The 144,179-nt window shown below is 47.8% G+C and overlaps 2 protein-coding genes and 3 non-coding genes across 7 annotated transcripts in view; 1 reads left to right on the top strand and 4 right to left on the bottom strand.

Moving 5' to 3' along the window:
- Positions 1-30,835: 30,835 nt before the first annotated feature.
- On the top strand, positions 30,836-90,666 carry NCOA4 (nuclear receptor coactivator 4). 2 transcript variants are annotated; one of them, XM_077259332.1, is made up of 10 exons: positions 30,836-30,978; positions 76,900-77,048; positions 79,002-79,142; positions 79,866-79,954; positions 82,182-82,290; positions 82,415-82,516; positions 84,143-84,292; positions 84,402-85,400; positions 87,823-87,915; positions 88,570-90,666. In XM_077259332.1, exons 2-10 carry the CDS (start codon positions 76,902-76,904, stop codon positions 88,573-88,575), a joined length of 1,836 nt encoding a protein of 611 aa, XP_077115447.1. In that variant the 5' UTR covers positions 30,836-30,978; positions 76,900-76,901; the 3' UTR covers positions 88,576-90,666. The 2 variants fall into 2 exon arrangements, with proteins under 2 accessions (XP_077115447.1, XP_077115449.1); XM_077259334.1 differs by lacking the exon at positions 30,836-30,978 and adding an exon at positions 73,283-73,377.
- Positions 90,667-122,056: 31,390 nt separating this feature from the next.
- The window catches only part of LOC143770085 (mitochondrial import inner membrane translocase subunit Tim23), a 33,207-nt gene continuing 11,084 nt past the window's right edge, over positions 122,057-144,179 (bottom strand). For both annotated transcript variants that reach the window (XM_077259336.1, XM_077259335.1), the window contains 6 exons: positions 141,707-141,765; positions 138,354-138,447; positions 132,751-132,835; positions 128,281-128,339; positions 127,680-127,790; positions 122,057-122,732 (listed from right to left, as the gene is read on the bottom strand). In XM_077259336.1, the coding sequence (XP_077115451.1) occupies positions 122,617-122,732; positions 127,680-127,790; positions 128,281-128,339; positions 132,751-132,835; positions 138,354-138,447; positions 141,707-141,765 (524 nt within the window). In that variant the 3' untranslated portion in view covers positions 122,057-122,616. The remainder of the gene's footprint in view (positions 122,733-127,679; positions 127,791-128,280; positions 128,340-132,750; positions 132,836-138,353; positions 138,448-141,706; positions 141,766-144,179) is intronic.
- Positions 128,055-128,252, bottom strand: LOC143770845 (small nucleolar RNA SNORA74). Its single transcript, XR_013214754.1, has one exon. It is a non-coding gene; the product is annotated as a small nucleolar RNA SNORA74 (small nucleolar RNA).
- Positions 128,474-128,672, bottom strand: LOC143770846 (small nucleolar RNA SNORA74). The gene has a single exon (XR_013214755.1). It is a non-coding gene; the product is annotated as a small nucleolar RNA SNORA74 (small nucleolar RNA).
- On the bottom strand, positions 132,993-133,193 carry LOC143770847 (small nucleolar RNA SNORA74). Its single transcript, XR_013214756.1, has one exon. It is a non-coding gene; the product is annotated as a small nucleolar RNA SNORA74 (small nucleolar RNA).

Below are 144,179 nucleotides of genomic sequence, written 5' to 3' on the forward strand. Positions count from 1 at the left end.
TGACCAACTTTTTACTATTGATGCTGCCTATGCGGCATCAATAGTAAAAAGATCTAATGTTACAAATATTAAAAAAAATAAAAAATAGTTATATACTCACCGTTCGTCGGCCCCTCGGATCCAGAACCGGCCTTTCCCACTCCTCGCGACGCCTCGGTGACCGCTCCATGCATTGCGGTCTCGCGAGATGATGACGTAGCGGTCTCGCGAGACCGCTACGTCATCATCTCGCGAGACCGCAATGCACTCTTGGGACCGGAGCGGGCGAGGAGCATCGGTAAACGCTTCACCTGGATCCGGGGCCAACGGAAGGTGAGTATATAACTATTTTTTATTTTCATTCTTTTTTTAACAGGGATATGATGCCCACATTGCTATATACTGCGTGGGCTGTGCAATAAACTACATGGGCTGTGCAATGTACTACGAGGGCTGTGCAATGTACTGCGTGGGCTGTGCAATATACTACGTGGGCTGTGCTATATACTGTGTGGGCTGTGCAATATACTACGTGGGCTGTGCAATGTACTACATGGGCTGTGCAATGTACTATGTGGGCTGTGTGCAGCGCCCCAGAGTCCTGGTCGTTGCAGTACTGACGCTCCGCCACTAAGGGGAGTGATGGTACGTCTGATGGCACTAAAGGAGTTCACCTGACCAGGTATCACAGTCACACAGTACACTTCACACTCTGGCCACCAGGGGGAGCAAAGGGTTCTATGTATTAGGCCACTCCTCACAATCTGGTAAAACTGGGGGCTGGATAGGAAGTTAGCGAGAAGCTGACTGGGTTGGATCCAGGCAACATCCTGTGGCAGAGGGTGTTGCAGGGGAAGATTCAGGGGGGTCTCTGTCAGGGGTGGGATCCTGACAGTGGCCTAGCGAAAAGAACAGAACGTTACGGAGCCGCGCCTGCACCCGTTTCGGTGGCATCCTAAGAAAGGAAACGAAGCGAGGTTTATTGTGGAGAAGTGAGAAACAAGATCGCAGCAAAAAGGAGATAAAGCCAGTAGGAGTCGTGCCTTAAGATTGTGGCAACATCCTACTGAGGCGCGTAGCTGGTGGCCGGAACGCCGAGGAAGTATTGGGCTCCAAGCATTACTTCAAACAGCGGCAGGACAGTTAATTTTAGGTTTGCTGTCTCACCTAAATCACCTAAGCAGACATAGGGGGCAATTGTGGGAGAGGGGCGACGCTAGGGTCCCGGAAGAACTCCAGGCCTACCCGTCATATGGGTGCATCCTATCCATATCATCTGGGGGACGGAGAAGAACATCAGAACAGATACGAGTTGTGAGAAAGAAGAACATCAGAAACAGACACAACAGTTGTGAGGACTATCCCGTGGTGTTCAGCAGGGAGGTACTACAACACACAGGCGCTAGAAGGTAGGCACTGATTTCCACCTGCAAAGGGAACTCTGGATGTGCCTTCGGACCGGCCGGTCTCAGCCAGCCCTGTTAGCAGTACTCTGGATTGCGGATCCTGAAGCCTTCAGTAAAGAGGTAAAGAGACTGCAACCCTGTGTCCTCGTTATTCATCTAGCCTCGCACCACGCACCACCATCACACCTCTCATTGGATGCCCCTTAGCAGGGTCACGGACCGGGTCTAGCCACTGTGACAACCCCAGGACTGAGACTGAGAGGCCCGGTATCGAGTACCCCACAGCCCTGCGTCTGGGGGCGCTCCAACTTGGCGTCACGAACAGGATCTACTTAAGCCTGAAGAATCAGGTCATGTGTGCCGTGGAACTGTGTCTGAATTGTGCTTGAACTGTGATTTATTGTAAAGACTGTGGATTTCCACTTGCCGCCAAAAGTTCCCGCCAAAACCGCCGCCATTACAGCGCCAAGGGGAGCGCAGGAGAAGAAGAAGGGTCTGGATTTGTGGGCGTGGACAAACTGAAGAGCGCGAAGAACAATGGCCGCCCAGTCTAAGTATTTCTGTCCCTTGAGGACGTGTCCGTCAGCAGCCGAGATCCGCTTCCTGATTCTCAATGGAGGGCGGAGACAAAGAAAGCGAAACCGCCCACGAAGGAGAGAGCGGGAAAAGGACAAAGAAGGAGTCAGCCACGTGGAGGACGCCATGGCCAGCCACCCGGAGCCGGAGTGTGGGGTCAGAGCAGAGGACTCCCCCAGCTACCCGGAGGAGCACCGTAACCAGGCCTCCACCGGTGATGCTGATTTCCTGCAGGCCGGCGTGGAAGAGCTCAGCGACCAACTCCTGTGGACGCAGCTGAGCACTGAGGCCGGGTGGAAGAAGACCTTCATCGGGAGCCTCACCAGACTCCTGTCGGCAGCCTCGTCTGGTCCAGAGCAGGAAAGAAGTTCCAGCGCTCCGAAGCCAGAGAGCAAGGCCCTGCCGGAAAGCGAGATGCTGCAAACAGAGATGACAACGTCGCAGCACAAGGCCCCGCAAACAGCGTTCCAGACCCCAGAGGAGACAGAGCAGACCGGCACCGGAGGGACCGCATCTGAAGCAGGTATGAAGAACGACCCTGCCCTGATGACCGACACCACTCCAGCGACTGCTCGTGCCACAGCTGCTGACCCCGTTCCAGTGACTGATCTTGCAGCAGCGCTACCTGCTGCCACAACTAAGACTAATGACATTAACCCCCTAGTTTCTGAACTAGCGGATTCTAACACTCGAATCCAGACACCGGGTGACCTGACCGCGCCTGGGAGACCAACCAATGATACCGATCCCGCATCAGCCGAGAACAGAGGACCGCAGCCTTACCAGTCGGGGAGTGTTCGCCACCAGCTGATGCAGTGTAACTGCAGCGCCCCCACTGCCGCAGGGCCGAGGGGTACCCGGTACCGGGCCTCTGAGTCTCTGCTCTGGGGTTGTCACGGTGGCTAGACCCGGTCCGTGACCCTGCTGAGGGGCGCCCAATGAAAGGTGTGGATGGTGGTGGTAGTGCGGTGCAGTGCTGGTCACAGTAAATAACGAGGACACCAGGTTGCAGTCTCTTTACCTCTTTACTGAAGGCTTCAGGATCCTCAGTCCGGAATACGGTTAACCAGGCTGCGCAAGTCCGGCCGGTCCGATGGCACCTCCAGAGTTCCCTTTCCAGGTGGAAATCTGTGCCTACCTTCTAGCGCTTGTGTGTTGTGGTCCTCCCCTGCTGTGCTTACGGGATAGTCCCCACAACTGTTGTGTCTGTCTCTCGTGTTCCCTCACAACTCGATTCTGATGTTCTTCTCCGTCCCCCAGATGATATGGCTAGGACGCACCCGTATGACGGGTAGGCTCGGAGCTCTTCCTGGACCCTAGTGTCGCCCTTCTCCTAGTGTGCCCCCCATGTCTTCGTAGGTGATTGGTGTGAGACAGCCCGCCTATAGCTGACTGTCCTGCCGTAGGTTTGAAGTATTGCTTGGAGCCTAATACCTCCTCGGCGTTCCGGCCACCGGCTACGCGCCTCAGTAGGATGTTGCCTCGATCTTACAGCACGACTCCTACTGGTATTTCTCCTTGTTGCGTTGATCTCGTTTCTCACTCAGCACAATATACCTCGCTTCTTGTCCTTTCTTGGGGTACCGCTGCTATATCGTGTGTTATGATCCTTAGTGGCTGAAAACTCTCCAGAAAACAACTCAGGAATAGGTACTTTTGGCTCAGACATAGGACTGTGAACAACAAAATCCTGAATGCTTTGCACCCTTGCAGCAAGATGATCCACACTAGAAGTCAGACTCTGAATATCCATGTCTGCAGCTGAACTCAAAGCCACCCAGAGATTGAGGGGATGAGAGAAGCTGGACAGACTGCAGCAAAGGGAGAGGAAAAAAAAAAATTGTACTCAGGACTTCTCTTGCCCCACTTCTGCGATGCATTAAACACTTTTTTGTCCTGCTGTACTGTTATGATCCTTAGTGGCTGAGGATCACAGAATGAACTAGCTAAGTTACTGAACATAGAACGGGCTCTAGGGAGGTGGTAACTGGACTGACCGCAAAACCTGATCCTAACAAACACACTAAAGGTAGCCGGTGAACGTGCCTAAATTCCTGGACGTCTCGACGCAGCCTGAGAAACTTGCTACCCCTATAGAGAAAGTAAGACCTCACTTGCCTCAGAGAAATGACCCCAAAGATATAGGAAGCCCCCAACAAATAATAACGGTGAGGTAAGGGGAAAATACAAAATGTAGAAATGAAAACAGATTCAGCAAATGAGGCCCACTAATACTAGATAGCAGAAGACAGGCAGGGAACTGTGCGGTCAGTAAAAAACCCTATACAAAATATCCACGCTGAGAATACAAGAACCCCCACACCAACTAATGGTGTGAGGGGAGAAACTCAGCCCCCTAGAGCTACCAGCAAGCAAGGAAATCACATATTAGCAAGCTGGACAAGAACAAATAAATAACCAAGAAACATATTGAACACTGATGAGCAAAAAAATAACCAAACAGAAACTTAGCTTCTCTTGGCGAGACTGATAACGAAGGGATTCAGGAGAGATCAAAATAGCACTGAATACATCGACAGCAGGCAACCACTGAAAGTCCAGGTGAGCTAAATAGGAAACCAGCTAACAGATAACGAGACAGCTGAACCAGCCTCAGACCTGCAGAATGACACAAAGAGCCAGCAGAGGGAGCCCAAAGACAGCACTCACACAGTACCACTTGTGACCACAAGAGGGAGCCCAAAAACAGAGTTCACAACAGTACCCCCCCCTTGAGGAGGGGTCACCGAACCCTCATCAAAACCCCCAGGGCGATCAGGATGAGCCACATGGAAGGCACGAACCAAATCGGCCGCATGAACATCAGAGGCGACAACCCAGGAATTATCCTCCTGACCATAGCCCTTCCACTTAACCAAATACTGAAGCCTCCGTCTAGAAACACGAGAATCCAAGATCTTCTTCACCACGTACTCCAATTCGCCCTTCAACCAGCACCGGGGCAGGGGGCTCAACAGAAGGAACCACAGGCACCACATACCTCCGCAACAAAGACCTATGGAACACGTTATGAATGGCAAACGACGCTGGGAGGTCCAAACGAAATGACACCGGGTTAAGGATTTCCAAAATCTTATAAGGACCGATGAAGCGAGGCTTGAATTTAGGAGAGGAGACCTTCATAGGAACATACCGAGAAGACAGCCATACCAAATCCCCAACACGAAGTCGGGGACCCACACCGCGACGGCGGTTGGCAAAGCGCTGAGCCTTCTCCTGTGACAACTTCAAATTGTCCACCACATGGTTCCAAATCTGCTGCAACCTATCCACCACAGAATCCACCCCAGGACAGTCAGAAGGCTCGACCTGACCCGAGGAGAAACGAGGATGAAAACCAGAATTGCAGAAAAAAGGCGAAACCAAAGTAGCAGAACTAGCCCGATTATTAAGGGCAAACTCGGCCAATGGCAAAAAAGTCACCCAATCATCCTGATCAGCAGAAACAAAACATCTTAAATAAGTTTCCAAGGTCTGATTAGTTCGCTCGGTTTGGCCATTCATCTGAGGATGGAAGGCCGACGAAAAAGACAAATCAATGCCCATCTTAGCACAAAAAATCCGCCAAAATCTGGACACAAACTGGGATCCTCTGTCAGACACAATATTTTCAGGGATGCCATGCAAGTGAACCACATTCTGAAAAAATAGAGGAACCAAATCGGAGGAGGAAGGCAACTTAGGCAAGGGCACCAAATGGACCATTTTGGAAAAACGATCACACACCACCCAGATGACAGACATTCTCTGAGAGACTGGAAGATCCGAAATAAAATCCATGGAAATGTGCGTCCAAGGCCTCTTCGGGACAGGCAAAAGCAAAAGCAAACCGCTGGCACGAGAATAGCAAGGCTTAGCCCGAGCACAAATCCCACAGGACTGCACAAAGGAACGCACATCCCGCGACAAGGAAGGCCACCAGAAGGACCTAGCCACCAAATCTCTGGTACCAAAAATCCCAGGATGGCCTGCCAACACCGAAGAATGAACCTCGGAAATAACTCTGCTGGTCCATCTATCTGGGACAAACAGTCTCTCTGGTAGGCAACGGTCAGGTCTATCCGCCTGAAATTTCTGCAGCACTCGTCGCAAATCTGGGGAAATGGCAGACAAAATCACTCCCTCTCTGAGGATACCAGCCGGCTCTGAAACTCCCGGAGAGTCAGGCACAAAACTCCTAGAAAGAGCATCAGCCTTCACGTTCTTCGAACCAGGCAGGTACGAGACCATGAAATCGAAACGGGAGAAAAACAACGACCAACGAGCCTATCTAGGATTCAGCCGCTTGGCAGACTCGAGATAAATCAGATTTTTGTGATCAGTCAAGACCACCACACGATGCTTAGCTCCCTCGAGCCAATGTCGCCACTCCTCAAATGCCCACTTCATAGCCAACAACTCCCGATTACGAACATCATAATTCCGCTCGGCAGGCGAAAACTTTCTTGAAAAGAAAGCACAAGGTTTCATCACAGAGCAATCAGAGCTTCTCTGCGACAAAACAGCCCCTGCTCCAATCTCAGAAGCATCAACCTCGACCTGAAAAGGAAGAGAGACATCAGGCTGACACAAAACTGGAGCCGAAGAAAACCAGCTCCCGAAAGGCTTCCACGGCCGCAGGAGACCAATTAGTCACATCAGAACCCTTCTTGGTCAAATCCGTCAAGGGTTTAACCACGCCAGAAAAATTAGCAATGAAGCGACGGTAAAAATTAGCAAAACCCAAAAACTTCTGAAGACTCTTAACAGATGTAGGCTGAGTCCAGTCATGAATAGCCTGGACCTTGACTGGGTCCATCTCAATAGTAGAAGGAGAAAAAATAAAACCCAAAAAGGAAACCTTCTGTACTCCGAAGAGACATTTTGAGCCCTTCACAAATAAGGCATTAGCACGCAGGACCTGAAATACCATCCTGACCTGCTTCACATGGGACTCCCAGTCCTCAGAAAAGACCAAAATGTCATCCAGATACACAATCATAAATTTATCCAGATATTCTCGGAAGATGTCATGCATGAAGGACTGGAACACAGAAGGAGCATTAGAGAGTCCAAAAGGCATCACCAAGTACTCAAAATGGCCTTCGGGCGTATTAAATGCTGTTTTCCATTCATCTTCCTGCTTAATACGCACAAGGTTATACGCACCACGAAGATCTATCTTGGTGAACCAACTGGACCCCTTAATCCGAGCGAACAGATCAGATAATAATGGCAAAGGATACTGAAATTTGACCGTGATTTTATTTAGAAGACGATAATCTATACAAGGTCTCAGAGAACCATCCTTCTTGGCCACAAAAAAGAATCCTGCACCAAGAGGGGAGGAGGACGGGCGAATATGTCCCTTCTCTAAAGACTCCTTTATATAACTCCGCATCGCGGCATGTTCTGGTACAGACAAATTAAAAAGTCGTCCCTTAGGGAACTTACTACCAGGAATCAAATTTATAGCACAATCACAATCCCTGTGAGGAGGCAGGGCACCGGATCTGGGCTCATCAAATACATCCTGGTAGTCCGACAAAAACTCAGGGACCTCAGAAGGAGTGGAAGAAGCAATTGACACCAAAGGAGCATCGCCATTAATCCCCTGGCAACCCCAACTTGAAACAGACATAGCTTTCCAATCCAAAACTGGATTATGAGCCTGCAGCCATGGCAGACCCAAAACGACAACATCATGCAAATTATGCAGCACAAGAAAGCAAATCACCTCCTGATGTACAGGAGTCATGCACATGGTCACTTGAGTCCAATACTGAGGCTTATTCTCAGCCAATGGTGTAGCATCAATTCCCCTCAGTGGAATAGGGAATTCCAAAGGCTCCAGGACCAAACCACAGCGCCTGGCAAACGACAAATCCATCAGGTTCAGGGCAGCACCTGAATCCACAAAAGCCATAACCGAATAGGAAGACAAAGAACAAATTAAAGTAACAGACAAAATGAATTTAGGCTTTATAGTACCAACGGTGACAGATTTAGCAATTTTTTTTTACGCGCTTAGAGCATGCTGAGATAACATGAGTTGAATCACCACAGTAAAAGCACAACCCATTTTGACGTCTATGATCTTGCCGCTCAATACTGGTCAGAATTCGGTCACATTGCATAGACTCAGGTCTCTGTTCAGAAAACACCGCCAGATGGTGTGCAGATTTGCGCTCCCGCAAACGCCGATCAATCTGAATGGCCAAAGCCATTGAGTCATTCAGACTTGCAGGCGTGGGGAACCCCACCATAACATTCTTAATGGCTTCAGAAAGACCTTCTCTGAAATTTGCAGCCAGGGCACACTCATTCCATTGAGTAAGCACCGACCATTTCCGAAATTTTTGACAATACACCTCAGCTTCATCCTGGCCCTGAGAGAGAGCCAGCAAGGCCTTTTCTGCCTGGTTCTCAAGATTAGATTCCTCATAAAGCAATCCAAGCGCCAGAAAAAACGCATCCACATTCAGCAATGCAGGATCTCCTGGCGCCAGGGAGAAAGCCCAATCTTGAGGGTCGCCACGTAACAGGGAGATAACAATTCTAACTTGCTGAGCGGAATCACCAGAGGAACGAGGTCTCAAAGAAAGAAATAATTTACAATTATTCTTAAAATTCCGAAACCTAGATCTATCTCCAGAAAACAACTCAGGAATAGGTACTTTTGGCTCAGACATAGGACTGTGAACAACAAAATCCTGAATGCTTTGCACCCTTGCAGCAAGATGATCCACACTAGAAGTCAGACTCTGAATATCCATGTCTGCAGCTGAACTCAAAGCCACCCAGAGATTGAGGGGATGAGAGAAGCTGGACAGACTGCAGCAAAGGGAGAGGAAAAAAAAAAATTGTACTCAGGACTTCTCTTGTCCCACTTCTGCGATGCATTAAACACTTTTTTGTCCTGCTGTACTGTTATGATCCTTAGTGGCTGAGGATCACAGAATGAACTAGCTAAGTTACTGAACATAGAACGGGCTCTAGGGAGGTGGTAACTGGACTGACCGCAAAACCTGATCCTAACAAACACACTAAAGGTAGCCGGTGAACGTGCCTAAATTCCTGGACGTCTCGACGCAGCCTGAGAAACTTGCTACCCCTATAGAGAAAGTAAGACCTCACTTGCCTCAGAGAAATTATTATTATTATTATTTATTGTTATAGCGCCATTTATTCCATGGCGCTTTACAAGTGAGGAGGGGTATACATAATAAAAACAAGTACAATAGTCTTGAACAATACAAGTCATAACTGGTACAGGAGGAGTGAGGACCCTGCCCGCGAGGGCTCACAATCTACAAGGGATGGGTGAGAATACAGTAGGTGAGGATAGAGCTGATCGTGCAGCGGTTGGTTGATCGGTGGTTACTGCAGGTTGTAGGCTTGTCGGAAGAGGTGGGTCTTCAGATTCTTTTTGAAGGTTTCGATGGTGGGCGAGAGTCTGATGTGTTGTGGTAGAGGGTTCCAGAGTAGGGGTGATACGCGAGAGAAATCTTGTATACGATTGTGGGAAGAGGAGATAAGAGGGGAGTAGAGAAGGAGATCTTGTGAGGATCGGAGGTTGCGTGTAGGAAAGTACCGGGAGATGAGGTCACAGATGTAAGGAGGAGACAGGTTGTGGATGGCTTTGTACGTCATGGTTAGGGTTTTGTACTGGAGTCTCTGGGCAATGGGGAGCCAGTGAAGGGATTGACAGAGGGGAGAGGCCGGAGAATAGCGGGGGGACAGGTGGATTAGTCGGGCAGCAGAGTTTAGAATAGATTGGAGGGGTGCGAGAGTGTTTGAGGGCAGGCCACAGAGCAGGAGGTTGCAGTAGTCAAGACGAGAGATGATGAGGGCATGGACTAGGGTTTTTGCAGATTCTTGGTTGAGGAATGAACGGATTCGTGCAATATTTTTGAGTTGAAGTCGGCAGGAAGTGGAAAGGGCTTGGATATGTGGTTTGAAGGAGAGATCAGCGTCCAGGATAACCCCGAGGCAGCGAGCTTGTGGGACTGGGGAGAGTGGGCAGCCATTTACTGTAATGGATAGGTTCGTTGGGGGGGTCACGTGAGATGGGGGAAAGATGATGAATTCTGTTTTGTCCATGTTAAGTTTCAGAAATTTAGCGGAGAAGAAGGATGAAATAGTGGACAGACATTGAGGGATTCTGGTTAGTAGGGAGGTGATATCTGGTCCAGAGATGTAGATCTGTGTGTCATCAGCATAGAGGTGATACTGAAAGCCATGAGATTCTATGAGCTGTCCCAGGCCAAAGGTGTAAATGGAGAAGAGCAGGGGCCCAAGGACTGAACCTTGTGGGACTCCGACAGAGAGGGGGCGAGGTGAGGAGGTGGTGTGTGAGTGGGAGACGCTGAATGTCCGGTCTGTTAGGTATGATGAGATCCAGGATAGGGCCAAGTCTGTGATGCCAAGGGATGAGAGGGTCTGTAATAATAGGGAATGGTCCACTGTGTCAAAGGCAGCCGACAGGTCGAGGAGGAGGAGAACAGAGTAGTGTCGCTTGCTCTTGGCGGTTAAAAGGTCAGTGGTGACCTTAGTTAGGGCAGTTTCAGTGGAATGGTGTGGCCGGAAGCCAGATTGTAAGCGGTCAAAGAGGGAGCAAGAAGAGAGATGGGAGGACAGTTCAAGGTAGACGTGTTGTTCCAGTAGTTTTGAGGCATAGGGGAGAAGTGATATAGGGCGATAGCTAGATACAGAGGATGGGTCAAGAGAGGGCTTTTTGAGGATAGGTGTGATGGAGGCATGTTTAAAGCTTGAGGGGAAAACACCATTTGTTAGTGATAGGTTGAAGAGATGGGTTAGGGTTGGGATGAAGATTGTGGTGAGGTTTGGGATGAGGTGGGTTGGGAGCGGGTCAAGTGCACAGGTGGTGAGATGCGATCTTGAGAGTAGAGTGGCGAGTTGATCTTCTGTAATGGTGGAGTAGTTGGTTTTGGAGGTGGAGGGTAGGGAAGTTGGGAGGAAGGGCTCTGGGGCTTGTTGACCAAAACTGTCTCTGATGTTATCAATCTTCTGCTTGAAGAATGAGGCAAAGTCTTCAGCAGAGATAAGTGAGGAGGGAGGAGGTGCTGGGGGACGGAGGAGAGAATTGAAGGTGTTGAATAACTGTTTAGGGTTGTGAGACAGGGAGGATATGAGAGATGAGAAGTAGGTTTGTTTAGCTGTGGCGAGTGCGGTCTTGAAAGTAGTGAGGGACTGTTTGAATGCGATTAAGTGGTCGTTGGAGTGGGATCTTTTCCATCTGCGCTCAGCAGCCCTGGAAGCTCGCCTCAGTTCTTTGGTCAGGCTGGTGTGCCAGGGCTGTCTGTTGATTTTGCGAGCTTTGGTATGTGTAAGTGGGGCAGCAGATTCCAAAGCTACAGCTATTGTGGTGTTATATAGAGCGGCAGCGTCATCCGCATTGTGTATGGAAATTATGTCTGTGAGAGGGAGGAGGGATTCAGAGAATGAATGTAGGTCAAGATGTTTAAGATTTCTGCGAGGGTGTGAAAGTTTGTGGGGTGGGGACTCTAGACATGGAGTGGAGAGAGATGAGAATGTGAGAAGGTTGTGGTCAGAGAGAGGAAGAGGCGAGTTAGAGAGGTTAGATAGGGAGCAGAGGCGGGTGAAGATGAGGTCCAGTGTGTGACCATCTTTGTGAGTGGCTGCAGAAGACCATTGAGTGAGGCCGAAGGAGGAAGAGAGAGATAGAAGTTTAGTGGCAGCTGAGAGGGAAGTGTCAATGGGTATGTTGAAATCGCCCATGATGATAGTGGGGATGTCCGCAGAAAGGAAATGAAGTAGCCAGGTGGTGAAGTGGTCAAAGAAGGTGGTGGCTGGCCCTGGGGGGCGGTAAATGACAGCAAGTTGGAGGTTGGAGGGGGAGTAGATGCGCACAGAGTGCACCTCAAAGGAAGGGAGGGTAACAGAGGGTGGCAGTGGGATTGGGGTGAAGGAGCAGTTATCTGACAGGAGAAAACCAACTCCTCCACCATGCTTGCTGCTGGGGCGGGGTGTGTGAGAAAGGTGGAAGCCACCGTAAGAGAGTGCAGCAGGGGAGGCCGTGTCAGAAGGGGTGAGCCAGGTTTCGGTGATGGCGAGGAAGGAAAGTTTGGTAGTAACAAAAAGATCATGGATGTAGGAAAGCTTGTTACAGACAGAGCGAGCGTTCCACAGAGCTCCTGTTAGTGGGACTGGGGAAGCGGGGGCTGGGCGAATGGGTATAAGGTTAGAGAGGTTACGGAAGTTTGTGATGGAGCGTGGATGGGAGGTAGAAATGACTGTGGGAATATGGTGAGGAGGACCAGGATTTGGAGAGATATCACCAGCAGTGAGAAGGAGCAGAGATAGTGTTAGCAGGTGGGAGCAGGAGAGGGCATGAGGGGGCTGCCTGTGCTTTGAGACAGAGGATTGTATGTTAAGGAACAGTTCTGAGGAGGAGGTGAGATGGATGGGGAGGATTGAAGAGGAGATGAACAGTTCCTTACTTGGTGTGGGGATTGGGGGAGGTAGCAGAAAGTGAAGGATTATAGGGGTGAAAGTGAAAACAAACTGAAACATTGTTTACAGTGACAGGCCAGTTACCTTCAGTTCCCTTCAGGTTCAATTCAGGTTTTAATTCTAATGTAATCCACACTTTTAGAACACACTTCTAGAAATCACACTGCAGACTGAAGTCTAGCAGACTTGTGCTATACAATATATGGAAAACTAAGTGCGGTCAGGTGTGGAGCAGAGAGGAGTGGTCTCTGCTCATCTTGGTCAGAGAATTAAGGGTCGACCAGATGCATACAATCAAGACTAAGTAAACAAGGTCATAAATATCACACAGTAAGTTGGGGGTTAGCTGAAAGGCATACCATCACAATGCTAGGAGCAGGGGAAAGTCTATGCGCAAAGCTGGGTGATGTATTATGTGCGCTTCATGTAGGAGAGCTGGATGAACATACCATCACAATGCTAGGAGCAGGGGAAAGTCTATGCGCAAAGCTGGGTGATGTATTATGTGCGCTTCATGTAGGAGAGCTGGATGAACATACCATCACAATGCTAGGAGCAGGGGAAAGTCTATGCGCAAAGCTGGGTGATGTATTATGTGCGCTTCATGTAGGAGAGCTGGATGAACATACCATCACAATGCTAGGAGCAGGGGAAAGTCTATGCGCAAAGCTGGGTGATGTATTATGTGCGCTTCATGTAGGAGAGCTGGATGAACATACCATCACAATGCTAGGAGCAGGGGAAAGTCTATGCGCAAAGCTGGGTGATGTATTATGTGCGCTTCATGTAGGAGAGCTGGATGGACATACCATCACAATGCTAGGAGCAGGGGAAAGTCTATGCGCAAAGCTGGGTGATGTATTATGTGCGCTTCATGTAGGAGAGCTGGATGAACATACCATCACAATGCTAGGAGCAGGGGAAAGTCTATGCGCAAAGCTGGGTGATGTATTATGTGCGCTTCATGTAGGAGAGCTGGATGAACATACCATCACAATGCTAGGAGCAGGGGAAAGTCTATGCGCAAAGCTGGGTGATGTATTATGTGCGCTTCATGTAGGAGAGCTGGATGAACATACCATCACAATACTAGGAGCAGGGGAAAGTCTATGCGCAAAGCTGGGTGATGTATTATGTGCGCTTCATGTAGGAGTGCTGGATGAACATACCATCACAATGCTAGGAGCAGGGGAAAGTCTATGCGCAAAGCTGGGTGATGTATTATGTGCGCTTCATGTAGGAGAGCTGGATGAACATACCTGTTGGAAGAATAGAGATGCTTGTTAGAGTGCGATGGTGGCAGGTAGCAGGGCACAGTCTGTATACATCTTTCAGGTTTTAATTCTAATGTAATCCACACTTTTAGAACACACTTCTAGAAATCACACTGCAGAAATGACCCCAAAGATATAGGAAGCCCCCAACAAATAATAACGGTGAGGTAAGGGGAAAATACAAAACGTAGAAATGAAAACAGATTCAGCAAATGAGGCCCACTAATACTAGATAGCAGAAGACAGGCAGGGAACTGTGCGGTCAGTAAAAAACCCTATACAAAATATCCACGCTGAGAATACAAGAACCCCCACACCAACTAACGGTGTGAGGGGAGAAACTCAGCCCCCTAGAGCTACCAGCAAGCAAGGAAATCACATATTAGCAAGCTGGACAAGAACAAATAAATAACCAAGAAACATATTGAACACTGATGAGCAAAAAAATAACCAAACAGAAACTTAGCTTCTCTTGGCGAGACTGATAACGAAGGGATTCAGGAGAGATCAAAATAGCACTGAATACATCGACAGCAGGCAACCACTGAAAGTCCAGGTGAGCTAAATAGGAAACCAGCTAACAGATAACGAGACAGCTGAACCAGCCTCAGACCTGCAGAATGACACAAAGAGCCAGCAGAGGGAGCCCAAAGACAGCACTCACACAGTACCACTTGTGACCACAAGAGGGAGCCCAAAAACAGAGTTCACAACAATTGTGCAGGCGCGGTCCCGTAACGTTCTCTCTGGTTGCTAGGCCTCTATCAGGATCCCACCCCTGACAGGGACCCCTCTGAATCTTCCCCTACAACACCCTCTGTCACAAGGTGTTGCCTGGTTCCAACCCAGTCAGCTTTCTGATCTCACTTCCTATCCAACCCCCAGTTTTACCAGACTGTGAGGAGTGGCCTAATACATAGTGCCCTTAGCTCCCCCTGGAGGCCAGACTGTGAAATGTATTGGTGTCTGTGATACCTGGTCAGATGAACTCCTTCAGTGCCATCAGACGTACCATAGCCCCCTTTAGTGGCGGAGCAACAGTACTGCAACGACCAGGACTCTGGGGCACTGCACTCCCCCCCGGTTAAATCCAGTACTCCTGGACTGGGAAGAAAACAACAATACATGTCAGCAAAAAGACATACAATTTTTGAAAATGCAAATAACAATAAGTATACTTGAACAGAGCTTCCCTTTATGGGAGGTGAGGACACTTGAACGTTACAAACATGGTTAATTATTTAACATTGCCTTTAAGGACGTACACGCTGAATCCACTAAAGACCTTCTTATAAAACATTATAAGGTTAATCAACTTTTCTGCATTCTCCTTCTTTACATCTGCAGGACCGCCTGTCCTATCTGCTCCAGGCCAACTGCCTCTCCTTTCTGTTACAGGACCGCCCCTTTCCGCCCGGGCCTACTGCCTTTCTACTACTATACACGGTATAGAACTTATCATCCATCTTTCAGTTCAGGATTACTGAGCCATCTCTATATGGCTCCTAGGAGGACTCACTGACTAACCCCGTACGGGTTCACTTTCTGTCCTCATTCTTCTATCAACATCATTAAACATTTCTCACAATCAACTAGTTAGCTACATTTAACTTTTTCTTTCAAGACATTATTGCCATTTAACCATTTTAAGGCAACACTGTTCATAAGTGCAATATGTGAACATTCCCTTTAAGAGGGGACCAAGTCTCTATGAGGTAGTGCAACTTCTCAAGCTGCAAGTCTGTTCGCAGTAAGGACTCCGGTGCTGGTTCCAAGACCAGTGTCTTCGCAAAGAGTCCTTTCCTTGTGTAAAACCAGTAGAGAGCACCTTTAAGAAGGTGCAAACTATGTACAAAAAGTTTGTAATCATGCATTGTTCATGATTCAGCAGTTCTTTCAATGATGAATAAACAGGGAACAAAAACAAAAAGCAGAAGAAGGGATCCCGGGTAAACAAAGGGATCCCTTTAAGAGTTAACCCTAATCGGGTTGTAGCAGCAAAGAAGACAAACAGTTAACTATTTACATGTTCGGAAGATCAGGACATTTACTTGAACCAGTCAGGGGGCAGCACCGGCGGAGGCAACCCCTTTGGATATTGCCCGCCGCCTGGTACTGCGTAAGGGGGAGTACTGTCCCATCTGGGGGTCTGCGTACCCACCGTCTTCCGTTCTGAGGCAGCTGGTGCCCCGACCACCTGAGAAGACGCGCCCTTGGCCACGACAGTGGTTGAGGTGACAATGTTGCAGGTCGTGGTCTTGATGATGGTGTACGTCGGAGTGTCCTCGTTGGTCTTGGTGATGATCATGGGCTGACCACAAGGGGGCACCTTTGCTACAGGGGTCAGCTTCACTGGCACCTTAGTCGGGGGTGTCACGAGGTTTTGCTTCCTATGGACATTCAGGGCGAACCACCCCTTTTCCCCAAAGTGCCTGGTATAAGTAACTTTGTCCCCCGGGTAGAGATCCCAGTATGGGTGGCCCTCTCTGAGACGAGACTCCACATCCCGCCGGTTGACAAAGACTTCGGCGTACAGGCCCGGCTCTTTTATAAAGCCCCAGCCTCCACGGAGCTTGAAGGTGACAACGGTGCCCTGCCTGCGCGGGGCCTGGTGAGCGGTGGGGTCCTTGCGGGCCCGGTCCTTGACCGCCAAGTCCTTTTGGTGGTAGGCCTCTAGCCTGGCCTGGTACGCCTTTCCCTTCTCCTCCCACTGCTGTTCCAGCTGGGCCTGGTATTCTTCCCAGCTCAGGGACTGCACCATCTCCCCTTCACGTGTCTTCACCCCGGGGAATCCCATAAGGTCGGGTACTGGGTTCACCCAGCAGCACACTGTACCCTCTGCATAGACCTCTCCCGGCAGGGTGATTGGTGGAATCGGGGCTTTCATGAGGTGTTCCATACCCGTTCTCTCCTCCCACGGTAACAGGCGCTGGAGTCTATGGGTCCCAGGGAGAGGGGGTGCCGCGACGGGGCCTACTAACAAGCCCTCTGCCAGCGGGACGGGGTCGGCGGACTCACCAGCCGATGCAGGCTCCTCCTCCGTGGCGGGTTCCGCTGGCGGTGTCGGCGAGGGCCTCAGCAGCAACTCCGGTAGCGGTACGGGATCCGATGCCAGAGGACTTCCTTCCGGCGCTACCTGGTGTGGAGCCTGGGCCTTCACGTTCAGCTGAAGGAGCTGGTGGATCAAGTCCCCCATCTCAGCCTGCAAGAGATCAGCGCTGTCCATGGAGAATTGGCTGCGGTGCTCATCCGGGTAGTTGGGGGAGACTTCTGCTTCAACCCCACATTCGGGTCCCGAGCTGCTGGCCATGGCGTCCTCCTCGTGGGTCAATTCCTGGTCTTTTTCCCGCTCTCTCCTTCGTGGGCGGTTTCGTTTTCTCTGTCTCCGCCCACCATTGAGAATCAGGAGGCGGATCTCGGCTGCTGACGGACACGTCCTCACGGTGCAGAAATATTTAGACTGGGCGGCCATTGTCTTTCGCGCTCTTCAGCTGGTTCACGCCCACTCCACGCCCCTCTTCTTCTCCTGCGATCTCCTCAGCGCTGTAATGGCGGCTAGTTTTGGCGGCAAATGGCACCACACAGTCTTTGCAATAAGTCACAGTCCAAGCACAATAAATCACAGTTCCAAGGCACACATGACCCGATTCTTCAGGCTTAAGTAGATCCTGTTCGTGACGCCAAGTTTGCAGCGCCCCCACTGCCGCAGGGCTGAGGGGTACCCGGTACCGGGACTCTGAGTCTCTGCTCTGGGGTTGTCACGGTGGCTAGACCCGGTCCGTGACCCTGCTGAGGGGCGCCCAATGAAAGGTGTGGATGGTGGTGGTAGTGCGGTGCAGTGCTGGTCACAGTAAATAACGAGGAAACCAGGTTGCAGTCTCTTTACCTCTTTACTGAAGGCTTCAGGATCCTCAGTCCGGAATACGGTTAACCAGGCTGCGCAAGTCCGGCCGGTCCGATGGCACCTCCAGAGTTCCCTTTCCAGGTGGAAATCTGTGCCTACCTTCTAGCGCTTGTGTGTTGTGGTCCTCCCCTGCTGTGCTTACGGGATAGTTCCCACAACTGTTGTGTCTGTTTCTCGTGTTCCCTCACAACTCGATTCTGATGTTCTTCTCCGTCCCCCAGATGATATGGCTAGGACGCACCTGTATGACGGGTAGGCTCGGAGCTCTTCCTGGACCCTAGTGTCGCCCTTCTCCTAGTGTGCCCCCCATGTCTTCGTAGGTGATTGGTGTGAGACAGCCCGCCTATAGCTGACTCTCCTGCCTGTCATGGCTCCCAATGGCAAGGGAACGTAAAAAACAAATAAGTAACGAACGAGCTCTCGGGTGATGGAAACTCGAGTTGACCGTGAGCTAAATCTACCACACAACTAACAGTAGCCAGGGAGCATACCTACGGCTTCCTATATGCCACGCGCCAGCCGGAGGACTAACTACGCCTGGTAGAGGAAGAAACAGACCTGGCTTACCTCTAGGGAAATACCCCAAAAGATGATAGCAGCCCCCCACATGTAATAACGGTGAATTAAGAGGAAAAGACATACACAGTATGAAAGTAGATTTAGCAAAGAGAGGTCCACTTACTAGATAGCAGAAGGATACAAAAGAGGACTTCACGGTCAACTGAAAACCCTTTCAAAAACCATCCTGAAATTACTTTAAGACTCCTGTGTCAACTCATGACACAGGAGTGGCAATTTCAGCCCGCAAGAGCTTCCAGCTACAGAGAATTACAAAAACTGCAAACTGGACAAAAGGTACAAAACAAAAGGACAAAGTCCACTTAGCTGATCAGCAGACTAGTAGCAGGAACATGCAACCGAAGGCTCTGGTTACAATGATGACCGGCAAGGAAATGACTGGAGAGCAAGGCTAAATAGGAAACTCCCAAACACTGATGGAAGCAGGTGAACAGAAGAAGCAAAGTGCAAACAAGTCACCAGTACCACCAGCAACCACCAGGGGAGCCCCAAAAGCGGATACACAACACCTGCCGTAGGTTTGAAGTATTGCTTGGAGCCTAATACCTCCTCGGCGTTCCGGCCACCGGCTACGCGCCTCAGTAGGATGTTGCCTCGATCTTACAGCACGACTCCTACTGGTATTTCTCCTTGTTGCGTTGATCTCGTTTCTCACTCAGCACAATATACCTCGCTTCTTGTCCTTTCTTGGAGTACCGCCGCTATATCGTGCAGGTGCGGTCCCGTAACGTTCTCTCTGGTTGCTAGGCCTCTGTCAGGATCCCACCCCTGACAGGGACCCCTCTGAATCTTCCCCTACAACACCCTCTGCCACAAGGTGTTGCCTGGTTCCAACCCAGTCAGCTTTCTGATCTCACTTCCTATCCAACCCCCAGTTTTACCAGACTGTGAGGAGTGGCCTAATACATAGTGCCCTTAGCTCCCCCGGAGGCCAGACTGTGAAATGTATTGGTGTCTGTGATACCTGGTCAGATGAACTCCTTCAGTGCCATCAGACGTACCATAGCCCCCTTTAGTGGCGGAGCAACAGTACTGCAACGACCAGGACTCTGGGGCGCTGCATAACCTCCTGTAAGGATAAACCTCGGAACCACGAGTGTGTAAATAGTTAACTGTTTCCCTGCTTTTTGCTGCTAATACCCGACCAGGGTTATTCTTAAAGGGATCCCTTTGTTTACCCAGGATCCCTATTGCTTTTTATTTTTGCTCTTGTTTTTTATTTTTGCATTTTGTTCATCAGTGTTACAAAGACTGCCGAATCATGGACGGTGAATGGTTCACAAACTGTATTGTAAATAGTTTGCACCTTCTTAAAGGTGCCTTTTACTGGTTTTACAAAAAGGAGAGCTTTTTGAAGAGACTGTTCCTGAGTACAGCATGGAAGCTCTTACCTTAACCGGACTTGCAGATAGAGAGTCTGCATTACCTCAAAGAGACTTGGTTCCCTCTTAAAGGGAACGTTCACTTGTTGCACTTAAAGTATAATGTTGCCTTAAAGAAAGTAAATAGTAATGATGTTTTACATAGAAGTAATATGTAGTTAGCTAGTTAGTTATAGAGAATGTTTAATGATGTTACTAGAGATTGAGGACAGGAAAGAGTTGAAAGCCGAATTTCAATAAAGTAAACCGGTAGGGGTTAGTTAGTGAGTCCTCCGGAGAGCCATAGAGAGATGGCTAATTGATCCTGTACTAAGAAAAGAGGCAGTAGGCCTGGGCAGATAGACAGGCGGTCCTGCATACGAGAAATCAGAGAGTATAAAGAAAAATGTTGCACTTAGAAGAGAGAGATAAAGAAAAAGTTAATTTATATTTCAGAGTTTTATAGTAAGCCTTTAGTGGGTTCAGCCTATACGCCCTTAAAGGAAAAGTTAAATTATTGTTCAGAATTTGCACTTAGTAGAATACCCGGCTGGGTAATAGAAGTTATTTATAGTATGTTATTTAAAATATTTAAACATGTTTTTGTTTGTAACGTTCAAGAGTCCTCACCTCCCATAAAGGGAAGCACTGTTATATTTACTTGTTCATTGCATTTCAACATTTTGTATGCCTTTTGCTGACATGTATTGTTGTTTTCTTCCCAGTCCGGGAGTACTGGATTTAACCGGGGGGGAGTGCAGCGCCCCAGAGTCCTGGTCGTTGAAGTACTGATGCTCCGCCACTAAGGGGAGTGATGGTACGTCTGATGGCACTAAAGGAGTTCAAGTGACCAGGTATCACAGTCACACATTACACTTCACACTCTGGCCACCAGGGGGAGCAAAGGGTTGTATGTATTAGGCCACTCCTCACAATCTGGTAAAACTGGGGGTTGGATAGGAAGTTAGCGAGAAGCTGACTGGGTTGGATCCAGGCAACATCCTGTGGCAGAGGGTGTTGCAGGGGAAGATTCAGGGGGGTCTCTGTCAGGGGTGGGATCCTGACAGTGGCCTAGCGAAAAGAACAGAACGTTACGGAGCCGCGCCTGCACCCGTTTCGGTGGCATCCTAAGAAAGGAAACGAAGCGAGGTTTATTGTGGAGAAGTGAGAAATGAGATCGCAGCAAAAAGGAGATAAAGCCAGTAGGAGTCGTGCCTTAAGATCGTGGCAACATCCTACTGAGGCGCGTAGCCGGTGGCCGGAACGCCGAGGAAGTATTGGGCTCCAAGCATTACTTCAAACAGCGGCAGGACAGTTGATTATAGGTTGGCTGTCTCACCTAAATCACCTAAGCAGACATAGGGGGCAATTGTGGGAGAGGGGCAACGCTAGGGTCCCGGAAGAACTCCAGGCCTACCCGTCATACGGGTGCGTCCTAGACATATCATCTGGGGGACGGAGAAGAACATCAGAACAGATACAAGTTGTGAGAAAGAACATCAGAAACAGACACATCAGTTGTGAGGACTATCCCGTGGTGCTCAGCAGGGAGGTACTACAACACACAGGCGCTAGAAGGTAGGCACTGATTTCCACCTGCAAAGCGAACTCTGGATGTGCCTTCGGACCGGCCGGTCTCAGCCAGCCCTGTTAGCAGTACTCTGGATTGCGGATCCTAAAGCCTTCAGTAAAGAGGTAAAGAGACTGCAACCCTGTGTCCTCTTTATTCATCGCGCCTCGCACCACGCACCACCATCACACCTCTCATTGGACGCCCCTTAGCAGGGTCACGGACCGGGTCTAGCCACCGTGACAACCCCAGGACTGAGACTGAGAGGCCCGGTATCGAGTACCCCGCGACCCTGCGTCTGGGGGCGCTCCATGTGCAATATACTACGTGGGCTGTGCAATATACTACATGGTCTGTGCAATGTACTACGTGGGCTGTGCAATATACTACGTGGGCTGTGCAATATACTGCTTGGGCTGTGCAATATACTGTGTGGGCTGTGCTATATACTGCAAGGGCTGTGCTATATACTGCGTGGTCTGTGCAATATACTACATGGGCTGTGCTATATACCGTGTGGGCTGTGCAATATACTACGTGGGCTGTGCAATGTACTACATGGGCTGTGCAATGTACTATGTGGGCTGTGGAATATACTACATGGGCTGTGCAATATACTACGTGGGCTGTGCAGTGTACTACGTGGGCTGTGCAATGTACTACGTGGGCTGTGCAATATACTGCGTGGGCTGTTATACACTACGTGGGCTGTGATATACACTACGTGGGCTGTGTTATACACTACGTGGCCTGTGTTATACACTACGTGGCCTGTGTTATATACTGCGTGCGTGGGCTGTTATATACTACGTGAGCTGTGTTATATGCTACGTGGGCTGTTATAAACTATGTGGCTGTGCTATATACTCCATGGGCTGTGCTATATACTCCGTGGGCTGTGCTATATACTACGTGGCTGTGCTATACACTACGTGGCTGTGCAATATACTACGTGGCTGTGCAATATACTACGTGGCTGTGCTATATACTACGTGGGCTGTTATATACTACATGGCCGGCCGCGAACAATCAGCGACAGGCGCAGTCCGGCCGCGAATTGGCGCGGAATTTGAACCACGCTTCGCTAATTGGTCGCGGCCGGCCGAATCCTGTGTATTCAATGTATTATTCTAAAATCTTCATAAACTACATACATATTCTAGAATACCCAATGCGTTAGAATTGGGCTACCATCTAGTATGTATGTATATATATATATATATATATATATATATATATATATATATATATATATATATATATATACACTCACCGGCCACTTTATTAGGTACACCTGTCCAACTTCTTGTTAACACTTAATTTCTAATCAGCCAATCACATGGCGGCAACTCAGTGCATTTAGGCATGTAGACATGGTCAAGACAATCTCCTGCAGTTCAAACCGAGCATCAGTATGGGGAAGAAAGGTGATTTGAGTGCCTTTGAACGTGGCATGGTTGTTGGTGCCAGAAGGGCTGGTCTGAGTATTTCAGAAACTGCTGATCTACTGGGATTTTCACGCACAACCATCTCTAGGGTTTACAGAGAATGGTCCGAAAAAGAAAAAAAATCCAGTGAGCGGCAGTTCTGTGGGCGGAAATGCCTTGTTGATGCCAGAGGTCAGAGGAGAATGGGCAGACTGGTTCGAGCTGATAGAAAGGCAACAGTGACTCAAATCGCCACCCGTTACAACCAAGGTAGGCCTAAGAGCATCTCTGAACGCACAGTGCGTCGAACTTTGAGGCAAATGGGCTACAGCAGCAGAAGACCACACCGGGTACCACTCCTTTCAGCTAAGAACAGGAAACTGAGGCTACAATTTGTACAAGCTCATCGAAATTGGATAGTAGAAGATTGGAAAAACATTGCTTGGTCTGATGAGTCTCGATTTCTGCTGCGACATTCGGATGGTAGGGTCAGAATTTGGCGTAAACAACATGAAAGCATGGATCCATCCTGCCTTGTATGGAGCATCTTTGGGATGTGCAGCCGACAAATCTGCGGCAACTGTGTGATGCCATCATGTCAATATGGACCAAAATCTCTGAGGAATGCTTCCAGCACCTTGTTGAATCTATGCCACGAAGAATTGAGGCAGTTCTGAAGGCAAAAGGGGGTCCAACCCGTTACTAGCATGGTGTACCTAATAAAGTGGCCGGTGAGTGTATATATATATATATATATGTTCAGGGAACATTTCTGCCATTCTAGTCTGTGTAAAACGGACCGATTGTTTATACGTTGTGTGTGACGCCGGCCATAGACTTAGGATGCGGAAAAAAACACACATGTGCAATGTAAACGAATGTAATCTGCATTCACCAGGAAGTATTAAAAAAGCAGCTCGGGTGGTGGTGAGGCGGCAGCTCGGGTGGTGGTGAGGCGGCAGCTCGGGTGGTGGTGAGGCGGCAGCTCTGGTGGTGGAGAGGCGGCAGCTCTGGTGGTGGTGAGGCAGCAGCTCGGGTGGTTGGTGAGGAGGCAGAAAGGTTATTGTTGGCTGTAGGCTTTCCTTTTCCGTCTCAAGGATCCAAGGATGGCGGATAATCGGACGTGTTGAGGCGTGGAATTCCAGAGTGAGGCGGCAGCTCTGGTGGTGGTGAGGCGGCAGCTCGGTTGGTGGTGAGGCGGCAGCTCTGGTGCTGGTGAGGAAGCAGCTCTGGTGGTGGTGTGGCGGCAGCTCTGGTGTTGGTGGTGAGGCGGCAGCTCTGGAGGTGGTGAGGCGGCGGCTCTGGTGGTGGTGAGGCGGCGGCTCTGGTGGTGAGGCGGCAGCTCGGGTGGTGGGGAGGTGGCAGCTTGGGTGGTGGTGAGGCGGCAGCTCTGGTGGTGGTGAGGCGGCAGCTCGGGTGGTGGTGAGGCGGCAGCTCTGGTGGTGGTGAGGCGGCAGCTCGTGTGGTGGTGAGGCGGCAGCTCGGGTGGTGGTGAGGCGGCAGCTCTGGTGGTTGGTGAGGCGGCAGAATAGTTATTGCTGGCTGTAGGCTTTCCTGAAGAGATGGGTTTTCAGGTTCCGTCTGAAGGATCTGAGGATGGCGGATAATCGGACGTGTTGAGGCGTGGAGTTCCAGATGGGGGATAGTCAGGAAAAATCTTGGAGGCGGTTGTGTGAGGAACGAATAAGTGTGGAGCAGGGCCAGCGTTTGGCACAGGCAGACGCCTGGGGCCCCCACCTACAAAGGGGGCCCCCTGCATCTGCAACCCCTGTATGAAGTGCCCAGAGGGTGTTCAGCAGTGAATAATGCTGTGCATTGCTCTGTAGTCAGTTCCAGAGCGTCTCTCCCAAATCCCCCTTGAGACCCCCTCAGTGCAGTGATTTACTCACTGTGGTCCCGGAGCTCTGTGCTGTTTGCTGTAGGATCAGGTTTCACAGTCACATACAGCAGGGATCAGCATAGGCTCTGACCACTAAAACACTGCTTGTAATCTGACAGGGTGACCTCCTGTCACTACTGTCTGGGTGACACAAGACAGGAATATTGTCTGCTGAATCAGAGTATTTATTATAAAGAAATAAATTAATTCCCACGTGAAATAATAAGGGTAAACCATACACATATAGTACAGGTGTGCATAGGAATCAGCATTTTTGGTGCATTTTTTTTTTGCAGCCAAAACCTGCTCTCTTGGCAGTAAAAACACTGCTTTCAAAGCTCCCATTTTTTAGGGTATGTGCAGAGGATCCGGAAATGGCAGCCCTTTTGATGCAGCGAACATGTGCTGCGTCCAAAGTGCTGCCATGTTTTGAACACAGGTGATTCCACTTGTGTTCATTGATCTGTGCGGAATCACCACGTCCTATACATTGCACGGGTGAGATTTCTCTTGTGGAGACTCGCGTCTACACCAGATAAATTGATATGCTGGGGTCTGGACAGACGCGCCCCATGTTCATCTCTGCGGGTGAGGTGCGGGTGTCGGTGCACGCATAGTAGAGATGGAATTTCTTGAAATCCCATCCACTATACTGTATCATCTGGCCACTGCGGGTAGGACGCTGAACAAGTACACAGCAGCCGACCTGCAGCGTTTACTGACTGTGTGCACACACCCTTAGAGCTTTTGCTGTTTGTTTTTTACAGTATGCATTTTGTCTACAGGACATGTTTAATAAAGTTAGTGTTATTCACCAAAAACGCAGCAAAAAACAATGTTGCAAAATTTGCAAATTTTTAAACTTTTTCATTGCTTTCTACGGGTGAAAAAAAATTGCTGAAAGCGACACGCTGCAGATTTAAAAAAGGCTGCAGTTGTGAAATTCAGTCAGGGGAAAATAAAAGGGCGTGCAGGAGATTTCTGAAAATCTCAGTTTTTGCTTGTGCTGTAAAATGCTGTAAATCTCTTATTTGCAGAAGAAAAAGCTGCAAAAATTCTGCCTATGTACATTTCCGAAATCTCCTGCAGGCGCTTGTTTGTTTTCTGACTGAATTTCAGAACTGTAGAGCTTTTTAAATCTGTAGTGTGTCACTTCTTTCAGTGTGTTTTCACCTATAGAAAGCAATGAAAGAATAAAAAAGCTGCAGATATTGCAACGGCATTTTTCATTGCAATTTTTTAAGTGGTTTTGGTGAATTAAACTTTTAGGTCTCGTTCACATGTTCAGTATTTCACATCAGTATTAGTAATGCAGAAACAGCAGTGGAACAATGAGGCTATGTGCACACGTTGTGGAATCTGCTGTGGATTTTTCCACGCAGATTCCTAAAAATCTGCAGGTAAAACGCCCTGCGTTTTACCTGCAGATTTACGGCGGAATTACCGCGTTTTTTGTGCAGTTTTCAACAGTGTTTTACCCCTGCAGATTCCTATTATGGAGCAGGTGTAAAACGCTGCGGAATCCGCACAAAGAATTGACATGCTGCAGAAAATATAACGCAGCGTTTCCGCATGGTATTTTCCGCAGCATGTGTACGGCGGATTTTGTTTTCCATACGTTTACATGGTGCTGTACAATGCATGGAAAACTGCTGTAGATCCACAGCAAAATCCGCAGCGTGTTCACATACCCTGAGAAACACGTCACCACTTCGGTATTTCTCACCCTCCTGGTATCGGCTTACACATACTGATGTGAAATACTGACCAAATACTGATCGTATGAATGTGGTCTTAAACATACTGTAGACAAAGCAAACATCCTTACTCCCCAAAAAAACTGAAAAAAGTGTGAAGAACACCACAAAACAAGCTGAAAAGCAGGTGTTTTGAACGCAACGTTTTTACTGCTAATAGAAAAGGTTTTGGCTACTGAAAAAAATGCTGCATGTGAACATAGTCTTAGGCTATGTTCACATGGTGCGGTTTTTGGTGCGGATCCGCAGCGGAATTGCAGCTGCGGATCCGCATCCTTTTTCCATGCAGGTTACAGTACAATGTAACCCAATGGAAAACAAAACCCGCTGTGCCGACGATCCTTTTTTCCCCAGGAAAATCAGCGCGGATTTGCCTGCGGAAAAAAGAAGTACCATGTCAATTCTTTCTGCGGATTCCGCTGCGGGTTTCCAACAGCACCAATAGGAAACTGCAGTTGGAAACCCGCAGTGGAATCCGCAGTAGAAAAAGGATCAAAACCCGCAGTGAAAAGCACTGCGGTTTTCACTGCGGATTTGCCAAAAAAAGGACCTGAAAAATCCGCAGTGAAAAAAGGATCGTGTGAACGTAGCCTAACTCTGAAACTCTATGGCTATCTGTGGTGTTACATAGGACTACAGGTGACATCTCCTAAATTATCTGTAATCAGAGAGTTATCACTGTATTATCTGTGGTGTTAAAAAAAAAAAATGAAGAGGGGGTTGGGGGCAACTCTGTCTTGGGGCTTGGGCCCCCAATCTTTTCTGACCTTAGCAACGCCCCTGCATACAGCTAATAGTGGCAGTCCCGTTGGCCGATATAAAGCCCCTAAATATGGGGGCCACAGTGTGAGCACTGGCTCCAGGCCCCTCCACCAACTGTATCCGCATCCTGCTCATGTAATGTAACCTAAATGTTTGTGTGATTTTTCAATGTTAGCATTTGGGGCCCCACTTTAAATTTTTGCCTAGGGCCCCACTTTGTCTAAAACCGGCCCTGGTGTGGAGGAGAGTAGGAGGTCTTGGGAGGATCGAAGATTATGTGAGGGAAGAGGGGGGTGTTAAATGACTTTGGGCCACTGATATCACACTGCAGACATATAGAACAGGGTGCCGCACATCAAATTTAGGACCCTCTAGCCTGGCCCAAATGGGTTCTGGGCATCAGAACTGGCATGATCAAAGTGGGCAAACAGCCAATTTTCACAGATTTGAATAAGTAACTGATGTTTTTAAGAGGTTAAATGACTTTGGGCCACTGATCTCACACTAACAAACAATACACAGATAGTGATGCCCTGCATCAAACCCAGGTCTGTGATAATAGACTGTTTGCCCACTTTGATGCCCAGAACCCATTTGGGCCAGACTGTAGTGACCTGGTTTTGATGTGGGGCTCCCTATTCTACAGCGTCGGACTGGCCCACCGGGATACCGGTGAAATGCCCGGTGGGCCCCGACCCAGAGAGGAGGAGGAGGAAAAAAAAAAAGAGACGCGGGCCCTTTAAATCTTTGGGCGGCGCCGACCGCCGCCACGACCAGGGGCCCCCAACCCGGTGCCAGCGCTGGCATTGGGCCCCCCTTTATACTCACCTCTCCTGGTTCCTGCGGCAGCTGCAGTGTCTTCAGCGCCCTCTGACTCTGCGACGTCTCAGGGCAGAGGGTGCGATGATGTCATCACTGCGCGCTCAGCCTCTCTGTCCTGAGCATTGCAGAGCCGGAGATACGCTGAGTGCACCGGACCTGCGCTGGGAACGGGAGAGGTGAGGATTTAACTTTTTTTTTCTTTATGTCTGACTTATGTGCTGGAGACCCTGGGGCAATGCTGGATACTGGGACAGTGCTGGACACTGGGGCAGATTGCTGGACACACTGGGGCAATGCTGGACACTGGGGCAATGCTGGACACTGGGGCAGATTGCTGGACACACTGGGGGCAATGCTGGACATACTGGGGCAGATTGCTGGACCCACTGGGGCAATGCTGGACACTGGGGCAGATTGCTGGACACTTGGGCAGATTGCTGGACACACTGGGGCAGTGCTGGACACACTGGGGCAGATTGCTGGACACACTGGGGCAATGCTGGACACTGGGGCAGATTGCTGGATACACTGGGGTAATGCTGGACACTGGGGCAATGCTGGACACTGGGGCAGATTGCTGGACACACTGGGGCAATGCTGGACACTGGGGCAGATTGCTGGACACACTGGGGGCAGTGCTGGACACACTGGGGCAATGCTGGACACTGGGGCAGATTGCTGGACACACTGGGGGCAGTGCTGGACACTGGGGCAGATTGCTAGACACAGTGGAGGCAGTGCTGGACATACTGGGGCACATTGCTGGACACACTGGGGCAATGCTGGACACTGGGGCAGATTGCTGGACACTTGGGCAGATTGATGGACACACTGTCTGGGGGCAATGCTGGACACACTGGGGCAGATTGCTGGACACTGGGGCAATATGCTGGACATACTGGGGCAGGTTGCTGGACACACTGGGGGTAATATGCTGGACACACTGGGGTAATATGCTGGACACACTGGGGCAGATTGCTGGACACACTGGGGGCAGGAGTGGAGGCATGGGCAGAATGTAGACACGGGGCATGATTGGAGACATGGGGCAGAATGAAAGACATGGGGCAGGATTGGATCATGGAGCAGGATGGATACGATGGAGACAAATGGGGCAGGATGGGGAGATCATATGGGGTAGAATAGATACTCATGAGGGCAGGATGGGTGAACATATGGCTGGAGCCAGGAATGAGATAAATGGGGCCAGGGTGGGGAATATTATTACCATAGGGGCTAATTAAGGGATATTATTACTGCAGTGATGTATTTATTTTATTTTTTGAGTATACTGTTTTAAATGGGGGGGCGGTCCTGTTACTGTGCAGAGTGTCACTATGTCGCCTTTTTTTCTTCATGTGGTGTAATGTAGAAGTTGTGAAAAAGTAAGTAATGTGTTCTGCAAGCAGAGCTCGAGATAACTGTGTTATTTCCTGCAGAAACGAGTCCTGGCTGGAAGAAATGATGGCGGTCTGTGCTGGATGAAAGATGAAGGACTTCACCTAGAGACGTCACTGGTGAGTCAGTGTTACCTATACACTGTATGCTATATACAGAGGTCCTGTGTACAATGTCACCAGTGATCACTGTATTACCTATACATTATATACAGAGCTCTTGTGTATAATATCACCAGTGATCTCTGTATTACCTCTACACAGACACTGCATACTAAGTACAGATCTCCTGTGAATACTGGCACTTATGGTGATAGTATTGTGGGGTTTTTTTTTATTACTGATCAGTATTGTAGTATTCAGTCACTATGTGGTGGTAATATGTGGTCTGGAAATGGTGTTGTGGTAGTTGTCCCTTGTATGTGCTATTTGGTCACCAAGTGGTGATAATATGTGGTCTTGACATGGTGCGGTGGTATTTGTCCCTTGTATGTAGTATTATTCGGTCACTATGTGGTCTGGTCATGGTGTGGTGGTATTTCTTCCTGTATGTGGTAATATTGGTCTTGGTATAGTGGATTGTGTTGTGTATGGCAGTCATTTGTTCTCTCTGATATTAATTAGGAGATTCTTTATTTCCATTACAGTTTTAATGCTTTGTACACAGCGGCGCAGATGCACTTACAGGGGGTTTCCTGTGGAATAAGTAATCATCTCTCCACAGGATAAGTGATAACGAATTGATTGTGGGGGTCTGACTGCTTGGATCCACTCAGCAAAATGTGGAACTTTTTATCCCCATTAGACTGGAGTGGCATGTCCGACTAGATCACTGATCCATTCATTCACTCTGTGGCTGCACTTGTTTTTTTCTGGAAGCCCCAAAGAGAATGAATGGAGCTGCGGTCAGAAATCCCACCTGCCGCTGCATTTTAAAATAGTGATAAAAGTGTCCTGTCAGGGATAAAACTTCCCCATTCTTCCGATCGGTGCAGTTTCTAATGGTCAGATCTAAGCGATCACCTATCCTGTGGAGCCCATGGATCAGTGATAACTTGTTTTAACCAAGAACCCCATTAATGTAAACTACAGTAATTATACATCCCAGTTATTGGGGCACACGGTAGATGTGCAGCAGCCGCCGGTGTTTTACAGCCGATGCTCCACTATAATGACAGATATTTGCATATACCTGTAGGGTGGGCCCCTAGAGTCCATTCCCCTGGTGGGCCCCAGACACCCCAGTCCATCCCTGCTATTCTATATGTCTGCAGTGTGAGATCAGTGGCCCAAAGTCATGTAACCCTTTCATTAACACCCTTCGGTGCCCACTTTGATGCCCATTTTTGTGCCAGTTTGATCATTTTTGTAGCTGTGAAGTGTATTCACATCAGGGCACCTCGCTGCATAGTAGGTTATTATTGTGATGCGGTCAGCGGCTGTACGGTCCACAGACACGCCGGTCCCCTCTCATATCCCGCCGTCAGCTCCGTGTGCACCCACCCCACCTACGGGAAAGCACAGTGCATCGCACACCTCACTAGCTGCTAGCTGTGCTCACACTTTCAACCAACACCCTGCAATACTGTTTTCAACCACGAGGTGGCAGCACAGAGTATACCGGCCATCTCTAAGCTAAGCTTTTGGCATATTCTCGCGAGATTTCCGCCCTCTCTTTCTTTTCTCCACCGGAGTGAACAAGCGCATACGGGTAACGGGACTCCCGGTCTCTGCCCCGGGCAGATTGTTATCAGTATTGGGAGATCCGTGTGTTGCTGAAGCCAAGCGGTGAGTGAGACCCTAACCCTGCTAGCTCCAGTATGACCCTAATAACGCCGATCTGGGACACTGTCCGCCTTCCGCGCATGGGTGCTGGGTGCGGGGGTCCCTGAAGGGGTTAGTGAGCGGCGGTGGTCGCGTCTCCGCATTACATCGCCTGTATGGGGGAAGGGTGAGCAGCCCGGGGGTTCCTGATCCAGGCGGCGCCGTCCGCTCGCTCCCCTCTGTGGGCCTGAGGGGACACAACACATTCAGTTTAGATCCGCGTGGAGCATTTTCTTTGTCTTTTTGTGCCGGCGAATTATTTACCATAGTCACCCGGGTGGGCGCAGGACTAATGAAAGGTGCAGATGGCGCACATTTGTCTTCGCCGTGGAAAAAAAAAAGATGCTTGTGCTGCGGTGAGGCGCTAATATATAGAGAGCGGTGAGGCGCTAATATAGAGAGGGAGAGCGGTGAGGCGCTAATATATAGAGAGGGAGAGCGGTGAGGCGCTAATATATAGAGAGGGAGAGCGGTGAGGCGCTAATATATAGAGAGGGAGAGCGGTGAGGCGCTAATATATAGAGAGGGAGAGCGGTGAGGCGCTAATATATAGAGAGCGGTGAGGCGCTAATATATAGAGAGGGAGAGCGGTGAGGCGCTAATATATAGAGAGGGAGAGCGGTGAGGCGCTAATATATAGAGAGCGGTGAGGCGCTAATATATAGAGAGGGAGAGCGGTGAGGCGCTAATATAGAGAGGGAGAGCGGTGAGGCGCTAATATATAGAGAGCGGTGAGGCGCTAATATATAGAGAGGGAGAGCAGTGAGGCACTAATATAGAGAGCGGTGAGGCGCTAATATATAGAGAGCGGTGAGGTGCTAATATAGAGAGAGGGAGAGCGGTGAGGCACTAATATAGAGAGAGGGAGAGCGGTGAGGCGCTAATATATAGAGAGCGGTGAGGCGCTAATATATAGAGAGGGAGAGCGGTGAGGCACTAATATAGAGAGAGGGAGAGCGGTGAGGCGCTAATATATAGAGAGCGGTGAGGCACTAATATAAAGAGAGGGAGAGCAGTGAGGCACTAATATAGAGAGAGGGAGAGCGGTGAGGCACTAATATAGAGAGGGAGAGCGGTGAGGCGCTAATATATAGAGAGGGAGAGCGGTGAGGCGCTAATATATAGAGAGCGGTGAGGCGCTAATATATAGAGAGGGAGAGCGGCGAGGCGCTAATATATAGAGAGGGAGAGCGGCGAGGCGCTAATATATAGAGAGGGAGAGCGGTGAGGCGCTAATATATAGAGAGTGGTAAGGCGCTAATATATAGAGAGGGAGAGCGGTGAGGCGCTAATATAGAGAGGGAGAGCGGTGAGGCGCTAATATATAGAGAGCGGCAAGGTGCTAATATATAGAGAGCGGCAAGGTGCTAATATATAGAGAGCGGCAAGGCGCTAATATATAGAGAGGGAGAGCGGTGAGGCGCTAATATATAGAGAGGGAGAGCGGTGAGGCGCTAATATATAGAGAGGGAGAGCGGTGAGGCACTAATATATAGAGAGGGAGAGCGGTGAGGCACTAATATATAGAGAGGGAGAGCGGTGAGGCACTAATATATAGAGAGGGAGAGCGGTGAGGCACTAATATAGAGAGGGAGAGCAGTGAGGCACTAATATAGAGAGAGGGAGAGCGGTGAGGCACTAATATAGAGAGGGAGAGCGGTGAGGCGCTAATATATAGAGAGGGAGAGCGGTGAGGCGCTAATATATAGAGAGCGGTGAGGCGCTAATATATAGAGGGAGAGCGGCGAGGCGCTAATATATAGAGAGGGAGAGCGGCGAGGCGCTAATATATAGAGAGGGAGAGCGGTGAGGCGCTAATATATAGAGAGTGGTAAGGCGCTAATATATAGAGAGGGAGAGCGGTGAGGCGCTAATATATAGAGAGGGAGAGCGGTGAGGCGCTAATATAGAGAGGGAGAGCGGTGAGGCGCTAATATATAGAGAGTGGTAAGGCGCTAATATATAGAGAGGGAGAGCGGTGAGGCGCTAATATAGAGAGGGAGAGCGGTGAGGCGCTAATATATAGAGAGCGGCAAGGTGCTAATATATAGAGAGCGGCAAGGTGCTAATATATAGAGAGCGGCAAGGCGCTAATATATAGAGAGGGAGAGCGGTGAGGCGCTAATATATAGAGAGGGAGAGCGGTGAGGCACTAATATATAGAGAGGGAGAGCGGTGAGGCACTAATATATAGAGAGGGAGAGCGGTGAGGCACTAATATAGAGAGAGGGAGAGCAGTGAGGCACTAATATATAGAGAGGGAGAGTGGTGAGGCACTAATATATAGAGAGCGGCAAGACACATGTATAGAGAGGGAGAGCGGTGAGGCACTAATATATAGAGAGGGAGAGCGGTGAGGCACTAATATAGAGAGAGGGAGAGCAGTGAGGCACTAATATAGAGAGAGGGAGAGCAGTGAGGCACTAATATATAGAGAGGGAGAGCGGTGAGGCACTAATATATAGAGAGGGAGAGCGGTGAGGCGCTAATATATAGAGGGAGAGCGGTGAGGCGCTAATATATAGAGAGGGAGAGCGGTGAGGCACTAATATAGAGAGAGGGAGAGCGGTGAGGCACTAATATAGAGAGAGGGAGAGCGGTGAGGCACTAATATAGAGAGAGGGAGAGCGGTGAGGCACTAATATATAGAGAGGGAGAGCAGTGAGGCACTAATATATAGAGGGAGAGCGGTGAGGCGCTACAGAGGGATCGGCAAGGTGCTAATATATAGAGAGCGGCAAGGTGCTAATATATAGAGCGGCAAGGTGCTAATATAGAGGCAAGGCGCTAATAGAGGGAGAGCGGTGAGGCACTACAGAGCGAGAGTGGCGCGCTACAGGAAGAAAGCGGTGAGGCGCTACAGAGGGACAGCGGCAAGGTGCTACAGAGGGAGAGAGTGGTGAGGTGATTAAGAGGGAGAGAGCGGCTAGGCGCTACAGAGGGAGAGCGGCAGGGCGCTACAGAGAGCGACGAGGCACTAAAGAGGGCGAGTGGCAGGGCGCTACAGAGGGAGAGCGGCGAGGCGCTACAGGAAGAAAGTGGGTGCTACAGAGAGCGGCGAGGCAAAAGAGGGAGAGCGGCGAGGCGCTAATGAGGGAGAGAGCGGCGAGGCGCTACAGAAAGCAAGGCGCTACAGAGAGCGGCAAGGCGCTAATATAGAGAGAGCGTCAAGGCGCTACAGAGAGAGCGGTGAGGCACTTGAAGGAGCAAGCTGCTAGGCGCTACAGAGGGAGAGCGGCGAGGCGCTACAGAGAGCGGCAAGGCGTTAATATAGAGAAAAAGTGGTGAGGCGCTAGAGGGAGAGCGGTGAGGCGCTAAATTGGGAGAGAGCGGCTAGGTACTAAAGAGGGAAAGCGGCGAGGCGCTACAAAGGGAGAGAGCGGCGAGGCACTAAATAGAGGGAGCAGTAAGGCCTCGTTCGCGTACACAATAAGCGGTCTGTGTCGTCAGTGTTGCCAGCGGTGGTTTTCACGTGTGAATATGTGGGCAGCACGGATTGTTTGGAGGTCTCCCGGGATGGCGATAAGATGTGAACGGCCACATTGGTTCCATCTGTTAGAATACAACATGTATGTGAAGAATAGCCCTGGCCTGAATGAGGCTGAAACAAAGGTGTGTGCTTTTTTTATTTTTTTATTTTGTTAAGTCACAAATGAATTAGGTGAGAACATTTGGAGATGGCTGATCACTCAGTGACCACTGGAAAAGAGACAGAGCTGATAAAAGGCGCAAACTCCACGATTAATTAACCCCGCGGTGTATATGACTTTCCCGTTCCTGTCTCTGGCCTGTAAGTGAGGGCGGATGAGTGAGCACCGACGTTATCCGCCAAGAAGTGGAGCGAGTGAGGCCCAAACATTGGGTGCCAGCAGCGCGTGTCGGTGCTGTGATGGCCTCCTGGGATGTGTGGCCGGCCTGTAGGTGGCCACATTACTGCTGCCTGTGAGCTTTCGATGCTGCGCAGGTTCCTTGCTCTATAGCACGCATTGTGTTTCAGAAAAGAGAATTTTATTTTTACGTAGCATAATGTGACCTGCGATGCGTGAAAGCTGCGACCTGTCCATTCCTCTTGCTGAAGTTCTATATGTGGATTTTCCCCATAGAATTGCATTAGATTTGGAAAATCCACTGGTAAAAAAAGCCCCATATGATCCACAAATGACTGTATTTATTAAGTTTTGTCAAATCCAAATACGTGAAAGTAACAACAAATGAAGCGGCTTTATTGGTAACGTGATGGATCAAAAAGAGGCTAAAACGGCAGCAGGAAAATTGTGATAAAAATGTAACACAATTTACCTACAAGAAATGGCTTAGAAAACAATGAAGAATGCAATAAATGATCATTGTGGGAACACGTTTGTTTTTTAATGTAAATTTTCAGCTGTGTTTCACAGTACCAGCAAAGTCTGAGATTTCAGAAATCTCCTGCGCACAGTTTTTTTTCTCTCCTGACTATTTTGTCTACAGAGCCGCGTTGTCGCAATATGCCGCGTGTCACATCAGCAGTTTTCACCCATTGAAGGCAATGGATGGTGCAAAAAACACAGGCATCAGGTTTTGCTGATTTTCTTTTTTTGGTGCCAAAATCCCAATGAAGTGAATCAGAATAATTTTTTTCTGCTCTAAACTTTATCAGCATGCACAAGAGACAAATGTGCCCTGACAAAAACGCCGCAAACACTGCAGAAAAAAGCTGCAAAAACGCAATGTGTGAACATAGTGTTAAAGTGCCAATACAGATTAAGCTGGTGTTGGCCAAATGCTTGGGTAGAGAAGCGCCTTCAGTGGGTGGGGTGCTGTGGTCGCGCCATACTTACTAACACAAGATTTCGGTGTTGTTCGGTCCTCACTGTATACTGCCGGGTTCACATGTGCATTCGTATACCATTTGTGTGTCCAAAACAAATCAGTTACATACTTGCTGGAAATGGAAACCAGTGGGCTCTACTCATCATTATGGGGTCTGTCTGGGTTCCGATTTGTGTCAGTTTTGTAATAGAATAAAATATACGTCATACAGCACTTTTTTTTCCAGTTCTTAAACCTGATAAATACAGGATCCATCTGAACTCTCTGATAGTCATAGGGGGCTACCTGTTTCGGTTTGTAATGGATCCATTTTGGGAGTCTGTTGTCAATTAGCGTTACATGCCCCATCAGCAGGGACGAGCAGGCACTACTCTGCTGATGTGCTCCAAGGAGGCAGGGGGATCTCCTCCAAGCAGAACAGGCAGGTAGTTAGCAGGTTAGCACTGCCCGTTGGTGTGTCGGCAGCTGTCTGCCGGTGTGTTCTCAGCCCTACAGGAGAAAAACATAACCCCTTTAACTAAAATTGAATGGAGTGCATCCTCCTGTATGTATATGTGTGTATATATATATATATATATATATATATATATATATATATATATATATATATATATATTTTATTTTATCTCCATGGGAATGGTGTGTGCATGGCTCGTTGTATAGCACATGCCTAGCCTGCAACAAACGTAGATTTTACTACTCTTTTAGAAGGAATAAAGTCCTTGGTTTAAAAGAAAAAATAGCTTGAGTACATGTGCAGTATGGCATGGCGTTGTCAGGAAAATGTACTTCATGCAGTGCCATAAACAGCACTGGGCAAATGCCGGCGCACCTGGATATATTTTTTTAGGTATTTATGATTCACATACATGGACATTTCCTTGTGGTGAGGCCATAGATATTGAAGTATATTTATCATTTAGTAATTTCCTATACAATAAGGCCAGAACACAAGAGAAACCGGATTCCCAAGAAGCACAGGTGTGACCTGAGCCTTATATCGCCTTAGACCTTGGACTGTTTAAGACCCCTTCATGACCTATGACTTATAGGTACATCATAGGTCGCCTCCCACTCTGTGATGCAGGCTCTGGCGCTGAGCCCGCATCTTTCCCAGCACATGACTGTTGATTTGACCAGCTGTAATGTGCTCCTAAGGCCGGCGTCAAACTAGCGAGTTTTACGGACGTATGAGAGGTGCAGAAAACACGGATTGCATACGGTACAATGATTCTCTATGGCCCAGCTCCTATCTGCCGTATTTTACTGATCTGTATTATACGGTCTTGTACGGCCATAGAAAATCGCAGCATGCTGCGTTTGTCACCGTATTGCGCAAAAAAATCGCCAATGAAAGTCTATGGGGGCGAGAAAAATACGGATTACACACGGACCAGCAGTGTGACTTGCGAGAAATACGCACCGGTGTTCTCTAGAAAAGCCGGCAATTCAGTGCGGTGTACAGTAAACACACTGACAGAATAGAATAGGTAGAATAAATGTCTACACATAGAATAGATATATATATATATATATATATATATATATATATATATATATATATATATATATATATATATATATATATATATATATATATATATATATATATATATATATATATATATATATATATATATATTTCATACAGCGCAATTGAATTACCGGCTTTTGCTATCTCCTTCCCAAACCCGACATATGAGACATGGTTTACATACAGTAAACCATCTCATATCCCTTTTTTATTTGCATATTCCACACTACTAATGTTAGTAGTGTGTATGTGCAAAATTTGGGCGCACTAGCTATTAAATTAAAGGGTTAAATCCCGGAAAAAATTGGCGTGGGCTCCCGCGCAATTTTCTCCGCCAGATTTGCAAAGCCAGTGACTAAGGGCAGATATTAATAGCCTAGAGAGGGTCCATGGTTATTGGCCCTCCCCCTAGCTAAAAACATCTGCCCCCAGCCACCCCAGAAAAGGCACATCTGGAAGATGCACCTATTCTGGCACTTGGCCACTGTCTTCCCACTCCCGTGTAGCGGTGGGATATGGGATAATGAAGGGTTAATGTCACCTTGCTATTGTAAGGTGACATTATGCCAGATTAATAATGGAAAGGCGTCAATTATGACACCTATCCATTATTAATCCAATAGTACGAAATGGTTAATAAAAACACACACATTATTACAAAGTACTTTAATGAAATTAAAGACACAGGGTGTTGTAATATTTTATTATTCTCTTAATCCACCTGAAGACCCTCGTTTTGTAAAAAAGGAAAAATAAAAAATCAACAATATCCCATACCTTCCGGCGTTCTTGCAAGTCCCACGATGTAAATCCATCTGAAGGGGTTAAATCATTTTACACCCAGGAGCTCTGCTAAAGCAGTTGTGCTCGTGGTTATAAAAATATGGGGAATGAATGGAGTGCAGGGGAATGTCCTGTAGTTACCTTCAGTCGCGGTGATGCGCCCTCTGCTGGATGTCCTCATATGAACTCGAGCATGGGAAAAATTCCCAGGCTCGAGTTCATATGAGGACATCCAGCAGAGGGCCTAACAGCCGCTGGTGGATCGCGATCCTCTTGCTGCTGTTAACATGTTAAATGCTGCAGTCACAGTGACAGCGGCATTTAGCAAAAGTGCAACAGAAGTGCGTCACAACCACCCCCCCATCGGCGCCCCTGTCACATGATCGTGGGGCGCGGATGGGTTGGCATGACAACCGGGGCACTGCAGAAGACCCCCTGCTTGTCATTGCAGACCTACTATGAACACCAGCCCCTGGCCGGTGTTCATAGATGATGATTTTTGGTACACATGGCAGGGCTGCAGCACAAGAGATCAGACCATCCTGAGGAGACTATTGAAGCAATAAAAAGGTAGAAAAAATGTTTTAAAAAATATAATAAAATAAAAGTTCAAATCACCCCCTTTTGTCCCATTCAAAATAAAGAAAAAAAACATTTTGTACTGCTGCGTTCAGAAAAGCCCGATCTGTCAAAATATGAAGTAAATTAATCCGATTGGTAAACGGCATAACGAGAAAAGAAAAGAAAAACTCCAGAACGACCTTTTTTGGGGTTGCCGTAACATTGCAATAAAGTGCAGTAACAGGTGATGGTATCCACTCCAATATGGTATCAATAAAAATGTCAGCTCTGCACGCAAAAAATAATCTATCACCCAGCGCCAGAGTCTGAAAAATGGACACATTACAGGGTCTCTGGAAACGGCACCATATATTTTTCTTACAAACTTTTGGATTTTTTTTTTTTTTCATCATTTAAATAAAAACCTAGACATGTTTGGTATCTGCGAACTCCTAATGACCTGGAGAATCATAATGACAAGTCAGTTTTAGCATTTAGTAAACATGGTAAAAAAAATAACAACAAAAACTATTGTGGAATTGCCCTTTTTTTTTTTTTTGTTTTTTGCAATTTCACTATACTTGGAGTTTTTTCCCCATTTTCCAGTATACTAGAAGGAAAAAATAATGGTGTTCAAATGAACAACTCATCCACTCAAGAAAACAAGCCCTCACATGGCCATATGGACAGAAAAATAAGAAAAATAAGTTATGGCTCTGGGAAGAAGGGGAGCAAAAAACGGAAAATCCCAAGGTCATGAAGGGGTTAAAATAATTTCACTCATTTTGTGCAGGAAGGTAAATAAATGTATTGATCTTTGGGTTATGTTTTTCGGAGTATGCTGGATTCATGTTGTGCATCGTGCTCATTAGATTTTGTTGGCCTTTTCCCCGGTATTTGTAGCCGGCTGCTGTGGCAAGTAATGAGCGGCCGTCAGCCTTCCAGCATTGTGGTGCAGAGGTTTCCTCTGTGGTTATGAGGCTGCACATTATTGCCTCCTCTCATTGTTTTGCTCGCTGCTGTTTCAGCTCATAATATTTTCAGTAACTTGAGGCTTTTGTTTTTCTCAATTTGCTGACTGTGTGTTTTTCATCTATAGGCTGGGCTTTCTTTGCTGACCTTCCTTGTAATTACTGCTTGTTACCATGAAGGACTTCTTAGAAAGTGAATGTCTATGCAGACTGTAGCCTAGTGAATATTTTGCCTGGGAACAATCGTTCTTGAGACTTTTGAAGTTGGTTCCTTTCATCTCCTAATACCTTCGTGGTCTTTGATTCTGAAGATCTGGATATCTAGACTTCTAGGATTCAAGGACCTCATCTGTGTGAGCAGTCAGGTAGTTTGGACAATGCATATTTTTTATTTTTCTAAGTGGTTTTGAGGATTGAGCTAGGCTGCTTTCTTCTTAACAGTGTACAGATTTATTTATTTTTTTTATAACATGTTCAGGCTATAACTCACCACAGAAATCTGAGGGCTAGATAGCCGTTCCATAAACATGCTCAAATAAAGGAATGACATCACTAGGATATGCTGTCACTTATGGTCTCCACCAATCCTTCATTGTTGGGATCAGACCCCCACTGAATGACAAACAGCTGATAGTTGCGAAGTCTAGCCATACCAAAGTAGTTAGGAGTTTGGTTCGGCGGATGAGCGAAACTTTTTAGTTGGCCCCTATCCAGGTAACCCTGATTACAACTATGGTGGCCCACCCTACAGGTGGATGTAGGAGAACCTCAGCAGATCACTGCACTGTTCTGAAAACAAATTTGTATACAAAGGCCAACTTGGATATTACTGCTATATGGTGACCATATAGGGTAGATGCCAAGTGCTGCACCATTTTCGGGAATGTATGCCTACTGGAGGCGGACACCCAGACCTAGTAGATTACTAGGACACTTTTGGCTTCTCACATTTCCAGCACCGTCCCCATCTGTCCCCAGCCTGCACAAACTCCTCATCCTGCTGAGACCCCAATGCTGAGCCTGTGCTACAGTGACCCTATTACTGCACCTACAGTGAGCCCTGTAGATGGCAAACACCTCTAGAATATAGAAATGTCGTGTGCAAGTGCTGTAGAAAACAGTGCCCACATTTTGCCACTAGACAGTAATAATGCCCTATCTGTGCCTCTGACAGTCACAGTAACCTGAGTTCCCCTATAACAATAAGTGCCCACTTTACATTTAATAATGTCCTAAGTCTCCCCCTGTACAGCTCCCCTATACACAGTATGATGCGCTCTTATACACAGTATACTGACTCCTTAGTAGCCCCCAAACTGTATGATGGCCCCCACACTGTACAAAGGACCCACATTAGTTCCCTCACTGTATGATGCACATGCCGATACGGTTAAAAGTAGCCTAGATCTGGACAGGTCCCTTAGAACGCGGGGCTCTGAGCAACAGCACTCTCTGCCCCTTTCCCCATTCCCGCGTTAGCTAAGCTACCGCCATACACATTAGATGGCTGAACGATGCCTCGACCGATCATTCAGCCGACTCTCCAATACACAGGAGCGCTCATTTGGCCAAATGCTCCAGTGTTAGCTATGAGAAAGCCGCCGACTGACACGTCGGGTGGATCCTTATCTCAGGGACAACAATGCAATCGGCAGTCTGATTTTGGACTTGCAGGATCAACATTTCTCCTGTCCACCAACCGGCCAGTGACTCCATACACATTAGAGCATTGGCCAAACCCATCGATATCTGTGGGTTTGGCCGACCTTAATAAACCACCTGATCAATCTAAAAATGATCCTTAAAGAGAACTTGTGCACAATGGTGGTGTAATACTGATGTAATGGATACCTGTAGTGAAAAAATCTGTAGCCTGGTTCTTGTCTAATTCTCCTTAGACGTTTTGGTGTAATAGCCTTTTTGTGCATCAGGGCGGGACTGAGGGTAGGCTCCGCTGTGGTACCTCCACATTTGTACGATCCTCCTATTTTAAATTTCTCGCTTGCGCCACCGTTGCTGTGGCCGGCTCTTGCGTACATTGATGTTATAGTGTTCTCCAGCAAAATGGCGCAGGTTGGCACATGCTCAGATTATCCTCTGGCAGTCTTCAGCAAAATGGCACTGGTGGCTGCACAGATTGGGATTTTGGCATAGCAACGAGCAGAGACCTTGATGTGCGCATGCGCAGTCAGTGTTGCCATGTTGCTGGAGATCGTAAGGTTAATCTGAGCATGCGCCACCTCCAGTGCCATTTCACTGGTTAATGCTGGGACAGTAAGGGCGGCGCTAGCCTGAAGCTATACAAATGTGGAGGGTCCACTACCCACAGTCCTGCCCCGATGCACGGCGAGGCTATTGCACCAAAACTTCTAAGGTGAATTAAACAAGAACCAGGCTATGGATTTTTTCACTTCAGGTATCCATTGAAGGAACCTGTGACCAGAAAAATCTCTATTAACCTGCTGATATGGGGTTGATATTGCAGGTTCATATTGTTACCAACCTGCCTGGAGCCTGCACGTAGCTGAATGCTGCGGGGAGAAAATCAACTTTAGGGTAAGTTCACACAAGGCGTTTTTGCTGCATGTTTTTTATGCTAATTTTCAGCTGCTTTTTACAATACCAGCAAAGCCTATGAGATTTCATAAATCTCATGCACACACATTGGTTTTTTGTTTGATCAGTATTTTGTGCTTTGCTGCGTTTTTTTGACATGGAGCATGTCACTACTTTCAGCGTTTTTGCTGCGTTTTTTCACCCATTGACTTGAATGGGTGTTGAAAAAAAACGCAGGTATCATTATTTGCTGCTGAAAATCCATGGGCATTAGCATGGCCAAAGAGAAAAAAAAACGCACCAAATACGCAACAAAAAACGCACCTAAACCTGCTTTTGATTCAGCTTCTTTCCTGCCAAGAAGATCAGGTTTTGCTGCAGCAAAAACGCTTTGTGTGAACTTACCCTTATTCTCAGCATTTGGTTTCAGTCACCGCTCTGAGAAAACGGGGGGTCGTCTGTAACCGCGTCCCCGGCCCTGACTGATTCTCTAGCTACCAGGCAACCCCCACATGTACTTATGCTGGCTAACAGATGTAAATCATTCAGCTGCGGCAATAAAAACTAAAACTCTGAGCACTAAAAAATACTCGGAGGACCCCCGAGCGTCCTCGGGAAATCTCGAGTACCGAGTATATTCGCTCATCACTAATGCTAAAAAACCATAACCCTTAGGCTAAGTGCACACGTTGTGGAATTGCCGCGGAAATTTCCGCGGCAATTCTTCAACTCCTGCCGCGGTAATATCGCATGCGGAATTGGCATGCATATTCCTGCTAAAAACTAGCGTTTTGCAAGCATAATTAGCTTGCAGAATGCTAGCGTTTTCCAAGCGATCTGTAGCATCGCTTGGAAAACAGATTGACAGGTTGGTCACACTTGTCAAACATAGTGTTTGACAAGTGTGACCAACTTTTTACTATTGATGCTGCCTATGCATCATCAATAGTAAAAGAATGTTAAAAATAATTAAAAAAATGGTTATTCTCGCCTTCCGAAGGCAGCCGATCTCCTCAGCGGCTTCCGTTCCTATAGGTGCTTTGTGTGCAGGACCTGCAATGACGTCACGGTCATGTGACTGCGACGTCATCGCGGTCACGTGACATCGCAGGTCCTTCACACACCGCATCCCTGGGAACGGAAGCGGTAGCGTGCACCGCTGTGAGGCAGGAAGACAAGGTGAGTATATCAATATTTTTAATTTTAATTTTATTTTTTTTTACAATTATATGGTGCCCAGTCCGTGGAGGAAAGTCTGCTCTCCTCCACCCTGGGTACCAACCGCACATGATCTGCTTAAGTATGCAGATCAATGCATTCCTAGGTATGCGGAATCCCCGCGATTCCGCAAATTTAATGAACATGCTGCGTTTTTTTCTGGAATGCGATTCCGCTCAGGAAAACAACGCATGTGCACAAAAAATGCGGATTGCATTCTATTAAATAGGATGCTTAATGTGAGCGTTTTTTTCGCGGTTTTATAGCGTTTTTATAGCGAAAAAAAAACACGAAAAATCTGCTACGTGTGCACACAGCCTTATGCACAGATGTTCAAGTATATCAAAGATGTCTCACACGCCGCTTCTCAGTTGCAATGACAATTTACTACTACTAATGCATTCCCTCCAGGCAGATCTGATGACCCACAGTAAGTGACGTGGCAGCTGTGTTTCTTAGTCATGACAGTGCACCACCAGGCAAATATGATTTTTCCATCTATTCAAAATAAAATGGGCAACTTCCTAAAATCTCGTGCTTGAATCCACATTCTGGTCCAATGTGCTGCCCATTGCTTTCCCATGTGGTGAAGCAGGTTGGAGTGAAGGAAGGCAACATGTCAGTGTTCATGCTTCTGCTGTGCGCACTGTCACTACTCAGCTGCAGCACTATTGTTATCGGTTAGCAGTTACAGAGGGTTTCAGGATACTTCATGCTTCAGGTAAATTAGTTCAGCAGTACATTGTAGACTGTTATGTAAAAATAGAAGGCTCCAGGTTAGCGCATATTCGCACACATCAAAAACAACTTAGAGCTGACAGCTACAAAGGTTTAATGGGCTTTCTTCTGACCCGCTTGCTTTTTTGGATATTGCCTGCGCCCCCGACGACCAATGTGCGAAAATTTTGCACCGGCAAACTAGTAACTAAGAAAAGACCAAAATATTTTCACAATCATTGATATTTAAAAGCTCGTCCCCTACATTTTATTAGCTTAAAAAAAGCTATGAAAGCTATATGTATGTGTGTGAGAAGCCCTGTGACCCAGCACAGTGCCGCCACTGCCGCTGAGCAGTCAGGTTTCAGTTCCTTTCTCTGAGGAGCACTGAAACCAGAATAGCGGGGATGATACTTCCGGTTTTATTCTTACGTGGTCAGTGCTCTCACATGGGGCTAAACTGATCATTTGTCTGTGAACCCTTAGGGTGCTTTCACATGGCGTTTTTTTTTTTCTTTACATTCTGTGGCCCCGTGGGGGCTTACATGAAAACCCATCCCCCGCAGAACACAATACGGGCATATACACTGATGGAGCCATAGACTATAATGGTTCTGACAGTGAATGTGCTCTGTGGGTGGACGCCCAGACGCAGTCTACTATGTGTGGGTGTTCTCCTCCAGTAGGCCCATGCTCCAAATCCTGTTTTGCTGGGGTGAGGTTCGAACCACTGCCCTGACAGGGCCACCGACCGTGTAACGAAATTCAATGTGTAATCGCCATTCTCCAGCCAGCAAGTGATGGCATGAAGCCTGGCTGCACGGGGTGTAGTGATGGGGCTCTGAGAATAAGGCACCACATGGTTGCACCAGTGCCCCCCGTTTTGTTGCTGGACATACATACCTGGTACCTGTTGGTTAGCATGCTTATTCCCCTGACTTCAATGTATGGTAGGAAAATGCGCCATATTTTAACTAATGGAAAATGAATCTGGTTCATTTTACTCCAGTGAAACCTGGATAAAGATGGAGTATAAATTGTCAGTATTAATGAATGTTACCCCCTCTTCCCCCTCCTATGTGTAAGTGTGGCCTGCTCCTGGTACCCAAATTACAGCCCATGTTTTCTGCTATTTTGACTACTAGAGGTACAGATCTGTGATTGCCATATGTTGTGTGTATATAGCACATCATATTAAAAGGCTCCGTGCAGGACTGATATGGATGACTTACCCCTAATATCACTTCTGTGGGGTCCTGACACCAATCAGTATCAGCACCACTGGTGGGCCATTGTAGAGTGTGCGGAGCCAGATGTGACTGTGGTGTATGGGCTGTTCATGGTACTGCAGCCCAGATCTTGTACACTACAGGCATTGATATCTCAGTCCTGGAAACCATTTAACCCGACACAAAAGCTGTGGCATTACCTTCAGGCAGCACAGTAAGTGGCCACGCTGACGTCTCCCACAGTATACCAGAGGACGAGCCACGCTTGGGTCAGTAACCGGTATTCCTGTGTGCTGGTTTCTCAGGGGTGTGTGCATACGTTGCCTTTGTTCTGTGCAGTTTTGTCACAAAACCTGAAGGATTTGCTAGTAGCAGCAAAGTGAGTGATATTCCTAAAGTCTCAATCACACATTGCTTCATTTTTCCTTGCAGAATGTCCGTTGTCTCAGCTGTAGATTTCATCCATACTAATGAGGGCACAGTCCACCACAATAACACATGGGGGTTTGCAGTAGAATCTCCTGATGCCGACCCGGACCGTGTGCACGTGGCCTTGGGCAGGACCTCGTCTTACTTCTCCTATTTCACTTTGTATCCAAAATGGGAAACAACTTGCTCTTAAAAGTAATAATTTGGCCACATTTGTCTTACATTGTTGGACTTACATTCTTTAGTGGCAGATGGAGAGTTATATTAATGTTAGATGGCGTATAGTACTGGGAAAAAGAGTGCTTTCAGAAGTAGAAGAGTGAATTAGAAATGGAAGAATGGATTTGCAGGACTCGGGTCCTTCGGCCAGGCCAGTGTGACCACTAGACGGGAGGTCCGGGAACCTCCTTACCTCCTGACATCCGTCGCCTCGTTTAATTAACCGGGGTGACACGACTTGCTGTGTGATTCATGCCCCAACTAATCAAAAGAGGAGATGGGGATGTTAAACCATGGATTTAAGCAAACATTTTGCGATTTGAGGCATTTTCACAACATCAGGGGTGTGGAGTAGCCGTTTTGGCCCAGCACATGGAGGCGCACGCTATTTACTGAAGGTGGGAAACTGTCAGTAGAATCAACCCTCCTAAGCCGTCTGTATGGGCTGTCCAATCTCTGGAGGCAGAGTCTCTGGGAGATCAATATCCAGCCCATAGATCTTAACAGCTCATTTACATATTAAGAAAAACGTGGATTTCTCTGGAATAAGACATCAGATTACAGATTTCAAGGTATCATTTTATTCAACTTCATATGACCTACATGATCATATAGACGGCTTAAGAGGGTTTATTTTACTGACAGATAACCTTTAAAGGGTCTATCCAGAACTTTGTTAAAAAAAACAAAAACCCACTACCTACCTGCCTGTTCATGTGCTAAAGGTACCTTCACACTAAGCGACTTTGCAGCGAGAACCACGACGATCCGTGACGTTGCAGCGTCCTGGATAGCGATCTCGTTGTGTTTGACACGCAGCAGTAATCAGGATCCCGCTGTGATATCGCTGGTTGGAGCTAGAAGTCCAGAACTTTATTTCGTCGCTGATCACCCGCTGTCATCGCTGGATCGGTGTGTGTGACGCCGATCCAGCGATGTGTTCACTTGTAACCAGGGTAAATATCGGGTTACTAAGAGCAGGGCCGCGCTTAGTAACCCGATATTTACCCTGGTTACCATTGTAAAAGTAAAAAAAAAAACATTGCATACTCACCTTCTGATGTCTGTCACGTCCCCCGCCGGCGGCTTCCCTGCACTGAATGTGTCAGCGCCGGCCGGCCGTAAAGCAGAGCACAGTGGTGACGTCACCGCTGCTGCTGGCACTGACACATTCAGTCAGTGCAGGAAGCTCTGAGCAGCAGCGCGTAACCCTGTGGACGCCGGGGGACGTGACAGACATCAGAAGGTGAGTATGTACTGTTATTTTTTTTTACTTTTACAATGCTAACCAGGGTAAATATCGGGTTACTAAGCGCGGCCCTGCCCTTAGTAACCCGATGTTTACCCTGGTTACCCGGGTGCTGCAGGGGGACTTCGGCATCGTTGAAGACAGTTTCAACGATGCCGAAGTCGTTCCCCTGATCGTTGGTCGCTGGAGAGAGCTGTCTGTGTGACAGCTCCCCAGCGACCTAAACAGCGACGCTGCAGTGATCGGCTCGTTGTCTATATCGCTGCAGCGTCGCTGAGTGTGACGGTACCTTAAGGCACGTTTGTTTGTTTTTTTTTAACAATCCTGGATATTCGCTTTAGGTGGCATGCACCTTTTAATGAATTTGGTGCTGTGTACTCTGGAGTAGCATGAGTTTGCGCTAAAGCTACTTTCAAACATCCGTCTTTTTGTTTCAGGCTAAATCCGGCTCTTTAGAGAAAAACCGGAAAAAATAAAAACCGGAACCGGTTTTGCACCCATTGACTTGTATTAGAGCCGGATCGCGCCGCATGGCCCAGCGTTCCTTCTGGTTTTTCTGGATCCACCTAAAATTCCGATTCCGGCGCCTGAAAAAAACATCTACTGCAACGTTTTTTGTCTCCGGCGAAAAAGCCTGAAGCGCCGGATCCAGTGCTTCCGGCTGTTTGATACAATGAAAGCCTATGGGAGCCGGAAGGTGCCGGATCCGGAAAAAGGCGGATCCGGCAGCCTGATCCGGTTTTTTAAACTGAGCATGCTCCAAATTTTTTTTTTATCCAATAATCTAGATAGGCTTGCCGGATCCGTCAAAAAAACGGATCCGTTGCATCAGTTTTTCAAAATCTGCGCCAGATCCAGTTTTTCCAACATTCACCGGATTTAGCCTGAAACAAAAAGACGGATGTGTGAACGTAGCCTAAGCCATTGATTCTGTGGACCCATAGAATATAAGGCAGCCGACCAACAGCGGGTCACAACCACTCCCACACCTACCATGCATGGAGAGGGCGCTGTCCAGTAGTATAAATGCACACAGGTGATGTGAATGGTTATTAATCAGTATTCTGCATCGGTGCTTCACCCATCTTTATTATGGGGGCTGCAGCATCCTTAAGGTACCGTCACATTAAGTGACGCTGCAGCGATATCGACAACTATGCCGATCGCTGCAGCGTCGCTGTGTGGTCGCTGGAGAGCTGTCACACAGACAGCTCTCCAGCGACCAACGATGCCGAAGTCCCCGGGTAACCAGGGTAAACATCGGGTTACTAAGCGCAGGGCCGCGCTTAGTAACCCGATGTTTACCCTGGTTACCAGTGTAAATGTAAAAAAACCAAACACTACATACTTACATTGCCGTGTCTGTCGCATCCCTCGCCTTCAGCTTCCCTGCACTGTGTAAGCGCCGGCCCTAAAGCACAGCGGTGACGTCACCGCTGTGCTCTGCTTTACGGCCGGCACTGACACATTCAGTGCAGGAAGCTCTGAGCAGCAGCACGGACGCCGGGGGACGTGACAGACATCAGAGGGTGAGTATGTAGTGTTTTTTTTTTTTACTTTCACAATGGTAACCAGGGTAAATATCGGGTTACTAAGCGCGGCCCTGCGCTTAGTAACCCGATATTTACCCTGGTTACCATTGTAAAACATTGCTGGCATCGTTGCTTTTGCTGTCAAACACTACGATACACGCCGATCTGACGACCAAATAAAGTTCTGGACTTTCAGCAACGACCAGCGATATCACAGCAGGATCCAGATCTCTGCTGCGTGTCAAACACAACGATATCGCTATCCAGGACGCTGCAACGTCACGGATCGCTGTCGTTATCGCTGCAAAGTCGTTTAGTGTGAAGGTACCTTTAGTGCATGGGTGGGGTAGGAGTGCGTGACGCATAGGGGAAATGCACGGGTCACTGTAAGTACTTACCCGGGGTTGGGGAAACGCCTCTCCCTCTCCTGTATGTACCTGCTCCGCCCATATCTACCTCTGTTCCATCACCTGTCATGGCACCCAGATATGTAACCATTGGGTCCACAGTCTGTGTCACTTAGGCAACTTGCACTTTGACTATCCTAATTGGTCTCTCTAGGACTCATCTACACTTTTCATCCATGTAGAGGATATCCGTACTTGATTATTAACCCCTTCAGGTTAACAAATATATACCTGTTGACACAGCTATTCCCCAATGTGTACCCAGTGTCGGCACACTTCCTTTTGTTTTTCCAAGCTTGAATTTTTATGTGTTTTTAATAATTTATCATCAAAGATTTAAAGTAAAAGAAAAATTAATTGCCATTTAACCTTCTTCTCCATTTATCGGATGGGGTTGTGTGTGGGAAAAATACTGAACATGTGAATGTGGCCTTCCAGCCTTACATTTGGTATTTTAACTCCTCAGTCCAGGGCTCCTGTTGCCATTTTTTTTTTTTTTTTGCTCCCCGGTTTCTATGTTTCTGTGCATAGTAGTCACTTAACCTTTTTGCCATCTCTGATCAGTAGGTGGGTGCAGCTGAGCCCCCTGGTTGCTGCCAGTTCTGAACTGCTGGCACTGCTGAACATCTTCAGATTTGTAAGGGAAGAAAGCATGACGTGTGTTTAATCTGCTGCACTAAGTTTCCTTGGCCAGTCCTCCTTGTTGCCCATGTCTTGGTGCTTCTTCAGAAGGGCTTGAAACCCCAGTAAGTCTTAGGGTACCGTCACACATTGAAATTTTCATCGCTGCGACGGCACGATTCGTGACGTCGCAGCGTCGTATAATCATCGCTCCAGCGAGATTGCGGTCACACGTTGCAATCACGGCGCTGGAGCGATGCCGAAGTCCCCAGGTAACCAGGGTAAACATCGGGTAACTAAGCGCAGGGCCGCGCTTAGTAACCCGATGTTTACCCTGGTTACCAGCGTAAATGTAAAAAAACAAACAGTACATACTCACCCGTCGGTGTCCTTCAGGTCCCTTGCCGTCTGCTTCCTGCTCTGAGTGCAGCCGTACAGTGAGAGCAGATCGCAGCACCGCTGTGATCTGCTCTCACTTTCCGGCCGGCACTCAGAGCAGGAAGCAGGCGGCAAGGGACCTGAAGGACACCGACGGGTGAGCATCTACGGTTTGTTTTTTTACGTTTACGCTTGTAACCAGGGTAAACATCGGGTTACTAAGCGCGGCCCTGCGCTTAGTTACCCGATGTTTACCCTGGTTACAAGCGAAGACATCGCTGGATCGCTGTCACACACAACGATCCAGCGATGTCAGCGGGTGATCAAGCGACGAAAGAAAGTTCCAAACGATCTGCTACGACGTACGATTCTCAGCAGGGTGTCTGATCGCAGTAGCGTGTCAGACACAGCGATATCGTAACGATATCGCTAGAACGTCACGAATCGTGCCGTCGTAGCGATGGAAATTTCAATGTGTGACAGTACCCTTAGCCTGGGCGAGGCCTTTCTGCTGCAGCATAACTACCATGTATGTTACTATGGTGCCTGTGACATGAGACGACCTTGGTAGCAGAGTTTGGCTGTTCCTTAAGCTAGATTCACATATCCGGGTGTCACCATTCCAGGGAAATGGGCTGATTTTTTTCTTTCTCACGTGTCATCGTAGTTGCATGGGTTTTTCTCTTATCCCTCATTTGTCTAGAGCAGATAGACTGAACTTTTTCATCCATTGTTAAATATCAGTTAAAATTAGGATGAAACTAGGCTAGAACTCTGAAAGGCAAAGTCTGTGTTCGGTGTGTGATCCATGTCTCCCAGATCCCCATAGACTTTAAGGCGGTTTTCTTGCGGATTTGCTGCGGTTTTCTATAATGGAATGGGTACAAAAACGCTGCAGATTCACAAAAAAGAATTGACATGCTATTTCTTTAAAACCGCAGCGTTTCCGCAGCAGATTTTCTGCAAAGTGTGCACAGCATTTTTTTTTTCTCATTGATTTACATTGTACTGTAAGGCTATGTGCACACTTTGCGGCGTCCTCTGCGGGTTCTCCCGCAGCGGATTTGATAAATCTGCAGGGCAAAACCGCTGCGGTTATCCCTGCAGATTTATCGCGGTTTGTTTTGCGGTTTCCGCTGCGGGATTACTCCTATACTATTGATGCTGCATATGCAGCAATATGCAGCATCAATAGAAATGTTAAAAATAATAAAAAATGGTTTATACTCACCCTCTGACGTACCGATCTCCTCGGCGCTGCACGCGGCAGTCCGGTTCCAAAGATGCTGTGCGAGAAGGACCTTCGTGACGTCACGGTCATGTGACCACGACGTCACGGTCATGTGACCGCGACGTCACCGCAGGCCCTGCTCGCACACCAACCCTGATACCGGACGGCCGCGTGCAGCGCTGAGAGGTGAGTATATCATTATTTTTTATTTTAATTCTTTTTTTTTTTACACTAATATGGTTCCCAGGGCCTGGAGGAGAGTCTCCTCTTCTCCACCCCTGGTACCATCATTATCCGCTTACTTCCCGCATCGTGGGCACAGCCCCATGCGGGAAGTTAGCGGATCAATGCATTCCTATGTGTGCAGAATCGCAGCGATTCTGCACAAAGAAGTGACATGCTGCGGGTTGTAAACCGCTGCGTTTCTGCGCGGTTTTTCCCGCAGCATGTGCACAGCGGATTGCGGTTTCCATAGGGTTTACATGTAAATGTAAACGCTATGGAAACTGCTGCGGACCCGCAGCTGCAGAAACGCTGCGGATCCGCGGTAAAACCCGCAAAGTGTGAGCATGGCCTAAATCAATTGCGGATCTGCAGCGTTTCTGCACTGCAAAAAACGCTGCGGATCCGCAGAGAATCCGCAACGTGTGCACATACCCTAATGGTTTGTATCATGGGCCGGAGACACAGACCTATTCTTAAAACTGATGTGTGCGTGGCTCAATTCATCACTATGGGTCAGTGTGCTATCTGGAAAAAAACAAAACAAAAACTGTTACACGGATAACAGAATGTAGTCTTAATCAGTTTTAAAGGGACTCTGTGAACACAGGAAGACTGTTCAAAACCAGCACAGGCGCTCGGTGCATCACGGCGGGGCCAAACCTTTATATACACTTTCCCACCTTCTTGGTTTCCATGTATCTCCCCCTTCTATGGCTCTATGAAGATGGGATGGAGATGGGGGGAAACCCAGCAGGTGGGAAGGTGTATATAACTGTTCGGCCCCACACGCCTGTAATAGGCTTGTCCAGTCATTCTGTGCTGACAGTCCCTTTAACCCCTTCCTGACATCAGACGTACTATCCCGTCGAGGTGGGGTGGGCCCGTATGACCGCCGACGGGATAGTACGTCATCACCGATCAGCGGCGCTCACGGGGGGAGCGCGGCCGATCGCGGCCGGGTGTCAGCTGCATATCGCAGCTGACATCCGGCACTATGTGCCAGGAGCGGTCACGGACCGCCCCCGGCACATTAACCCCCGGCACACCGCGATCAAACATGATCGCAGTGTACCGGCGGTATAGGGAAGCATCGCGCAGGGAGGGGGCTCCCTGCGGGCTTCCCTGAGACCCCCGGAGCAACGCGATGTGATCGCGTTGCTGCGAGGGTCTCCTACCTCCTTCCTGGCTGCAGGTCCCGGATCCAAGATGGCCGCGGCATCCGGGTCCTGCAGGGAAGGAGGTGGCTTACCGAGTGTCTGCTCAGAGCAGACACTTGGTAAGCCTGCAGCCCTGCACAGCAGATCGTCGATCTGGCAGAGTGCTGTGCACACTGCCAGATCAATGATCTGTGATGTCCCCCCCTGGGACAAAGTAAAAAAGTAAAAAAAAATTTTTTCCACATGTGTAAAAAAAAAAAAAAATTCCTAAATAAATAATAAAAAAAAAATATATATTATTCCCATAAATACATTTCTTTATCTAAATAAAAAAAACAAAACAATAAAAGTACACATATTTAGTATCGCCGCGTCCGTAACGACCCAACCTATAAAACTGCCCCACTAGTTAACCCCTTCAGTAAACACCGTAAGAAAAAAAAAAAAAAAAACGAGGCAAAAAACAACGCTTTATTACCATACCGCCGAACAAAAAGTGGAATAACACGCGATCAAAAAGACTGATATAAATATCCATGGTACCGCTGAAAACGTCATCTTGTCCCGCAAAAAACAAGCCGCCATACAGCATCATCAGCAAAAAAATAAAAAAGTTATAGTCCTGAGAATAAAGCGATACCAAAATAATTATTTTTTCTATATTTTAGTTTTTATCGTATAAATGCGCCAAAACATAAAAAAATGATATAAATGAGATATCGCTGTAATCATACTGACCCGACGAATAAAAATGCTTTATCAATTTTACCAAACGCGGAACGGTATAAACGCCTCTCCCAAAAGAAATTCATGAATAGCTGGTTTTTGGTCATTCTGCCTCACAAAAATCGGAATAAAAAGCGATCAAAAACGGTCACGTGTCCGAAAATGTTACCAATAAAAACGTCAACTCGTCCCGCAAAAAACAAGACCTCACATGACTCTGTGGAGCAAAATGTGGAAAAATTATAGGTCTCAAAATGTGGAGACGCAAAAACTTTTTTGCTATAAAAAGCGTCGCTGGTTTCACACTTGCGTTTTTGTCTGCAGCGTTTTTTGCACAAAAAAACGCATGCGTTTTTTCCCTATATTTAACATTGAAAACGCATGCGGTTTTTTTGTACGCGTTTGGTCGCGTTTTCAAACGCATGCGGTTTTTTTCTGCATGCGTTCATTTTCAGAAATACAACCTGCAGTATTTTCTTGCGTTTTTAAGCACATGCGTTTGTTTGCGTTAAAAACGCATGCATTTTTATCGAAAAAAAACAGAAAACACACTGAAAAGCCACCCACCACCATCAAGGTGATAAAGGGATCCAAACCCTAACCCTAACTCTACCCCTAACCTCACCCCTAACCGTTTAATGAACATTTTCTGACAGTCATAGTGCCACGTATTTCAGTGCCACGTATTTCAGTGCCACGTATTTCAGTGCCACGTATTTCAGTGCCACGTATTTCAGTGCCACGTATTTCAGTGCCACGTGTTTCAGTGCCATGTGTTTCAGTGCCACGTATTTCAGTGCCACGTATCACGTATTTCAGTGCCACGTATCACGTATTTCAGTGCCACATATTTTAGTACCACGTATTTCAGTTGCACGTATTTCAGTGCCACGTATTTCAGTGCCACGTATTTCAGTGCCACGTATTTCAGTGCCACGTATTTCAGTGCCACGTATTTCAGTGCCACGTATTTCAGTGCCACGTATTTCAGTGCCACGTATTTCAGTGCCACGTATTTCAGTGCCACGTATTTCAGTGCCACGTATTTCAGTGCCACGTATTTCAGTGCCACGTATCACGTATTTCAGTGCCACGTATTTCAGTGCCACGTATTTCAGTGCCACGTATTTCAGTGCCACGTATTTCAGTGCCACGTATTTCAGTGCCACGTATTTCAGTGCCACGTATTTCAGTGCCACGTATTTCAGTGCCACGTATTTCGTATTTCAGTGCCACGTATTTCAGTGCCACGTATTTCAGTGCCACGTATTTCAGTGCCACGTATTTCAGTGCCACGTATCACGTATTTCAGTGCCACGTGTTTCAGTGCCACGTATTTAAGTGCCACGTATCACGTATTTCAGTGCCACGTATTTCAGTGCCACGTATTTCAGTGCCACGTATTTCAGTGCCACGTATTTCAGTGCCACGTATTTCAGTGCCACGTATTTCAGTGCCACGTATTTCAGTGCCACGTATTTCAGTGCCACGTATTTCAGTGCCACGTATTTCAGTCACGTTTAGGGTTAGGGTTAGGGGTAGGGTTAGGGTTAGGGCTAGGGTTGGAGGTAAAGTTAGGGTTGGGGCTAAAGTTAGGGTTGGGGCTAAAGTTAGGGTTAGGGTTTGGATTACATTTACGTTTGGATTAGGGTTGGGATTAGAATTATGGGTGTGTCAGGGCTAGGGGTGTGGTTAGGGTTACCGTTGGGATTAGGGTTAGGGGTGTGTTTGGGTTAGGGTTTCAGGTAGAATTGGGGAGTTTCCACTGTCCAGGCACATCAAGGGCTCTCCAAGCGCGACATGGCGTCCAATCTCAATTCCAGCCAATTCTGCATTGAAAAAGTAAAACAGGGGTTTACCCCAACATATGTGTTATCAGCGTACTCGGGACAAATTGAACAACAACTTCTGGGGTCCAAGTTCTCTTGTTATCCTTAGGAAAATAAAAATTTGGGGGGCTAAAAATCATTTTTGTGGGAAAAAAAAGATGTTTTATTTTCACGGCTCTGCGTTATAAACTGTAGTGAAACACTTGGGGGTTCAAAGTTCTCACAACACATCTAGATAAGTTCCTTGGGAGGTCTAGTTTCCAATATGGGGTCACTTGTGGGGGGTTTGTACTGTTTGGGTACATCAGGGGCTCTGCAAATGCAACGTGACGGCTGCTGACCAATCCATTTAAGTCTGCATTCCAAATGGCGCTCCTTCCCTTCCGAGCTCTGTCATGCGCCCAAACAGTGGTTCCCCCCCACATATGGGGTATCAGCGTACTCAGGACAAATTGGAAAACAAATTTTGGGGTCCAATTTATTCTGTTACCCTTGTAAAAATACAAAGCTGGGTGCTAAAAAAATCATTTTTGAGAAAAAAAAAAAGAATTTTTATTTTCACGGCTTTGCGCTATAAACTTTAGTGAAACACTTGGGGGTTCAAAGTTCTCAAAACACATCTAGATAAGTTCCTTGGGAGGTCTAGTTTCCAATATGGGGTCACTTGTGGGGGGTTTGTACTGTTTGGGTACATCAGGGGCTCTGCAAATGCAACGTGACGGCTGCTGACCAATCCATTTAAGTCTGCATTCCAAATGGCGCTCCTTCCCTTCCGAGCTCTGTCATGCGCCCAAACAGTGGTTCCCCCCCACATATGGGGTATCAGCGTACTCAGGACAAATTGGAAAACAAATTTTGGGGTCCAATTTATTCTGTTACCCTTGTAAAAATACAAAGCTGGGTGCTAAAAAATCATTTTTGAGAAAAAAAATAAAAATTATTTTCACGGCTCTGCGTTATAATCTGTAGTGAAACACTTGGGGGTTCAAAGCTCTCAAAACACATCTAGATAAGTTCCTTAGGGGGTCTACTTTCCAAAATGGTGTCACTTGTAGGGAGTTTCAATGTTTAGGCACATCAGGGGCTCTCCAAACGCAACATGGCGTCCCATCTCAATTCCAGTCAATTTTGCATTGAAAAGTCAAATGGCGCTCCTTCCCTTCCAAGCTCTGCCATGCGCCCAAACAATGGTTTACACCCACATATGGGGTATCATCGTACTCAGGACAAATTGCACAACATTTTTTGGGGTCCAATTTCTTCTCTTACCCTTGGGAAAATAAAAAATTGGGGGCAAAAAGATCATTTTTGTGAAAAAATATGATTTTTTATTTTTACGGCTCTGCATTATAAACTTCTGTGAAGCACTTGGTGGGTCAAAGTGCTCACCACACATCTAGATAAGTTCCTTAGGGGGTCTACTTTCCAAAATGGTGTCACTTGTAGGGAGTTTCAATGTTTAGGCACATCAGGGGCTCTCCAAACGCAACATGGCGTCCCATCTCAATTCCAGTCAATTTTGCATTGAAAAGTCAAATGGCGCTCCTTCCCTTCCAAGCTCTGCCATGCGCCCAAACAATGGTTTACACCCACATATGGGGTATCATCGTACTCAGGACAAATTGCACAACATTTTTTGGGGTCCAATTTCTTCTCTTACCCTTGGGAAAATAAAAAATTGGGGGCAAAAAGATCATTTTTGTGAAAAAATATGATTTTTTATTTTTACGGCTCTGCATTATAAACTTCTGTGAAGCACTTGGTGGGTCAAAGTGCTCACCACACATCTAGATAAGTTCCTTAGGGGGTCTACTTTCCAAAATGGTGTCACTTGTAGGGAGTTTCAATGTTTAGGCACATCAGGGGCTCTCCAAACGCAACATGGCGTCCCATCTCAATTCCAGTCAATTTTGCATTGAAAAGTCAAATGGCGCTCCTTTCCTTCCGAGCTCTGCCATACGCCCAAACAGTGGTTTACCCTCACATATGGGGTATCAGCGTACTCAGGACAAATTGTACAACAACTTTGGGGGTCCATTTTCTCCTGTTACCCTTGGTAAAATAAAACAAATTGGAGCTGAAATAAATTGTGTGTGAAAAAAAGTTAAATGTTCATTTTTATTTAAACATTCCAAAAATTCCTGTGAAACACCTGAAGGGTTAATAAACTTCTTGAATGTGGTTTTGAGCACCTTGAGGGGTGCAGTTTTTAGAATGGTGTCAGACTTGAGTATTTTCTATCATATAGACCCCTCAAAATGACTTCAAATGAGATGTGGTCCCTAAAAAAAAATGGTGTTGTAAAAATGAGAAATTGCTGGTCAACTTTTAACCCTTATAACTCCGTCACAAAAAAAAATTTTGGTTCCAAAATTGTACTGATGTAAAGTAGACATGTGGGAAATGTTACTTATTAAGTATTTTGCGTGACATATGTCTGTGATTTAAGGGCATAAAAATTCAAAGTTGGAAAATTGCAAAATTTTCAAAATTTTCGCCAAATTTCCATTTTTTTCACAAATAAACGCAAGTTATATCGAATAAATTTTACCACTAACATGAAGTACAATATGTCACGAGAAAACAATGTCAGAATCGCCAAGATCCGTCAAAGCGTTCCAGAGTTATTACCTCATAAAGGGACAGTGGTCAGAATTGTAAAAATTGGCCCGGTCATTAACGTGCAAACCACCCTTGGGGGTGAAGGGGTTAATCACTGCGTTTTCTACTTGCATATGGAAGTGATGATCTTTATAATTGGTTGATTGTGTGAAAGTGTACCTAGAAGAATGGATGAATGCAAAGAGCACTCACCAAATATGGATTGCATTTAGAGTTCTCTTCATTCACTTTTCATTTTAATTGATATTTTAACCCTTCAATTTTTTAATGCGTTCTTATTGTGAAGTATTTTCCGCATATATGTATGTAGAATACACATGCACACCTCAACATTGAAATTGCAACACAAAGAAGGAAATGTTAAGGAAATCGCAGGATGGATATTATTATTATAATAATAATACATTTTTATAGGGCCATTTATTCCCTGGCGCTTTACATCTGAATGTGACAAGTACAGTAAACTTGAGTAAAACAAGGCACACACAAGTACTGGAGGAGAGAGGACCCTGCCCGCGAGGGCTCACAGTCTACAGGATAGACAAGTAGTGATAAAAAAAACCCTGAGCCCTTTAAAAAAAAAACAGAAAAAAAACACTACTCTTTATTCAGCCTGAAGTATGAGCACCACATGCCGAAATCCCTGCACTTAAATCCTTGTCTGCCATCACTGAGATTATTAATGGTGGTCTGAGGGATCCTCTGCTGGGCTGAATACACTTGGAAACACCAAACCTCAAGATCCACTGCTGCCGGAGGATTGCCTTGTGTGGCCTAAACCTGCTTCCATGGCTGCAGCGTCTCTGGAGGTCATCGGTCGCCAATTACACAAAAAGCTGCATGCGCAGCAAAGCAAGAATGTCACAGTAACAATAAAGATACAACCTTTGGCCGTCTAGCTACTAACGAAACACTTCCCAGCAACTTGTCTGTACAGTCTCCGAGCACAGCATAGTCCTCTACAGAATATGGAGAATTGTACCAGAGGCTCTCACTCAGTTTAAAGGGAACCTGTCAGCAGGATTGTGCCCAGTGACCTACAGGCAGTGTCAGGTCGGCGCCGTTATATTGATTACATTTTGATTTATTTTCAGTTTTGCGGTGATGAGATTCTCGTGCTTCGGGGCGGGCTTGTGGGGGGTCTGCATGTGGTGCATGTTCATCCTTATGGCTTCTGACTTGTTACCGCTCCCTCACTGACCTGCACCCTAGTTTACATAATAAATGTATGTACATACTGCAAAACACCCCTCCTGCAGGCCTGCGTCAGCCATGGCGCCTGCACTGCAGCATAATCGCATGTTTACTGTGTTAGGCTACGTTCACATTTGCGTTGTTGGGCGTTGCGTCGGCGACGCAACGCACAACGCATGCAAAACTCATTGTTTTGTGACGCATGCGTCCTTTTTTGGCATGATTTTTGACGCACAAAAAATGCAACATGCTGCTTCCTCTGCGCCCTGACGCGTGCTTTAAAAAAGACGCATGCGTCACAAAACGCAAGACAGTGCATGTCCATGCGCCCCCACGTTAAATATAGGGGCGCATGCGTCGCTATGCGTCGCCGAACCTGCGCTCGACGCAACGCAAATGTGAACGTAGCCTTACTAATAAATGTGCTTGAGCTTTTCCTTAGAGTATAAAAAAATAATCCATTTTAAAATGGCCCCTGCGCAGTAGCAGCTATCTGTGTATATAGAGGTGATCCGATAGCTGCTACTGCGCCGGCGGTGCCATTTTGCTAGAGAAGGAAAAAAATGTCCTCCTCCAAGATCACCCGTGCAGTAGCAGCTATCGGTGATCGCCACGGCTGTCACCTTTCTGCAGAAGGTTTTTTTTTTTCAGTATGTATATACCGTATATATTCATTATGTAAACTGGGTGCAGGTCAGTGAGGGATCAGTGATCTGTCAGCAGTCTGCATTATGAATAGCTAATCAGAGCACCACATGAAGACCCCCACAGGCCGCCCCAAAGCACGAGCGTATCATTAAGGCTACTTTTACTCTTCGCCACGACAGCACCCCACTGGAGAGAGGGATCCGCCCCGCAGGAACAGGAAACCTATTGAGAAATAAAATGGGGCGGTCCGCCTCTCCTCCTCAGTTTAGGTTTCCTGTTCCTACAGGAACGACAGGATTTCTATGAAGATAAAATACCTGGGCATGCAAGCCGCCTGTGCGGTGTCTTTTAAGAACGGCAGGGGCTGCAGTCCAGAGGCAGCGTCGGGGGAGATCCGTTTGACGGCTCCCTCCTCGCCTGACAGAAGCCCGGATGATGACCTGGTCCGGGTAGGGCCGCCGGGCATCATTTCCGAAGCAGGTGGCAATAGCAGGCGCCGGAATCCTCGCTGATCAGGTGAGGACAGCGTTCCGGAAGTGAGTCCGGGGCCCGGACTGCGCACGCGCCGACCACCACCAAGGATTTACCCGGAAGTATAGTTTGAACTTCCAGACTATCCAAGCTGCGGCCGGCGGCGGGGGGAAGGTGCGGTCCTTGCGCATGCGCAATATGGAGGACGCTTAGGCGCCATATTTAAATCAAATGAGCGCCACTATCTGGCGATGTAAGATGTCATCCCCAGGTGCCATGGACCCTGAAACAGGAGACCAAGTACCCCCTGCCAAAGATCGTCCCAGCAAAGGATCTTCAGACACCGGTCATAAGAGCGGTTCGGTGGTCAGATCCAGGACAGGATCTCGGGCTTCTGATCCGGTATTATCAGCTTCACTGGGTGAGTGTGAGTGACTCTACCTATTAAGCTAATGCTATTTCCCCTCTCTCTCCTCCCTTCCCTCCTTCTCTCAGCGCACGGGTCAGGGTAAAAAACGTGAAAAAACAAAACATAAAGAATGTGCTCTATGTAGCCAGCCCCTACCCGACTCATACCCCAAAAAACTTTGTCAAGGCTGTATAACTGAAACCACACAAGGAGCGGCAATGTCCATTACGGACTTGCGTACCATTATCAGGGAAGAATTAAGAGCTATATCCCAAGATAAACCGCATAAATCCAAACCCAAAATACCGACACCCTCGTCAAATTCAGACAGTGACCAGGTTGTGTGTTCAGACGCCTCCCTATCATCATCATCATCATCATCATCTTCATCGTCTGAAATTGAGGGACGTCCTTGCTTCCCGGTGGAAAGTGTGGACAATTTAGTGAAATCAATACGAGACACTATGGGGTGTGAAGAGACAAAAGGAGCACAAACCACGCAAGATATAATGTTTGCGGGTTTGGCAGAGAGAAAAAGGAGATGCTTTCCGGTCATACCGGCAGTAAAAGCGTTAATAAAAAGGGAGTGGGAAAAGCAAGATCAGAGAAGCTTTTTACCCTCATCGTCAAAACGAAAATACCCGTTTAGTGACGACGAGCTTCTCACATGGACAAAAGTCCCTAAAGTTGACGCTGCTGTAGCCTCTACCTCGAAGCAGTCAACTTTGCCTGTAGAAGATGCGGGACTGCTCTCGGATCCTCTGGATCGCAAAGCCGAGTCCTCCCTAAAAAGATCCTGGGAGGCAACTACGGGAATATTTAAGCCAGCAGTAGCAAGCACTTGCACAGCCAGATCAATGCTCATATGGATAGATCAATTGGACCAACAAATTGAGAATAAAACCCCAAGAGAGAAATTACGGGCAGCCATCCCCTTAGTACGGGGTGCAGCAGCCTTTATGGCGGACGCATCCGCGGACTCCCTTCGGTTAGCGGCAAGGTCTGCAGGTCTGGTAAACAACGCAAGGCGTGCACTATGGATGAAAAGCTGGAAGGGCGATGCGCAGTCAAAATCGAAAATATGCGCCATCCCATGTGAGGGTGAGTTCCTCTTTGGCAAAACTCTAGATGACATACTAAAGAAGGCGAAAGACAGGAAAAAAGCTTTTCCTGACTCTTCCATTCCCTTTTATAGGAGAGCCTTCAAAAGGAGACCGTTTGGCAAAAGAAAGCAAACGGATAGGTCTACAACATGGACCGCTAAAGATGAAAAGCAGAGAGGTACCATGTTCAGAAGACCCAACCCCTCAAAAGATAACAAATACTGAGGATATACCAGTTGGGGGTAGACTGAAGTTTTTCACTACTCAATGGGAAAAGATAACATCTAGCTCGTGGGTTTTAAATATCATCCGAGATGGAATTAAATTAAAATTCTCTCGTGTCCCCCACGAGTCTTATATTATAACATCTTTCAGCTCGCCTATACAGCAACAGGCGTTAGAGCTTGAAATTCAAACCCTATTATCAAAACGGGTCCTAGTCCAAGTTCCGGTGGGACAGGAGGGTAGGGGGTTCTACTCTCCCCTATTCTTAATTTCTAAGCCCGACGGTTCTTTCAGGACAATCATTAACCTTAAAAAACTCAACTTATTTATCGAAAATTATACCTTTAAAATGGAGTCCATTAGATCCACCATAAAGCTCCTCTTCCCAAATTGTATGATGGCGGGCATTGATCTAAAGGATGCTTACTATCATCTCCCTATTCATGATAGATACCAAAAATTCCTCAGAGTGGCGGTAAAAATCAACAACGAGGTTCGTCACTTCCAGTATGCGGCTCTGCCCTTCGGCCTCTCAACAGCGCCGAGGATCTTCACCAAGATAATGCTAGAGGTGATGTCCTATCTTCGCCAGAAGGAAACCTTGATTGTGCCCTATCTGGATGACTTTTTGGTAATAGGAAATTCAGTTACTCAATGTTCTGATCGTTTAGCTCATGCAATTTCCTCCCTACAGGACCTGGGCTGGATAATCAATACCGAAAAATCCAGACTCACTCCACTCTCCCGTCAAGCGTTCTTGGGGTTCCTTTTAGACTCTATATCTCAAAAGTGTCTTCTACCACAGGTAAAAATTCAACTGATCAGACACAAAGTCCTAGCTGCAATAAACAAACCACGTACATCCCTAAGACAGGCCATGTCATTATTAGGGTCTCTTATCTCTTGTATACCTGCAGTAAGATGGGCTCAACACCATACTAGAACACTGCAACATCAAGTTTTACAAGAGGATAGACGGTTATTGGGTCACCTAAATACAAAAATAACCTTATCTCAAGAGGTTTTAACTTCCTTAGAGTGGTGGCTAGACTCAAACCATTTGATGAGTGGGGTTCCATGGGTAATAACACCATCTCACATCATAACCACTGACGCCAGTCCTTATGGTTGGGGCGCTCATATGGGAAATGATTACTGCCAGGGATTATGGAACATGGAGGAAAGCTGCAGCTCCTCAAACTTCAAAGAGCTAAATGCTGTAAAATACGCCTTATATCATTTCCTCCCACAGCTTCGGGGGAAAGACGTCAGAGTCCTGTCCGACAACACCACCACGGTGGCGTACCTAAACCGGCAAGGAGGTACGAGATCAGAAACTCTGATGTCTTCTGCTACAGAAATTTTAAACCTAGCAGAAAGTCATCTAACATCCCTTACTGCATTGCACATAAGAGGAGCAAGCAATCAGCAGGCGGACTTTTTAAGCCGACACACCCTGAGACAAGGAGAGTGGTGTCTAAACCAGCAAATATTTCTGGACATAATATCTCTTTGGGGCCGTCCTCAGATAGATCTTTTCGCCACAAGAAAAAACAGAAAAGTCCGGAGATTTGCTTCTCTATATCCAGCGGATCACCCGGACATTCTGGACACTCTCCAAGCCCCTTGGCAGTTCAGTCTGGCGTACGCGTTTCCTCCGATCATATTGCTACCTCAAGTTATACGCAAAATCAGAGAAGAAGGGGCGAGAGTGGTACTGATAGCTCCATTCTGGCCCAAGAGACCATGGTTCTCATGGTTACAGACCATGTCGGTCTCAGACCCTTGGGTCCTCCCCTCAACGCCCAACCTTCTCTTCCAGGGTCCGTTTTTCCACCCTCAGGTGGACAATCTCCACCTGACGGCCTGGAACTTGAGAGGCAGATGCTAAGATCGAGAGGATTCTCGGGGGGTTTAATTGATACGCTTCTCCATAGTAGAAAACCCTCCACCACAAAAATTTATACAAGAGTATGGAGAAAATTTTTTCAATTCCATACATCTACCAACACATCAGAGATTCCGATACATTCTATCCTGGAGTTTCTTCAAAAAGGGAGAGAACTAGGTCTAACTGTAAACACCTTAAAGGTTCATGTTTCAGCACTAGGAGCCCTCAATGGCCATAACATTGCGGGGGATAGATGGGTATCCAGATTTATTACGGCCTGCGAAAGAATGAATCCAGTTAACATACCTAGAATTCCACCCTGGGATTTAAATTTAGTCTTAAGGTACCTTCACACGAAACGACTTTACAACGAGAACGACAACGATCCGTGACGTTGCAGCGTCCTGGATAGCGATCTCGTTGTGTTTGACACGCAGCAGCGATCTGGATCCTGCTGTGATATCGCTGGTCGGAGCTAGAAGTCCAGAACTTTATTTGGTCGTCAGATCAGCGTGTATCGTCGTGTTTCACAGCAAAAGCAACGATGCCAGCAATGTTAAACATGGAGCTAACGACCTTTGAGAACGATAAGTGCGTCACCGCTACGTCACAGGATCGCTCCTGCGTCGTTCTGGAGCTGCTGTGTTTGACATCTCTACAGCGATGTAAACAGCGACGCTGCAGCGATCAGATCGTTGTCGTTCTCGTTGTAGAGTCGTTTCGTGTGAAGGTACCTTTACAAGCCCTAACAGACTCTCCATTCGAGCCAATAGACTCAATACCAATCAAATGTTTATCACTAAAAACGGCCCTCTTGGTAGCACTGACTTCAGCTAGGAGAATCAGTGACATCCAAGCACTCTCTATAGATCCACCTTTTTTGTTAACTTTTCAGGATAAGTTAATTCTTAAACCAGACCCTTCCTACCTACCCAAAGTAGCGAAAAAATTCCACAGGTCACAAGAAATAATCTTGCCCACTTTCTTCAGTAATCCCTCCACTCCTGAAGAACAAAAATATCACACTCTAGACGTTAAAAGAGTAGTGTTAAAATACATTGAAAAGACCAGCAGCTGGCGACAGAGTAGGGCTCTGTTTATTTCCTTCCAGGGAGTCAAGAAGGGTCATGGAGTAACAAAAAGCACCTTATCCCGGTGGATCAGAGAGGCTATCAGACTGGCTTACTCCGCGAGGAAAGAAATCCCTCCGGAAGGCATAATGGCACACTCCACCAGAGCGATGGCATCCTCCTGGGCAGAGAGGGGAGACGTCCCGATTGAAACTATATGTAAGGCGGCAACGTGGTCAAATCCTTCTACATTTTATAACCACTATAGGCTAGACCTATCGTCAACTTCTGACCTAGACTTTGGCAGGACTGTCCTCAGCACGGTGGTCCCCTCCCTAGGTGATGGTCTCTGAAAGATCTCCAGTGGGGTGCTGTCGTGGCGAAGAGTAAAAAGCCGGATTACTCACCGGTAATGCTCTTTTAGTGAGTCCACGACAGCACCCTCTTACATCCCTCCCTATATTAACATAATGCATATTATTGGAGTAAAATTCCTTTTAATCATAAGCAAATAAGTTTAAAGAACGAAATAAATGATATTTGCCTAACACTGGCGGTCCTCCGGGTACTCTGAAATCAAAACTGAGGAGGAGAGGCGGACCGCCCCATTTTATTTCTCAATAGGTTTCCTGTTCCTGCGGGGCGGATCCCTCTCTCCAGTGGGGTGCTGTCGTGGACTCACTAAAAGAGCATTACCGGTGAGTAATCCGGCTTTTCACATTTCCATCGGGCTGACGTACCAACGCACGGTGTGAAATTTGTGCACGACGTGGGCAGCGGATGCAGTTTTTCAACGCATCCACTGCCCATTCTGAAGTCTGGGAGGGAGGGGGCGGAGTTTCGGCTGCGCATGCTCGGTAGAAAATGGCGGACGTGACGGATAAAAAAAAGTTACTTGAACGTTTTTTTTTTCGTGCCGACGGTCCGCCAAAACACGACGGATCCGTTGCACGACGGATGCGACGTGTGGCCATCCGTCGCGATCCGTCGCTAATACAAGTCTATGGGCAAAAAACGGATCCTGCGGGCACATTTGCAGGATCCGTTTTTTGCCCAAAACGACGGCTTGCTAAAAACGCAAGTGTGAAAGTAGCCTTACTCAAAACTGAAAATAAAAGTTTAAACTACCGAGGTATCATTGTAATCAGTATAACGGTGCCAACCTGACACTGTCTGTAGGTCACTGTGCACAATGCTGCTGATAGGTTCCCTTTAACCCCTTAACGTCCAATGATGGACATAGTCCGTCATGGCACGCCTCCCCCTGTTTGGTCCGGGCTTCGGCGGTGAGCCCACACCTTTTCCAGCACATGACAGCTGATCTGATTAACTGACATGTGTCCCTAACAGCCGCCGGTAGAATCGCGATCCACCCGCAGCTGTTAACATGTTAAATGCCACTGTCAAACTCTGAAGCTCGTGATTACCTCCTGCCATTGGTGCCCGTGTCACATGATCGCGAGTTGCCGATTGGTCGGCATGACAACTAGAGGTGTCCTGGAGACCTCTATGGTTGTAACTGATGGATTGTTATGAGCTCCGCCTGGTTGTCAGCGCTCATAGCAAGTGAGGTATTCTGCTACATACAGGCAATCTGATCATCGCCTGTATGTAGCAGAGCCGATCGTGTTATGGTAGCTTCTAGTCTCCTATGGAGACATTTGAAGCATGCCAAAAGTTATTTAATTTAAAAAAAAAAAAAAAAAAAAAAAGTTTTTAAAAATATAAAAAAAATGAAAGTTCAAATCACTCTTTTTTCCCATTCAAAATAAAACAAAACAAAAAACCTAGACATATTTGGTATCGCCGCTTTCAGTCGCCCGATCTGTCAATAAAAATAACCTGATCGCTAAACGGCGCATCGAGAAAGTCAAAACGCTTTTTTGGTCACCGCCATATTGCATTAAAATGCATCAAAACTTCAAAAGAATGTATCTGCACCAAAATGGTATAATTAAAAACATCAGGTCGGCACACAAAAAATAAGCCTTCACCCGACCTGAGATCATGAAAAATGGAGACGCTACTGGTATCGGAAAATGGCACAATTTTTATTTAGATTTTTTTTTGGAATTTTTTTCACCACTTAGATTAGAAAGAACCTAGACATGTTTGGTGTCTATGAACTCGTAATGACCCGAAGAATCATAACGGCAGGTCAGTTTTATCACTTAGTGAACATAGTAAAAAAGCAAAACAAAAAACACTGGGATTGCACTTTTTTTTTTTTTGCAATTTCACCGCACTTGGATTTTTTTTTTCCTGATCCATATTATGGTAGCTATTCTCTGCTGGGAAAGTGTATTTCCTGTACTGAAGTAAGGGTCCGTCTACATGGACTGATTGATGGCACAATATGACGCCGATCGGTAAACTACTTGGCTAAGCCCTTCTCAATCTGCGTTCATTCTCCGTTAAAATAACACTTACAGGTCCTTCTCAAAAAATTAGCATATAGTGTTAAATTTCATTATTTACCATAATGTAATGATTACAATTAAACTTTCATATACTATAGATTCATTATTCACCAACTGAAATTTGTCAGGTCTTTTATTGTTTTAATACTGATGATTTTGGCCTACAACTCCTGATAACCCAAAAAACCTGTCTCAATAAATTAGCATATTTCACCCGTCCAATCAAATAAAAGTGTTCAGTTATGCACTCAATACTTTGTCGGGAATCCTTTGGCAGAAATGACTGCTTCAATGCGGCGTGGCATGGAGGCAATCAGCCTGTGACACTGCTGAGATGTTATGGAGGCCCAGGATGCTTCAATAGCGGCCTTAAGCTCATCCAGAGTGTTGGGTCTTGCGTCTCTCAACTTTCTCTTCACAATATCCCACAGATTCTCTATGGGGTTCAGGTCAGGAGAGTTGGCAGGCCAATTGAGCACAGTAATACCATGGTCAGTAAACCATTTACCAGTGGTTTTGGCACTGTGAGCAGGTGCCAGGTCGTGCTGAAAAATGAAATCTTCATCTCCATAAAGCATTTCAGCCGATGGAAGCATGAAGTGCTCCAAAATCTCCTGATAGCTAGCTGCATTGACCCTGCCCTTGATGAAACACAGTGGACCAACACCAGCAGCTGACATGGCACCCCACACCATCACTGACTGGGTACTTGACACTGGACTTCAGGCATTTTGGCATTTCCTTCTCCCCAGTCTTCCTCCAGACTCTGGCACCTTGATTTCCGAATGACATGCAAAATTTGCTTTCATCAGAAAAAAGTACTTGGGACCACTTAGCAACAGTCCAGTGCTGCTTCTCTGTAGCCCAGGTCAGGCGCTTCTGCCGCTGTTTATGGTTCAAAAGTGGCTTTACCTGGGGAATGCGGCACCTGTAGCCCATTTCCTGCACACGCCTGTGCACGGTGGCTCTGGATGTTTCCACACCAGACTCAGTCCACTGCTTCCTCAGGTTCCCCAAGGTCTGGAATCGGTCCTTCTCCACAATCTTCCTCAGGGTCCGGTCACCTCTTCTCGTTGTACAGCGTTTTCTGCCACATTGTTTCCTTCCAACAGACTTACCATTGAGGTGCCTTGATACAGCACTCTGGGAACAGCCTATTTGTTGAGAAATTTCTTTCTGGGTCTTACCCTCTTGCTTGAGGGTGTCAATGATGGCCTTCTTGACATCTGTCAGGTCGCTAGTCTTACCCATGATGGGGGTTTTGAGTAATGAACCAGGCAGGGAGTTTTTAAAAGCCTCAGGTATCTTTTGCATGTGTTTAGAGTTAATTAGTTGATTCAGAAGATTAGGGTAATAGGTCATTTAGAGAACCTTTTCTTGATATGCTAATTTATTGAGACAGGTTTTTTGGGTTATCAGGAGTTGTAGGCCAAAATCATCAGTATTAAAACAATAAAAGACCTGACAAATTTCAGTTGGTGGATAATGAATCTATAGTATATGAAAGTTTAATTGTAATCATTACATTATGGTAAATAATGAAATTTAACACTATATGCTAATTTTTTGAGAAGGACCTGTATACTCCCCTTCCCTGCGAGCGCCATTCCAGCGGTGTCCGTGCTTCTGTGATTTTGGGAACACGAGTGCAGACACTCCTGGAAAGGCGCTGGCACTTTAGGAGAGTATGTGTTATTTTAACGGGGGCAGAACCTCAGATTGAGAAGGGATTAGTCGGATGTTCCCATTGTTACTGATGTGCAGTTTTTATACTTTTTCGGTTGAAGTTCCTGCAGAGCGTTTGTTGAATTTCTCATGGTGCATGTTCTGACTGCACAAAGAACGCAGCAGCTGACGATTCCCGCAGAGTAGATGGGATTGATAGAAATCTGACGAACACACTGCTTTATTTTATGCGATGTCTGTTAGCGGAAACGTACTAAGAAAGGCATGTAATCTGCACATGACTGCATTAAAAACAAAGCAGCTTTATTTATTCCATGACCTCCCAAAAAGAGATGCAAACTGGGAAAAAAATGCAGCTTACCTAATAGGTGCAGAAATGCTGCCGAAAATCTGAAACATCAAAAACTCATTGTGGGAACGTGGCCTTGGTGACAAATACATCACGCTTCTCCACTGACTGGTGCCCCTGGCTCGGGCTGCAGTATGTCCGGATTGGGCCAAATCCTGACTGATGACAGCCTGTTCTTGTCTAATCAGTGCTGGGAGTTTATCACAATTTCTGGGTTCCCTTCCCTCTTTTTGAGAATTGACCACACGTTCCCAGTGGGATAGAGATCTGGGACGTTTCCTGGATATAGATTCAAAATGTTTTGCTCACTGAGCCACCCAGTTATGACTTTTTCCTTGTGACATGGTCTCCATCATGCTGGAAAAAGCAGTGTTCATTAAATTGCTCCTGGATTGTTGGGAGAAGTTGTTTTGGAGAATATTTAGATCCCATTCTTTCTTCGGGGTCTTTTGTAAAATTTAGTGAGTCCCTACAAATGAATGGAAAATATGTGTACCCCAGTCCCCTGCAGTCCAATCCCTGTACTTCATGCAAGGTTATTTTCTCTGATGAAGCCCCTTCAGACTGTTGGGGAAATCTGGCAGAATGATGGTCTGGACAAAAGGTGAGCACTGCCATGTGTCCTGCGTCATGTCGGCTGTAGAGCATCCTGAGACCATTCAGGGGTGGGGGTTTTCATCCATGTAGGGGGCTCACTACAAATTTTGCCGAAGAACTGCCATGAATAAAGAACGGGATCTAAACATCCTCCAGGAGCAATTTCTAGCAATGCAGGAGCAGATTGGCGATGAACAATGCTTTTTCCAGCATGATGGCGATTGTGTCACAAGGCAAACTAAATCTGAATAAAACCTTGAGATCTTGGATTCATGGCCAGGAAACTCCCCAGATCTCAATCCCATTGTGGTCAGTCCTCAAAAAGGGAGGGTCACAGAAATTGAGATAGACCCCCAGCACTGATTAGACAGGACTGTGTTGCCATTAGCATTTGGCCCAGAAGCCGACATCCAGTTGCCATGGTGAAGGGCAGAAGTCTTGGAAGATAAGGATGAACACTGTAAGTCCCCACACACATAAGGCTGTCAGCCGATACGACAGGTTCATGTATGGAGCCACCGGCCGCCTGATGGTTGGGAGACGTCATTCACATGTGTCCACTTCTGGACTGTTGCATTGTTCTCCTGAGGCGGGCTGCTGGCCGATATTTCAGCCGGTGGCTTTTAAGATCACCAGAACGCTGGGCTGAGCGAGTGCCTGTGTGTGGGGGGTCGGCTGAGATGGCCGCAGCTCTGTCCTACGCACAGCCATGTAATGTTCGTGAGGCTGGCTGAGATACCGAGTCTCTGCAAAAAGCAGATGTGTTTGTCACTTCCAATGTGAAAACTGCTGAAATGCTGAGAAATGGACGTCAGTAACCAGAGGAACATCCAATGAAAAGGGCTAAAAGCGCTGAAGCCGCAAACTGGGCGATCACCGCGGCCGCACATGGAGAGCATCTCAAACTCAATAGGCTTTATTGGCAGGACCAAAATACATTTACTGTTGCCAAAGCAAGGAAAATGGATGTGACAGGGGAGGGGATTATGGGAATGGGGTGTTGGGGGCACAATTTGGGAAATAATAGTCCATTTGGTGTTTTAAGTTCCTCTCAGCATATGACATATGGTGACGTATTAGGCAGCAATCTCGACTGTTGGTTCCTCTTCCCCCAGTAGGATGCAGAGTTTCCTCTCCTCATCCATGGATGGGAACTCCAGGTTGTGAATGGAAAGTCTCTGGAAGTGGGAGGCCCTCACTGCTGAGTATTTGTGTGCCTCGTCCTCCAGTGCCCCCTGCTGGCAGTGTCTGTTCTCCCGTGGCTTGTATGTCTGTCGGTGCCACCCTGTTTCCACCTCTAGACTGTGGGCATTCAGTCTGTATAGACTCAGGGTCTGCCTGTCTTTGGGGTGATGTATTCTCTCCAGATATGGGGACAGAGTGTCGTCCCTCCGCAGTGACCGGTAGATAGTGAGTTTCTGGGAGTTCTCTAATTCACTCTGCCAACCCTCTATATATTGCATCTTGCAGCTCTCTGAGATCTTCTTTATTTCGGCTTTTGTCTGGTTGTGTTGCTGACTTTGGCAGGACTGGCTGCTGGGGTTCGTGGTGTGCTCTGGGCTTTGGCTCAGTAGGGCTGTATGATGGTAGGAGCTGGGGTTGCTGCTCTGCATGTGCGCCTGGTGTGATAGCGCCTTCTTGTTATAGTTAGCCATAAGGGGAATCGTCCCAACTCTGCCCGACAGGCTATGTTTTAGGTGCTACGATGTACTTGGAGGAGATAATTGCAGAACTCCTGGTGCAAGACTACGGTTGGGCTGGAATCCCACTTTGTGTGGTCGGGGTAAGTCGCTGGGCCCCAAACCTCACTACCATAGAGCAGTATAGGAGTGATGACGCTATCTTAAACCAAACTCACTGGTGGTTTGAGGTGGTACCGTTGTCTTCTGATGGCATAGAAGGTTCTGCACGCTGTTCCTTTCAGGGCCTCTGCTGCTCGCATCTCCCAGCGTGTGATGGAACATTGCCACAGACGGAGGCCAAAGGTGCCTCCAGGCGCCCGGCCTGTGCTGCCATACTGGGAACTGTCCCTACTCTGGACACTCGGGCACATACTCAGTATCACCCACACTGGGCAGCCTAATGACCACTCCTCAGTGTCCTCCTGCTGAGATCTCCCACTGCTCAGCACAAGCTGCAGCTGTCAGGCTGGGTGGGCCGCTCTAGAGAGCTGGGCCCTTTAGTTGTAATTCTATGGTCTATACTAAAGCTTGGGTTGCTCCCATGATCCTCTGGGGCGTGCCTATAGGCTGCCCCCTTGGAAAGCCTACAGAAATTAGCACTAGGTAGAAAAAAAATTCCCGAACACTTGGGAGCAGTGGGAATAAAGAGCGCAGCGCCCACCTCCACCCTGGGACCTCTGCGGCCATGACAGTGTCCTTTGTAGAAGGGGGCACGGATACATTGGCTGCTGGAGGAGACGGGGGTACAAAACTGGTCGCGCTCTATCTGTATAAAGCAGGTCAATGTGAAATCTCTGAATAGCAATGCGGCTGCTGAATACGAGGAAAACGGCAAGTTGTCTCTTCAGGGCGTTAGAGGACTAGAACTCTAATGCCACCTATTGGAAGTAGCAATCCTACCAGTCCATGTGGACCCTCTAACGAGCCTTGTCACATGACTTAGGATAAGAGCCAAACCAGAATCTCCATTTGCAGACGCTGTGTTTCGGGGTACTGCCCCTCATCAGTGCAAAGTGTGAGAGGCGTCTGACCGGGATCCAAGAAAACGGAAACGCTTGGCATAAAGTGTGGCCAAATTAGCTGTGCCCATCAATTCAGCAGGATAGAGTGCAGCCTGTATAGTGTACATGGAGGTGGCTGCTCCTGGTCTGCCCCTAGTCACACTGGTGCAGGACCTGTTACTGTAGCACCTGGAGTCAGACCCCTAGTGTTCCCCTATGTGTGGCCGCTCAGCAGTGCGGGATCTGCTGGCACAGCTATTCTGTGTGGCGGCCTGGGGAGCAGGAGACCTGTCGGCCCTCATTGTCCCCCTCAGCAGCTGCGCACAGGAGACCTGAGGACGTGACTAAGTCCTTACTGCTAGTGGCGGCCTCCAGTCTCCCACGCCACGCCCACTTGCAGTGACGTCAGCGGGCTCTCAGTGTTGGCCTTCAGTCCCACTCTCCTCCCACTGGCGGTGACGTCAGCGGACGCTACATTACTGAAGGCCTCCAGTCTGCCACGCTCCGCCCACTAGCAGAGACGTCACCGGTAGGTTTTAAACAGCTGATAGGCCGGTGTGCACTTGTTCTTATCTGCCGGTGACCGGGAGCTGAGGAGAGCAGGGAGCCAGGTATCGCCGGGACTGCGTGACTGTGGCCGCTTCCATTATCTGCATAGGATAGGACATTGCCCCATGGAAGGGACAACACTGTACCGCTACAGGCCTCTGTGTGTCCATTATACTCTGTGAGGTAGTGGGGACACTGCTGGGAGTTGTAGTGTCAGCACAGCTGGGCAGGTCCTGTCTATTACTGATCCCCTGCACTGTCTGGGGCTGCTGGGAGTTGTAGTGTCAGCACAGCTGGGCAGGTCCTGTCTATTACTGATCCCCTGCACTGTCTGGGGCTGCTGGGAGTTGTAGTGTCAGCACAGCTGGAGAGGTCCTGTCTATTACTGATCCCCTGCACTGTCTGGGGCTGCTGGGAGTTGTATTGTCTGCACAGCTGGACAGGTCATGTCTATTACTGATCCTCTGCACTGTCTGGGGCTGCTGGGAGTTGTAGTGTCAGCACAGCTGGACAGGTCATGTCTATTACTGATCCCCTGCACTGTCTGGGGCTGCTGGGAGTTGTAGTGTCTGCACATCTGGACAGGTCATGTCTATTTCTGATCCCCTGCACTGTCTGGGGCTGCTGGGAGTTGTAGTGTCTGCACAGCTGGACAGGTCATGTCTATTACTGATCCCCTGCACTGTCTGGGGCTGCTGGGAGTTGTAGTGTCTGCACAGCTGGACAGGTCATGTCTATTACTGATCCTCTGCACTGTCTGGGGCTGCTGGGAGTTGTAGTGTCTGCACAGCTGGACAGGTCACATCTATTACTGATCCTCTGCACTGTCTGGGGCTGCTGGGAGTTGTAGTGTCTGCACAGCTGGACAAGCCATGTCTATTACTGATCCTCTGCACTGTCTGGGGCTGCTGGGAGTTGTAGTGTCTGCACAGCTGGACAGGTCATGTCTATTACTGATCCTCTGCACTGTCTGGGGCTGCTGGGAGTTGTAGTGTCAGCACAGCTGGACAGGTGATATTTATTACTCATCCCCTGCACTGTCTGGGGCTGCTGGGAGTTGTAGTGTCTGCACAGCTGGACAGGTCACATCTATTACTGATCCCCTGCACTGTCTGGGGCTGCTGGGAGTTGTAGTGTCAGCACAGCTGGGCAGGTCACATCTATTACTGATCCCCTGCACTGTCTGGGGCTCCTGGGAGTTGTAGTGTCAGCACAGCTGGACAGCTCACATCTATTACTCATCCCCTGCACTGGGACTGCTGGGTGTTGTAGTGTCAGCACAGCTGGACAGGTCATGTCTATTACTGATCCTCTGCACTGTCTGGGGCTGCTGGGAGTTGTAGTGTCTGCACAGCTGGACAGGTCATGTCTATTACTGATCCCCTGCACTGTCTGGGGCTCCTGGGAGTTGTAGTGTCAGCACAGCTGGACAGGTCATGTCTATTACTGATCCTCTGCACTGTCTGGAGCTGCTGGGAGTTGTAGTGTCAGCACAGCTGGACAGGTCATGTCTATTACTGATCCTCTGCACTGTCTGGGGCTGCTGGGAGTTGTAGTGTCTGCACAGCTGGACAGGTCATGTCTATTACTGATCCTCTGCACTGTCTGGGGCTGCTGGGAGTTGTAGTGTCACCACAGCTGGACAGGCCATGTCTATTACTGATCCCCTGCACTGTCTGGGGCTGCTGGGAGTTGTAGTGTCTGCACATCTGGACAGGTCATGTCTATTACTGATCCCCTGCACTGTCTGGGGCTGCTGGGAGTTGTAGTGTCTGCACAGCTGGACAGGCCATGTCTATTACTGATCCTCTGCACTGTCTGGGGCTGCTGGGAGTTGTAGTGTCTGCACAGCTGGACAGGTCACATCTATTACTGATCCTCTGCACTGTCTGGGGCTGCTGGGAGTTGTAGTGTCTGCACAGCTGGACAGGCCATGTCTATTACTGATCCCCTGCACTGTCTGGGGCTGCTGGGAGTTGTAGTGTCAGCACAGCTGGGCAGGTCACATCTATTACTGATCCCCTGCACTGTCTGGGGCTCCTGGGAGTTGTAGTGTCAGCACAGCTGGACAGCTCACATCTATTACTCATCCCCTGCACTGGGACTGCTGGGTGTTGTAGTGTCAGCACAGCTGGACAGGTCATGTCTATTACTGATCCTCTGCACTGTCTGGGGCTGCTGGGAGTTGTTGTGTCTGCACAGCTGGACAGGTCATGTCTATTACTGATCCCCTGCACTGTCTGGGGCTCCTGGGAGTTGTAGTGTCAGCACAGCTGGACAGGTCATGTCTATTACTGATCCTCTGCACTGTCTGGGGCTGCTGGGAGTTGTAGTGTCAGCACAGCTGGACAGGTCATGTCTATTACTGATCCCCTGCACTGTCTGGGGCTGCTGGGAGTTGTAGTGTCAGCACAGCTGGGCAGGTCACATCTGTTACTGATCCCCTGCACTGTCTGGGGCTCCTGGGAGTTGTAGTGTCAGCACAGCTGGACAGCTCACATCTATTACTCATCCCCTGCACTGGGACTGCTGGGTGTTGTAGTCGGTTGGAGACCACTGATGGGTAGCCTTTATTTATACACCAATGCTGATGTATTATTTTTAGTAGGGGATTCACATCCTTAAATTCAAGGACTTTTTTTTTCTTGTGTGAAATAAGGTGAAGGTTCACTTTCTGATTGTCCCAGACCCCGTCCTTTTAGTGAGTGTTCTCTGGCAGCCATCCTCTGCTATAGTGGCCACTAGCACAGGAAACCATAGGGGGCAGGGGGCCAGTGTTACCGCTGTGCCCAGGGTTATACCACAGAGCTGCTGGTCTGATAACACAATGAATGTGTTCTTCCTGCTATTTTTCTTGGCTTTCTTAGCAGCAGCCTGGAATGTGTCTCATTTTTGTTCTCTGACCCAGAACTTCCCAGCTTCCTAGTAATACCAGTTCTGTGAGTCCTGGCCCTGATCTGCTGCGCCCTCCCGAGCCTTGCGCCCTCCCGCCATGTCGCTCTGTGAAGCCTTGCATCTTCTGTAGCATTGCATAATTATGGAGAATTAATTCCAAGACCCCAGGAAACAATAGTGGCGATTGTGCAGATGGATTGGCTGCCACCCAACCTTCTAATAAACTAATAAAGCCTGCAGAATAAATGTCCCCGTGTAGCTTGTTGCCTAAGAGACCAGCCACCTCTGCTAGTCAGCTGAGCTCGCACAGGGAATACAAGCTCTTTTCTATTAAGCTTGTGAGTGTGCTGTTACCACCTAACCAGTGCAGTGCTTACAAGCTAGGCAGGAGCGGTGGTCGGTCTCCTAGGCAATGAGCTGTAAAGAAAAGTCTTAATCTCAGCAATGGAGGCAAAGTTTCAAAAGCAAGAAATGACTTCAGAAATGGCTTTTTTTTTTTTTTTTACAATCTCTATCTAATGATATCCATCTATGGAGATGGGAGTAACCCTTATTATTGTCTGTCGTTTCTTGATATTGAATGTTTTTCCTGCATTTCCCCAGTATAGATAATGCGGATATCGCTGAGTCGGCTTTCTGGACAGAGCCGCCTGCAACAACTTATCACTGTTTGCCCTCTGTACTTCTAGAAATGCCAAAAGAAATGGATGTGGACCAAGATCTCCGTTCCTGTGCCCGAGATCCACTATCAAAATGCCTCCAAGCCCGGAAAGAATTGGAAACTGCTATTCAGGCACTCTTAAAGGCAGAGCAGCAAGTTAAAGACAATGGCAGAGAGGTACGGCCTGTATTGTGGGCTGATGGGCATTGCTCACCTGCCGCAGCCCCTCGCAGACGTGTGCGTACGTGTCTGTATGTGCATCTATCTTGTTGAATACGCTCGTAGTGATGTGATATTCACAGCATATAATGACATCTGTATAATATAGATGGTGGCGGAATCCAGAAGTATTGTAGATGTTTGCCAGTAGAGGCTGACGGCGTTCTCCACTTTGTGTAATGGAGAATGAACAGTAGTGAATGGTCCATCGGAGAGTCTCCGGGTCAGCAGCTTCTTACTCTGCAGGGGTTACCTATATGCCACATATTATGGAACGCCCTCGTATTGTCATAGCACATATTGTACTGGCAACAAGTATTCAGACTGTCCTGGGCTCAGTCCGACCACTTTACACTTTCTACAGTAAAATATAGAAAGAAACTGTCTGAATATGAGGATGTATGTGTGTATATAATCTATGCACACTTCCTCTCCCTGTTGTTTTTTTTTTTTTAAATAAATAATAAATATCAGTATTGTCTTTTTTCCGCTGGCACTTTGGTTTCTGTGGATATGCTAAATATTTGAGAAGTTTGGATTGGGTTGTAGGTGCTGGGTAGTGCTGTAGGTGCTGGGTAGTGCTATAGGTGCTGTAGATGCGGGGTAGTGCTGTAGGTGCTGGGTAGTGCTGTAGGTGCTGGGTAGTGCTGTAGGTGCTGGGTAGTGCTGTAGGTGCTGGGTAGTGCTGTAGGTGCTGGGTAGTGCTGTAGGTGCTGGGTAGTGCTGTAGGTGCTGGGTAGTGCTGTAGGTGCTGGGTAGTGCTGTGGGTGCTGGGTAGTGCTGTGGGTGCTGGGTAGTGCTGTGGGTGCTGGGTAGTGCTGTAGGTGCTGGGTAGTGCTATAGGTGCTGTAGATGCGGGGTAGTGCTGTAGGTGCTGGGTAGTGCTGTAGGTGCTGGGTAGTGCTGTGGGTGCTGGGTAGTGCTGTGGGTGCGGGGTAGTGCTGTAGGTGCTGGGTAGTGCTATAGGTGCTGTAGATGCGGGGTAGTGCTGTAGGTGCTGGGTAATGCTGTAGGTGCTGGGTAATGCTGTAGGTGTGGGGTAGTGCTATAGGTGCGGGGTAGTTCTATAGGTGCTGAAGAAGCTGGTGTAGTGCTGTAGGTGCGGGGTAGTGCTGTAGGTGCTAGGTAGTGCTGTCGGCGGGGTATGACGGCCTCTTGAGTCACAGTTTATTAATATTCTGAGATCGTTGTATTTCCCAGATTCCATAATACAGCCGCCATAGTATTGCTCTTCATCATCATATTGTCTGACCTTGTCAGCTTACTTGTAAATGGGTTGTGCACTACTAGGACATCCCCTTCTTAAAGGAAATGTCCAGCCCTAATAAAATAATACTGCCTATACTTGCCTTCCGTGCTGATGCCGTTCCAGTGTCCCTGGGGCTGCGATGCAGTGGAGTGACGTGATGCCCAGTGCCCAGTCAGAGCTGGCGTCACTTCTCCGCCTTCAGACAAACTGAACATGAAGCGGAAGTCTATGATCAGCTGCAGCTCTGACTTCCTCTTCATGCTTGATTTGTCCGAAGGTGGAGACAGTGACACCAGTGCTGATTGGGCATCATGTGTCATTTTACCGCATCGCATCTCCGGAGAGTGAGTGCCGACTGCGGGAACAGCGACCTCACGGGAGGGGGGTATTGGCTTTATTATTTTCTTGGGACCGAACATTTAGTTTTAGAAGGGGCTGTCCTAGTTGTTGATTCCACACTGTAGCCTCGGGACCTGCGGAGGGGACTATCTGCCGTCTGCTCATCTGTCGCAGTGATGGGCCGGGTGATGGCGAGGGTCTGTATTCCCTAGGGAAGCTGTCACATGTATATGTCACCAGTCTCCTCTTCTACATTCCGGATTTTCCTTTCCTATGACGGATCCATTAGTAAACCCCACTTGATTTCCTTTTGATGTCTGCAGGTGAAGGCCGAGATCCAGTCTTGTATCAGTCGCCACCTTGAATGTCTGCGCAGCCGTGAGATCTGGCTTCTGGAGCAGGCCGATCTAATACAGCAACTGAAAGAAGAGGCGCTGCAGCAGCAAAGTCAGCAGCTCTACTGGGTAAGGTTGCCTGTGGAATTCTGCTGAATTTTGGACTAGCGGGGTCCCGGCATATGGTAAAGCGCAGCTGCCCTCTGGTCATTCAGTGGTGCAGTTACAGAATGTGGAATGATCTGTAATTTATCTTAAAGGGGGCGGTGACCTTATTTATTGTGATTTTGTGCTACTTGCTAATATATACGTATTCCAGCTTCCCCTCCTGCACTTGGTGGTGCCGCACAGCGCTCCTGTGTACGGGCACGTGACCAGACCTGCCTCCAACTAAAATCATTTCATGTGAAAAAACTGGGCTTTAATTAAAATAAGTCGTGCGACACCTTCACCTTTCACATTGTAGCGTCTAAGCACAAGCACACGGCGTTCTGCCTTGTGAGATTGTCTGCACTCTGTGCCGCCAGCTCTTGGGCTGGTGATGTGTTACTCTGTTAGGTCTTTATTGTTTGTACATGTCCCCTCTGTAACGTAAAGTGCTGCGGGATATGTTGGCGCTATAGAAATAAATGATTTCTTGCGATCCCATGCCAGACTAGATACTCATCCTCGTCTCTGCATAGAACACTGAGAGCAGCGGATGAGAACCTAGTCAGCACTGGATGACCCCTTTAATCTGCAGATACAAGGGATCGAACAAATTGGCTTTGTCATGTTTTATTTTTTTATTCTGCTGATTAATTTGCTTTTTTCCATTGTTAATTGCACATTTATATCTGTATTGCTTTACAGCTTTTGGGACAGTTCAATTGTCTGATTCACCAGCTAGAAACCCCCCACAGCAACGATCTTGCCAATCAAATCACTGTGTGCCTGGAGAGGTAGGTGACCTGAGTAATACCCAATTCTCCTGTCACTCTTATATTATTGGCTTTTTAGGTTTTCTGCTTTTACCATAAATTATCAGGTTATAATGAATGAAAAATCCACCATTGGCATAGATTAGAGGTCCTAACCATTGTCCATATGTGAAGCTGTGCCGTATATGCCTCGTGTATAGCAGCACTACATGCAGACTGTATATATGGGATGTTTATTCCTCGTGTATAGCAGCACTACGTGCGGACTGTATATATGGGAGGTTTATTTCTCGTGTATAGCAGCACTACGTGCAGACCATATACCGTATATACTCGAGTATAAGCCGAGATTTTCAGCCCATTTTTTGGGGCTGAAAGTCCCCCTCTCGGCTTATACTTGAGTCATACCCGGGGGTCGGCAGGGGAGGGGGGGCGGGGGCTATCTAATTATACTCACCTACTGCTGGCGCGGTCCCTGCGCGTCCCTGCTTCTTCCAGCGCTACATCTTCTTCCTGTACTGAGCGGTCACATGGTCCCGCTCATTACAGTAATGAATTAGCGGCTCCACCTCCCATAGCGGTGGAGCCGCATATTCATTTCGGTAATGAGCGGTAACTGTGACCGCTCAATACAGGAAGAAGATGCAGCGCTGGAAGAAGCAGGGACTGCACAGCGCCGGCAGTAGGTGAGTATACAGCGCTGCGCAGCGCTGCGCGATATTCACCTCTCCTCGTTCCGGTCCGGCTCCGTCATCAGCGTCCTCTGGCTGTGACGCTCGGGTCAGAGGGCGCGGTGATGTAGTCAGTGCGCGCCCTCTGCTGAACGTCAGTGCTGAAGATGGAGCCACACGAGGAGCAGGTAAATTTTGAAAGTGCCGGGGGTCCTGAGCGAAGAGAGGTGAGTCGAGTATGTGATTTTTTATTTTTTTTTTATCACAGCAAAAGCATATGGGGCAGTGACTGTACGGATCATCTGTGTGGGGCCATAACAATTGTGCAGCACTATAAGGGGCAGTGACTGTATGGAGCATCTTATGGGGCCATAACGATTGTGCAGCATTATAAGGGGCAGTGTCTGTATGGAGCATCTGTATGGGGCCATAACGATTGTGCAGCACTATAAGGGGCAGTGTCTGTACGGAGCATCTTATGGGGCCATAACGATTGTGCAGCACTATAAGGGGCAGTGACTGTACGGAGCATCTTATGGAGCCATAACGCTTGTGCAGCATTATAATGGGGCAAGTGACTGTACGGAGCATCTTATGGGGCCATAACGCTTGTGCAGCATTATAAGGGGCAGTGACTGTACGGAGCATCTGTATGGGGCCATAACGATTGTGCAGCACTATAAGGGGCAGTGTCTGTACGGAGCATCTGTATGGGGCCATAACAATTGTGCAGCACTATAAGGGGCAGTGTCTGTACGGAACATCTTATGGGGCCATAACAATTGTGCAGCACTATAAGGGGCAGTGACTGTACGGAGCATCTTATGGGGTCATAACGATTGTGCAGCACTATAAGGGGCAGTGACTGTACGGAGCATCTGTATGGGGCCATAACGATTGTGCAGCACTATAAGGGGCAGTGACTGTACGGAGCATCTGTATGGGGCCATAACGATTGTGCAGCACTATAAGGGGCAGTGTCTGTACGGAGCATCTTATGGGGCCACAACGCTTGTGCAGCATTATAATGGGACAAGTGACTGTACGGAGCATCTTATGGGGCCATAACGCTTGTGCAGCACTATATGGCGCAAGTATCTCTATGGAGCATCTTATGGGGCCCTTATTACCCTTTATGCAGGATTATATGGGGCATATTTTAATATGGAGCATCTAATGGGGCCCATCAAACTTTATGGAGCATTATATGGGGCTCCTGATTCAATATGGATATTCAAAAACACTTAACCTACTGATGTCTAAATTAATTTTACTTTTATTGGTATCTATTTTTACTTTTGAAATTTACCGGTAGCTGCTGCATTTTCCACCCTAGGCTTATACTCGAGTCATTAAGTTTTCCCAGTTTTTTGTGGCAAAATTAGGGGGGGGGGTCAGCTTATACTCGGGTCGGCTTATACTCGAGTATATACGGTATATGGGAGGTTTATTCCTCGTGTATAGCAGCACTACATGCAGACTGTATATATGGGAGGTTTATTCCTAGTGTATAGCGGCACTACGTGCACACTGTATATGTGGGAGGTTTAGTTTCTCAGCACAATCTTTTTCTCCAGACTGGGCAGTCTCGCCTTGAGACCTGAGGAATCTTCTGCCATGCAGTTTGAGGCAGATGTATTTTCGCTGAGAAAAGCGATCACGTCATTTGGATCGATCATTACTGCGGTAAGTGGATGTTGTATTCTCCGTATAATTAACCATGATTATTCTGGAGCTTCTGTAGTCCTGATCACTGAGGAAACAATGGCCAGTACTGAAAATGAGCATAATTTTACATTTTATTTTGTAGCACTGTGAAGAAATGGCAGAACACGTCAGCACCGCGCCGTGCGGCTTTGTCTCCCAGAATCCCTGGCTTCTCAACCACTGCTATGTCGCTGACATCGATCAGGTACTTTCAGTTGAGACTTCTCTTCTGTAAGGAAGTTATGAGATGACATGCCCTAGAGCCTGCAGGATCCCCTACTGGACACTTCCGAATAATGGGCTCCATACTCTGCTCTGGGGGATCCGTATCGGGTGGGTAGTCACATGATGGCTGCAGCCAGTCAGTGGCTGCTGATTGGCGGCAGCAATCAACCTTAGTTGGTGCACACAAAACTGTGGACAGTGAACAAACTCCTTTAAAGGGAACCTGTCACCACGTTTTTGGAAGATGGGATAAAAATAGCGTTAAATAGGGGCAGAGGTGGGCATTACATTAGTGTGTTTGTTATGCGTTTATTACCCACCTAAGTTGCCGAAATACCTTTGCAAAGTCTCCGTTTTCTCCTGTCAATCAGGCTGGTCTGGTCAAAAGGGCGTCTTGTCTTCCCCCAGATTTTGCGTAGTTTTCCGTTGGTGGCGTAGTGGTGTGCGCATGCCCAAGGTCCCGAATCCTCTGCCAGGGGATTTAAAAGAGCGCGCTGTTCGTTTTCATTGGTGATCGGTGGGCGCGGCCATCTTCCTTTGGCCGCGCGTGCGCAGAAGCGGCGCTCTGCTGGCCGCGGCTTCAGGAAAATGGCCGCGGGATGCCGCGCGTGCGCAGATGGATATCGCGGCGGCCATTTTCCTGAAGCCGCGGCCAGCAGAGCGCCGCTTCTGCGCACGCGCGGCCAAAGGAAGATGGCCGCGCCCACCGATCACCAATGAAAACGAACAGCGCGCTCTTTTAAATCCCCTGGCAGAGGATTCGGGACCTTGGGCATGCGCACACCACTACGCCACCAACGGAAAACTACGCAAAATCTGGGGGAAGACAACGCCCTTTTGACCAGACCAGCCTGATTGACAGGCGAAAACGGAGACTTTGCAAAGGTATTTCGGCAACTTAGGTGGGTAATAAACGCATAACAAACACACTAATGTAATGCCCACCTCTGCCCCTATTTAACGCTATTTTTATCCCATCTTCCAAAAACGTGGTGACAGGTTCCCTTTAAAGAACGTATCTAATTCTCTTGCAGGTAAGCCATTTAAAGGGAAAATATCACCAGGTTTTTCCTGGTGCAGAGACCCCATTTCCAGCAAAGTGCAAAAATAACTTTAATAAAATCACGGTTTTCTTTGCTGCTGCTGCTATATTAGTTGTCTGAATGCTGAGCTGTGCATAACCCCGCCCCCACCAGTGATTGGCAACTTTCTGCCTATGCACAGTGTACACAACACTGCTAACCAATGGTAGGGGCGGGTTATGCACAGCAGAAGGACTATGTGGCACAAGACAACTAGCCCTCAAGTGATCTGCTCCTAATTTACCAAAAACTGCAGCAAGTAACACATCACTGGAAGAATAACTACATTATTCTGCTTTCAGTTTAGGTGGCAAAAACCTGATGACAGATTCCAGTTATCAAGAATAGAAAGCTCTAAAAATGGCCATTTTTATTTAAAATCCAGATGTAAGAATAAGATTTTGGGAACTCCCACTGCGTACATTACATCCCGGCATTTCTGGACCGGCTGTGCTTTATGCTGGTAAATAACCAGGTGTAGGTGAGCCGCGGCAGTGAACCTTCTACCCATTTTATTTTGGCAGAAGCCTCCCTCTGTGTTTGTGAACACTCCTCTGTCAGACTGGCTCCTGGAAGGCCAAGCGAGTACTGTCCGCCAGTGTCCTGCCCTGCAAATCCTCCGCTCTTCTCAGCAAGACTGGCTGTTAAAGAGCCCTCTCTCCGAGCCCATCTCGGTAAGTAGTTGTGACCTTCGGATTAGTAATGTGACAACTTGCATGATGCAGCCAGACCACGTAGTCGCCTTTCCCTAACAATTGCTATACCTACGTATTTGTTTTATAGACCTCGGATGGCCCTAATCTTCCCACATTTAATATGGAGCAAATCTGGGGGAAGTTGGGGGAATTGCACAATTGGCTGCTACAATCGCAGAGCAGGGACGATGCTCCCGAGAAGACTGAAGTCCGCTCCCGGGACAGCTCTATTTCAAGCTCTTCTTTCTCCTTTGAAAAGGTAGAGGACCTTGATTTTGAGCTTCCCAATGATGAAGAGATGGATCTGTCAGATTGGCTCATTTCCCCTGCACACACTGAGCAGTCCGACGTTGTGGACAAGTGGAGGTTCGTATTCCAGCCATTTGTGCAGGACTACAGCTTCACTGACTGGCTCCATAGAGTGGAGTCCTGCGGTAATCGCTGCGGTGGGAAAGCTGCCGCTCTGGAAATAGAAAATCTAGGGAACCTCAAGTGCCTCAACGAACAGCATGGAGGAAAGAAGACCTCCGATTCTGGAAATGAGACATGGCTCCTGCAGCAGGGTCAGCCCCACTTTAGGATGGAAGACATCTGTAAAGCTAATGAGCCCTGCGCTACCTTCTCAGAATGTGTCTGTGATGAAAGCTGTGAAAAAGAGGCTCTTCGGAAGTGGCTCCTGAAGAAAGAGGGAAAGGATAAGAACGGCATCCCTTTAAATCGTGAGCACAAGTCTAATATCCGAGAATGTGAAAAGCCAAAGCCCTCTAATAACATGTGGCTACATCCCTCCAGAGCAGACCCTGAAGATCAAAGCTGCACCAAGAAGGCAGAAGAATGTGAACCCTTCCTTAGGCATTGTAAATCTTTGCTTGAAACTCCATTAGACACCTGGGTTGTCAAGTCCACCCCGACAGAGAGGAAGATTGAGCAGGAAACAGCTAGCAGTAAATGTCCGACTTTATCTCCATTCCATATGCCTGCAGACGCCGCCGTCAGCTGGGTGTTGTCCTCCAAGAGCGCTGATAACAAGGAGGAGGCAGCAGATCCTGCACTGGAGGATAAGTGGCTTCTGCGCAAAAAAGCACATGTAAGTAATTTGATAAGACGCCTTCATCTCTGCAGATTAGTCTACTCAGCAAATGTCACACTTGTCTGCTGTGGTCTGTAGGATCTACACCTCTCATTCCTCCTCTCCTTCAGAAGGTCTGTGTGCTGTAGTCAGATTCTACATAGTAAACATGGCTGCTTTCGGGAACACTTTGTGGATTCTTCATAGACATCGAACATCTATGAGGTTTTCTGGTTTGAAAAAAAGCCTCTCCTTGGTGCAGTTTGTCCTAAAACAAAGTATTCTTTGCTCACCCTCGTAGGGTCTAGCACTGAGTATTCACCACTGCGGCCACTGTAATGTGCAGCGCTGATGACACATGAAAAGCACTGCAACCAGTCTGTGAGCCTCGCGCCTCTGTGCTTACTTGGCAAACTCGCTGAGCTCCATTATTGTCTGTACTGCTGTCAACAGTGGATGCCATGGTGGAGACTCCCTACTGGACCCAGGAAGGGTTAGCAAAGCACAGTTTGTATATTTTAAAGAAAACTGCACCAGTTGGGGATTGTCTGAAAATTTTCCAAATTACCTGCAGGAATGAACGCTATATACAGGTGTAAGCAAAATTGTTACTCAGCAGGTCTTATCTGTTCTTGTTGTTTTTTGTTTTTTTTTACCTGCAATTTATTTCAATTGTAAAACTCTTATGCCCCTTTAGAAAAGAAGCAGTTACCTTGGATAATGCTATATATTTGCAGATTTAAGGTTAATCTGGAGGTAGCCTAAGAATGCTGCCCGGCCTCCTTACTGCAAACACAGCTACCGGGAGAAAAAAAAAGAACTTATTTCCTCTTGGAGCCACCAGCTTTTGGTCATGGGGGCACAGAACAGCTACAGTTACTGCCAGGGCGTGATATGAGCGGTCACTGCAGCCTCTCTGTGCTCACCCTAATAACTGAAAGCCAGCGGCATCCAGGAGGAAAGAAGTACATTTTCTCCCAGTAGCTGCATTGGTGTTGTGGCTGGGCAGCATTGCAATACTACATACCTGCAGATTAACACCTCTTCTGCAAGTAAATGACATTTTCTGAGGTTACAGGCTCCCTTTAAAGATTTTTTTTTTTTAAACTAAAATGCACTTTGCAAAATGCAAATCAGCAGAGCAAGTCTACTTCTGCCATTGAGACATCGGGGTTCTAAATGCAGTTACCGATGAGACTGATTGTTATACTGCAGACAGACACCTGAACAATAAAAGCAATGTATGAACTGGGTCAAAAGTAGATGTAAAAGGCTGGGACTGCTGCTTACCCTTTGCTCTATCACATTGCTTCAGATGTTTGTTTTATGGAGGGTTAACGATTACAATCACAGTGTTACCTAGAATGTACCCGTGACTTTGTGTAGTCCCAGCCTAGATATTACACAAAGCACGGTGTGACATTTACCTGTTATCTGTTGTACTGACATGAATCGGAGCCAGGGGCGTGACGGACGCAGGTTTATCGTCTTTGGATCTTCTCCCTCTCCAATGTTTCAGAGTTCGGGTACCGTTACACTAAACGATTTACCAACGATCACGACCAGCGATACGACCTGGCCGTGATCGTTGGTAAGTCGTTGTGTGGTCGCTGGGGAGCTGTCACACAGACAGCTCTCCAGCGACCAACGATGCCGAAGTCCCCGGGTAACCAGGGTAAACATCGGGTTACTAAGCGCAGGGCCGCGCTTAGTAACCCGATGTTTACCCTGGTTACCATCGTAAATGTAAAAAAAAAAAAAACAGTACATACTCACATTCCGGTGTCATGTCCCTCGCCGTCTGCTTCCCGCACTGACTGTGAGTGCCGGCCGTAAGGCACAGCACAGCGGTGACGTCACTGCTGTGCTCTGCTTTCACTTTACGGCCGGCGCTCACAGTCAGTGCGGGAAGCAGACGGCGAGAGACATGACACCGGAATGTGAGTATGTACTGTTTTTTTTTTTTTTTACATTTACGATGGTAACCAGGGTAAACATCGGGTTACTAAGCGCGGCCCTGCGCTTAGTAACCCGATGTTTACCCTGGTTACAAGCGAACACATCGCTGGATCGGTGTCACACACACCGATCCAGCGATGACAGCGGGAGATCCAGCGACGAAATAAAGTTCCAAACGATCTGCTACGACGTACGATTCTCAGCGGGGTCCCTGATCGCTGCTGCGTGTCAGACACAGCGATATCGTATGGATATCGCTGGAACGTCACGGATCGTGCCGTCGTAGTGATCAAAGTGCCACTGTAAGACGGTACCCTAAGATCTGCCTGGCTGCAAGTAGTGCGCCCAGGCCCTGATTCATGCTGCCCAGACCGGTGCCAGGTTCCACAGTGTAAATCCGTACTACACCGGGCGTTGCTTTCAGTACTGATGTGTAAATTTCGTGTGGTCGGTGACACTGTTTCTCCTTCTTCTCATGCAGGAGTATTATGGCCTTCCCAGTGTTTGTGACATTTTTGCCTGTATGAAACTTGCAGCTGATAAAGACCAGTGGCTGCACCGCACTCCTCTACAGGTAACCTCGTCTGGCCATGTCCTCAGTCACACACGGGGTGGGGCAGTAAGTAAATTCTGGCCTGTGTTTACCATGCCTGTAGTTTTACAACATTAACGTGGCTTAGACTAGTGGATTTGACTTTTAAAAACCCACTACATCAAAAAATACCCCAAAAACTAGACTTAAGGTTGTTCGTATGTTCACTAATAGTTAAAATTGCAAAGTTCTTGGAAAAAATCTCCACTCTCAAGATGAGAAGAGCCTTTAGGTATTTTTTGTTACTCAGAGCTGAGAAAGCTAATCCCGCCCGCGCCTCAACTAACCCCGCCCGCGCCACAACTAACCCCGCCCGCGCCACAAGTAACCCCGCCCGTTCCACAAGTAACCCCGCCCGCGCCAGGCTCTGTATATACAACATCTGTAGGCAGTGAGGTGCTCATCTAGGGGACATTGCAGGACTAATGACTATGCTAATCTGTTAGTGATAATTCTTTCACAGTTAGTACGCACTTTGATAAGTGACCCCTCCATGACTTTTGTATTTCAGCCTCTGTCTCCTGCTGTCTTCAGATTACATAGTGAAAACCTGCTGACGGATTCGCTGTAGTATAGCTACGTAATTATGTGAATTTCCTTGACCGTCGCCTGATTGTATTTATTTATTTTTTGCAGATGTGAAGCACCTAGTGACTGTTGAACCACTGTAGAAACTTCACACCAATGATGTCCACAGAAATCGTCACAATTGTTCTGCCTCTTATTTTCCTTTTGTCATCACAATTGTTCCATTACCGATCATTAGCGAGTACGGAAACGTGACTATATGATCATAATCACGAGGAGAGTGTAGCGATCCTTATGTGATCACCGATCATTACCTGTCCAATCAGTGGTGCTCCAATATCTCTATATGGAGAGCGGTGCTCAAGTAGGGGATCTTGCCCAATCCTGATATAATAAAAAACACTTGGCACTCAGAGGTAGTGATGAAAGAGAGTTCCATGTTATTTTGCATACATAAGCTGAGCGTTTTCGGTCTGTATCCAGTCCTTCATCAGAAATAAGCAAAGATGGTACCTCCCTCTTTAATTGCCAAGTGTTTTGGATAATATCTCTGGACGGATGGCCTCTGGATCCCTTGCTTGTAATCTTATCCATTACCGCCATGGAGAGTAGACCTTGTCCTCCATTGGCGGCATTACCATTAGTTACCATCTGGCATAGTCTTACTTGCCGTGTGCTCGTCTGGGACACTAAGGCTACTTTCACACTAGTGTCGGTACGGGGCCGTCGCCATGCGTCGCCCCGATGCACGTTGTGAAATAAATGCACATCGGGGGCAGCGGATGCAGTTTTTCAACGCATCCGCTGCCCCATTGTGATGTCCGGGGAGGAGGGGGCGGAGTATTGGCCGCGCATGCGCGGTCGAAAATGGCGGACGCGACACACAAAAAAAGTTACATAGAACGTTTTTTTGTGCCGACGGTCCGCCAAATCACGACGCATCCGTCGCACGACAGATGCGACGTGTGGCCATACGTCGCAATGCTTCGCTAATGCAAGTCTATGGAGAAAAAAACGCATCTTGCGGGCAACTTTGCAGGATGCGTTTTTTCTCCAAAACGACGCATTGCGACGTATGTCACACGACGCTAGTGTGAAAGTAGCCTAACCCATTTCTGCGTACTGCATGGTTTTTAAAGTTTGAGCCTAAAGGGAAATATCTTGGTGCTCTGCACTCATTTGGATGAAGTCATAGAAGCTAGGTGCTTAGTTTTTAATGTTTTTTTTTTAATTTTACTTTTTAATTATTTTTTTAAAGGGAATCGGTTGCCAGGGTTTTGCTGAGAGCAGCATGATGTAGGGGCAGAGAACATGATTCCAGCGTTGTATCGCTTGCTAGGCTGCTTGTGGCAGTTTTGAGAAAAATCAGTTTGATCTGCTGCAGATATACCAGTGCTGCCATTTCCTGAATAACCCTGCCCACACCACTGATTGGAAGCTTTCTCTATATACTGTGAGTAGGCAGAAAGCTACCAATCAGTGGTGGAGGCGTGGTTAGGCTAGCTAGTCCTAATCTCCTGCTGATAAAACAAAGATTTTATCTAAACTACAGAATGAAGCCCCGCAAGTGACATATTGCTGGAATCGGGGTCTCGGGTTAGGTGGCAAAAACCTGGTGACAGATTCCAATGAAATTGGGTTACTTTTCGCCACACTTCTTTTACATGCAAAGAGAGGAGCAGGAAAGATGCTGTCCTCAATCTCTTATTGACGTTCATTTTGCACAGAATGATGGGACAGAGGCAATTTCTCTCAGATATTATATATATATATATGAAAGGTTGTGTTGACATTGCTTTCAAAAATGTCCATTTACAGAGGAATATATGTATCTCTTGAATATGCTAAACCAGTTGTGGAAGCTTTTGTTTTTTTTTTTAATTTTCTTTTCAGTTTAACCCTTTTACCTTGAATTGGAGCCTGCAGCATTGATGATTCCATCAGTAAGAAAATATAAAGCACCTAATCGCCAACTGTCAGCTTGGGCTTTCCCGCTGGTGGTTACGAGCGTGTAGTTCATCAGATGACATGCCCTGCCATTGGCATAACTTTTATTATAAGGAATGTTAAGGTGCCATGATCTTACTGAAAGCTAACATTTCACTATAAATGACTAACTCAACCAGCTTGGTCTATACAAAAGTGTCCAACATGAAATTTTACTTTTTACCATTTAATGTACCATTAAATAGTTACAGCAATACAGACTGTTGTTAGTGATTTATTTGCTGTGTCTTAAAAAGAGATGGGTGGCGGGTGCTAAAAACGTCCGTAAGTCTGTGTTCGCACATTGCAGTCACACAGCAGCCCTTCATGATTAAGTGATTCTGCAAGGAAACAGAAGAAAGCGCAGCGGTAGCACAGGGCTGCTGTGGTATTCCAATGCGGCTTGACTCCAGCGTGTAAACATATGTATAGACTTCTGCTGTTTTGTAACCAAGTAGAGGTTTTATTATTTTATCAGGGCCGAACATGTAAGAATGGGATGTCCTAGTAGTGGACAACCCCTTTAATAGTGTGCATATGTATCCTGAAAATAGCCAGTTATGCACCTGTGTATCAGACCTAATGTTAATAACTACATGAACAGTGTAAGCTGCCATTGTCCTCCTTACACAGGATGACGTGGTGAAGCCGGATTTCTTTTTCTCTGAAATGTTCTAGTGTTTCAGAGAAAATCTACTTTAAAGATCCAGCCAGGGCCCCCAGCCAGAGATGAGAGGACTATGTATACAGGTGAGGCTGTCGTGCTATTCAGCATCCTTCATTTAACAATATTTGTGGATCAGGGGACTTTACCCAACAAAAGGTTTCACAAATCGGTAGATTTGAGTAGTTTCATGCCCTTTACCAGCTAACGGCTTCCAACATGGCTGGTAAATATCGCCAAGGGTCAATTTAACCCGCATACGAAGAAGTTGCACGAAAGTTGCTGATTACATTGAGGAGGCCCAAGTCTGGAAAGAACAGATCATCAGTAAAGGGTGCCAGGCCAATGAATTAGAAGCCTCTTTAGAGAAGATACAAGATATCTCAAAGACAAATCTAATCCATGGTAGCCTAGTATCTCCAAGCTTACCAGAACAGATCAAGAAAATCCTTATCATTATTATACAGTATCAATAATAATGGGACATTCAAGAAAATTATCAGTAAGCATTGGCACGTCCTAAACAAGACAAAATTATTGGGGAATAAATGTGTCTACAGACAAACACTGACGTTGGGTTATAAGATCACACCTACTAGTAAGGGCAACAATACTCAGAAATCGGCTTCATAATCAAGGGTTTTTATTTATCATGGGGCCCCTGCTATAGTCACTGTTCTGTGAGAGGAACCGTCCAGAAGGACTTTAGCAACTCAGGACTATACAATTGTACTTATACAACAACAGGGGTTCCACAACAGGGGTCATATACATCATAGAATGTCCACGTAAAAAAAAAAAAAATCTATGTAGTCCGAATCAAGAAAATGTTACACAAACTGATAAAGGAACATCTAAGCAACAAGAAAGGTTTCAAAGGACGCCCGCTCTCATGACACTTTAGGTAGACCACAATCAATCATATAAATGTCTCAAATTTGATTTTAGCCAGACAGTTCCCAAACCCTGAGGGGGATTATATGAGTCTGATGTCAAGAGTAGTAAATAGATGGATTTTTTTTCACTAAACAGCTTGGCACCGAAGGCCCTAAATCATGATGTACAGCTATACGCTTTTTAAAATCCAGTCCGAAACAATCAGACACGTATAAAATCCTCAGACGGCCTACAGAAGAAGTAATCCTGAAAAGATGCGAATGTATGTAGCTCCTCGCCCTCCCGCAATACATCTAATGTGAGTCAAGTCACAGAACAGTCATATAGATACTTCATCCAACAACAAAGTCTACATCTCGTGTCCTGCTATTTTATTTCATTGTATTCCACATTAACCCCTTTACCCCAAGGGTGATTTGCACGTTAATGACCGGGCCAATTTTTACAATTCTGACCACTGTCCCTTTATGAGGCTATAATTCTGGAACGCTTCAACGGATCTTGGCGATTCTGACACTGTTTTCTCGTGACATATTGTACTTCATGATAGTGGTAATATTTCTTCGATATAACTTGCGTTTATTTGTGAAAAAAACGGAAATTTGGCGAAAATTTTGAATATTTCGCAATTTTCCAACTTTGAATTTTTATGCCCTTAAATCACAGAGATATGTCACACAAAATACTTAATAAGTAACATTTCCCACATGTTACTTTACATCAGCACAATTTTGGAACCAACATTTTTTTTTGATAGGGCGTTATAAGGGTTAAAAGTTGACCAGCAATATCTCATTTTTACAACACCATTTTTTTTAGGGACCACATCTCATTTGAAGTCATTTTGAGGGGTCTATATGATAGAAAATACCCAAGTGTGACACCATTCTAAAAACTGCACCCCTCAAGGTGCTCAAAACCACATTCAAGAAGTTTATTAACCCTTCAGGTGTTTCACAGGAATTTTTGGAATGTTTAAATAAAAATGAACATTTAACTTTTTTTCACAAAAAATTTACTTCAGCTCCAATTTGTTTTATTTTACCAAGGGTAACAGGAGAAAATGGACCCCAAAAGTTGTTGTACAATTTGTCCTGAGTACGCCGATACCCCATATGTGGGGGTAAACCACTATTTGGGACGCCATGTCGCGTTTGGAGAGCCCCTGATGTGCCTAAACATTGAAACCCCCCCACAAGTGGCACCATTTTGGAAAGTAGACCCCCCTAGGAACTTATCTAGATGTGTGGTGAGCACTTTGACCCACCAAGTGCTTCACAGGAGTTTATAATGTAGAGCCGTAAAAATAAAAAAATCATATCTTTTCACAAAAATGATCTTTTCGCCCCCATTTTATTTTCCCAAGGGTAACAGAAGAAACTGGACCCCAAAAGTTGTGCAATTTGTCCCGAGTATGCTGATACCACCATATGTGGGGGTAAACCACTGTTTGGGCGCATGGCAGAGCTCAGAAGGGAAGGAGCACCATTTGACTTTTCAATGCAAAATTGACTGGAATTGAGATGGGTCGCCATGTCGCGTTTGGAGAGCCACTGATGTGCCTAAACATTGAAACCCCCCACAAGTGACACCATTTTGGAAAGAAGACCCCCTAAGAAACTTATCTAGATGTGTTGTGAAAACTTAGAACCTCCAAGTGTTTCACTACAGTTTATAATGCAGAGCTGTGAAAATAAAAATTCTTTTTTTTTCCGCACAAATTATTTTTTAGCCCCCAGTTTTGTATTTTTCCAAGGGTAACAGAAGAAATTGGACCCCAAAAGTTGTCCAATTTGTCCTGAGTACGCTGATACCCCATATGTGGGGGGAACCACCGTTTGGGCGCATGGCAGAGCTCGGAAGGGAAGGCGCGCCGTTTGGAATGCAGACTTAGATGGATTGGTCTGCAGGCGTCGCGTTGCATTTGCAGAGCCCCAGATGTACCTAAACAGTAGAAACCCCCCACAAGTGACCCCATATTGGAAACTATACCTCCCAAGGAACTTATCTAGATGTGTTGTGAGAACTTTGAACCCCCAAGTGTTTCACTACAGTTTATAACACAGCCGTGAAAATAAAAAATCTTTTTTTTCCACAAAAATTATTTTTTAGCCCCCGGTTTTGTATTTTCCCAAGGGTAACAGGAGAAATTGGACCCCAAAAGTTGTTGTCCAATTTGTCCTGAGTACGCCGATACTCCATATGTTTGGGTAAACCCCTGTTTGGGCGCATGGGAGAGCTCAGAAGGGAAGGAGCACTGTTTTACTTTTTCAACACAGAATTGGCTGGAATTGAGATCGGATGCCATATCGCGTTTGGAGAGCCCCTGATGTGCCTAAACAGTGGAAACCCCCCAATTCTAACTGAAACCCTAACCCAAGCACACCCCTAATCCCAACCCTAACCACACCCCTAATCCCAACCGTAAATGTAATCCAAACCCTAACTTTAGCCCCAACCCTAACTTTAGCCCAACCCTAACCCTAATGGGAAAATGGAAATAAATACATTTTTTTAAAATTTTATTATTTTTCCCTAACTAAGGGGGTGATGAAGGGGGGGTTTGATTTACTTTTATAGCGTTTTTTTTTTTGGCGGATTTTTGATTGGCAGCAGTCACACACTAAAAGACGCTTTTTATTGCAAAAAATAGTTTTTGCATCCCCACATTTTGAGAGCATTTTGGTTCACAGAGTCATGTGAGGTCTTGTTTTTTGCCAGACGAGTTGACGTTTTCTCTAGTCACCTTCCACGACGGCATATGGAGGTTGCCTCTTTGCCCTGATGGGGAACAGGAAATATGGAGAGGTTAAAAGGCCCTTCCTCCTCCCACTCGTCAGTGTCTTTCCTGTTCCCCATGGGACAGGGAGAGGTTCGTGTGCTGTGGTGGCCGGTGACTACAGTACCCTGCTAGGCTTTTGCCTTCTCTATAGCCGGGCAGCATAGGGACGTGTCAACTCCCCTGTCTTGCTGCTCCCGTCGTGCCGCTTGCGGTGTCCTCGGGACCTTCTCCTGGCCTTCCCGCACCCCCTCGAGGGTAAAGCAGGCCAGTGATCCCGACCGGAGTCCTCCCCAAGCTCTTCGGTCTCCTCTCCCTCCGCGTGCTGGCCGGTGTCCAGAAAGTGATCGCGCGCATCACTTCTGGTTCATCCTGCTCCACAGCTGCAGTGCTTCCGCCGGCGGCACCTTGTGCAGGACGCCGTTCCTCCACTACAGGACCCAGGAGGGGAGGAGGGAATCTGTTCATCGCTGGGGGGCAGGGGCCTGCTGATTAGTATAAAACCTGCCTGAAAACGTCGCAGGTAAGACTGTCTTGCGGTAATGGAAGGCAATACCTGCCCTGCATCTGCAGAGCCCAGCGCTGCCCCTGCCACAGTAAGTGCTGCAGAGAGGGGGTCCTTACATAGATAACCTAGGGGGCTCCCTTTCTGACTCTACTCTCCCTCTCGTTCCAGGGAGACAAGTCTATCTCTAAAGCATCTATAAAGAAAAAAATGTGCCATCTGCAATGTCAAATTGCCCTCATTATGGGATAAAAAGCTCTGCCAAATATGTACTGACAAAATAGAGCAGAGCAACCCTCCCTCGTGGAAGAAATCGGCTCGCTTGTTAAACAAGAGGTGCAGTCTTCCCTGGCAGCCTTTACCCCACCCCCCCACCTCCAGCAAAGAAAAGGAAAATTCAGGTTGAGGATACTGAATCCGAATCAGACCTCTCCTATACCTCATCCTCTGGTAGACGGGAAGAACCTATGTCACCCATAGCCTCCGAGGCCAGAAAATATCTGTTTTCCTCGGATTGGATTGATGATCTAGTGTCTGCCGTACACAGCACTATGGAGCTAGAGGAGGAACCAGAACCCCAGTCCATTCAAGATCAAATGTTTGGGGGGATAACCAAAGGAAAACACATAGGATTCCCGGTACTCTCTAATATTCTTGACATAATTTCTCAAGAATGGGAACTACCGGAGAAACGCCTCAGCATTCCCTCTGAGATGAAGCACAGATTTCCCATAGAAGGTGAGTCTGTCAAATGGGATGTTCCCAAGGTGGACTCACAGGTGGCGAGAGTGGTGAAAAGAATCGCACTTCCATTTGAAGATTCTTCGCAGCTGAAGGATCCAATGGACAGGAAGATTGAAAGTCTCTTGAAGAAATCCTGGGAGACTTCCACTGTAGCCTTAAAAGCCAATATTGCCTCAACCTGTGTAGCTAGAGCCCTTGCCCCGCTGGTTAGGGGAGCTGGAATCCCATATATCTCGGGGTACCTCCAGAGGGGAGCTGCTGGATTCCCTACCCAGTCTTCTTAGAGCTACTGTTTTTTTGGTGGACGCCTCCATGGAAACCATCAGAGTTGCCGCCAGGTCTCTTGTTCAAACTAATTCGGCTAGAAGAGCCCTCTGGCTCAAGATGTGGTCTGGTGACATCACCTCTAAAGCAAAATTATGTGCTATACCCTTTAACGGCGACTATGTCTTTGGGCCTTCTTTAGATGAGATCTTGGAAAAGGCAACAGATAAGAAAAAAGCTCTTCCAGAACAGAAACCCCCTAAGAAAAGGTTTTTTTTGTCCCTCACAGCCACAAGCCTATCAGAGAGGAAAAGGCAAGACTGGGAGCTGGAGTTATCCAAAAGGCGGAGGAAGAAATATCCTTATCCCCCCAACAACAGCAGCCCCAACAGGAGAAGCGGTGACTTTGACCCAGTGGGGGGGGGGGGGGGGGAGACTCAAAATTTCTTCCTCAGTGGCAAAATATCACCAGTTGCCACTGGGCCCTCAATGTCATCAAAGAGGGCCTATTAATACAGTTTATTTCCTTCCCTCCACGGGGTCTGAAGGTCACCTCCCTTCCTTCCTTAAGAGACCGAACAAGGTTGTTAGCAGGTCTCAGAGACCTAATGAATTCAAACGTAATATCTCAAGTTCCAGAATCAGAAAGAGGTCTGGGACATTTCTCCCGACTATTTTTAGTACCCAAGCCTTCGGGTGAGTCTCGTATCATCATAAATTTGAAAGGTCTCAACCAGCATGTGAAATACCGCAGGTTCAAAATGGAATCGATAAAATCTGCCATTCCTCTGATAAGTCCTCACTCCTTCATGTCAACCATCAACTTAAAGGACGCATACTTTCATATCCCAATTCACCTGAGACACCGGAAGTATCTCAGGTTTGTGGTACAGAAGGATCACCTGATAGAACATTATCAGTTCAACGTCCTTCCGTTTGGAATCTCCTCTGCGCCAAGAGTTTTCTCCAAGATAATGTCGGAAGTAGGTTCCTTTATCCGGAACCAAGGCATCTGTATAGTGCCTTACCTGGACATAGTACATAGTTACATAGTTATTAAGGTTGAAGGAAGACTTTAAGTCCATCTAGTTCAACCCATAGCCTAACATGCCCTAACATGTTGATCCAGGGGAAGGCAAAAAAAACCCATGTGGTAAGAGTAAGCTCCACCATGGGGAAAAAAATTCCTTCCCGACCCCACATACGGCAATCAGACTAGTTCCCTGGATCAACGCCTTATCAAGGAATCTAATATATATACCCTGTAACATTACACTTTTCCAGAAAGGTATCCAGTCCCCTCTTAAATTTAAGTAATGAATCACTCATTACAACATCATACGGCAGAGAGTTCCATAGTCTCACTGCTCTTACAGTAAAGAACCCGCGTCTGTTATTATGCTTAAACCTTTTTTCCTCCAGACGTAGAGGATGCCCCCTTGTCCCTGTCACCGGTCTATGATTAAAAAGATCATCAGAAAGGTCTTTGTACTGTCCCCTCATATATTTATACATTAACATAAGATCACCCCTTAGCCTTCGTTTTTCCAAACTAAATAGCCCCAAGTGTAATAACCTATCTTGGTATTGCAGACCCCCCCGACCTCTAATAACCTTGGTCGCTCTTCTCTGCACCCACTCTAGTTCAGCTATGTCTTTCTTATACACCGGAGACCAGAACTGTGCACAGTATTCGAAGTGTGGTCGAACTAGTGACTTGTATAGAGGTAAAATTATGTTCTCATGAGCATCTATGCCTCTTTTAATGCATCCCATTATTTTATTTGCCTTTGTAGCAGCTGCCTGACACTGCGCAGGCGTGTACTCCGGAGGACAGAGAATAAACTTCAATCCAATTTTGCGGCCAGCATGCAGCCAGCAGGCAAGGAAAGGGTGAATCAAACACCCGAAAACCCCGCCCATATGACCCAAAACTGGTCCTGCCAAATTCAAGTGACAGCTTCCCGTTAAGGAATCTTCACAAAGGTGTCAGCTGGACTCAAGTCCCACTGATTACAATCACAACAGACGCCAGCAAAAGCGGCTGGGGAGCGATGGTAAACATCCCCTTTCAAGGGCTTTGGGACCAGGCAACGAGCAGGAAATCGTCCAACTACAGAGAACTAAAAGCTGTAGAGGAGGCCCTTCTAGCAGCAGGACAACTTATCACGGGACAACATGTTCGAATGTCTCCACCCGAATAAGCTCCTGGGCAGAGAAATACCTACGGTCTCTGACGGCAGTTCATTTGAAAGGCTCTTCCAACACCCAGGCAGACTATCTGAGTCGCCAGGATATACAGCCAGGAGAATGGAACCTGAACAGTCGAAGCTTCAGGATGCTTGTAGACAGGTGGGGTCTGCCCGAACTCAACCTCTTCGCATCTCATCAAAACACCCAGGTCGTAGCCTTCTCCCTAAATCCCAGGGACGGCTCCAGAGGAGTAGATGCTCTAGCTCAGAAGTGGAATTTTCATCTGGCCTATGCGTTTCCACCAATTCCAATTTTGGCGAAGGTCTTATGGAAAATCCGAGAAGAGCAGACTCTGACTATATTAGTAGCCCCTTTATGGCCAAAAAGGAGTTGGTACAACCTGATCATCGATCTACAGGTAGACGGGCCGATACAATTACCAGCAGAGAACGACCTGCTCTTGCAAGGACCCATTCATCACCTGGATCCCCAGAAATGGAATCTAGCGGCATGGTTACTGAAGCCCAGGTGCTAAAAGCTAAGGGGCTATCGGACTCAATCGTTGCTACTCTTCTGAGATCAAGGAAACCAGTAACCAACGCTATATACAATAAGGTCTGGAAGAAGTTTTCGTCTTTCTGCCTCCCTAATCTACCAGATCCCCTCTGTCCAAATTTGTCGCAAATTCTAGATTTTCTACAGAAAGGCTTAGAAATAGGCTTCAAGCCTAGTACATTAAAGGTCTCGGTCTCTGCCCTCAGTTCTGCCTTTGACCAGGATCTGGCAAATCATCGCTGGATTAAGAGGTTCATGACATCAGCCATCACAATTGGTGGTTCCCTTATGGGACCTCAACCTAGTACTATAGGGGCTTACAGGTCCTCCATTTGAGCCCTTATCCTCTTGTTCTCTGCAGAATCTTGTCTACAAAATAATCTTTCTGGTGGCCATAACCACTGCACGAAGAGTAGGAGAGCTTCAAGCCCTATCAATAAGAGAGCCCTACTTGTCTATTAGGGATGACTCCATAGTACTTCGTCTCGACCCTTCCTTTCTTCCAAAGGTAGTCTCCGAATTCCACCGTTCTCAGGAACTTGTTTTACCTTCCTTCTGCCAAAATCCAGCGATTACAAAAGAAGAAAGATTCCATACTCTTGACGTCAGACGTATTGTACTACATTATTTAGAGCAAACCAACTCTTGCAGAGTTGACCAAAATCTATTTGTCCATATCTCCGGACAGAATAAAGGGAAGAAAGTAGTGTATGACTATATATTATCAGATCGCTGATCTGACACTTTGCTGTGCACTGTGTCAGATCAGCGATCACACAGGCACAGCAGGGAGGCTTCCCGGCGCCTGCTCTGAGCAGGCGCTTGGAAGCCACCTCCCTGCAGGACCCGGAAGGCCCCCTGCGGCCATTTTGGATCCGGGCCTGCAGGGAGGAGGTAAGAGACCCTTGGAGCAACACGATCACATCGCGTTGCTCCGAGGGTCTCAGGGAAGCACGCAGGGAGCCCCCTCCCTGCGCGATGCTTCCCTATGCCGCCGGAACGCTGCGATCATGCGCTGGGTTAATGTGCCAGGAGCGGTCCATGACTGCTCCTGGCACATAGTGCCAGATGTCAGCTGCGATAGTCAGCTGACACCCGGCCCCGATCGGCCGCGCTTCCCCCGAGAGCGCGGCTGATCGGTGATGACGTACTATCCCGTCGGTGCTCATACGGGCCCATACCACCTCGACGGGATAGTACGAGTCACTGAGCATTCAATACAAATAAGACAATGATGTGATTTTACCCATGAAGCATTGGTTGTGGCCATGGCCAAGTTAGAAAAAAAACCTGCTGGTTTACTGTTCTTCACAAGATGCCATACCTAGCCTCCACAGCCTACCGGCCTGTGCGCCCCTGGCTCTACACCGCTCTGGATCGCGCAGCCTGCTTGGGTCGAGGACAGAAAACAAGGAGCACATGCAAGAGAAGTCACACTACATCCCGACTGGGAACCTGCAATTAAACAGGAACCAATTCTATGAAACACTGTATATGTGTATGGACGATGTTTACTAGGAATCTAATCTTTGTAACCAACATCCTCCTAAAAGGTGTTCAGCTCAGTTTTAATTACTCCTATGAGGCCATCAGAGGTCTTTTTATGGGCTGTAAGAATTGGGATTTACTATAAGTCTCCACTATAATTTTTTGATATATATAATATACTGTAGATGTTTCCAGCCAGCTAACGCTCGGCACGCTCATTGCTATCTAATTAACGCTGCTGGTGATTAAACTAAAGTAAATAATGACAACCTTCAAAAGCGCTTATGCAGGTGGTAAATTAACTTAAAATGAAGTTAATAACAATAGTGTGGTGATGTGTTGGGGGCGGGATTATGTGTGGTGATGTGGTGGGGGGGCGGGATTATGTGTGGTAGTGTGGTGGGGGGGCGGGATTATGTGTGGTGATGTGTTGGGGGCGGGGGATTATGTGTGGTGATGGGGTGGGGGAGCGGGATTATGTGGGGTGGGGGGATTATGTGGGGTGGGGGGGATTGTGTGGTGATGTGTTGGGGTGGGATTATATGGGGTGGGGGGCGGGATTATGTGGTGATGGGGTGGGGGATTGTATGGTGATGTGTTGAAGGGGCGGGATTATGTGTGGTGATGTGTTGAAGGGGTGGGATTATGTGTGGTGATGTGGTGGGGGGGCGGGATTATGTGTGGTGATGGGGCGGGGGATTATGTGGTGATGTGGGGGGCGGGATTATGTGTGGTGATGGGGTGGGGGGATTATGTGTGGTGATGTGTTGGGGGCGGGGGAATGTGTAGTGATGTGTTGGGGCGGGATTATGTGTGGTAATGTGGGGGGGCAGGATTATATGGGGTGGGGGGCCGGGGGATTATGTGTGGTGATGTGGGGGGCGGGATTATGTGTGTTAATGTAGTGGGGGGCGGGATTATGTGTGGTGATGTGTTGAAGGGGCGTGATTATGTGTGGTGATGTGTTGGGGGCGGGGGATTATGTGTGGTGATGTGGCGGGATTATGTGTGATGTGTTGAAGGGGCGGGATTGTGTGGTGATGTGGTGGGGGGCGGGATTATGTGTGGTGATGTGTTGAAGGGGCGGGATTGTGTGGTGATGTGTTGGGGGGCGGGATTATGTGTGGTGATGTCGGGGGGCGGGATTATGTGTGGTGCTGGGGTGGGGGGCGGGATTGTGTGGTGATGTGTTGAAGGGGCGGGATTATGTGTGGTGATGTGTTGGGGGCGGGATTGTGTGGTGATGTGTTGGGGGGGCGGGATTGTGTGATGTGTTGGGGGTGGGATTATGTGATGTGTTGAAGGGGCGGGATTATGTGGTGATTTTTTGTGGGGGGCGGGATTGTGTGTGGTAATGTGGGGGCGGGATTGTGTGTGGCAATGTGGTGGGGGCGGGATTGTGTGTGGTAATGGGGTGGGGGGCAGGATTATGTGGTGATGTGGTGGGGGGCGGAGCTACTGTGCAGGGGGCGGGATTAGCGAGTAATCACGATGCCTCATATATACACACACGCTCAAAAAAAATAAAGGGAACACTAAAATACCACATCCTAGATGTCACTGAATGAAACATTCCAGTTGCAATTCTTTTTTTCATTGCATAGTGTAATGCATTAAGAATAATAAAACATAAAAAGGTTCACTGTAAATCAAAATTAATATCCCATGGAGGTCTGGATTTGGAATGATACTCAAAATCAAAGTGGAAAATGAAATTACAGGCTGACCTAACTGCAGTAGAAATGCCTCAAGACAAGGAAATGATGCTCAGTAGTGTGTGTGTAGCCTCCACGTGCCTGTATGACCTCCCTACAACACCTGGGCATGCTCCTTCAGAGACGGCGGATGTCTCCTGCGGGATCTCCTTCAAGACCTGGTTTAAAACATCAGTGAACTCTTGGCCAGTCTGAGGTGCAATGTGACGTTGGTGGATGGAATGAGATATGGTCTCCCAAATGTGCTCGATTGGATTCAGGTTTGGGGAACGGGCGGGCTAGTCCATAGCATCAATGCCTTCATCATACAGGAACTGCTGACATACTCCAGCCACATGAGGTCTGGCATTGTCCTGCATTAGGAGGAACCCAGGGCCAACCGCAACAGCATATGGTCTCACAATGGGTCTGAGGATCTCATCTCGGCACCTAATGGCAGTCAGGATACCTCTGGCGAGCACACGGATGGCTGTGCAGCCCTCCAAAGAAATGCAACCCCGCACCATTATTGACCCACTGCTAAACTGCTCATGCTGAAGGATGTTGCAGGCAGATCGCTCTCCACGGCGTCTCCAGACTCTGTCACGTGCTCAGTGTGAACCTGCTTTCATCTGTGAAGAGCACAGGGCACCAGTGGCGAATTTGCCAATCCTGGTATTCTGTGGCAAATGCCAAGCGTCCTGCACGGTATTGGGCTGTGAGCACAACCCCCATCTGTGGACGTCGGGCACGCAGACCATCCTCATGGAGTCGGTTGCTAACCGTTTGTGCAGACACATGCACGTTTGTGGCCTGCTTGAGGTCATTTTGCAGGGCTCTGGCAGTGTTCCTCCTTGCACAAAGGCTGAGGTAGTGGTCCTGCTGCTGGGTTGTTGCCCTCCTATGGCCCCCTCCACGTCTCCTGGTGTACTGGCCTGTCTCCTGGTAGCACCTCCAGCCTCTGGACACTACGCTGACAGACACAGCAAACCTTTCCACAGCTTGCAATGATGTGCTATCCTGGATGAGCTGCACTACCTGAGCCACTTGTGTGGGTTGTAGAGTCCGTATCATGCTAGAGTGTGAACATTCAAAAGTGACCAAAACATCAGCCAGAAGGCATTGGTACTGAGATGTGGTCTGTGGTCCCCACCTGCAGAACCACTCCTTTATTTAGTGTGTCTTGATAATTTCCAATAATTTCCATCCAACAGTGTTGCTTCCTAAATGGACAGTTTGATTTCACAGAAGTTTGATTTACTAGGAGTTATATTCTGTTGTTTAAGTGTTCCCTTTATTTTTTGAGCAGTGTATATGATGTTCCTTTCCCTAATATATTGAAATGTCTTCTCAATATAAGTATATATATCAGCACCCCAGAGATTGCAGTTACATCTGACTGCTGCACTTTCTTCCTCTATTGTGAAACCCTCTTCTAATCCTCTTTCCTTCCTATCTAGTGTTGCGACACTTGTATGCAGAGCAGCTAGTGATGAGTGAGCGTGCTCGTGTCCTTATCGGTAGGCAATATCGAACAGCCGTGAAACATGTAGCCGTGGCAACTTGAGCATATTTTTCGAAGATACTCAATTAGCACACAAGCTCGCTCATCACTAATGGCAACCTCTTACCAGCTATCACACAGGATCGGGTTCTGGCTGCAGCTCTTAAGGTACCTTCACACTAAACAACTTTCCAACAAGAACGACGATCCATGACGTTGCAGCGTCCTGGATAGCGATCTCGTTGTCTTTGACACGCAGCAGCGATCTGGATCCCGCTGTGATATCGCTGGTCGGAGCTAGAAGTCCAGAACTTTATTTGGTCGTCAGATCGGCGTGTATCGTTGTGTTTGACAGCAAAAGCAACGATGCCAGCAATGTTTCTTCATGGAGCGAACTGGAGCGAACAACCAGCGAGAACGATAAGTACGTCACAGGATCGCTCCTGCATCGTTCTGCTGTTGCCGGTGTCTGACGTCTCTTAGCGACCTAAACAGCGACGCTGCAGCGATCGGCTCGTTGTCTATATCGCTGCAGCGTCGCTTAATGTGACGGTACCTTTAGACTATCTTCCTCACCATTTCTCCCATAGATGAGAGTAGTCCAGCTTTTCCCAGTGGTGGTGCAGGCTATTGACACGGCTTTGTGTAAACAGAAACCTGTCAATTTTCTTAGCCTCGCTGGGAAGAGCCAGCCGGTGATGGGGGGTTGCGGCACTGGACTAGCCTGGTGTTTAGCTATGGTCCCCGGCTGGATCTTCAAAGTATATTTTCTCTAAAACTTCAGTGTGTTTCAGTGAAAAATATATCTAGCTGCAATTCATGTTGCCCACGGCTTGGACCCCATAGATGAGATAACAGCAGAGGTGTTCGTTTATTGGGTAATCAGCAGTATATTTACATTCCAAGATAATCGAGAAATTAGTTTTCTTAGGAATCATGGTTTACTATAAAATACACCCCTTCAGAGAATCCGGATCCATTTACTCTGCAAAATTGAGAACAAGCTTTCCTGGTAATGCTCATTCAGGACAATCTTGCAGCCAATGAAGAAGCAAAAACTATCGTTCATCGGGTGAAATGATCTCGCGCTGCCCAAAAGATCATCATTCTCAGCAGCACATTGTACTGTAAAAACAGGACTCGGTGACAGGAACAATGGCGGCCCGTGTGTACTGACTTGTGATTGCTACATGAGCCAGTATGAGCAGACCGCTAATCAACCACTGGTTATTTAATTTCACAAACAGCGCCTTTCCTCAGCGTCACAGCAGCGCTGGCTCCCTAACACAGCGAACAGCATATAACCTTGGCGACTAGCGGGCGTATATACCCTATTGACTTTGGACCATTACCATCCAGGCACCATTATACTTCCTCTGAAATAATGTAACTTGAGGATAATCTACACTGAACCAGAAGTTTGTTCTGATGAAGGCCCAGTGGTGAGCAGAAAAAGTTTAACTATTCATTGCCTGGATGCACAATAAATGAACACAAAATCATTATTTCCAAGTTTTGAACACCAAGTTTTTTCTGATCATTTAATTTTACAAAGTCGGGTAGGGTAACTCCGCAAGATTATTTTTCAACTACATAATTTGAATAAAGTATTAAATGCGTTATCATGATTGATCATGGGTGATAAATGTGTCATCATGGGCCATAGATCTCTAGAATAGGAGACCACCCATTTCTCACTGCTGACCACAGAGAAGAGTCTGTGGAGCAATGGTCATACATGCATATTGCCGCTCCGTCCAGCATGCCAAGGATGGTGGGTCAACTCCTATATGAAGTTCCAACCAGCTGAGTCACAATGATAGGAGGAGGATTGTATTTAGTGGAAGGCAGTTATTATTAATTTCTAGTTAGCAGAAATGTTACATAAGAATAAAACGAGAACTTGAAGGATAATTTCTGGTTGCATAACAAACTTTGTTCCTCATTTTGGTTTGTTGTTAACCACAATCACGAGAACTTCAGATGGCCTTACCCACTTTGGTTTGGGATGAATAAGTAATTTGATTAACTTTATTACATTACAATCAAAATATCACAGTTGAGGAGTATGATCACACTGAAAGAAAAGCATGGCTGCTATCTTCCCCTTAGTTTTCTATAGTAATCTAATATATAATTGCCTAGCAATTTGTGCCAACTTCCGTGGCTTTGTCCGGAGCTAATGTCCGGAGATAATGTCCGGAGCTAATGTCCGGAGCTAATGTCCGGAGATAAGTGACGTCACCAGTGTCCTACACCCAGGCAGAGCACAGGGGCCCCAGGCAGCATATGGAGCCCCAGGCAGAGCACAGTGGCCCCAGGCAGAGCACAGGGGCCCCAGGCAGCATATGGGGCCCCAGGCAGAGCACAGTGGTCCCAGGCAGAGCACAGGGGCCCCAGGCAGCCTATGGGGCCCCAGGCAGAGCACAGTGGCCCCAGGCAGAGCACAGGGGCCCCAGGCAGCATATGGGGCCCCAGGCAGAGCACAGTGGCCCCAGGCAGAGCACAGGGGCCCCAGGCAGAGCACAGGGGCCCCAGGCAGCATATGGGGCCCCAGGCAGAGCACAGGGGCCCCAGACAGCATATGGGGCCCCAGGCAGAGCACAGTGGCCCCAGGCAGAGCACAGGGGCCCCAGGCAGAACATGGGGCCCCAGGCAGAGCACAGGGGCCCCAGGCAGCATATGGGGCCCCAGGCAGAGCACAGGGGCCCCAGGCAGCATATGGGGCCCCAGGCAGAGCACAGTGGCCCCAGGCAGCATATGGGGCCCCAGGCAGAGCACAGGGGCCCCAGGCAGAGCACAGGGGCCCCAGGCAGCATATGGGGCCCCAGGCAGAGCACAGTGGTCCCAGGCAGAGCACAGGGGCCCCAGGCAGCTTATGGGGCCCCAGGCAGAGCACAGTGGCCCCAGGCAGAACATGGGGCCCCAGGCAGAGCACAGGGGCCCCACGCAGCATATGGGGCCCCAGGCAGAGCACAGGGGCCCCAGGCAGAGCACAGGGGCCCCAGGCAGCATATGGGGCCCCAGGCAGAGCACAGTGGCCCCAGGCAGAGCACAGGGGCCCCAGGCAGAACATGGGGCCCCAGGCAGAGCACAGGGGCCCCAGGCAGAGCACAGGGGCCCCAGGCAGTATATGGGGCCCCAGGCAGTATATGGGGCCCCAGGCAGAGCACAGGGGCCCCAGGCAGCATATGGGGCCCCAGGCAGAGCACAGTGGCCCCAGGCAGAGCACAGGGGCCCCAGGCAGCATATGGGGCCCCAGGCAGAGCACAGTGGTCCCAGGCAGAGCACAGGGGCCCCAGGCAGCTAATGGGGCCCCAGGCAGAGCACAGTGGCCCCAGGCAGAACATGGGGCCCCAGGCAGAGCACAGTGGCCCCAGGCAGAGCACAGGGGCCCCAGTCAGAACATGGGGCCCCAGGCAGAGCACAGGGGCCCCAGGCAGAGCACAGGGGCCCCAGGCAGCATATGGGGCCCCAGGCAGAGCACAGGGGCCCCAGGCAGCATATGGGGCCCCAGGCAGAGCACAGTGGCCCCAGGCAGAGCACACACCAAATCAGAGGCCGAGGGGCCCCGCCAACCAAATCGGAGGCCGAGGGGCCCCGCCAACCAAATCGGAGGCCGAGGAGCCCCGCCCACCAAATCGAAGGCCGAGCGGCCCCGCCCACCAAATCGGAGGCCGAGGGTCCCCGCCCACCAAATCGGAGGCCGAGGGTCCACACCATCCAAATCGGAGGCCGAGGGGCCCCGCCCACCAATTCGGAGGCCGACGGGCCCCACCCACCAAAGCGGAGGCCGAGGGTCCCCGCCCACCAAATCGGAGGCCGAGGGTCCCCGCCCACCAAATCGGAGGCCGAGGGTCCGCGCCCACCAAATTGGAGGCCGAGGGGCCCCACCAACCAAATCGGAGGCCGAGGAGCCCCGCCCACCAAATCGAAGGTCGAGGGGCCCCGCCCACGAAAGCGGAGGCCGAGGGTCCACACCATCCAAATCGGAGGCCGAGGGTCCCCGCCCACCAAATCGGAGGCCGAGGGTCCACACCATCCAAATCGGAGGCCGAGGGGCCCCGCCCACCAAATCGAAGGCCGAGTGGCCCCGCCCACCAAATCGAAGGCCGAGCGGCCCCGCCCACCAAATCGGAGGCCGAGGGTCCCCGCCCACCAAATCGGAGGCCGAGGGTCCACACCATCCAAATCGGAGGCCGAGAGTCCCCACCCACCAAATCGGAGGCCGAGGGGCCCCGCCAACCAAATCGGAGGCCGAGAGTCCCCGCCCACCAAATCGGAGGCCGAGGGGCCCCGCCAACCAAATCGGAGGCCGAGGGGCCCCGCCAACCAAATCGGAGGCCGAGGAGCCCCGCCCACCAAATCGAAGGCCGAGCGGGCCCGCCCACCAAAGCGAAGGCCGAGGGGCCCCGCCCACCACATCGGAGGCCGAGGGGCCCCGCCCACCAAATCGGAGGCCGAGGGTCCCCACCCACCAAATCGGAGGCCGAGGGTCCCCGCCCACCAAATCGGAGGCCGAGGGTCCCCGCCCACCAAATTGGAGGTCGAGGGTCCCCGCCCACCAAATCGGAGGCCGAGGGTCCCCGCCCACCAAATCGGAGGCCGTGGGGCCCCGCCAACCAAAGCGGAGGCCGAGGGTCCCCGCCCACCAAATCGGAGGCAGAGGGACCCCGCCCACCAAATCGGAGGCCGAGGGGCCCCGCCCACCAAAGCGGAGGCCGAGGTTCCCCGCCCACCAAATCGGAGGTCGAGGGTCCCCGCCCACCAAATCGGAGGCCGAGGGTCCCCTCCAACCAAATCGGAGGCCGAGGGTCCCCGCCCACCAAATCGGAGGCCGAGGGTCCCCACCCACCAAATCGGAGGACGAGGGGCCCCACCAACCAAATCGGAGGCCGAGGAGCCCCGCCCACCAAAAGTAAGTGCGGCCCCAAAAGTAAGTGCGCCCCCGGGTGCAAAAGTAAGTGCGCCCCCGGGTGCAAAAGTAAGTGCGCCCCCGGGTGCAAAAGTAAGTGCGCCCACGGGTGCAAAAGTAAGTGCGCCCACGGGTGCAAAAGTAAGTGCGCCTCCGGGTGCAAAAGTAAGCGCGCCCCCGGCCCCGGGTGCAAAAGTAAGCGCGCCCCCCAGTCCTGTGTGTGAAAAGTGCTGCTGTAAAGCTGGTAGCGCTGTTCAAGCACCATTTATTTCCTTCAGGAAATGCCCATCTAATTTATAATTGCCTAGAATACTACTTCCTGCAATTTGTGCTAACTTCCGTGGCTTTGTCCGGAGCTAATGTCCGGAGCTAATGTCCGGAGATAATGTCCGGAGATAATGTCCGGAGATAATGTCTGGAGCTAATGTCCGGAGCTAATGTCCGGAGATAAGTGACGTCACCAGTGTCCTACACCCAGGCAGAGCACAGGGGCCCCAGGCAGCATATGGGGCCCCAGGCAGAGCACAGTGGCCCCAGGCAGAGCACAGGGGCCCCAGGCAGCATATGGGGCCCCAGGCAGAGCACAGTGGTCCCAGGCAGAGCACAGGGGCCCCAGGCAGCCTATGGGGCCCCAGGCAGAGCACAGTGGCCCCAGGCAGAGCACAGGGGCCCCAGGCAGCATATGGGGCCCCAGGCAGAGCACAGGGGCCCCAGGCAGAGCACAGGGGCCCCAGGCAGAACATGGGGCCCCAGGCAGAACACGGGGCCCCAGGCAGAGCACAGCGGCCCCAGGCAGCATATGGGGCCCCAGGCAGAGCACAGGGGCCCCAGGCAGAGCACAGGGGCCCCAGGCAGAGCACAGTGGCCCCAGGCAGAGCACAGGGGCCCCAGGCAGAGCACAGGGGCCCCAGGCAGCATATGGGGCCCCAGGCAGCATATGGGGCCCCAGGCAGAGCACAGTGGTCCCAGGCAGAGCACAGGGGCCCCAGGCAGCCTATGGGGCCCCAGGCAGAGCACAGTGGCCCCAGGCAGAGCACAGGGGCCCCAGGCAGCATATGGGGCCCCAGGCAGAGCACAGGGGCCCCAGGCAGAGCACAGGGGCCCCAGGCAGAACATGGGGCCCCAGGCAGAACACGGGGCCCCAGGCAGAGCACAGGGGCCCCAGGCAGCATATGGGGCCCCAGGCAGAGCACAGGGGCCCCAGGCAGAGCACAGGGGCCCCAGGCAGCATATGGGGCCCCAGGCAGCATATGGGGCCCCAGGCAGAGCACAGTGGCCCCAGGCAGAGCACAGGGGCCCCAGGCAGAGCACAGGGGCCCAGGCAGCATATGGGGCCCCAGGCAGAGCACAGGGGCCCCAGGCAGCATATGGGGCCCCAGGCAGAGCACAGGGGCCCCAGGCAGCATATGGGGCCCCAGGCAGAGCACAGTGGCCCCAGGCAGAGCACAGGGGCCCCAGGCAGAACATGGGGCCCCAGGCAGAGCACAGGGGCCCCAGGCAGAGCACAGGGGCCCCAGGCAGAACACGGGGCCCCAGGCAGAGCACAGGGGCCCCAGGCAGCATATGGGGCCCCAGGCAGAGCACAGGGGCCCCAGGCAGAGCACAGGGGCCCCAGGCAGCATATGGGGCCCCAGGCAGCATATGGGGCCCCAGGCAGAGCACAGTGGCCCCAGGCAGAGCACAGAGGCCCTAGGCAGAGCACAGGGGCCCAGGCAGCATATGGGGCCCCAGGCAGAGCACAGGGGCCCCAGGCAGCATATGGGGCCCCAGGCAGAGCACAGGGGCCCCAGGCAGAGCACAGTGGCCCCAGGCAGAGCACAGGGGCCCCAGGCAGAGCACAGGGGCCCCAGGCAGCATATGGGGCCCCAGGCAGCATATGGGGCCCCAGGCAGAGCACAGTGGTCCCAGGCAGAGCACAGGGGCCCCAGGCAGCCTATGGGGCCCCAGGCAGAGCACAGTGGCCCCAGGCAGAGCACAGGGGCCCCAGGCAGCATATGGGGCCCCAGGCAGAGCACAGGGGCCCCAGGCAGAGCACAGGGGCCCCAGGCAGAACATGGGGCCCCAGGCAGAACACGGGGCCCCAGGCAGAGCACAGGGGCCCCAGGCAGCATATGGGGCCCCAGGCAGAGCACAGGGGCCCCAGGCAGAGCACAGGGGCCCCAGGCAGCATATGGGGCCCCAGGCAGCATATGGGGCCCCAGGCAGAGCACAGTGGCCCCAGGCAGAGCACAGGGGCCCCAGGCAGAGCACAGGGGCCCAGGCAGCATATGGGGCCCCAGGCAGAGCACAGGGGCCCCAGGCAGCATATGGGGCCCCAGGCAGAGCACAGGGGCCCCAGGCAGCATATGGGGCCCCAGGCAGAGCACAGTGGCCCCAGGCAGAGCACAGGGGCCCCAGGCAGAACATGGGGCCCCAGGCAGAGCACAGGGGCCCCAGGCAGAGCACAGGGGCCCCAGGCAGAACACGGGGCCCCAGGCAGAGCACAGGGGCCCCAGGCAGCATATGGGGCCCCAGGCAGAGCACAGGGGCCCCAGGCAGAGCACAGGGGCCCCAGGCAGCATATGGGGCCCCAGGCAGCATATGGGGCCCCAGGCAGAGCACAGTGGCCCCAGGCAGAGCACAGAGGCCCTAGGCAGAGCACAGGGGCCCAGGCAGCATATGGGGCCCCAGGCAGAGCACAGGGGCCCCAGGCAGCATATGGGGCCCCAGGCAGAGCACAGGGGCCCCAGGCAGCATATGGGGCCCCAGGCAGAGCACAGTGGCCCCAGGCAGAGCACAGGGGCCCCAGGCAGAACATGGGGCCCCAGGCAGAGCACAGGGGCCCCAGGCAGAGCACAGGGGCCCCAGGCAGAACACGGGGCCCCAGGCAGAGCACAGGGGCCCCAGGCAGCATATGGGGCCCCAGGCAGAGCACAGGGGCCCCAGGCAGAGCACAGGGGCCCCAGGCAGCATATGGGGCCCCAGGCAGAGCACAGGGGCCCCAGGCAGCATATGGGGCCCCAGGCAGAGCAGAGTGGCCCCAGGCAGAGCACAGGGGCCCCAGGCAGAACATGGGGCCCCAGGCAGAGCACAGGGGCCCAGGCAGCATATGGGGCCCCAGGCAGAGCACAGGGGCCCCAGGCAGCATATGGGGCCCCAGGCAGAGCACAGGGGCCCCAGGCAGCATATGGGGCCCCAGGCAGAGCACAGGGGCCCCAGGCAGCATATGGGGCCCCAGGCAGAGCACAGTGGTCCCAGGCAGAGCACAGGGGCCCCAGGCAGCATATGGGGCCCCAGGCAGAGCACAGGGGCCCAAGGCAGCATATGGGGCCCCAGGCAGAGCACAGTGGCCCCAGGCAGAGCACAGGGGCCCCAGGCAGAACATGGGGCCCCAGGCAGAGCACAGGGGCCCCAGGCAGAGCACAGGGGCCCCAGGCAGCATATGGGGCCCCAGGCAGAGCACAGGGGCCCCAGGCAGCATATGGGGCCCCAGGCAGAGCACAGTGGTCCCAGGCAGAGCACAGGGGCCCCAGGCAGCATATGGGGCCCCAGGCAGAGCACAGGGGCCCAAGGCAGCATATGGGGCCCCAGGCAGAGCACAGTGGCCCCAGGCAGAGCACAGGGGCCCCAGGCAGAACATGGGGCCCCAGGCAGAGCACAGGGGCCCCAGGCAGCATATGGGGCCCCAGGCAGAGCACAGGGGCCCCAGGCAGCATATGGGGCCCCAGGCAGAGCACAGTGGCCCCAGGCAGCATATGGGGCCCCAGGCAGAGCACAGTGGCCCCAGGCAGAGCACAGGGGCCCCAGGCAGCATATGGGGCCCCAGGCAGAGCACAGTGGTCCCAGGCAGAGCACAGGGGCCCCAGGCAGCTTATGGGGCCCCAGGCAGAGCACAGTGGCCCCAGGCAGAACATGGGGCCCCAGGCAGAGCACAGTGGCCCCAGGCAGAGCACAGGGGCCCCAGGCAGAACATGGGGCCCCAGGCAGAGCACAGGGGCCCCAGGCAGAGCACAGGGGCCCCAGGCAGCGCACAGGGGCCCCAGGCAGCATATGGGGCCCCAGGCAGAGCACAGTGGCCCCAGGCAGAGCACAGGGGCCCCAGGCAGCATATGGAGCCCCAGGCAGAGCACAGTGGTCCCAGGCAGAGCACAGGGGCCCCAGGCAGCCTATGGGGCCCCAGGCAGAGCACAGGGGCCCAAGGCAGAACATGGGGCCCCAGGCAGAGCACAGGGGCCCCAGGCAGAGCACAGTGGTCCCAGGTAGAGCACAGGGGCCCCAGGCAGCATATGGGGCCCTAGGCAGAGCACAGGGGCCCCAGGCAGCATATGGGGCCCCAGGCAGAGCACAGTGGCCCCAGGCAGAGCACAGGGGCCCCAGGCAGAACATGGGGCCCCAGGCAGAGCACAGGGGCCCCAGGCAGAGCACAGGGGCCCCAGGCAGCATATGGGGCCCCAGGCAGCGCACAGGGGCCCCAGGCAGCATATGGGGCCCCAGGCAGAGCACAGCGATATTTTGGACCACTGTGCGGTGTTTCAGACCCCCTGTGTGATGTCTGGGGCCCCGTTGTTAAGTATATTAAAGATTAAAGTAACGTATATTAAAGTATATTATAGATCAAATTTGACACGTTTATGAGCACCATTGAGTGATATACTCAAGAATGACATAATTTTTCAACATTTTATGGTTTCAAACTGTAAACACTCAGAGTTTTTTTTACTTCAACCAGAAAACCTTAACGGTTCATAAAAAACTTGACTGTTCAGGATATGATAAAAGTCATAGTATTCTGAATCTTTAACTTATAAAGATACCTTTACATGGGGTGATTATTGGTTCCAGAGAGGCTTTCGGCCGATAATTGTACACATGGCTGGTGACAGGACAATACAATATAAACGTTCAAAGGTAAACACTGATAACATTAAAATCTAATATATAATTGCCTAGAATACTACTTCCGGCAATTTGTGCCAACTTCCGTGGCTTTGTCCGGAGATAATGTCCGGAGATAAGTGACGTCACCAGCGTCCTACACCCGCTCAGGGTGGACAAAGATATATGCCTTCGTGGTGCGTGGCACTTTTCTGATTGGTTGCCGCCTGCCGCGAGCGACCAATCAGAAATGTGCCGTACTGTCAAGAATTGTCAAGAGCTGGTGAGTGCAGCCATTTTTTGTTCTTTCTTACTATTATTTATTAATTGTATTATTCTTACATTTGAATAAATAAAGTATATATGGATTCTAGACTCCCGATTCTTTAGAATCGGGCTGCCATCTAGTATCTCATAAAATGATCACCATTTGAGGCTTCCTGATGTCTTAGGCCATTCAGATATCCATTCATTCAGATATCCATCATGTAGACAGAACGCATTTTTCTTTGATAGAACATGAACCCATTCCGGCTCTTGATGTTCCCACAGACAATTTTCTTTTTGCAGACTATGTGCCTGCAGAACAGAAAAGTGTTTGTTTTTGATCACAATCACTTGTGCAAGTCACATTCCCAGTTTTTCACATCTAGGAGCATTCATGTCTATATTTACAATAGGTAAGCCATTTGCACTGGCTTTCATTGAAAGCAATGCGGACACCTTTTCTGATATTACCCCAAATCCTGCTCGGTTTAGGTTGCATATATCTTTGAGGCAACATTAGATTCAGCCAAAGGCCTACCTCCATTGTAGAGATGAATGCATGGCCAGTCTGTGTCTAAATAATCAGAATCGAGCCAAACCCACCAAAATTTCTCGGGATTTCTCCCCTAATACAGCACTATAGATACAAAATACTTGGCCCCATTAGTAAATGATTCAGGAACTTTTTAGTCACAAAAATGAACTTTTAGCAACAATTTTTTTATTTTGCCAAGGGTAAAAGGATAAACTGGACCCCGAAAGTTGTTGTACAATTTGTCCCGAGTACGCCGATACCCCGTATGTGGGGGGGAACCACTGTTTGGGCGCATGACAGGGCTCGGTAAGGAAGGAGCGCCATTTGACTTTTTGAATGAAAAATTGGCTCCAATCTTTAGCGGACACCATGTCGCGTTTGGAGCTCCCCCACAAGTGACCCCATTTTGGATACTAGACCCCCGAAGGAACTTATCTAGATGCATAGTGAGCACTTTCAACCCCCTGGTGCTTCACAAATTGATCCGTAAAAATGAAAAAAGTACTTTTTTTTTCACAAAAATTTTTTTAGCCTCAATTTTTTCATTTTCACATGGGTAACAGGATAAAATGGATCCTAAAATTTGTTGGGCAATTTCTCCTGAGTACACTGATACCTTATATGTAACCACTGTTTGGGCACACAGCAAGGCTCGGAGCACCATTTGACTTTTTGAATGAAAAATTAGCTCCAATCGTTAGCGGTCACCATGTCGCGTTTGGAGAGCCCCTGTGTGCCTAAACATTTGAACTCCCCCACAAGTGACACCATTTTGGAAACTAGACCCCCCCAAGGAACTCATCTAGATGTGTGATGAGTACTTTGAACCCCCAAGTGCTTCACAGAAGTTTATAACGCAGAGCCATGAAAATAAAAAATCATTTTTCTTTCCTCAAAAATTATTTTTTAGCCCACAATTTTTAATTTTCACAAGGGTAACAGGAGAAATTGCACCCCAAAAGTTGTTGTCTAGTCTGTCCTGAGTACGCTCATACCCCATATGTGGGGGTAAACCACTATTTGGGCGTATGGCAGAGCTCGGAAGGGAAGTAGTGATGTTTTGGAATGCAGACTTTGATGGAATGGTGTGCGGGCGTCATGTTATGTTTGCAGCAGAGCCCCCGATGTGCCTAAACAGTAGAAACCCACCACAATTGACCCCATTTTGGAAACTAGAGCCCCCAAGGAAGTTATCTAGATGTGTGGTGAGCGCTTTGAACCCCCAAGTGCTTCACATAAGTTTATAACGCAGAGCCGTGAAAAAAAATCATTTTTCTTTCCTCAAAAATTTTTTAGCCCGCAATTTTTTATTTTTACAAGGGTAACAGGAGAAACTGAACCCCAGTAATTGTCCTGAGTACGCTGATGCACAATATGTGGGGGTAAACCACTGTTTGGGCACACGTCGGGGCTCGGAAAGGAAGTAGTGATGTTTTGAAATGCAGACTTTGTTGGAATGGTCTGCGGGCATCACATTGCGTTTGCAGAGCCCCTGATGTAACTAAACAGTAGAAACCCCCCACAAGTGACCCCATTTTGGAAACTAGACCCCCCCAAGGAACTTATCTAGATTTGTGGTGAGCACTTTGAACCCCCAAGTGCTTCACAGAATTTTATAACGCAGAGCCGTGAAAATAAAAAATCTTTTTTTCCCCCCACAAAAATAATTTTTTAGCCCCCATTTTTTTATTTTTCCAAGGGTAACAGGAGAAATTAGACCCCCAAAATTGTTGTACAATTTTTCCTGAGTACGCTTATGCCCCATATGTTTGGGTAAACCACTGGGCACATGTCGGGGCTCGGAAGTGAGGGAGCACCATTTGACTTTTTGAACGCAAGATTGGCTGGAATCAATGGTGGCGCCATGTCGTGATTGGAGACCCCCTGATGTGCCTAAACAGTGGAAACCCCTCAATTCTAACTCCAACACTAACCCCAACACACCCCTAACCCTAATTCCAACTCTAACCATAACCGTAATCACAACCCTAACCCCAACACACCCCTAATCCCAACCCACAACCAACTCTAATCCCAACACTAACCACAAGCCTAACCTTAACCTCAACACGCCCCTAACCCTAATCTTAACCCTAATTCCAACTATAAACCTAATTCCAACCCTAACTCTAGTTCAAGCCCTAGCCCTAAGGCTATGTGCCCACGTTGCGGATTCGTGTGCGAATTTTTCCGCACCGTTTTTGAAAAATCCGCAGGTAAAACACACTGCATTTTACTTGTGGATTTACTGCAGATTTCCAGTGTTTTTTGTGCAGATTTCACCTGTGGATTCCTATTAAGGAACAGGTGTAAAACGCTGAGGAATCCGCACAAAGAATTGACATGTTGCGGAAAATACAACGCAGCATTTGCGCACGGTATTTTCCGCACCATGGGCACAGCGGATTTGGTTTTCCATAGGTTTATATGGTACTGTAAACGAGATGGAAAACTGCCACGAATCCGCAGCGGCCAATCCGCTGTGGATCCACAGCCAAATCCGCACCGTGTGCACATAGCCTAATTCTAACCCTAATTGCAACCCTAACCCTAGTTCTAACCCTAGTGGAAAAAGAAAAATATATTTTATTTATTTCATTATTTTCCCTACCTATGGGGGTGATAAGGGGGGGGCTTTATTTACTTTTTTTTATTTTGATCACTGTGATGTACCTGTAACGGATCACTAGCCTTCCCCATATAGATATCCCCTCCTTCTTGCTCTGTATATATATATATATATATATATATATATATATATATATATATATATATATATATATATATATATATATATATATATACAGTTAGGTCCATATATATTTGGACAGAGACAACATTTTTCTTATTTTGGTTATAGAGATTACCACAATGAATTTTAAACAAAACAATTCAGATGCAGTTGAAGTTCAGACTTTCAGCTTTCATTTAAGGGTATCCACATTAAAATTGGATGAAGGGTTTAGAAGTTTCAGCTTCTTAACATGTGCCACCCTGTTTTTAAAGGGACCAAAAGTAATTGGACAGATTCAATAATTTTAAATAAAATGTTTATTTTTAGTGCTTGGTTGAAAACCCTTTGTTGGCAATGACTGCCTGAAGTCTTGAACTCATGGACATCACCAGACTCTGTGTTTCCTCCTTTTTGATGCTCTGCCAGGCCTTCACTGCAGTGGTTTTCAGTTGCTGTTTGTTTGTGGGCCTTTCTGTCTGAAGTTTAGTCTTTAACAAGTGAAATGCATGCTCAATTGGGTTGAGATCAGGTGACTGACTTGGCCATTCAGGAATATTCCACTTCTTTGCTTTAATAAACTCCTGGGTTTCTTTGGCTTTATGTTTTGGGTCATTGTCCATCTGTAGTATGAAACGACGACCAATCAGTTTGGCTGCATTTGGCTGGATCTGAGCACACAGTATGGCTCTGAATACCTCAGAATTCATTCGGCTGCTTTTGTCCTGTGTCACATCAACAATAAACACTAGTGACCCAGTGCCACTGGCAGCCATGCATGCCCAAGCCATCACACTGCCTCCGCCGTGTTTTACAGATGATGTGGTATGCTTTGGATCATGAGCTGTACCACGCCTTCGCCATACTTTTCTCTTTCCATCATTCTGGTAGAGGTTGATCTTGGTTTCATCTGTCCAAAGAATGTTATTCCAGAACTGTGCTGGCTTTTTTAGATGTTTTTTAGCAAAGTCCAGTCTAGCCTTTTTATTCTTGATGCTTATGAGTGGCTTGCACCGTGCAGTGAACCCTCTGTATTTACTTTCATGCAGTCTTCTCTTTATGGTAGATTTGGATATTGATACGCCGACCTCCTGGAGAGTGTTGTTCACTTGGTTGGCTGTTGTGAAGGGGTATCTCTTCACCATGGAGATTATTCTGCGATCATCCACCACTGTTGTCTTCCGTGGGCGCCCAGGTCTTTTTGCATTGATGAGTTCACCAGTGCTTTCTTTCTTTCTCAGGATGTACCAAACTGTATATTTTGCCACTCCTAATATTGTAGCAATTTCTTGGATGGGTTTTTTCTGTTTTCGCAGCTTAAGGATGGCTTGTTTCACCTGCATGGAGAGCTCCTTTGACCGCATGTTTACTTCACAGCAAAACCTTCCAAATGCAAGCACCACACTTCAAATCAACTCCAGACCTTTTATCTGCTTAATTGAGAATGACATAACGAAGGGATTACCCACACCTGCCCATGAAATAGCCTTGGAGTCAATTGTCCAATTACTTTTGGTCCCTTTAAAAACAGGGTGGCACATGTTAAGGAGCTGAAACTCCTAAACCCTTCATCCAATTTTAATGTGGATACCCTCAAATGAAAGCTGAAAGTCTGAACTTCAACTGCATCTGAATTGTTTTGTTTAAAATTCATTGTGGTAATGTCTATAACCAAAATAAGAAAAATGTTGTCTCTGTCCAAATATATATGGACCTAACTGTATATATATATATATATATATATATATATATATATATATATATAAACAAAAAGAAAAAAAACACTCTCAAGCGGCACTGTCCTACTGAATTCCGACCTCTCAGTGGGGATCACAGACGCACATCCTACTATGCCGTACAAAAGAAGACTTCAGGTGCTCCTTCATGGAAAAAAGTCTCTATATTCAAAACGTCCAGTAAGCACAATAATGAGGGCACTCACCCGTCTTCTTTAAATGATTCCTTTATTTACGAAAAAACATCCAGAGGGCCGTGATGGCCGGGGGAGAGAGAGCGCCTCAGCCCGTGTGAGCAGAGGAGATCTCCTCTGCTCACACGGGCTGAGGCCCTCTCTCTCCCCCGGCCATCACGGCCCTCTGGATGTTTTTTCGTAAATAAAGGAATCATTTAAAGAAGACGGGTGAGTGCCCTCATTATTGTGCTTACTGGACGTTTTGAATATATATATATATATATATATATATGTGTCCATATTACTGGATAATTGACCAATTCTATCAATGTATGGGGATATTGTCTATTTTTACCTTATGTTTATTTGACATCTGTCCTTCTAAGTCCTGGTGTATCCACAGTCTCCGTATTCTTCTATGCCTATTGTTATGTGGTATTTACTGTAGATGGCAGGATCATTGTCGTCTATACTATAGCTTCTCTAATACGTGTTGCAGTTTAGCCATGTACTCGAACCCTTTGTAATAATAATAATTTTTATTTATATAGCGCCAACATATTCCGCAGCGCTTTACAACTTATAGAGGGGACTTGTACAGACAATAGACATTACAGCATAACAGAAATCACAGTTCAAAATCGATACCAGTAGGAATGAGGGCCCTGCTCGCAAGCTTACAAACTAGGAGGAAAAGGGGAGACATGAGAGGTGGATGGTAACAATTGCTTTAGTTATTTGGACCAGCCATAGTGTAAGGATCGGGTGTTCATGTAAAGCTGCATGAACCAGTTAACTGCCTAAGTATGTAACAGTACAGACACAGAGGGCTATTAACTGCATGAAGTGTATGAGAACATGATGCAAGGAATCTTATTTTTTTTTTTAAATAGGCCACACAGGGATAGTTAGGTTAATGCATTGAGGCGGTAGGCAAATCTGAACAAATGAGTTTTTAGGGCACGCTTAAAACTGTGTGGATTGGGGATTAATCATATTAACCTGGGTAGTGCATTCCAAAGAATCAGCGCAGCACGTGTAAAGTCTTGGAGACGGGACATCTATTTGTACATCTAAATAGGCTGTTACCCTCATTGATTTGTTTTTTGTACACTGGAACCGGACATGATGATTGCAACATGGCACAGGTACTTCCGGCCGTCGTGCGTTCCAGTTGTGGAACGCAATCTTACTGTAAGGGCTCCGGAGTGTATCGCCGTGGGACGACGTTTCCGGTGTGCCTGTGTTTCATTATTGGAGTGCAGAATGATCACGCTCCACATGCACGGAGGAGTACAAGGTGAATATACCGGTTGGTATAGGCTATGGCACAACCCCTCAATTCCTGATTGGATGTATTGATAACGGGGGTTGGTGATTTCGGATGATGTCACACGCCAGGGGCGGACCATGCCTCCGTGAACTTATTTAAGGGAACTTATATTGTGGGATAGCCAGGACCCACACTAAGGCAGTGACACAGTCACATTCATTAAAGATTATCCAGCCACTGCTGGGTTCTCTGATGGACATTTAAGACTTTAGCACCTTTTGAACTCCCCTGATGAAGCCCCATTATTTGGGAGGAAACGCGTAGGGAGATCTAAAAAAAAACCTATTCTTGTTTTGGTGGGTGGGCATAGCAGGGCTCACTTGGGGCCTGTTCTCATCAGGACAGGAGCCTTACAAGGGGCACGACAGAGGTTTAGGGAAGCAACCCCGTACCCCCGGGCCTTTTATTTGGACCTCCGTTATTCCTGTCAAAATTATCATGAGGAACCCATTGTGGATATCCGTCCGCGCTTATTGGTGAGATCAAGCCGATTTTTAATTCTGAGCACTGGTTGGCACGAGCACTTTGTTTATGTGATATTTTGTGGGTTATGTATGTCCATTTTAGGATTTCTGATAAAAGGTTATATTTTAACTAGTGGGATACTCTCCAAGCTATATTGTACATTTCACCGATAGCCCTGGTGTGGTGGCAATCGGGTAGAGCCAGGCAAAGTACCAGAATTTGCACATCTCTTGTGATGCGTATAGGTGCAGATAGTCATAGCCAAAAAATTTTGGCATTCTTGAATTTGTTCCAGGAAATTAAGTATTTTCTCTTCTTTCTATTCTCCATGCTTAGTATGGCACACACCATGCAAAGATTGAGTCAACTTTTCCCCTTAGCCGAGTTCAGGTGTGATTTTCATACTGCCGACACCTGTTACTTGCCACAGGCAAGTTTGAATAAGCATCACACGCTTGAAACAAAGTTGTTTACCCACTATTTTGGAAAGGTGCCAACAGTTTGTGTGAAATTACGGTATGTCTAACTTGTCTTTGTGTTGTTCCAATGCACACAAAGGAAATAAAAGGTATATACCAAAACATGTAATTGCAGGAATTTTCTGGCAGAAATATTTCATTTTATGAAACTATTTCAATTGTGCTAACACTTTGGTCATGACTGTATATAATGAGGTGTGCCACTCTATCCCTATGCCATAAAAGCCTAAAATGGCCCAGGAGTCTAGCTGTCTGCCCACGTGACCGATGCCATTTTTATTCCATACTTTGTCTCTAACAGCGTGGCTGGTGCAGAGGTCTGATCACGTACCAACCATTTAAATGCAGCCATCAATGTTAGCAGTGTGTGAATGGCAGTTACCTGCACTCGTGCACCCTGGCTTACATAAGCGCGCCCCCCCAACATGCTCATTGAGCACCAATGGATTACCAGCCGGGCTCCTGATGTGCTATCAACATGTCCATAAAAGTCCAGTCTAATCAAAATATAAACATTACATAACCCATATAGTAGACCCTGTTAGAGGGTAAAAATACCAGAATTGCACTTTCAGTAACACCTCCATAAAAAGTGATCAAAATGTATATACCCCAACTGCACACACCCTCCTAATCAACAGAAAAAAATAGAAACGTTACAACTTTGAAAAAGGTGAAAAATATTTTTCTTTCTTCAACTTTTTTTTTTTTTTTTTTTTAGTAAAGAAAACAAAAAAACAGCCATGGTAGGTTGGCATCGCTGTAATCATGCTGACCTGGGAGAATCATACTGCCATACGCTGGACACTAAAAATAAAACCCAGAAACCGATGGGAGAATTGCACTTTTATTTCTCACCATTTCTTCCAACCCCATCATTCAGTACATCGTATAGTACAATGGAGAGTGACTGCAGGGTTGGAGTTTAAAACCGGACAACGCCTATAAACAAGGTGCGCTCCAGAACGTCCATCAGACGTAGATGCTACATTTACAAAGAAACTTTTTACTGAAAATGTGTTTGTTTACAGCATCAACGACCCATGATGAAGAGCTTTAATATGACGGTATACAATCACAGCTACAGCAATAAATACATCAGATTAGCAGAATATACATTGTTTTCACTTTACCTTGGTTTTAATTTATAAGTGCAGGAATCTCAGCGTACAATACAGCGAGTCATCACATATAGTTGCGTATTCTTCTGTATAACATCTTCATGAGGACGACAATGTCTTCACAGTCGGGCACCTTCTCTGCCGTGGACAGAATCCTAAATCAGGTCCTGCCATGTGTCCAGGTCCGTGTCCCAACCCAAAACTAGACATCCAGAAGGAGTCAGTATAGTTCATCCTGGTAGATGGGTAAAGTGCTGTCCAAAATGTCATTTATAAAGAAAGCCGCGTTGAAGACCCTTTAAGGTGTTCCCAGTTGTTATATAAAGCATAGACACTTGTAAGAGCGAGACCGGCAAGTCCACCGCGAGCAATGCCACGAAGGCCGGCTGTGGAGAGAAGAAGGGACAGATATTACAACCAATTCATCTAAAGGAAGCTCAGCTCCAGGATATGGCCTCTACCAAAACAAACTGTTACGTGGATGTGAATATATGAATAAATGTTGTCGCACCAGCTTCTGAATGTATAGAAAACAATATCATCCCCTACATCCTGCTAGTTAGCGGTTAGAGGAGCGGTCAAGGACTTGTCATGGCTCCGTCGTACACCCGGCCGATGAGCTGCAAACAATTGAGCAGTGGGGATGCCGGGTGTTGTCCACAGCCGTTCCAAAGGAAAGGTCAATGTACTGCAAGTCTGGACAACCCCTTTAAATCAAATACCGGCCTTTTGGAAGACATTTCACAACATTCCAGTGTGATACGACATACAATGATGTCATGACAGAAATGCTTGGCTACTTAACTGCAATATGCTACAAAAAAAAAAAAAAAAGTTTGCATTAACAGTTGATTCAGAATTGTGCTGGATGCCCGGCCCCGGAAACTGCAATGCATTGTGGGTAGCTACAGGTAGCATCATATGGTTCGATCACGCCACAAAGCAGAATAATAATAAACCAATGTCCGGTCTGCTGAAGTCCACGACAAGCAATAACAGAAGAGTAGAAGATGTCTTTTAGTTGCTGTATTTATTTTTTAGTTTCAATAATTGTGTATTTATCTCCCCTCTAACAAGGGGATTTTACGTGAAGCCATTTCCAAATCCATCAATCTAACCCATGGTACCTCTGTATATACAGCACCATCAGGAGCGGACAGAGGCGATGCTCAGGGATGGCGCCTGCCGGGTAGCTCCTGCAACACATGGTACCTCTGTATATGCAGCACCATCACGAGTGGACAGAGCCGATGCTCCGAGATGGCGCCTGCCAGGCAGCTCCTGCAACCCATGGTACCTCCATATATGCAGCTCCATCAGGAGCGGACACTGCCGATGCTCCAAGATGACGCCTGCCAGGCAGCTCCTGCAACCCATGGTACCTCCATATATGCAGCTCCATCAGGAGCGGACACTGCCGATGCTCCAAGATGACGCCTGCCAGGCAGCTCCTGCAACCCATGGTACCTCCATATATGCAGCTCCATCAGGAGCGGACACTGTCGATGCTCAGACGGCGTCTGCCAGGCAGCTCCTGCAACCCATGGTACCTCCATATATGCAGCTCCATCAGGAGCGGACACTGCCGATGCTCAGAGACGGCGCCTGCCAGGCAGCTCCTGCAACCCATGGTACCTCCATATATGCAGCTCCATCAGGAGCGGACACTGCCGATGCTCAGAGACGGCGCCTGCCAGGCAGCTCCTGCTTAGTCAGGTTCCTTATCTCTAGTATGAGAGCCATGCTCGGCCCTGTGTGAGGCTAGCGCTCTCCTTACAGACTGCTGAGTGAGCATGTTCCAGAGGCTGGTACTGATATCTCTGCTGACTAACACTTGTCCTATACCTCAGTTCTATTTTCTGCATAGATGTGGCTTTCCCATTATATCCCTGGTCCAGGATGAGCCAACCGTCAGTCTCTGGATTGTTGGCACCGCACTCTTATTACTTTCCCCATTTTCCTGCCTACCCAGCACCTTTCCTTTTGCTTAGTTTGCACCCTATTCTCCTTCCCTGACACTTAAATTGTGGTCTGTGTCTTTAGTAAATAGCTGTAAAAACCAAATATTGGTTAATATGAAATGTAATCTAGTTCATGGCAATGGAAAAACCATCAGTCTGTCACAAGGTGTTGCGTTAGCATCTAATAAAATAATTAAGCGGCCCGCCCTATCACACGGAAATACAGGGCATACAGGTCATTATTGATAGGAGGCAAACAGATTATCTACAGAGTAAGTACTAACAAGAGGGGACAGGCTTAAACATGGATCTTTTTTTCCATAGAAACAGCACCTCTCTCGTCCATCTGCAGCTCATCCTTATTAAACGAGAAGCCATCGGTAGGCTGATGCTGCCTGAGCCTCGTGCAGCATGTATCAGAGCTGGGCAGCAGCCGTCTATTCTTTAGGAGGCATTTCAGATAAACGTTAGGGTCTAATTCATCAAAGCTTTTGCGCCAGTATTCTGAAGAGTCACAATCTTGGAGCAATTCAAAGATGGGCTAAAATTCTGAGACAGAGTTGCCATTTTCACCTAGTTCGGACAATCTGGAGGGAGCTGGGGCAGAACGGGGTCATGCCGATCACCACTCGCCAAAATCATGCCGCGCAGCAGCATTCATTGCACCAGAAATCTTACTCCAGCAGGGACTGGAGTAGGATTTGTGCTGAGGTACATGCCACCCGTCCAGTGCTTCAGATTCATAAAGAGGCATATGTATCTTCATGAATCAGGAGCGTCTGACTCCAGAACATCTCCTCAGGACTGGCGTAAATAATACCAGACTTGATGAATCAGACCCATAGTTTGAAGATGTGGCCAGAGACTATAGGCTCAAACTAAACCTGCACAGCCCCGGCAGCTTCCCAGCTCCAGGGGATTAATAGATTCCTCACTATGCACACATGGGAGAGACCTGTCAATCAAATGCAGCTGGCCTGGGCAGAAGCCAGGCTGGGCTCATGCAGGTTTTATAGGCTCTCTCCCTATAGTACCCTGTCAGATATTTAAAATATATTTTTTTTTTTTCTGAAAAACAGAAACATACCTGGCAGCAATTGTGCAGGCTCCAGTTCATGCTGCCCCAACCATGTAGTGACAGATTCCCTTTAGTTCCCCCTATAAAGTCATCGTAACTACATCATCGTCCTTGTGATATTATGTGATTCACGTTCATCAAGCCTCATTTCCCTCTTTATCATTTTTATTCCAAAAACTTACTACTTCTCAGCTCCTGAGAACGGCAAGGCATTTATGAAGACGAACATCACCTCTATAAAGTAATAAGCGGTTTACAAGTAACATGAAGACCACACATGAGGGGGCAGCTACTGCAGAAGCAGATCGCAGCATTTCACTCCTTCACATGACAGATCAATGCGTGGTGGCCCGGAGAAGCCATCAGCAATGTCAGGAAAGCACAGAGATCTGAAACCAGCAATGACCTCTGCACAACCCTCCACCAGCACTGTAACACTATTACTGGGGACTAAACGCACAAACTCCGCCATTACGCCTTGGAGCTGGAGAGTCTAATACCTGCTCAGATGAGAGCGCCATCTTTGTTAGTAGCTGATCACAAGAGGTGAGCAGCTGGATCTGGGTATGATCTATGCCCATGCAGCACAGCCACTGAGAGAACCAAGTTTTACACATTGTAATTAAAGGGTTATTCTAGTCTCATCAGAAGCGCACTGACCCCACAGATACCAGGGTGCAGTGAGGCTGAAGAAGGCGACATCCAGCGATACGAACAGTTTGAGAGCAGCACTTACAAGCTGGAAAGCAAAGAGCATGCAAGCAGGGTGCGCTGCTTGCCCAAGAAGCCAGAGAAATCTGATAAACTAGAGGTGGCTGGTAACATGGGCAACAAGCATTAACCCCTTTCTGACCTCGGCGGTGAGCCCACATCAAAGTCGTGACATGTCAGCTGTTTTGAACAGCTGACATGTGCGCGCAATAGCAGCAAGTGGAATCGTGATCCACCTGCTGCTATTAACTAGTTAAGTTCCGCTGTCAAACGCTGACAGCGGCATTTAACTACCGCTTCCGGCCGGAAATGCGCTTATCACCGACCCCTGTCACATGATCGGGGGTCAGCGATGCGTCAGGATAGTAACCACAGAGGTCCTTGAAACCTCTATGGTTACTGATGCCGGCTGGCTGTGATCGCCACCCTGTGGTCGGTGCTCATAGCAAGCCTGTAATTAAGGTACATAGGAGCGATCTAATGATCGCTGCTATGTAGCAGAGCCGATCAGGCTAGGCCAGCTTCTAGCCTCCCATGGAGGCTATTTAAGCATGGCAAAAGTAAAATAAAAAAAAAAGAATGTTTAAAAAAATATATGAAATAAATTAAAAAAAAATTAAGAAGTTCAAATCACCCCCCTTTCGCCCCATTCAAAATAAAATAAAAATCAAACCTACACATATTTGGTATCGCCACGTTCAGAATCGCCCGATCAAAGAAAAAAAAAAAAAAAAAAACAGTATTAACCTGATCGCTAAACGGCGTAGTGAGAAAAATTCTAAACGCCAAAATTGTCTTTTTGGTTGCTGCGACATTGCATTAAAATGCAATAACGGGCGATCAAAAGAACGTATCTGCACCGAAAAGGTATCACTAAAAACGTCAGCTCGGCACGCAAAAAAATAAGCCCTCACCCAACCCGAGATCACGAAAAATGGAGACGCTACGAGTATCGGAAAATGGCACAATTTTTTTTTTTTAGCAAAGTTTGGAATTTTTTTTCCACCACTTACATAAAAAATAACCTAGACATGTTTGGTGTCTATGAACTCGTACTGACCTGGAGAATCATAATGGCAGGTCAGTTTTAGCATTTAGTGAACCTAGCAAGAAAGCCAAACAAAAAACACACATGGGATTGTACTTTTTCTTTGCAATTTCACCGCACTTGGATTTTTTCCCCATTTTCTAGTACACATGGTAAAACCAATGATGTTGTTCAAACGTACAACTCGTTACGCAAAAAATAAGCCCTCACATGGCCATGTTGACAGAAAAATAAAAAAGTTATGGCTCTGGGAAGGAGGGGAGTGAAAAATGAACAGTGAAAAACAGAAAATCCCAAGATCATGAAGGGGTTAAACTATAGAATTAAAATTCCCCCCATACATGAGGTTTTTCAATAAGATTTCAATTAAACAAAATGAGACAACTTTTTAGCCAGGTCTATAAAATGCATGAATATGGAGGGTCCTCCACAGCAGGAGGCCTTTCTTACAGCTCTGGCTATAGATTAGCTCCACACAGGGTTAAACACAGGTTGCTAACCAGACAGCCCCTTTAAGAAGACAACAGGACAGCACCTGTGGACTTGTACAGCATCCCAGTCATAGTACCAGCAGCTACAGTATTCAGGTCGTCTTCTGCTCCTCTGGACTTCTCTATGATCACACCAAAGGCACTGTAGAGTAATGCTGGACAACAGACGATAGATAATTAGAAAAATAACACTCCACAGGTAGGTTAAGTAAAATATTGGGGTTTTGCATTTTATGCGATTTCCTAGGTTTTCTTCGCAAAAGTGACCCTGGACTCTTGGAAGGTTGACAAGCCGAGCAGTGTGCATGTAGCAAATCCAGCTGGCGGATATGACCTGAATATTTATGGTGTAGGCCGTGAGGAGATCACAAGCAAACATGACAGGCTGTTCTACTGATAACATGGGATGAGAGGGCATGTTTGTACGCTTCCAGACTAGCACTCCGCACACAAGTGGGAAGCGCACTCTCAAGGAAGCACTGCACCGCCTTATGCCGCGACTATGTGGCACCAAAACGGCACCCACAGCCTGTAGCATGGAGTGGCAGCGCCTTCTTCTGCCAGCAGTGTAACACGGTCACAGTTATCACACAACTGGACAGCTGACTACTGCTGGGTACAATACCGACCGATCCGTCCACTTACCTAGAGACCCCAGCGTGTTGGCCCACATTGCACCTTGCCTCGTGACCATGTTCAAGATCCTAGGTAAAAAGACACACAAGTCAAATGGGAAACCAGAACCAGCCAAGTACAACCTGGCAATGGCAAATAGCTCCTCAGGAGAATGAGTTTACCGGTGAACAGGACTTGTCTACCACCGGTATAGTCAGAATATAATGTATGTTTCCATACTAGCACCAAACTATGGAGTACAGTTCAGCGCACTCTCGAGGAAACACAGCACTGCCCAATACGAACGCACAGACCACCAGAACAGTGACCGTGCACCCCGTAAGACGGCAGCGCCTTCTTCTATCAGCAGTGTAACACCGTCATTGGCGTAAAGTGGCGCTAGACAGTTGACTACTGCTGAGAACCAATGAATGTTACCTATAACCTAAAAAGAACGGGCTCCATCATGAACAGAACACTGCCCGTCTTGTTGAATCGAGCATAGTAATGGAGGTCCCAACTAGTCAATGTTCATGCTGACATAGAAAGTTATGTATGAAACCGCCCCAGATCCCTGTGAGAATGTGAAGATTGGCAGCGCATCAGTCATACATAAAGCTCTGAACTGCCAGGTAGAAGCCACAGGGGCCCTTACACTGCACGGCTATGTGTACAAGGGCTCCTAGGAACATTTCCCAATGATCGCGCAGTGTAAACAGGCTGCCGATCACCTGAGCAGCGAGCAGAACAGGCGAGGTTAGCATTCGCTTTGCTAAAAAAGATCAGTTCCCAGCAGAACATTCCCTGTGTAAACACGACACATGGTGCTGAGAACAACGGCAGCCTGCGAGCACAGAACGGTCTTACGTGCACATGGTAAGCGTGGCCTGCCCATGTACAGACTAATAAACAGAGCCGATACATGGTCACCTAGTGCTGAAAGTCAGGTGATGCTTTCCCACCACTGCCAGATCTTAGGTCACCTCACTGCTAAATCACTCACACAACTGGACCGTGCCCGAACTTCACAGATGACGAAAACTCAGCGCACACATTATTTATAAGTGTATAACATGCTTACGCACAGTATTTTCTACATATCGATCATACACACAAGCCGTTTTATTAAAGGGCATAGTGTGTCTAAGAAACAAAGTTCATATACTGCCCTCTCCTGGCTGTCACAGTATTTGCTGAACACCACTGCTCGTAAACCTGGGTAAAGATGCTCTACCATCAAAATCTTTAACCTCTAACCGCTTCATGATCTTGCTATTTTCTACATGTGTTTCCTCCCCTTATTCTAAGAGCTATGACACCTATTTTAACTGCGAAGGGTTAAGTTTCATACTGGGTCATAATGCTTTCATGTTTGGAGAGAAGTGGTTCATCCAAAACACGGGGACCGCAATGGGAACTCCGGTCGCTTGCACTCTGGCAAGTTTATTTTTAGCAATTTTTGAGGCGAGATACATTTATGCTTCCAGCAATGAATATTTAAAATACATCACATTTTACAGGCGCTATGTGGAGGACATCTTCATGGTGTCCTTTGTGGAGGATCTGAACCATTACAACTCCATGAACATGCGGTTCACATCTCTATTCGGTGGATCTATGCTTCAATTTTTGGACATTAAGGTTTAGATTGCGGATGGTCGTATGAATACAGAGGTTTTTAGGAAACACACATCCACCAAAGCACTTCATTATAGAAGCTCGCATCCAGCCTATATTAAAGTCTATCCCTTTTTGTGAGTATAAAGGTGTAATAGTTCATTGGAGGGCTAAGAGGCAATTCAGGGAGCTATACGATAGCCCCTCTCTCTAAATCTATCCCCCATGCCTACTGGATAAAGCTTTGATCAAGGCCAAACAGGAGCCAGTGGTTCAAAGAAAAAAAAAAAAAATCAAGAAAAAGGATGATACATTTGTTTTTTGCTCTGATTATGGCCCTATGGACAGTTTCATCAGGTCCTCAATTACAAATAATTAGCAAATTTTGGAACATGACGGTGATCTCAGTGACGTTGTGGCTGGGGGTTTGCAGGAGATCTAAGTGTTTAAGAGATGTTTTGGTGCGACACCGTTTGCAACATAAAAATAAAAAGAATTGGTTGGAAGCTGGAAAGCCCATAGGCACCTTCGAGTGCCGTCACTGTTCTTTTGCTCGCAACATGAGGTCGGCAGCTCCCTGTCTGTCGGTACAATAAGTCATCATATGCGCAATTTCATATCTTGCAAAACCAATTATGTTGTATATTCTTTATTTTGTCCCTGTAGATTTTTCCACATTGGCAAAACAATACTCCCGTTATTTGTGAGATTTAGGGAGCATTGTAACTCCACACTTATGGGCAAAGGTGTACCCAGGTTGGGGAAGCACATGATGGTAATCCGCATGTTATTACCTTTGCTGGTTTGGAATAAGTGGTGTTACCCCCACAAGGGGGCGATCTTCACAGACTTAAAGGGAGGCTAAGTGGATAATGCGCTCCCAAGCACTGGTCCCACAGGTGTCAATGATCGCACTGATGTGTCAGTGTTCCTCGGATTTTCTGCGTGAATATATTTTTTGTATTCTGTACAGATGGATTTATTGTGTTTTTTCTGGTGCTTATTGTTTTTTATCTTTTATGTCATGCACCAAGTGTTCATTGCATTTTGTCGTGTTTTAAGTGAGGTTTGGTGGGCGGGCTATACCCTCCTTTCGGGTATATAATCCCCCTTCACTTCAAAGACGGGTGGAAGCGCAACAGAGCGCGAACAGCCGGCGTCTTTGCACTCTCCAGCCCCCCACCTGAGAGGTTTTAAACCGTTTTTTTTGACCAATAAAGTTTGGATTTTATTCCGGTGAGTGTCACCTCTTTATTTTCACTTGGATTATGCACTTTGCTGTGGTGTGCACCTAAAGGAAAAACGTTTATGCCTACGGTAATTTGGTTCAGCTGGTGGTGTTGGCTCCGTGGATCGCCGGTGGTGCTCAGCTTCCTCTACTAGTGTGACACCTATTTTAACGTTCCCATAGCCGTATGAGGGTTTGTTTTTTGTGGGACTCGTATTTTTGAATGATAAAATTCATTTTTATCATGTGATGTACGGGAAAGCAGTATTAAAAAAAATTAAAAATGTTTATTTCCACAATTTTATTTATTTACTATGTTCACTATACGGTAAAAATGACCTGGCAATAGGATTCTCCAGGACAGTATGAGTATGCAGATACCAAACATGTATAAATGGTGGAATAAGTTTTGGGAATGCGTAAGAAAAATAAAAAAAACTCGCTTAGGTCACCGTAGCGTTTACAGATTGGCTTAATTTATTTTTGTAATTCGATAGAATAGACATCCATGAAAGCAGTGATACCAAATGGGTATTTTTATGGTTTTCTTTATATTGGGGCAAAGGGGGTCGATTTGAGCTTCTGTTTTTTATTTTTTCATATTTTTTAAAACTCTCTCACTGATTTCCATAGTTCTCTTAGGAGACTAAGCTGCAATCATCTGATCGCCTTGTGCTACACATAGTGCTTCAGCCCTGCTACGTATAGCAGAAATGATGATCTATGAATGCCGGCCACAGGCTGGCGTTCACAGGAAGAACGTAAGGACAGGCACGGGCATCATCAGCTGCCCCCCAGCTGTTGTGATCGCCCATTTAAACACACGTCAGGCAGAAGGGCATCATTAATCGCGCCCATGTCACATGATCGCGCGGGGAGGGATGAATGAAGCGCTTCCGTTCGATGGGTGTTAATTCCTGCTGTGACTGACAGCAGGATTTAACTGGTTAACAGCTTTGGGCAAAGCCCTGCTAGACCTTTGTCTGTTAAAGGCAGAGGATGACTGATTAAATCAGTCATCAAGTGTGGGGAAAGATGTGGGCTTGGCGTGTGAGCCCACATCAATGCCAGGGACACGAGCTTTAACGTAAATATATTGCAAAGGTCATCAAGCAGCTAATATATTGCAGTCATCATATTATATGGCACTGTGCACTTACAATTGCTCATTCCCCTCCCCCCATTACTCTCTATGTAGAAAAAGGGAGGTCAATTTTCCCAGTATGACTCAGTCCCTTCAAAAGCCCCTGGCAGGGGAGGAGCAGAGCAGCTGGGTCAGGACTTGAAGGGGGGAATGATTTATGCAGGGAAGAGAGAGACTTCCTGTTTCTACATAGAGCAGAGCAGAGAAAAGAAGAATTGGCTGGGTAGAAAGGCAAAATGAGCAATTGTAAGTACACAGTGCTATTATATAATATGATTGAAATACATTAGAAGGCTAAAAACTTTGATGGGAGGAGTGCTTCTTTAACCATTAAAGGGGGTTTCCAATACCTGGGTGGTAGCCTCCCTGTTCAGTTTCCTAGACTAAGGGGAGATACTGTCTCTTGTACTATTCTCTGCCTTATTACACTAAGGTGTTTAACACTTCATTCCTTAGCACCATATTGATGAATCGGACATAAGTTTGACCCCAGTAATAAAGCCTTACTTACTGCACATTTTTTGGTTTGGACCACACCATGTTCTGTGTCTCTTTTAGACCGAGACGCAGGCCATTAACTGCACCAAATGCGGCTCCTGAAAAAAAAAAAAAGAAAAAAAAATTACTTTTTAGAGGAAAGCAGCCATTGCTGAAATGGCTTCTGGGGATCTTCACACCCCCCCCCCCCCCCCCCATCAATAATTATATATAAAATGATCCTAACTGTACGAAAACCTGAGATCTTAGGAAATAGCTGTGCGATTCCAGACTAGCACCAAACAGAAGGTCCTGAGCGGCGCACTCTCGAGGAATCCCAACACTACTAAATGCTAGTATGACCCGTCACCAGAACGGCAACGACAGCCACCAGCACCGGGCAGCAGTGACTTTATCTGCCAGCAGTGTAACACAGTCACAGGCACAGACGGCACCGGACAGCTGACTACCGCTGGGTAGGTACATTTACTCTGTGCAGACCTGGAATGGTAGGATCATCTCTGCAGACAGGATAGACCGTTAATGATAATTTCTGGTCAGATGCACCAGTCCTACTCATTAGGTTAGGAGATATCTGCATCTGCTAGCTGTACACATGTCCTAGGAGGCACCCATCGTCAGGACAAAAAAAAATAATAATGAACTTCTAAGTTAATCAAAGCTGACACTCCCTGAGAACAGTACAAAGCATGTGGCTATACGGCAACATGTCAAGTGCAAGTCAAAAATGCCCACAGAAGAGCATCTGGGAATGTGTGCGCCATCACCAACATGTCAGCAAGCACTGTGCTTCCCTGCGGCTGTCCAGCAATAGCAGCGTCAGCCAACAGGGGGCATCTGTCCATGGCTAAAGGCCTGTGTGTGGTAGGTACGGATATAACCCACCAGCACAGTCACCCCTTACAATTACCAGTGTCTACACTATAGCTCTTTAACCCTTTCAAGATGGAGCCATTTTTTGTGATCTCGGGTTGGGTGAGGACTTTTTTGTGTGCTGAGCTGATGTTTTTATTGATACCATTTTAGTGTAGATACGATCTTTTGATCGCCCGTTATTGCATTTTAATGCAATGTTTTGCGACAAAAAAACGTAGTTCTGGCATTCATTTTTTTTCTCGTTATGCCGTTTAGCGATCAGGTTAATCCTTATTTATATTGATCGGGCGATTCTGAACACGGCGATACTAAATGTGTGTATGTTTGAATTTTTGTTTTGTTTTATTTTGAATGGGGCAAAGGGGGGTGATTTGAACCTTTATATTTTTAACCCCTTAGGCCCCGAGGGTGGTTTGCACGTTAATGACCGGGCCAATTTTTACAATTCTGACCACTGTCCCTTTATGAGGTTATAACTCTGGAACGCTTCAATGGATCTTGGCGATTCGGACATTGTTTTCTCGTGAGATATTGTACTTCATGTTAGTGGTAAAATTTATTCGATATAACTTGTGTTTATTTGTGAAAAAAATGGAAATTTGGCAAAAATTTTGAAAATTTCACAATTTTCCAACTTTGAATTTTTATGCCCTTAATTCACAGAGATATGTCACGCAAAATACTTAATAAGTAACATTTCCCACATGTCTACTTTACATCAGCACAATTTTGGAACCAAAATTTTTTTTTGTTAGGGAGTTAAGGGTTAAAATTTGACCAGCAATTTCTCATTTTTACAACACCATTTTTTTTTTAGGGACATCTCATTTGAAGTAATTTTGAGGGGTCTATATGATAGAAAATACCCAAGTGTGACACCATTCTAAAAACTGCACCCTTCAAGGTGCTCAAAACCACATTCAAGAAGTTTATTAACCCTTCAGGTGTTTCACAGGAATTTTTGGAATGTTTAAATAAAAATGAACATTTAACTTTTTTTCACACAAAATTTACTTCAGCTCCAATTTGTTTTATTTTACCAAGGGTAACAGGAGAAATTGGACCCCAAAAGATGTTGTACAATTTGTCCTGAGTACGCCGATACCCCATATGTGGGGGTAAACCACTGTTTGGGCGCATGGCAGAGCTCGGAAGGGAAGGAGCACCATTTGACTTTTCAATGCAAAATTGACTGGAATTGAGATGGGACGCCATGTTGCGTTTGGAGAGCCCCTGATATGCCTAAACATTGAAACCCCCCAGAAGTGACACCATTTTGGAAAGTAGACCCCCTAAGGAACTTATCTTGATGTGTTTTTAGAGCTTTGAACCCCCAAGTGTTTCACTACAGTTTATAACGCAGAGCCGTGAAAATAATTTTTTTTTTTTTTTTTTCAGAAAAATGATTTTTTAGCCCCCAGTTTTTTATTTTCACAAGGGTAACAGGATAAATTGGACACCAAAAGTTGTTGTCCAATTTGTCCTGAGTACGCTGATACCCCATATGTGGGGGGGAACCACTGTTTGGGCGCATGGCAGAGCTCGGAAGGGAAGGAGCGCCATTTGGAATGCAGACTTAAATGGATTGGTCTGCAGGCGTCACGTTGCATTTGCAGAGCCCCTGATGTACCCAAACAGTACAACCCCCCCACAAGTGACCCCACATTGGAAACTAGACCTCCTGAGGAACTTATCTTGATGTGTTTTGAGAGCTTTGAACCCCCAAGTGTTTCACTACAGTTTACAACGCAGTGCTGTGAAAATAAAAAAATCCTTTTCCACAAAAATGATTTTTAGCTCCCCAAATTTTTATTTTCCCAGAGATAACAAGAGAACTTGGACCCCAAAAGTTGTTGTCCAATTTGTCCTGAGTACGCTGATGCCCCATATGTTGGGGTAAACCCCTGTTTGAGCGCACGGGAGAGCTCGGAAGGGAAGGAGCACTGTTTTACTTTTTCAACGCAGAATTGTCTGGAATTGAGATCGGACGCCATGTCGCGTTTGGAGAGCCCCTGATGTGCCTAAACAGTGGAAACTCCCCAATTCTACCTGAAACTAATCCAAACACATCCCTAGCCCTAATCCCAACTGTAACCCTAACCACACCCCTAACCCTGACACACCCCTAATTCTAATCTCAACCCTAATCCCAACCGTAAATGTAATCCAAACCCTAACCCTAACTTTAGCCCCAACCCTAACTTTATCCCCAACCCTAACTTTATCCCCAACCCTATCCCTAACTTTAGCCCCACCCTAACTTTAGCTCCAACCCTAACCCGAACCCTAACCCTAGCCCGAACCCTAACCCTAGCCCGAACCCTAACCCTAGCCCGAACCCTAACCCTAACCCTAGTCCTAACCCTAGCCCTAACCCTAGCCCTAACCCTAGCCCTAACCCTAGCCCTAACCCTAGCCCTAACCCTAGCCCTAACCCTAGCCCTAACCCTAGCCCTAACCCTAGCCCTAACCCTAGCCCTAACCCTAGCCCTAACCCTAGCCCTAGCGGGAAAATGGAAATAAATACATTTTTTTAATTTTATTATATTTCCCTAACTAAGGGGGTGATGAAGTGGGGTTTGAATTACTTTTATAGCGTTTTTTATATCGGATTTTTATGATTGGCAGCTGTCACACACTAAAAGACGCTTTTTATAGCAAAAAAGTTTTTGCGTCTCCATATTTTGAGACCTATAATTTTTCCGTATTTTGGTCCACAGAGTCATGTGAGGTCTTGTTTTTTGCGGGCCGAGTTGACGTTTTTATTGGTAACATTTTCGGACATTTGACAGTTTTTGATCCCTTTTTATTCCGATTTTTGTGAGGCAGAATGACCAAAAACCAGCTATTCATGAATTTCTTTTGGGGGAGGCGTTTATACCGTTCCACGTTTGGTAAAATTGATAAAGCAGATTCGTCGGGTCAGTACGATTACAGCAATATCTCATTTATATCATTTTTTTGTGTTTTGGCGCTTTTACACGATAAAAACTATTTTATAGAAAAAATAATTATTTTGGCATCGCTTTATTCTGAGGACTATAACTTTTTTATTTTTTTGGTTATGATGCTATATGGCGGCTCGCTTTTTGCGGGACAAGATGACGTTTTCAGCGGTACCATGGTTATTTATATCCATCTTTTTGATCGCGTGTTATTTCACTTTGTTCGGCGGTATGATAATAAAGCGTTGTTTTTTGGCTCGTTTTTTTTTTTTCTTACGGTGTTCACTGAAGGGGTTAACTAGTGGGACAGTTTTATAGGTTGGGTCGTTACGGACGCGGCGATACTAAATATGTGTACTTTTATTGTTTTGTTGTTTTTTTTTTTTAGATAAAGAAATGTATTTATGGGAATAATATTTTTTTTTTCTTTATTTAGGATTTTTTTTTTTTTTTTTTTTTTTTACACATGTGGACATTTTTTTAAAAACTTTTTTACTTTGTCCCAGGGGGGGGGGGGGGGCATCACAGATCGCCGATCTGATAGAGTGCTGTGCACACTATCAGATCGGCGCTCTCACTCACATCGCTGCAGGCTGCAGCTTTCATCTGCAGCCTGCTCCGGACCCGAAAGTACTCCCTGCAGGACCCGGATGCAGCCCCGCGGCCATTTTAGATCCGGGGCCTGCAGGGAGGAGACGCTCTGTACAAGGTGAGTACATTCCCTTGTACCGATAGTCTCAGGGAAGCCCGCAGGGAGCCCCCTCCCTGCGCGATGCTTCCCTGTACCTCCGGTACACCGCGATCATGTTTGATCGCGGTGTGCCGGGGGTTAATGTGCCATGGACCGCTCCTGGCACATAGCTGACACCCGGCCGCGATCCCCCCCCCCCCCCCCCCCCGTGAGCGCGGCTGATCGGCTATGACGTACTATCCCGTCACTGGGAATTAAGTCCCAGGTCACCTTGACGGGATAGTACGTCATATGGGATTAAGGGGTTAAAAACTTTTTTTTTTTTTTTTTTTTTTTTAAACACACTTGGCATGCTTCAATAGCCTCCATGGGAGACTAGAAGCTGCCATAACCCGATCGTCTCTGCTTCATTTAGGTGATAATCAGATCGCCTGTATGTAGCAGAATTGCTGACTTTCTATGAGCGACGACCACCAGGCGGCGCTCATAGCAATTCGGCATTGCAACCATAGAGGTCTGCAGGAGAGCTCTGGTTGTCATGCCGACCCATCGGTGACCAGCGATCATGTGACGGGTGTCACCGATGGGCGGGATTTCCGATGAAATGGCCGGAAGCACGTGTTATTGCCGCTGTCAAGAGTTCAAAAAAGCCGACATGTGACTGGAAAGACGTGGGCTCACCGCTAGAGCCTACTTCAAAGGGGGAGACACGACATGCGCCGTACAGGTCATGACGGGTTAATGGGATAGTGGACAGGCACTTGGAAGGGAACATGACGGCAGGTAGAGTACTAGAAAACCACACTATAAATGGGTGGTCCCAAAGTAGAAGAAATACAAGTAGCCACAAGAAGGGAGATACCATGAGTGGGGACGGGGAGGTGCCAAATAAAACCTGAAGACTTCTGCCAATCACCAGCACCACTGAAGCAATGTTTGGTTTCATATTTCTTCAACTTTAGGAAATTAGATTATTTTGTGGGAAAAAAATAACTTACAATAACTATTGCAAAAATAACTAACACATTAGTAGAGGTGTGTTTTTAAGTGGAATTCTTCTAACTACAGAAAAGTCTTCATCATGGAAGATTTCACACTACAAACCTGTCATACAGCAGCCTCCAATAGTGAAAAACGCCAGCTCAAATCTGCCACGAGTCTTATTGGCTCCGGTTGGTAAAATGAATTCATCAGTATCCTACAGGACGACAAATGTATCATCAAGGAGGAAGAGGAGGATTGCTCAGTGTCATAGGGACAAGACATTTATAAACCTCAGTGGTTACTTTCCTGAGAGAACCAGTGATTTTAATAAAAGTGCCACATCCACAAGAGTCACTCTACACACTGTGTACTCCTGCAGGCGCTGTACCAGGCTTGTAGTTATTCCCTTCTAGATGGTGGCCCGATTCTAACGCATCGGGTATTCTAGAATATGCATGTCCACGTAGTATATTGCACAGCCCACGTAGCATATTGCACAGCCCACGTAGTATATTGCACAGCCCACGTAGTATATTGCACAGCCCACGTAGTATACAGCACAGAGCCACTTAGTATACAGAGTTAAAATAAAAAATAAACATATACTCACCCTCCGTAGGCCCGTTGAAGTCCTGGCCCTGTGCGCGGTGCAGGCGTCAGCTTCCGGTCCCAGGGTGTGCTGACGTTGCGGTCACATGACCGTGACGTCATGGAAGGTCCTTCTGACATACCATCCTGGGACCGGAAGCTGCCGCGTGCATGGAGCGGTCACCGTAGCGACGCTAGGAGCGCGAAAGGCGGCAGATGGTGAGTATAGCAGGTTTTTATTTTTAACATGACATTTTTACTATTGATTCTGCATAGGCAGCGTCAATAGTAAATAGTTGGGGACACACTGGGTTAATAGCAGCGGTAATGGAGTGCGTTACACCGCGGCCCGTTACCGCTGCCATTAACCCCTTCCCGACATGTGACGGTATAGTACGTCACATGTCGGGACCCCCGCTTTGATGTGCGCTCCGGCGGTGAGCGCACATCAAAGTCGCGACATGTCAGCTGTTTTTTACAGCTGACATGTGCGCGCAATAGCGGCGGGTGAAATCGCGATCACCCGCCGCTATTAACTAGTTAAATGCCGCTGTCAAACGCAGACAGCGGCATTTAACTACCGCATCCGGCCGTGCGGCCGGATATGAGCGCATCGCCGACCCCCGTCACATGATCGGGGGCCGGCGATGCTCCTCCATTGTAACCATAGAGGTCCTTGAGACCTCTATGGTTACTGATTGCCGGTGGCTGTGAGCGCCCCCCTGTGGTCGGCACTCACAGCACACCTGCAAATCTGCTGTGTAGCAGCGATCTTATGATCACTGCTGCATAGCAGAGCCGATCGGGCTGTGCCTGCTTCTAGCCTCCCATGGAGGCTATTGAAGCATGGCAAAAGTAAAAAAAAAAAAAGTTTTTAAAAATGTGAAAAAAATAAAAAAAATATAAAAGTTTAAATCACCCCCCTTTCGCCCCAATCAAAATAAATCAATAAAAAAAAACCCCAACCTACACATTTGGTATCGCCGCGTTCAGAATCGCCCGATCCATCAATAAAAAAAAGCATTAACCTGATCGCTAAATGGCGTAATGAGAAAAAAATTCGAAACGCCAGATTTACGTTTTTTTGGTCGCCACGACATTGCATTAAAATGCAATAACGGGCGATCAAAAGAACGTATCTACACCAAAATGCTATCATTAAAAACGCCAGCTCGGCACGCAAAAAATAAGCCCTCACCTGACCCCAGATCACGAAAAATGGAGACGCTACGAGTATCGGAAAATGGCGCAATTTTGTTTTGTTTTTTGCAAAGTTTGGAATTTTTTTTCACCACTTAGGTGAAAAATAACCTAGTCATGTTAGGTGTCTATGAACTCGTAGTGACCTGGAGAATCATAATGGCAGGTCAGTTTTAGCATTTAGTGAACCTAGCAAAATAGGCAAACAAAAAACAAGTGTGGGATTGCACTTTTTTTGCAATTTCACTGCACTTGGAATTTTTTTCCCGTTTTCTAGTACACGACATGCTAAAACCAATGATGTAGTTCAAAAGTACAACTCGTCCCGCAAAAAATAAGCCCTCACATGGCCAAATTGACGGAAAAATAAAAAAGTTATGGCTCTGGGAAGGAGGGTAGCGAAAAACGAAAACGGAAAAAGCTCCGGGGGTGAAGGGGTTAACCCTGTGTGAGCGGTGACTGGAGGGGAAGGGGATTATGGAGCGGGCGCCGGGCAGTGACTGCAGGGGAGGGAGTAATCGGACTGTGGCCGTCGCTGATTAGTCGCGGCAGCCATGACAGGCAGCTGCCGAGACCAATCAGCGACTTGGATTCCATGACAGACAGAGGCTGAAACCAATGAATATCTGTGACAGACAGAAAGAAAGACAGACAGACAGACGGACGGACGTAACCCTTAAGGTACCGTCACACTAAGCGACGCTGCAGCGATACAGACAACGATGCCGATCGCTGCAGCGTTGCCGTTTGGTCGCTGGAGAGCTGTCACACAGACCGCTCTCCAGCGACCAACGATGCCGAGGTCCCTGGGTAACCAGGGTAAACATCGGGTTGCTAAGCGCAGGGCCGCGCTTAGTAACCCGATGTTTACCCTGGTTACCAGTGTAAAATGTAAAAAAACAAACAGTACATACTCACCTTCACGTCCCCCGGCGTCCGCTTCCTGCACTGACTGAGTGCCAGCCCTAACAGCAGAGCGGTGACGTCACCGCTGTGCTGTGCTTTCACTTTACGGCCGGCGCTCAGTCAGTGCAGGAAGCGGACGGCGGGGGACGCGAAGGTGAGTATGTACTGTTTGTTTTTTTACATTTTACACTGGTAACCAGGGTAAACATCGGGTTACTAAGCGCGGCCCTGCGCTTAGTAACCCGATATTTACCCTGGTTACCATTGTAAAACATCGCTGGTATCGTTGCTTTTGCTGTCAAACACAATGATACACGGCGATCTGACGACCAAATAAAGTTCTGAACTTTAATCAACGACCAGCGATATCACAGCAGTATCCTGATCGCTGCTGCGTGTCAAACACAACGATATCGCTATCCAGGACGCTGCAACGTCACAGATCGCTAGTGATATCGTTTAGTGTGACGGTACCTTTAGACAATTATATAGTAGATCCTTAGGAGAAAAGATAACTCCCTGATCACTGGGAGGTCCAGATGCTCGACCTCAGCTCCAGTCAGACGGCTCCAGAGCCTGACCTTTGAATTGCTGGGGTCCCAGTGGTCAGACCCCAAAGAGATCAGGAAGATAGGAGAGGGGATAACTTCCAGGCTTGGTGCAACCTGATCAAGTCATTACATTTTCATTCACCTTTCATAGAATTCGTGATTCATTGTCCCCATGACATTAATCGGAGTGTGGTGGAAATCTTACTACATTATGCACAGTGGACTTACCTGCACTAAGTATCTTGGATCCACATTTAAGTACGGTGAAAGAGGGCTCATCCCGGTTACTAAAATAAAGGCAGAAAACAGGCATTAGTTCACCCAGTCATTTCTATCCGGTGACCCATCAGCCTTCCCTCAGAGCTGCCCATACAGGTGGTATGCCAGCAATACAGCACAGCAATTCTGAGCAGTGGAGAGACGTCTGACAGCACTTTGTACTGACTGATGGCCCCGGCTATAGGACACGAGGCTTTACATGCACCTAGCTGGGAAACATCGGAAGAGTACGAGGACGCCTCGCCATGGCACACTGAACATATTGGATTTTCAGATGTCGAGCAATCTGCATTATAACCACACAAAATAAGTCTTAAAGGGAATGTGTCATTGGCAAATTACCTTTTAAAAACAGAGTTAGGTTAGTGCAGCGCCCCAGAGTCCTGGTCGTTGCAGTAATGTCGCTCTTCCACCAGGGGAGTGATATTACGTCTGATGGTACTAAAGGAGTTCATCTTGCCAGGTATCACAAATCACACACCACACTTCACACTCCAGTCCACCAGGGGGAGCCTTGCTTCTATCTATTAGGCCACTCCTCACACACGGGTAAAACTGGTGGGTTGGATAGGAAGTTAGTCAGAAGCTACCTGGGTTTGACCCAGAGAGTTCCTGTCAGGCAGACAGGGGAAAAGGAGGAACATCTGAGCTGCAGACAGAGGGTCCCTGTCAGGGGTGGGATCCTGACAGAGGCCTAGCACGAGACAGATAGCTATGGAGCTGCGCCTGCCCCACGTGCGGCAGCATCCTAAGGAAGGACACGAAGCGAAGTGTATTGTGGAGAGTGAGAAATGAAGTCACAGCACAAGGAGATAACACCGGGAGGAGTTCTGCCCCAAGATCAGCAACATCCTTCTGAGGCGCGTAGCCGGTGGCCGGAACACCGAGGGAGTAATTGACTCTACGCATTACTTCAGAGACCGGCAGGACAGTCAATTCCAAGTTGGCTGCCCGACCTTAATACCTAAGAAGACACGGAGGCAAATTGTGGGAGAGGGGTGTCTCTAGGGTCCCTATAAACAAGCCCCAGGCTATCCCAGTCATACGGGTTGTCCTATCCATACCATCTGGGGGACAGAGAGAGAGAACATCAGAAACATCCACGAAAATTGTGAGGACTATCCCGTGGTGCTCAGCAGGGAAGTACTACAACTAACAGGCGCTAGTAGGAAGGCTACCGATTTCCAACTGGATAAGGGAGCTCTGGATTTGCCTTCGGACCGGCCGGACTTAGGCTGCCCTGTGAACGGTACTCTGGACTGTGGCCGCTGAAGTCTTCAGTAAAAGGTAAAGAGACTGCAACCTTTGTGTCCTCGTTATTCATTGCGCCTTACATCGTCCACCATCACCACCTACACATCTGGGAAGCCCTGGGGACACACTTCACCTGTGGGAAGGTATACCATCTAGCTGCTATTCCATCACCCCAGCGGACTCCTAGCAGCGTCGGTCACCCTGACTGAATATCACAGGTGGCGTCACGAACGTCAGACAAACTACACCTTTAATTGGACGCCCCTCAGAAGGGCCACGGACCGGGTCAGGCCACCGTGACATGCCCAGAAACGAGAGATAGACCCGGGACCGAGTACCCCATTGCCCTTAACGTGGGGGCGCTCCATTAATACACTACTCAAAAAAATAAACAAAGGGAACACTAAAATACCACAACCTAGACATCACTTAACCCCTTAACCCCCCCCCCCCCCCAGTGAGGTTTGCATGTTAACGACCGGGTTAAGTTTTACAATTCTGACCACTGTCCCTTTGAGGTTATAACTCTGGAACGCTTCGATGGATCCCAGTGATTCGGAAACTGTTTTCTCGTGACATATTGTACTTCATGGTAGTAGTAAAATTTATTTGATATTACTTGTGCTTATTTGTGGAAAAAAACAAACAAAAAACGGAAATTTGGCAACAAATCAGAAAATTTCGTAATTTTCCAACTTTGAATTTTCATGCCCTTCAGGCTAAGTGCCCACGTTGCGGATCCGTGTGCAGATTTTTCTGCACCGTTTTTGCAAAATCCGCAGGTAAAACGCACTGCGTTTTACCTGCGGATTTACTGCAGATTCCACCTGCGGATTCCTATTGAGGAGCAGATGTGAACCGCTGAGGAATCTGCACAAAGAATTGACATACATAAGTTTAAAATGGTGCCTCATACCAAACTGAGGGAAGACAGCTGCAGCAATATATGTTACCTCACAAATATTATAAATAACATTACTCAGAGTGAGGCAAAGAGAAGTAGTCTATGCTGAATCAGTGGAGTACAAGGAATCAGCCAGACATAGGACCAATGAATAGAAAGTGATATTTACATGGACAAACAATAAAATATAAAAAATAAGAAATATTAATGTTCGCCCATATTTGCTGATTACTGCTGTTGGAGATGGAGATTAGAATTTGTGAC

The sequence above is a fragment of the Ranitomeya variabilis genome, chromosome 4, assembly GCF_051348905.1.
Source record: "Ranitomeya variabilis isolate aRanVar5 chromosome 4, aRanVar5.hap1, whole genome shotgun sequence".
NCBI lineage: Eukaryota > Metazoa > Chordata > Amphibia > Anura > Dendrobatidae > Ranitomeya > Ranitomeya variabilis.

What these genes read in the sequence shown, in the direction of transcription:
- NCOA4 (XM_077259332.1), top strand. Translation starts at nt 76,902, where the DNA reads ATGCCAAAAGAAATGGATGTGGACCAAGATCTCCGTTCCTGTGCCCGA. An exon ending in AAAGTCAGCAGCTCTACTGG is followed by an intron (nt 79,143 to 79,865) that starts GTAAGGTTGCCT and finishes ATTGCTTTACAG; the next exon opens with CTTTTGGGACAGTTCAATTG. An exon ending in TTGGATCGATCATTACTGCG is followed by an intron (nt 82,291 to 82,414) that starts GTAAGTGGATGT and finishes TTTATTTTGTAG; the next exon opens with CACTGTGAAGAAATGGCAGA.